The sequence below is a fragment of the Buteo buteo genome, chromosome 19 (assembly GCF_964188355.1).
Source record: "Buteo buteo chromosome 19, bButBut1.hap1.1, whole genome shotgun sequence".
In the NCBI taxonomy this organism is placed as follows: Eukaryota; Metazoa; Chordata; class Aves; order Accipitriformes; family Accipitridae; genus Buteo; species Buteo buteo.
In genome coordinates, this window is record NC_134189.1 from 22,228,139 (window position 1) to 22,371,793 (window position 143,655).

At 40.8% G+C, this 143,655-nt stretch overlaps 5 protein-coding genes and 1 long non-coding RNA gene across 11 annotated transcripts; 2 read left to right on the plus strand and 4 right to left on the minus strand.

Annotated features, from left to right (window-relative positions):
- Positions 1-1,452: 1,452 nt before the first annotated feature.
- On the minus strand, positions 1,453-18,188 carry LOC142042103 (putative DBH-like monooxygenase protein 2). Its single transcript, XM_075051630.1, has 13 exons — positions 17,904-18,188; positions 14,765-14,911; positions 13,031-13,192; positions 11,725-11,808; positions 10,376-10,543; positions 9,331-9,433; positions 8,377-8,543; positions 6,490-6,581; positions 4,271-4,367; positions 3,995-4,054; positions 2,859-2,989; positions 2,448-2,562; positions 1,453-1,692 (listed from the first exon to the last, which is right to left on the minus strand). Exons 1-13 carry the CDS (start codon positions 18,186-18,188, stop codon positions 1,453-1,455), a joined length of 1,851 nt encoding a protein of 616 aa, XP_074907731.1.
- A 9,502-nt stretch (positions 18,189-27,690) lies between these two features.
- DYRK4 (dual specificity tyrosine phosphorylation regulated kinase 4) lies at positions 27,691-69,657 on the minus strand. Of its 3 annotated transcripts, none has more exons than XM_075051642.1 (14): positions 69,344-69,656; positions 49,898-49,981; positions 48,397-48,546; positions 44,229-44,364; positions 42,867-43,030; positions 42,345-42,481; positions 41,286-41,426; positions 39,175-39,313; positions 36,794-36,875; positions 34,837-35,009; positions 33,618-33,678; positions 32,924-33,053; positions 29,182-29,336; positions 27,692-28,730 (listed from the first exon to the last, which is right to left on the minus strand). In XM_075051642.1, the coding sequence occupies exons 1-14, from the start codon at positions 69,410-69,412 to the stop codon at positions 28,498-28,500; spliced, it is 1,854 nt and encodes a 617-aa protein (XP_074907743.1). In that variant the 5' UTR covers positions 69,413-69,656; the 3' UTR covers positions 27,692-28,497. The 3 variants fall into 3 exon arrangements, with proteins under 3 accessions (XP_074907745.1, XP_074907743.1, XP_074907744.1); XM_075051643.1 differs by lacking the exon at positions 69,344-69,656 and adding an exon at positions 54,375-54,474 and having other exon boundaries at positions 27,693-28,730; XM_075051644.1 differs by lacking the exon at positions 48,397-48,546 and having other exon boundaries at positions 27,691-28,730; positions 69,344-69,657.
- A 2,635-nt stretch (positions 69,658-72,292) lies between these two features.
- RAD51AP1 (RAD51 associated protein 1) lies at positions 72,293-83,367 on the minus strand. Of its 3 annotated transcripts, none has more exons than XR_012653627.1 (10): positions 83,280-83,367; positions 82,560-82,609; positions 81,015-81,156; positions 80,120-80,229; positions 79,713-79,787; positions 78,686-78,835; positions 77,394-77,549; positions 76,368-76,514; positions 75,664-75,842; positions 72,293-74,210 (listed from the first exon to the last, which is right to left on the minus strand). XR_012653627.1 is itself a non-coding variant. In XM_075051647.1 (9 exons), the coding sequence occupies exons 1-9, from the start codon at positions 83,297-83,299 to the stop codon at positions 75,362-75,364; spliced, it is 978 nt and encodes a 325-aa protein (XP_074907748.1). In that variant the 5' UTR covers positions 83,300-83,367; the 3' UTR covers positions 74,784-75,361. The 3 variants fall into 3 exon arrangements, 1 of the variants encoding a protein (XP_074907748.1); XR_012653626.1 differs by lacking the exon at positions 72,293-74,210 and adding an exon at positions 74,784-75,489; XM_075051647.1 differs by lacking the exons at positions 72,293-74,210; positions 75,664-75,842 and adding an exon at positions 74,784-75,489.
- Positions 83,368-83,404: 37 nt separating this feature from the next.
- Positions 83,405-106,156, plus strand: FERRY3 (FERRY endosomal RAB5 effector complex subunit 3). 2 transcript variants are annotated; one of them, XM_075051645.1, is made up of 14 exons: positions 83,405-83,542; positions 84,972-85,166; positions 85,444-85,589; positions 86,980-87,161; positions 88,789-88,888; positions 88,978-89,099; positions 91,304-91,410; positions 92,166-92,363; positions 95,526-95,654; positions 96,757-96,825; positions 98,394-98,596; positions 103,605-103,662; positions 104,853-104,920; positions 105,905-106,156. In XM_075051645.1, the coding sequence occupies exons 2-14, from the start codon at positions 84,989-84,991 to the stop codon at positions 105,995-105,997; spliced, it is 1,653 nt and encodes a 550-aa protein (XP_074907746.1). In that variant the 5' UTR covers positions 83,405-83,542; positions 84,972-84,988; the 3' UTR covers positions 105,998-106,156. The 2 variants fall into 2 exon arrangements, with proteins under 2 accessions (XP_074907746.1, XP_074907747.1); XM_075051646.1 differs by having other exon boundaries at positions 95,526-95,633.
- Positions 106,157-126,279: 20,123 nt separating this feature from the next.
- On the minus strand, positions 126,280-131,257 carry LOC142041851 (uncharacterized). Its single transcript, XR_012653571.1, has 3 exons — positions 131,121-131,257; positions 127,264-127,462; positions 126,280-126,533 (listed from the first exon to the last, which is right to left on the minus strand). It is a non-coding gene; the product is annotated as an uncharacterized LOC142041851 (long non-coding RNA).
- A 163-nt stretch (positions 131,258-131,420) lies between these two features.
- On the plus strand, positions 131,421-138,935 carry FGF6 (fibroblast growth factor 6). The gene is made up of 3 exons (XM_075051049.1): positions 131,421-131,773; positions 132,679-132,782; positions 134,850-138,935. The coding sequence occupies exons 1-3, from the start codon at positions 131,434-131,436 to the stop codon at positions 135,024-135,026; spliced, it is 621 nt and encodes a 206-aa protein (XP_074907150.1). The 5' UTR covers positions 131,421-131,433; the 3' UTR covers positions 135,027-138,935.
- The last annotated feature ends 4,720 nt before the right edge of the window (positions 138,936-143,655 follow it).

The following is a 143,655-nucleotide window of genomic DNA, read 5'->3' on the forward strand; positions in this document are numbered from 1 at the left end:
GAGAATGGTTCAAAACTTCACCAGGGGAGGTTTAGACTGGACATCAGGAAGCATTTCTTTACCAAGAGGGTGGTCAAACACTGGAACGGGCTTCCTAGAGAGGTGGTCAATGCCCCAAGCCTGTCAGTGTTTAAGAAGCATTTGGACAATGCTTTTAATAACATGCTTTAACTTTTGGTCAGCCCTGAAGTGCTCAGGCAGTTGGACTAAGTGATTGTTGTAGGTCCCTTCCAACTGGAACTATTCTATTCTAGTCTATTCTATTCTATAGCCCTTTGCCCTAATTAAATACAAGGGAGGATGAATGTCTCAGTACTACCAGCCTTGCTGTGACTTGGCTACACTGTGAGTGAGAAGGTATGTCATATATTCCCATAGGAATTTGAAGGGGAAAATATTTTGTGAGAATTAAGATCATGTTACTAAGCACAGCATAGTGATCTCAGTAATGTATGTATTCTTTGGGACACAGCTCTGAGTGTCTGGATGATTCTGTTAGAATCTCATGGATTCTCTTAATGAGCTTGCCTTCAAGGTGAATTGTATTTTTTTTCTGTCCATGCTTCAGTTTTAGCCAAGATAATTACTAGCTGATAGGTGTTCATCAGCCCAATGAGGAAGGAATCCAATCTGCATGGTTAGTTACCCTCCTAATCACTCTGTTTTGTGATGCTTGCTTTTAAAGTCTGAGGGTGTCTTTACCTGGTGTACCAATTATTGTTAAAATAAGCAGAGACTCTGCCTTGGGGAATGTGGAGAGACAATTTGTTGAAAAGTACCAGTATGAATTTTGAAATTTGGAAGAGTCATTATGGTGACAAAGAACATAACTATCATCAGATTTGCTCTTCTAATTGTCATGCATGCGCTGGGGGAAAACATAAGAAAATAGAACAGCAAATGATTTAGCTTTTGTAAAATTAGAATTCATAGGTTTGCTATATGACAGTGTATAAGGTCTATTTTTCAGTAAGCACCAAGCCATTGTCTCATTATTACCTGGCAATCAGCAGGTAAATTTCCTGCCATGCAGTCATTGATGGATATGGCAGGACTAGTTTTAGAATCAATTTAATAACTAAGGAGCAGACTGACTTAAGTACAGGGAGTATGTAGATAGCTTGAGAATAGATAATGATTACTGAAATGCCAGTGAGCTCTGGATTTAGTAATTAAGCAGTAGCTATTGAAGAGGTGACTGTATTCCTGTCTTTACTGCATTATAGTACATTGCTTTTCTGATTTAGAACAAACTGTACTAGAAAGTATTTTTAATGAAAATAAAGTAAATGCCAAAGCCCATTGAACCTATTTCTTCCAAAGGGAGACAATTTTCTATTATATAAGTATCCTCTCATGTTCAGGGCCATCAGATCTGGAATACCGTGCTACCAGGTGGTAATTACAGAGACTTCTTCAATGGGCCAGTGATCAGTTTTGGTATTCTGCCCCTCATTTCCCATACTCGGAGGCCAAGATCAGCCAAGAAAACACCAGCTGTGTGAAAGAAAGAAGAGGAAGTATAGCAGTTTCTTTGGTGGTTGGTGACTCAGAAGTGCATACTGCGGTCAAACGGAGGTTTGCAGTGGCCCTCCGACCTGACAGTGAGAGGTGTCCAGAAATATTGTGACAGGCAGCCCGCTCTGGAATACTAATGTCTCTGATTAGACCACTCTCATTTCTCTGGAGTTCCTGGGGATGGAAGGAAAGAGGAAAAAATAAAATTACATGATCTGTTTCTAACTTGGGAGCCACAAGACTGGCATTACACTGCAAGTTTTGGATGTGTTTTAGTCTTCTTGCTGTTTGGATGCGTAACTAGCCATCTCAGAGAAAGTCACGACATGGGTCTCCCCTCTGACAGCAGAGAAGCTCTCTGAGAGAGGAGAAGAAGATGGAATTTTGATCCTTTCTCAATTTAAGAGATTTTTTCCCCCTAATTCACCTCTAAGATGAGTAGTTGCCAGACTGATGCACTGAAATGCAGTCAGATAAGTAAGAGCCAGGAAGCTGTGTTCCATGTATGTGGATTTTCTGGATCATCGTAAGTCCCTTTGTATCCTCGTTGTCTGAGGGACCTTCAGCACTATTTTATTGCTCATTCTGTCAAAAATGCCCTGCCATGGCATCACCCCCTAGGCACTGTTATATTACCAAGATGCAAGACTGTTTTTTTCTCTTTGGAGAAGAATTTTTAGCTTTTTTAGTTCAAAGTTAAGTGATGACTAAATATATCTTGGACAGTTACTTGCAACTGCAGCCTAAAAGACAGGACTTCATAATTCAGGTAATCCCTTTCAGTTCCTATAGCCGTGGATAAGCTGTGAAGAGCTGGTGTTACCCAAGTTGTTACGTTTTGGCTCTATCTCTCAGCTGTGCTTTACTCTTGGACCGTCAGAGCCAAGTCCATTTCCCCACCCACAAATTGCTCAGAAAGGGGGACTTACATCAATGGTTTTAATCATGACTACTTGATCTGCCTCCTTGGCTGCCTTCTCTGCAGTTTTGACAGTATCATTGTCCCAGTCAACAAACTCCATGGCCATCATTCCTTCCACTGCACTGGGGAAAGAGTAAGGGGCAATGGGGAGTTGAGGACAAATGATGAGAAGATAAGGAAGGAGGGGAAAAATAAAACAGGAAAGGGGGTGGTGGGGGGGTAGATAAAGGAAAAGAGATTGTTAAAGTATCACAGTTAATAGATTCCTGCAACAAGGGAGTTCAACTTGACAGGTCCAGGTACGTGGCTCTTTCTTCCCTACCAGCAACATTTCATTTTCATTATCTTTTCCATTTGCCATTCTTTATAGCCACATTTTGCTATGCTACTTCCAGAAACATGTTGACTCAGGACTCACTCTGAAGCCTCCTGTTTGAGTGCATGCGCAACGTACAGTATGTCGGGGAAGCCCATGCAACTGGAGATGTTGTTACGAGGGTAGTAGAAGAGGAATGTCAGACACATCTCATCCATGGTGCTTGGCCCACCCTGCAAAGACACAAGGATGACTCAGAGGTCTGCTGAGACACAACGAGGAGACTATTTCTCTTCAGGAAAGCACTCTTGTTCACAGCTCATGCAGATCCTGTCTGGTGAAAAAAAAAGGATTTTTTTTTTTTCCTGAAAGTTAGAAACAGAGGATCAAAGTATCCTCACAGGAGTCTGATAAATAGGTTGCTCGGTGCTTTTATAACCAAAATCTACTTATTCTCTCCTTCAGGGAAACTACCATATTTTTATTTCAATCTACAATATCCCAAAATCTGAACCTTTGGGATTCAGGGAACTGAGTGTGACATCCAGAGCAGAATTTTTCAGTTGATCCCTACTTTTGGAATGGGCCCAATGAAATCAAACAGTGTTGCTCTCTGTGAATATAAGCTCTGTAATCCTCTTTAGGTTTCACAAAACCTCTCAGCTTCTTGTGCACATTTCTAAATGCAATAATGTTATTGACTACTCTGCATGGCGTATGCTCTAAAATAAGTTATGAAGCTTGAGCATGACAATAACTGTTTATGTGAGAAGTTCTGCAAAACTGGTGTCTGGTCTGAATAAGAAGAACTAAAAAGAATGTCTTTATGTTTTGAGAAGTGCAGATCAGATCCAGCTGCCAGATTATGTCAGTTCCTGTATTTGACTTCTGCCTGTCCACTAAATCCAAGTGTTCAATGATTGAAAATCAACTTAGCTGCAAGTTTTGCTACTGGCACTTGACATTTTGGACAAGAGTTAGCTTGTATGGTATTAGATGCAAGATAGCTTTGGGATCTGTTCATAATGTATTAGGAAGGTCTTGCTGGAGAGCTACTATCCAGCTATGGAGCAACCGTGCAAGGCATACCTCAGTATGTCTGTGATATTGTGTCTGACACAAGTTTTTACCAGGACTGTATTTGCTTGGGGAAGAGATATGTCTGCCCAAAAGATTTTAATGGTGACAAACTAATTTTAAAAGCAATGGAAGATTTGTAGGTAGAAAAACAAACTTACAAAAGTAATCCCTGATCGATCCAGCGTCTGAAAAGTGCATTCGACCAGGATCTCATCCCCCTAGGGAACACAGTAGGTCACACCATCAGAGCGGTACGGGCAAAGCACCCAAAACAACCGCTCACAACATGGGGAACCGGGGAACTGTGTGAAAACAACGGGCCACAGCCTGAGGTGGAAGGAAGGACAGAATATGTCGGTGTGCTCTGACACCTCTGGTACTTGCCACCTCCCCAGCCTGCCCACCCATGGCTACGTCCTGGGGGAGGATCGTACTGGTTTGATTATGAGGATTTCTTTCATGTCCCGAATCTCCTGCAGTCTGAAGTCGTACTTATTGTCCTCACAGATGATCCTCAGCTGCTCACCGTTCCTGGGGAGACAAACAAGGGGAGAAAGTTGTAATGTTTCCAGGGAAGGCTGTGGAATAACCGATTTGTGGATGAAATAAACAGAACCAAGAAAAATCCCCCCCAGAAATCATGCCTGATCTCTTTTGTACCTTAATTCACAGAATGTATTTTCAGCAACAGTCAGTCCCAAACATAAACTTGAAATTTTTCACCCAACCCTCTTTGGTCTGGAGTCCAAATATAGACTTTTTAAATGTCAGTAATTGTTGTGCCTTGAAACTTTCGCCTTTCAGATGACAATCTGGGATCCCAGAAGTAAGAATCCCAACACTTGCATTACAAAACACTGTCCTAAATAAAAAAACTCTCTGACCCTAGCAGAGTAGAGTTGGCAGGCTGTTTAGGACCTCCCTTGCAGATGCAGAAATATCACATGTGAATTCTTCCTTGCTATTTCTACAGTGCTTTGTGATATTTCTGCTTAGGTGGTCTCTGCTCTGCTTGAGCACTGCTTCTCCATCCACGTTATGGGTCCTTAGATCTTGCTAAGTACATCCTCCGTGCACACTGCAAAGTGCATCAAGGCATCCAGCCCACAAATACTTGTGGTGCTCAGGGCCAGGCTGTCCCAGCGGCTCTCGTGCACCCTGCTTGCTTGTTGGAGGCTGGCCAGAGAGGGGAAAATACCCATCAGACAATTGATAGTCCCACTTTTTTGAGGTTGCCTTTGACGGAGCTTCTAGTCACTCTGCCCCATTCCTTGACACGCTGAGGATTGGGTAGAGAGGTGCAGGGCCAGGGTGTTTAAACCATGTCTGATTGTAGGGTGCCATTGGTGTTTAAGGATAACTAAGAAAGGCCATCTTCAAGGGCAGATGTGCCATTTTGGAACAACCTAGATTCTGCTGAATGATATTTCATATGTGTGCTTAGAAGCCAAACAAGACAACACCTGCCCTGCTCATAACTTACCTTTGTATTGGTTGGGGGGGCGGGGGGCAGGCGCTCTCCTGTCTTCCACAGCTTGCCTACAGTGTAGTTCAGATTCCCTGCGTACCTACATGATCAACTCAGTATGTGTGGAGTTTCTGCAGAGTGAATCAGCGTGTGAGGCAGCATGTGAGACAGCGCAGGGGTCTAGGGATTTGGTGTGAGAGCACAGCCATCTAAGGACCTGGCAATGCCAAAGTTTCCCCTTGCCATTCCAGATGGAACGCAGATCACACCCCAGAGTGTGCACCAGCTATGCCACATAGACAGGCAGGGAACTTGATCTTGAAGGTGTCACAGTGAGCACTCTAAGATTAGAGTGTCGCTGTGACATCTTGGGCTGCACCCATATTGCTAAATATCATAGGATAGTGGCTTGTTCTCTGGCTCGCTGGCACGGACTAGGTGTCTGCTTCCCTATAACTGTCTGCAGCATGATGCTTGGCTCATGTTGGGTTATTCTGAAATTAGAAACCTAAGGAGGAGATAGGCATTATACCTATACTACCAAGCACTTAGTCCTCTGTGATACCTCTTTGGCCTAAAGCACAATTAATTTTTAATTCTGGGATTTGTTTTGTTTTCAAATTCCAAGTGGCTGAAGTAGTGTTCAAATGCTGTGCTGCAGACCATGACTGGCTATTTTCATAGCTTGAAACTGAGAAAACATGCTTCACGGACTGCGGTGTGATCAGAGAGCACATAGGGGTGCTGAAGTTTTTACTGGGGGAGGACGGTGGAGAAAACCAAACCCAGTGTAGTTTTGCCCATGCAGCCCGTGGGTACTGGTAGATGCAATCCCCAGAGCTGTGCCTGCGTAGCCTCGGGTGAGTCCGGGTGGCAGGACCAAGCTATGCAAGGGTACCGTCTAGCAGGGGACTAGTGGGGACGAGTAGCAGTCCAGTGCTTGATCTCACCACTTAGACCTGTTTTATTTAACAGGAAGCACAGTCGTGGTCTCTTACTTTCTCCTGAGCTGATCTTTCTTTCCCTACGAGCTAGTTCTCTGTACTACAATTCAGAGACTGCAGTCTCCTGCACTGGCAGACGGATGGAGACTAACCTGGGAACATCATTCTCATCTACTCTAGCCAAGAGGCAGGGACTGATCCTGTGGCATGGGCAGCAATACTGTGAGTTTCCTTCTCTTACCGGTATTGAGCAGCTTTCACTCCTCTGCCAGATAGGTGGGTGTGAAGCAAGTAGGCAAATACATGCAAATCTGGAACCAACATCCCATTCATCTGCAGTTCAAAATGAAGTAGGTCAGAGCCTGGCAATCAGAGCATGACACTATGTTTCAGGCCTGCCCATCAAGTCGAAAGCTTGATGGAATTCATATAAAAGTCAGCTTAATTTTTTTTTTTTAAAAGGAGGTTTAAGACCATTTCCTTATCTAGGTCACTACTAACTGAAAGGTTGCTCTGGTGAGCCTTTCTGAAAATTGCTCTTCTGGCTTTAGGTACTCTGGCATAGTTGTCTGAGTCTGTGATATCTCATGCTGGGTACTGTAAGCATACCTTGCTAGCAGCTACGTAAAAAGCAAAGGCAAGATATAGGAGAGGTAATAAGTTAAACATGCAGATATATGAACTCTAAGAAAGAGCATATAATAGAAAGAGTAAAAGGAGAAAGTGTACGACACTGATCAATGGACCATTAAAAGAACCATCAAAATGTAAACCTTAAAACGTTCAAAGAAAATCTTTGAAAACTGGTGAAAAGAAGAAAAACAAGATTACTAGAGGTCTCATAAGAGGGGGCAAACCTATGGGTTGTTCATAGGGGATTGTGGGACTGTGTAAAATTTATGGGATATTCTAAGTGGATTGTGGGACTGTGCAAAATTTATTATCGGACACTTAGGGAAGAGGTCAAAGTTAGGGAAAGAGAGAAACAAACATGGGAAATGGAGAGAAGACATGGAGACTCCAGTTGTACTTAAGCAGACTGCTGGTCAGTATGTTTGTCTAATCAAACCTAGCACCTGACTGCTCCAATCTAGACTATCTTATTAAACTCTGTTCCTAACTATTTTCTGGATGGGTGTGCTCTCTATACTGTGTATATATGTGTGCCTGTGGTTTTGGGGTGGGATCCTCCACTAGGCAACTTCAAGATGGAAAGACCCAAGGTCCAGGGCACAGATGTTTGAAAGGAATTATGGTCTGGGCCAGAAATCGGAGAGACCCCCAGATGTGATCACATACAGGAGCTTGAGTGAGTGAGCGTATGGTGATGTTCCTCTAGTGAACTTTAAGCCTGATTAGCCAGAGAGGAGGAGGAGGATTGGGTCATTTTTGTTCTCCATGCTCGTGCGGGTGTTGTTCGTGGTGCCTGTAAAGGTACAGTCCTCCTGTCTGTGTTGATCTGTTTGTGGCCAGCTGAGTCTGCTCTCTGGGTGTGTGTGTTTGGGTGGGATACGGGGTGTCTGTATCTTTGGAGTTTGCCCCCAGCCTCAGCACCAGCTGGGCCTGGGAAAGGGGAAAGTGGCAACCTCACATCTAGCCATCCTGGAGGGACCTGTGAATCCCCCTGGATCCCACAGTCCACCAGAGCTGATTATTGTGAGCAGCCTCTTGGCTGTGTTTTGAGGGATGTTAGATCTCCACTCTGGAGGTACCTTCTTGACCTGAGAGAGACCACCACATCCTTCCAGCCTAGTACCTGCCTTCCTGCACCAGTACCACACACCTATGGTAGGACAAAGGCCTCCTGCATGTGGTGGAGCGGACCCCCTCGGGGCTTTTGGGAAGTCACTATGTCCTTTGGGTTTTGTTTCCCTTTCACTTAGATGGGGTGGATGGGTATTCGAGCCACGGTTCTGACATGCTTACACAGCTCTGCTTATGCTCTTGGGCCAAATCTTGGGTATCTGCTGAGCAGTATTGTTGGAAAGGATACTCATTTTGCAACATGCAAAAATGGAGGTTAAGATAGCACCCTGCACCAAACAGCTTTTGGACAAATCTAGAGCAAGATGAAAGCCCAAAGTGAGAAAGATCAAGAAGGATTTCATATAGCTTTCCCAACACTCACTTCATCAAACTGGCTGGAATTGCAAAGGCCATAAGATCTGTAGGATTCTGCCCCGGGAGGAATGAAATGCACAGGGAAAATGAAGACGCCTGTTTGCAGAACCCCCACATCATACTGCCGTAGCTCCGGAGTATAGTAGATTCGTACCCCTGAGCTGTCGATCAAGCCTGTAAAAGAAAAATGACCATTCCTTCAGCAATGACTCCAGAAACATTGGAAGTGGGGCCTGAAGCAACAGGACATAGTGTGTCCCTTTCCCAATCACAGGCTGGGAGCAGGCACAGATGAAGAGGAGGACCTAAGCTCTCCACCCTACCCCCAGTGCTGTGGTCCACTGGAGTGTACAGCCTCGCAGTCGTGCAAGGCGCACGGCTGCACAGACCTTCGCTCATAGTGAAGACTCATCTGGATCCAGCCCTGCTCATAGTCTTAGATGATTCCCATAAAACCACTCCGTGCTTTTGTTTCCCCTTCTGTAAAATGATAGCAAATGCCGTGGTGGCAATTCTTCATCACCTGCTATAGGGATTGAGCGCTGGAGGTCACAGTAGAAGCCTGAGGTGGTCTCATTAGGCTCTCAGGACTTCATCCTGACCCTTGGTACCCCCATTCCTCCCACAGCCACTCTGTCCCTTCCCACCCTGCTCCTTTTTCCCATGATGTCCACATTTCCCTGACATTTTCCCTAACACTCCCGCTAGTATCACAGCAGAAAGATGTGCTCAGCTTTTTCGATAGTAAGATGTGTCTAATCTAAGCAGATATAAGTGTCTATGTTTCTAAAGTTAAAGTTCTTTAACCTAGTCCAGTCTCTTCTTACTGTCCTGAAGGTTGTACTGAGCAACATATGGAAGAGCTTCGTGCAGAAGCTGGTTTCTAAAAGGCTTCTAGGTGAGGTCTGAGGCCTCCATCCTGAGGCTGTTCTTTGTCAGACAACTGCCCAGCGTTACTCACCTGGTAACAAGTCAAAATTGCTGTAATGGATTTCTAGTCGGACGTACTGAGGGTCCCAAGGTGTCCCTATGGAAACCGCAGCTTCATCTGGAAATTGATAAGACTTGTGGAAAGAGGAAGAGGAGGAATAAACTTATATGAAGTAGTTAGTTTTTAACTCTTCTTTGGTGTTTCTTGTTTGATAACTTACAAAAAGAAAGTTTTTATTTTCTTGCATCTCTGAATATTTGCTTAGACATTGTTAGGAATCAAAATGTTGTAGGAAATCCTGCCAGTTCCATTTCTTTTCCTTCTGAATTGGAACAAGGAAGAATTTTCAAAATCTATTTTTCATTTATCTTTTTGATTGGTTTCATTTTTATTTTTATACTGTATTTAATAGGAAATGGTTATAATATGTGTACACTCTTGCAGCACATTTCATATCAGTATGGGCACTGCATAACATAAAATCTGAATAAAACTCGTATAAGGGTTTTGCCTAAAACTTATCTCCTTTCTCTCTCCGTCCCCAGGTACGTGCATACTATAGAAATACAAAATAGATTTTGATCTGAAGGGCACAAGATAGATGCTAAAATTTGTGCAGCACTGACTTCTAACTAGGCCACTCAGTCAGAAGGACCAATTTCACTGAACTTTTAGATTTACTCTGCTGCAAAAGAGGCAGAGCCAGTAGAAAAAAAAACCAGAAAATAGGTACACTTCTACCTGTTATGCAAGACTAGCATGAGGAGAATTTTGTGAAACTAATGGCAATGTTATTATTAAAAGGTCAGAATGAAAGCCTTAATGTGTGACGTGATACTTGTTTAATGCAGATATGATAATAAGGTACCCACGTACGCAGAGTATTGACAACTACGTAGAAATCGCCAGCATCACCAGATGCAGCAGAAGTAGTGGTTAAGCGGGGACAGTATGAGGAAACTTCCCCAGTCTGCTTGGCCCTGCAGGACTGTGGGGTCTTACTGGACAAGCTGCCCACAAGGGTACTACTGTTTGTAACAAGAAGTGGGGAAGGGAATGGGCCCTGCAGACTCACCTCCCCTCCGACAGCCCAGCCCACAAGCACCTGAGAGCACAGGGCAAAATCTGGATTGGCTCCATAGCAATCGTCTATGCCACTGGGTAACACGCTGGCGTTGCCACAGGCATAAACAAGAATATGATGAACCAAGGTTATGTTGTGGGGTGTTATTACAGGTTCGAACTGTAACCAAGAGAAAGAGTCAAAAAAAGTTATTGTCAACCCTAAAATATTTCTTTCCCAGGCAACCAGAAAGAGCAGTTAACCATATCTTAGGTAAACAGATAGAATCTGATTCGCAAAATGGATGGTAAACTGGATGATGATTTATCTACTCATTTTGGTATGCACCCAGCAGAGTCCATTTTTCCAGAAAGGATTTGCATCTTCCTTTAAAGCACCTCCCCTTAATCAGAATCACAGGGGTGTCTATTTGACCTGTTATGCTGGGCAGTGTGGTTCCAGATTAGAAATGTAAATAGTTTACCTCATACACCATTTTCTTGTCTGCAAAGCAAGATAAGGGACCTTGATCTCAGGTTCACTATAATTCACTGCTCCCTCAGTTGTACCAAAAGTACTATAATCGAGATAGTTTAAAATCAACCCCGCAAATAATTTGTATCTGTTCATTAATCACTGAACTTTTTACCAGCACTGATGAGATCAGGTGTCAGAATCCTGATGTTACAAGAACTGACTAAAATTCCTGAGTTTGTTCTGTAGAATTACCTGTTAAATGTTTTTTTTCCAGTCCATGCAAAGTCTTTCTTATGAAATTTTGCCTTATGCTGTTGCAGCGGAACATCTGGTTTTAAACATTCAAAACTCACAAAACTAAGAAGGGTTGCTTGACCTTGAAGCAAAGTCATCTTAATTTGAGAAGTAACCTAGGCTTGCTTTGGAAAGTTCCTGTTTCTTTCCTTTTCTCTTCATTTTTGCATATTCAATCTTGAAAACAGGATGGCAAAAATGTTAGTTTTGCCTTTTATACAAATATTCTTAGCAATCTCCAAGGACAAAAAGTCCTTTCAATATAGAAAATCCTGGAGGATCCCTTTGCTCTCAAAGATACCAATAGGTAACATGGCCTGAGCTCACTACACTGAGACATTAGACTTGTAGCAAAGTTTCTTCAGGTGTGATGTACATAAAGACAAAGGTACTTCCAAAGCTAGAAGCAAGACAGAGCTTATCTCCACAAGAGCCAGACAAATTAGCCAGCTCATCCTAATGGCAGTGAAGGACAGACGGAATGCTCCCAAATTTATATTAAAATGCTGTAAAAGACAGATTTGTACACGATTGAAGGAGCAAGTCTGTCCTGTCCTGGTTTTCCCCAGTAAGGCAGCGTGCAAGTTTACCTTGTAGATATGGTGCTTCTGCTTGACCACGGGCAGTGGGATAAAGGTACAGGCATACATGGTTTCTTCAACTGGAACAGCAAACTGGAAAAGAAACACACAGGAGTCACCTGAAGGTTCTCCTGGCAACTCACTAATGTGCACAGGGAACTAGAGAAGCCAAAGGGAGGCAGTGCAAGGAGAAGGAGACCCAGAACTGGAGGGAGCAGGAAGGATGATGCATTCAGCAAGCCACTGCTTGGGTTTTGGTTGCAATAAGTGAGAGGATTAAAGGGTCAGGAAGAGGAAACTGTGTTCTGGTGAAGGGCAAACACATTTTTCAGCTCCAGCAGGTCTTAAATTCCTTTTCTTTCAGATTTTTTTTTTTTTTTTCCTGAAAGGGAATTGCATTACTAATTTGCCTATTGTAACATGAACCAAGCGTGGGAAACATCCATCCAGTTCAATCAACAGTTTTAATTGCTGGTTTTCTGGAGTCACAAGCACAACACATGATAACACTAATCCCACAAATCTTTACATAAAAATAGTGCCCCTCTTTACTATGGAATATTGCCCAAGCTGATCAGCAGATTCTGCTGCGTCTTGAGTGAGTGCTGACTGTGTGGGCTGGTGCTGTTTAAAGAAGGAAGGTGTTAATGCAATACCACACTGAGTTGACACTTTTGAACTCCATTTGACAAGGATGGCACATGTACCACGAAGCAACGCTAAAGGGGGCTCCAGCTTTGCTGGTAAATCCTTATATCTGACACTGAGATGCTGCATAAGTTAATAGTGGAGGCAGTGCACGCAGTAGTATGTATTGCATTTTCTGAGCTCTTAGCCAGAATTGTCTCAGAGCATTTAAATGTATACCCATCATTTCTCTTCTCTGTGATATTGTGTAGTTCCTATGAAACTAACATGGGAAGCAGTAAATATCTTCAGTATATTATAGATATTTTTATACGGGTCTATATAGATGGGACAATAGACCTGTATACGTATATGCCTAAGTTAATAATTATATTGCAATTCAGTCTGTGTTTGGCTCTAGTCAGGGGAATTCTATAGTCAAGGGAACAGGCAACACCTTACAGCATTTTCCTAACAAATAAGCCCTTTACCCTCCATACATCAAGCCTCTACTCCCACTTCATTCCCACCCTTGCTGGCTCTATTTGCTTGTTTCCAAGATCAGACATGTCCATCTTTTGACCTGTGCAATCCAAACTTCCAGCATGGGCATGATCAATTTTGCAAAGAAAGGCAGAAGAAGGGGAAATTTTTGACATGCCAAGTAAAGTTCTTGTCCAATACTTACATTGTCCAGCCTCAGGTCATAGGTGAAGAATATTTTGGGGTCAGTTAAGTCAGATGGGCCTCTGTACCTCATCAAGAAAACAGATTTGGAAAATCTTTGGCCTTCAAAGAATTGGACTGTGTCATCAGTGCCAAATGCAGTAACGAGGCGTGCTGTGTCCATCTGTAATGGGAGTGTTTCACTGGAAAATCTCCTTCATTCCTTCCCATCAACCACACACATGTGTATACACGCTACATCACATGACTGACACAACTGCACACATATTAAAACTCAATCCACATACTAACCATGTGCAATTAGAAGTCACCTAAAATAACATCACTGGGCATATTTGGTACACACCCAGACACTCAAGACAACATGTCAGAACACACAACAGAAAGTAAGCAGTGTAACATACAAGATTTGTCTTGTCCAGACAGACACATAATGTTTTTTTCCCAAAGAGAGAGTGCTGGCTGGAAAAGACACAAGGAAAACTGTACTCACTGTCATTTCACACACATTATTAAAGTATGCATGGATTTAAAGTGCTGGTATGTGAAATGAAAGAAAGCTGAAAGAAAGACTGTGAGGGATTCGATAAAAATTTTAGAACTTGCATCACTTTGGTTTTAAACGTTCAGATACTGAGTGTCTGGATACTGTTCTAGCTGCGGGAGCTGTACAATAGTGCTAAAGATCAGATTTTCAGATCTTTGCATTTTCTGGAGCAAGCAGATGCAGTTCATTTATTTGTATATACTGTTAATGCACTTTGGGCAATTTTTACAAAGAATTACTAAGGGACTTACTTACACAAAAAGCTGGCAAAACTGTAGTCCCTTGATTCCCCATCAGCAGCTACTGTTGAGCACGAATGCGCTCAATGATCCGCCTGGACCTGCCCCATCATGTAAGGACAGCAGCAGCCATGGAAGTCTGTAGCTTCTTCCCATTCAGAATGGGATTATATTTCTTAGAATTAATAAAGGTCATTAAGGTTTGTGACTACAAAGACTTCTAGCCAGTCATTTGCACATGTATTTGAACTGCAGAAAAATGGTGAATGTGCACTGAATTCTGGACAAACATTTCTGAGTGGGCTAAGCCTTGGATAATGCTGATTTACCCAGAGCTCCCTCAAGTAAAGATGAAACTGTGTAAACAGTGTCTATATATGCAGAGTTCTGAAATTGTGTGCGTTCATATGCTTGTGAACCTTGGCAAAGCATATTTTTGAAAAATCTCTGACTTAAAATACCAGTTTGGGTTGGCTAAACTTTTAATGTCAGTCAATACCAATACCTTCTCTCTTCCAAGACAGAAGGACTGAGATTATAAAAACTTTCTGAACTTGCTAAACACAATTCTTACCAAAACACTGCCTTATATTAGGCAAGCAAAAATTTTATCTCCCACACTAGATTGTTTCTTTGGTGTCTGGCAAACAAAAGACGGACAGAGAAATGAGCAGGATTTTCAAGAGCTGTGTTCAAGCTTAAGAAAATATCTTCCCAATTCTTTGATGGAAAACATTATAAAAAACCCACCAATGACATCAAAATAGTGCCCTTGAAATGGGCATTATAAATGTGGCCGTACGGTTCCATGTATTTCTTTATATTCCTGTCATTGTGCTGTTGAGAGAAAAACCTGTCATTCTCAGATCTGATCTGGGGGATCTGGGAATACAGTGGGAAGCGAGAGCAGGTTTGTTTGGGATGTTGCTTGAGCAACCCCCTTCCTTACGGTGATATCCTGGTCATTGGGGTCACACGTCCGTAGGTGGCGTTTGAACAGCACGGTGGTGGAGGTCTCATTCTCTGTCACTGACAGCAGTTGGTAGTCCTGGCTCCCATCTTCCTCAAGGGTTGCCTCATCTACCACGTGACAATCCTGGAAAAGGAACAGTGGTCAAAGCAAGAGAGAGAAGACAAGAGCTTCCTACGCTCCAAGAAGTCGTGTTTCCAAGTTCCACTGGTGGGACCTCAGCAATTACCAAAGCGTGTCATTCTCCAAGAAGCTCCTTTGCTTTCACTGGTGATTTCCACAAACCAATGGAAGAGAACTAGCATCCAGTCCTTGCTATATCCACCTGCTCAAGGAAAGAGCAGCCCCTGGGTCCCATCGCCCAGAGGACTGGATAGGATGGAAACTGGAGGATCTCCCCTGCTTCCCGAGCGAGTGACCTGCTGCACACTGGGACATCTTAGTGCATCTGGCTCGACCACACAGGGTGGGAAGTAAAATAAGCAGAGGTAGTTCAAAAGGAAAATATTTTAGGCATACCAAAGCTTCCACTTTAACTCTTAGGTTTTCTATATGGCCTGGAACCTGGGCCTGGTTGTGGATGCAAAGCTAAGCTCTCCTAGGAACTACAAGCTAACCAATGGTTTTAGCAGCACAGACATAGTGGAAAAGACAAATACTGCATGAGTGAGATCATCAAATGCATTTGTTACTTGGTAAAAAGGCACAGAAACATGAGGCAGAGTTTGAAAAGCATCTAAATGTCTAGTTCCTATAGAAATCTCACTGGGAACAGAATGGGCCACAATAACTGCTGCTCTGAAAATATGAGGTGAAAAGGTGGGACTGTACACACAGCTGCAGGAAGGGAAGACTGACTGAGATCGCATCGTATTTTTGTGGCAAAGGAGTTCAGATGACCAGAAATGAGAAGGCAGCGGCTGCAGACAGGATGAAAATCTCTCCAAGAGAAACCTGAAACATAATAAAGCAAATGTCTCCCTAATATACAGCTGTTAAGTGCTACATTGAAAAGTTTTGCTACAGTACTCAACTTTGGGGAGATAAAAGAGAAAAATTTTACCAGACAACAGTCTGGTCAAGAAAGAATATTTTTATGTGAAACTTTCTGGTATTTTTTCCTCCCATCTCTGTTCCTTTAAGTGATTATTTCAAAACCTGCTTAGAGCTTTTGCCAGATTTCCCAGTATCTCCTCTAATAGTCTTTCTTCTTCTTGAATTTATCTATGGATTTGGACCTTCAGAATACTCTAAGCAATTTTCCTCTAACCCAAATGCTCAGTTTACATAGGGACACATCATAGTTTGAAAATACAGCTTACATTTTCCTACTGTTTTGAAATACCTGTTGCACTCTTTCATTAAAAGATCCAAACTCAAAGACAAGTAGTCTGCAAATGAACTACTTTGAAATAAATAAAATATTTAACATTAAATATACCTTATGAAAGAGGAAGGCAGTAAACAACTGATAAAAACCCCTGCCTTTGTGAAACCAAGCCTTTTTGGCTAGTTTCTCATCCGTTGGACATTACTCAGATAATGACTTTGTTATGGTTGTAGTGAAGAGGAAAACTAAAACAAAAACCAAGGATGCAAGACAGAGAGGGTTAGAAGGAAGAATGCAAATGGAAAACCCCACTTAAACTCCATTTACAGTAACTAGCATATTTTTTCTTCAAACTGTCTCTTCCATGGGTTCAGTTGATGTGCTTTACAGCCTACTGAGCAAATGTTGATTTTTGTAGTCATTAATGTACTTGCTTACTGGAATGTCTCCAGACCTAAATAATTGGGAGATATTTTCTGACATGTAAAAGAGTTGAAAAAACCTAAAACTTGCATGGGACCAAAATTGTTTTCTAATATAAACAGAGAGTTTCGGCTACCAATGCAGAAAAACATTAAAAATGTTAAATATCTCTTCTGAAAATAATGAAATATTTAATATTTTTGAAACCAAACACTTCAATTTTTCCTTTCAGGATGTTATTTTAGGAGAAATTAAATGCTTTGGTTTTACTCAAAATCACTTTTTTAAAAAATCATTATTAAAAAATAAAGAACAAGTGTTTCTTCTAATTTACCATTTTTTTCCCTGTAGTCATTCACAGCCAAAAATTTCCTGCCTGTGTCACAGTGATAAAAAAGATTTCAAAACTGGGTGTTACAAGAATGGTTTTGCAACCAACGACCACAAGTAAGGCTAGCTACCTCTCCCCCTCCAAAGTTCACCCATTTTAGACAGGCACCCAGACATATTTCATGCAAAACACATTTTACTGTTGTGTGAAAGGGGAACTGAAAACAGCTGAACAGAATAAAACCACTGTGACTGGTAAACACTTCATCAGTGTAAACTCTTTCTTTCTGTATCTGAATAACATTAAACTGCCTTTCTCTCTTTCACAATTAAACCAAAATAAAATAAAACAAGACCCTATTTTTTTTTATTTAGCACCCTCAGTGGCATTTTGTTCCTCTAAACTCCAGTTGTTTTAACATCAGGCATCTATCATTAGAGGTTGCCTTTACAGACAATGGAAAAAACAGCAAGTCCCAAGGATGTCCTATCCTATTCCTAAGGGAGACATTTAAGATCATCAGGAAGAAGCAACCTTTGGAGGTGAACACATGTCTCTGCTTACTACAGAGGAAAACAAGTAAATCAACCTTTGAAGAGCTTCAGTGAGGGAAAACATGGGAGTTTCACATCTGACTCCTGTCCGAACTGACATCTGGTTTGGGTGAATCAGAAGTTACACTCCCAGCGGCCTCTTCTAGCTTCATGGTGGGTGATTGCTTCAGTCATATCTAATTAATTCTAGTTGTGGTTTTCACTTGCAGGTGGGATCAGCTTATTTGCCTAAACATCATCTAGTGCCAGCTGGGATACCATAGGGTATCTCAGGTAGCTGCATGGGGCTAGCAGGCATGACACAGGACCTGCAGAAGACCTGGGCTCTTCTGGACTGTCAGTCAGAGGCCAACTAAGGATCTCAAATGGCCTCGGACATCTATCTTTAGCCAGTTGAGCCCATATGCTTTCAAACCAATATACTTGGAGCATGACCCTTGTCAAAGGGGGATGCAGAGGATGTCTGTCTTTTCAACTTACGGAGAAGTAGATGCTGCCATTTGGGAAGACACCTCCTATCACAATGTCAGATCCAGGCAACTCTCCGTGAGGGCTGAATCCAAATGCCACCCAGCCAGTTGTACGGACCTGCAGCTCAAATGTCATCAGCTCCTGTTCGTCATGGTCCCAGCGGAGGTAGACCATGCTTGAAGGATCCAGGAAGATGGAGAAACGCAGCGGTGGAGGTGCAGGCTGACAAGAACAAAAGCATGGGAGGAACAAGAAGAAGAGCATCCCCTTGATTCCTGAGAAGAGAACTGCCATCATCAACAGGACCGCTGCAGTTTCTGAGTCTTGCTGATACCTTAGGCAGCTATTCTGCTATGAGGGGCCCAGTTTATATGGAAGTGCACGAGGCTGGGCCTGTTGCCAGGCAGGAGGAGTGGAAACTGACTGTTCTATATCCAATTTAACATGTAAAGTTCAACACTTTACATAATATGCCCTGGCACCCTGCCTCAGTGAAACGTACCGGGTACTAGGCCATCCCATATACATCTTAAAACATTTTTAATAGTTGTTTTGTACTACACAACCAAAAAAAAGCAACAAAGTGTTTACCTCCTACCCAGTACTCCTCGGGATGGGTGAATGCCGGCTCTTCTCGCCAAGGAAAAGGGGGTCTACTGACTAACTTGCCTTTCTCTTGCAAATGCTGAAATGAACCCTGACTATGCCACCCTATTGTCTGGTGTGGTGACTGTTGGCAAGTTTGTTGGAAATGGGCTGGTGAGTCTTGGTGCCATGGCTTATCGGAGGAAGCTGCTGTGGCACATAACAAGGGCTCCTGTGGTAGCAACCTGGACTGTAGTGGAATAGTAGAATAAGAAAACTGCTTTTGCTCCATGCACTGCACCTTGGTGGGAGTGAGTGGAAGGAGAAAAGGGCATCATCTGTTGCCCTGCCTAAGACCTTTCAGTGTAATGACATGAAAAACAAAGAGCCTCAGCTGGTTTCCAACTGGTTCTGCCAGAATTGCCTTGTGCAACTTATCTCCAATTTGCCCAGTTGCATAATCCACTACAAAACATAGCCCGGGTCTGTGGATTTTGAAGGACGTCGTAGTTTATTCTTATTTACTTGCTAGGAAAGCCTAGAAAAGCCCATTTGTATTAATCTGCTGAGACAAGTGCTCACAGAACAGGAACAGAGAAGGAGAGATATCTAATCTGATCTTCAGGGACAGAGCTTAAACAGATCAAACTGCATACAGATTGCTTAAATCCCAGGTTATGTTGCTGACAGTCCTGCTGTAGGCAGCAAGTATGTTGTGGTTTCTTTTGTGAATTATGTAATACAGTGCCAACATGTTAAATTTTTCTCTGCTCCAGAGAGACCCTCGACACTGTTTTGGGGGAACTAGGCAGGGCTGAGGGATAGGGTAATGCAAAGTGAGTATTTCAAGGCTAGGACAGCACAGGGATATGAAAACTGAGGGACTTCAGCTCCTATGTGGGGAGAACCAAAGACAGAGATAATGGTGACGTGGGGAGGGGAAAAGGTAAGGGAATCTGCACGGCTGCGTTAGGGTGCTTTGCAGAGCTGCTGGTGTGAGAAAATTTCACCGTTGCTAGTTCTCCTTTTTTTTTTAAGCAGAAAATCCCTTTCTCACATGGTCGGGAAAGTGAGATTAGGAGATGCAATTGAGACACTGCTGGTAGACATGACTATTCCAGGATTACAGGAGGGATGGTTTAGCTGTGTGACAAAGATCAGAATTGCATGGTTTCTTTGATGGAGCAGGATGTGGTGGTTGCATGCCACTGCTGAGGGGCGTGGGAGAGATACCCAGGGACAGGAGGATACCACAGATTGGCAGTGAGCAACGTGCCAAAGAAGATTATAAAATTATAGATGACCTGAGTAGAGGAAAGAAGATAAAAACTGCTTCCTTAAAAAACTAAGTGCTCGTACAGGAGCCAAGTGTGAAAAGAAAGAGGAGAGTCAGAACGACAGGTTGTAAAGGCACCTCTGAGGATCTGCCTCAGGGAGCAGACAGAGACACAGAGACAGAAGAGGAAAGCGGTGAAGTTTCACTGAATTTTCTCTTTGGGGATTACAATGATGTACAACAAACTCAGGAGATGAAGAAGAGTGATAAATGTTACGCCCAGCACTCTTTTGAAATGACCCTGAAGGCTCCTCTGCTGAAATCCTTCGCTGGCAGCACACACGTCCCTGACACCCAGCCAACTCCAACCCCCATGTCTCCCCAGCTCAACAGCTCCCTGTTGTAGTGCAGGGTAGGAAGCACAGGATTCCTGTTATAACCAGTTGAAGCAATGTCAGTATTTCATTTCACAAAATTTGACCTTCTGTTGAGGTTATTTAACACCTTTACTTGTTCTTTTAGGCCAATTTTTAACAAAATACTCAATTTTACAAAAAAAAAAAAAAAAAGTCAGAGAGTCTTGTTTCGGAAATGTAGAAAGCAATGCAACCTTCACCTCAAAGACCGCAAGCTGTCAGAATTGGATATCCAGTCAAAGGGATTTATTTAGGTTTCCTTCATGATCAGTGGCAGAAGGAGCCTAGACTAACTTAGATCAAACATCTATTTTTTAAATGACTTGTGACATGGAATGAATCCAAAATGCAGCATTTCTTAAACCCTTTAAATTTCTTCTCATTTCTTTTAGTATAAAGCTAATCACTCATTTCGATACGTTCAGTTCTAATCCCCCCAAACTCAAATTTAGTGTGAAAAAACTCAAAATCTTGCTGAAGATTAGCTATGAGACTTTTAGGGAAGGATTTAATAGGAGAGTAACATGCCTAGATATATAGAGGTCTAAACATACACAGGTGCCTCCATATTCTTAAGCTTTCAGTGGGTCCCTGAATTAGGAGACCTAATTCAGTTGCCCACACATAGATGTCTAGTGCCCTTTGAGATGCCCACTTGTATTTCACGTGGCCTCACCTGCTGCTCCAGGAGGGCACAGCTTTCCTGCCGAACCTGTCTCATCTCTCTCAGCTCTGCGTGGATACCTTCAGTCACCAGGCCATCTAAAATAGCTAATTATGCACATATTAAGACAAGAGATTTGTGCCTGCAGTGACAATAAAAAGCCTGGACAACAGATTGGTATCTCCTCAAAATGAAGGATTAATGAGGGAGAAAGGTAGCATTTTAAAAACAGCTACTTCTGCCAGTGTTCATGTGTAAGGATAGTCAAAGAAGCCTACCTCTAATAATGTTGACTCTTCTCCTGTGATGGGTGATAGGAACAAAACTAAATATTGCTCTTTAAAATGGTTTAACTTACCATTTTCTAACTTTAGCCTTCATCTTATCAAGGTGTTAAGAACTACTGCTCTGCAGCTATGCTCAGACTAAGGTTAAAATCTACTTTTTCTACTTTTGGGGGGAGGGGAAATATGAAAATTTTGAACAAATGTTAAATTTTGTTTTAGAGCAAAATGGTGGGAAGATCACTGCCAGTTAGACAGTAAAGGGAACAACAGTAAAAGCAGTAGAGTTGGTTACTTATTTTTCAAATGAAGTATTTTTCTCCAAAAATGTGGACTTACTGAAACCACAGGTTTTTACATAGACATACCACACTGGCAACAGTTTGTCAGGGAAGGCTTTCAGTTCCAAGTGGAATTAGGGACTGAAAAAAAAGAGAAAAAGAAACAACTGACCAAATGAGCTAATAAGAAAGGACGTTTGGTACGTTGGTATCCAGCTTCTGCCATGTGTTGTGGTATTTGGAGCAAGGCTTGAAGCTGAATCCTGTATCTCAAGTCAATACACAGTCAGCAGAATATCCACTATTTTGGCATCAGTTCATTACCCCCCTTTAAAAAGTCTTAGCTATATTACCCAAGGAAACATAAAAGGAGGATGTTAATGAAAGGCAAGTGAAAGGACAGTGGCAAAGGGAATGCCCTGGGTGAAAATGAATGGGTTGTAAGCATCAGCAAGGAGCAGGGCATGTCAGTGGGGGAATCAAGGTTTTCAAGACTAGAACAAGCGCAGGTAGCTCAACTCTGTGTCTCATGCCCAGAACAAGGTTTGCTTGATAGAACTTTTTGCAGTGCTTGCAATAATTATAACGTTTCCTGTTCCCTGAACAAGGCATATTGGTACCGTGCAAGTGTGTAGCTTAGCATGTGTATTAGCTTATCTGCTGAAAAGCGAAGTAGCAAGGCTGCATTAGAGAACTAATTATGTTTCCCGGTTCTCAGCAGTTCAGATTTCAAGTATGCCAGATACTTCTTGTCCCTGCCCATCTTCATCCTTCCCAATGACTGTCCTCTAGAAAGCCTGAAGACAACGCAGGATTACTTTCATTTGGGAAATGTATTATGATGCATTATATTGCACTATGAACTGCTGCAGTTTAGCTAGCTATGCTTTGCAATGTGGTGCACAGTACTATATCATAGTGAGATGGGTGCTACCTTCTTATAAGACATTGTATATGTCATTAAATTATGCTCGCTATTTGGAGTAAAATTAACCAGCAGGTTTAAAAATGGCTGGAGACTGATACCCAGACAGATACTCTAACGGAGTGATAATTGAACCTTTGGTAACTAGGCTAAAAGTATCCCTGCATTCAGCACTACGCATTGCTGCACTTCTTTGACAGCCCTCCTTTTCCACGCTTAGATCCATCCCAGATCCTCTAAGTTTCAAAAAGCTGTAAACTTAGTGAAACATGGTGCCACGCTGACTTACCTTTGGCCACACATCTGCATCTGCTTCTACCAAAGCATATGGGGAGCCCATAGCAAGAAGTGGAGGAGATATAGGCTGCTTATTGAGTAAAGCATGCAATCCTGAAGGAAAAGTGCTGGCATAGGGGAGGGTTTTTCATGAGCTGCCTTGTGAAAAGACTTCACCTTTGCTTAACATAATTTCTCAGCTCTTTCACCGCTACTGACTTGCTTTTCCATTGCAGTGTTGCACAAACACTCCTGTTCCTGCAGTTGTCTAACTGCAGCTGTGAAAAGCCCTCCCCTTCTTCACATGCTGAAAATCCTGGATGCCCTGAACAAAACTCTGAGGACAGAGAGGTGACCGTTCTCTTTATCTTAAGTGATTTGCAAAGTGGGCTAGGAGGGAAAGAAGCAGAACAATAGCATGTGAGGGATATTTGGGGAAGGGGGAATTGTAGGACTGTAGTTCTTTTGTCCCCTTTCCCTTCCAAGACTTCAGAGGGGTGACAAAAGCAATGTTGAAGGCAGGGGCATCATAGGTTATGGATAAAGGCCTTTTGGAACAGATATAACCAACACAGTGCCTACATAGTCATTTTGCTGACAGACTTGTCATTTGAAAGCTAGGTGCACTGGAAAAGATAGAGGGTCAAAGATGACCAGTTCCCAGGCTGACAAATTGGCTTTTGCTATCTCAGAGAACACATAGGAGGGCACATGCACACCTACAGCCACAAAAGTTTATGTCTGCTGATAAACCCTTGCACTGTAGACCAGGAGTAATCAGGGGTGTCTCTACTTGTGGAGGTCACCTGGACAGACAGCAAAACCAGAGATTCCTTTCTAGTGGGAGGATCATGAGAGGAAGCAAAGAGGTTGTTTGAGCAGTGCGTTGTCTGGAAATGGCATGGAATGGCGAGAATGAAAAGTGTCCCCTGCTGCGTGACTCCGGCCATGCCCCAGGAAGCAGGAACGCAGCTACCACCCATACAAACACACAGGGTCCCACTAAAGAAACTCTCGATTATTACTGCTTGTTTCTTCCTAGCAGAAGCAACAATTCAGTCAATGGCCAATCTTTTGGATGTGAAGAACTAGCAGTTTTAATGTGCTTAAATGATAAAGAATGACTGTAACACTTTTTTGTTGTGCAACCTATTTCCCTGTGTATAATCTGCATTATGTCCATCCCATACAGTGCAGCACCATGTGGATACTGGTGCTGATACAAAGAAACTCCAATCAAGTGAAAGACAAGACTGGGTGTTTCATTGGAAATAATTCTTAGTGCTTTGTCTATTAGATACTCCTGTTAAACAAGTGATTGGTTCTCACAGCATGCAAGTAATATCCTTGGAGCACAAGGTCACAGACCTGACAACTGGGAAAAATTTAATTCTAAGAGCTTAAATCTTCCTAGGTTTTCCCTATTGCAAATTACTGTAATTCTTCAATTTGTTGGGCCTACCAATGACTTTACTATGACAATTCTGCTTTAGAATAAAATATGTGGAAATAATGTGACCACTCTCAGTTTCTCTGTCAGGTCTCTCTGCAGACTGAAAAATTCAAATGGCTTTAATCTACCCAGTCCAACAAACATTAAAGGTTTGATAAATAGATAAAAGCCAGCATTACAATAATTTATACTGCTGGTTGGCACCTTGCCCCGGGGTAGATGATCCCCGCTTATTCACACAGATGTTACCAGAGTCACAGCGTGTTATGTGTACATCATGCATTGGTAAATCAAAACAACGCAAAACAAGGGCAAGGGGGAGCGAGGTGCAAAATCTCTGCTTTAGATTTCTTGTACTTTTTTCCGAGAGCTTCTTAGCTGCATTTATTCAGTGAAGTAATTGCTAAACTCATTCTTTTTTTCAGCGTAGTACAGACATACTGCTGCCCTCTCGTGGCTCAACTCTACCCTTATATAAAACAGGCGCTTTTTTGTGTGTGTGTGATTTGGGTTGGGGTATAACCCTGAAGCACTCTGTTCCCAGGCAGAGATACAACGTTCTGGGTATAAACAGGGACCTTGCCACTGTCACACACTGTTCTATGAGATGTATTTGGTGGATGTGTTACTCTTCTGGGGGGGGTGTGTTAAAGAAGAGCCATTAGCAATGCATTCAAAATTGAATACAGGCAACCTGTAGTGACACTAGATGGCACTGAAACATTACCGAAGGATCCAACCCAGCCTTCAGGCAACACCTCATGACCAGCTGCACTTCTGCATTACACGACTTGGGATTGTGGTGTTTCAGGGTGGTTGCAGATGATATCTTTATTGATCCTGAATAAAAGAACTAACTTACGGACCCAGCACGAGGAAGACTTGGAGACTTAGAGTTAGGATCCCCATGGTCTGGTCTGGGGTCCGGCAATGGCTGGGCGTCTGACTTACACCAACTATACTTAGGCAGCCTCCTAGGAGGGGTGGTGAAGCACAATTATTGCAAAATGCCTTCAATTCCAGAAAGGCAGCAGGGCTAGGAGCATGTATAATCATTATTTTTTTACAGATAACATTTTCTTAATGAGGTTTCAAAGACAAAGGAGGTATAACAGCTTGTTTACTGAGCCTTTGTGTTCGCAGAGCTTCGATTTCCTGAAGAGTTGTGTCCGACTTCCTATAAATATCCCCTGTTGTAACAGTGCTGGTTCCTGGAACTTCTCTTCAACACAATGACAGGATTTCCCAGCACTTCTCCCTACCATGATGCCCCTTCTAGCCTTACACCCCAAATCAGTTCTCTCTGCTGTAAAATGCCCAGCTCTTTCTATGTCCCATATTCCCTAATGGCTTTTATTTGGCCCAGCTCCTGGTCAAGGAGCAGCATATCCTTACAGCGATGCAGAAACAGGCGTGTGCTCCCTGCGTGGTCAGCACTCGCATGCTGCTCAGTGGGCCAGTAGAACTGACCAAAACCACATTCTCCTGCTTTTCCCTCACTGGTAACACCGAGAGGGTCTCACTCTGTCAACTGTAGCATGCAGAAGCAAATACTTTTGAGAACCCTGTTCCTCTGCCTACCTCAGCTAATATCTGTTAATAAGTTGAAGAGCTAGCAAACAGGGGAAGAGGACACCAGCTGGAAGACAGGCAGACCAATGTGCAGAGACAGACAAGGAAGCGGCCACCTCGTTGTCTTGGCAAATGTGGTTAAAAAATGATGCTACGTCGTACAGAAACAAAACTTGATGCATGGTTTGGGCTTTTCAATTAAGTAAATTGATCACTCAGTCTTTCTTTTCTCTATGAGTTTGTGCTGTTACCAGTCTGCAGGTGGCTCAAGCAGAGCAGGAGTCAGAGGATTCTTCTCCACATTTTGAAGGTTGTCCTCCTGCAGCACAGAGACGAGGAAGCTACCTGTGTGTGATGGATCTACTTGTTTCTGCAGAGGAATGTGAAAGCAGTGGTGATATCTGAGGGCTAGATCTTTCTGCCAAGGCATTTCTATTTATTTCTGTCATCTCTGAAAAAAAACCCCCAACAATTATCTAAAATAGCCCTTAGTAGGAAAGATTTCGAAGATGGAAATCACTGCGGCGGCTGAAGGAATTAAAAAGGAACAGCAGGTCAGCAAGGAAGGGAAGACAGGAAACACATTGCAGCCAGCTAGCTCCGGTGAAATGCCATCCGTCTGCCTTCTGTGAATAGAAGGATGATCGAACTGAATAGCAGTCCCAGGTGACTTTGTCACTTTTCCCTCAACACTCAGTGCCTTGAAAAACCCATCAGCATATGATGCTGCTTGCTACAAAAAGCGATTGAGATGTATTAATTGTGAAGAAAATGTAGCTTCAGCACACAAGCCCATACATCAAATGAGGTTTACAGCTTCATTAGGACTAAGCAATACCATCAAGAGCAACTTGGTATAATTGACCCTAAACTTTGCCTCTGAGGTAGAGCAGACAAATACACAAATGCACAATTGTGAGAAGATAATAACTTTAACTTGGAGCAGCCTAAGCAGTCAAGTGAATGTACCACAACAGAGATGGAGACTGAGCAGCAAATGAATCAAAATGGTAAAAATTATAGTTCCAAGGGTATAAGGATCTGACCTTTTATGTTATGTGGTAGCAGGATAAGTACTCTTGCTGTTCTTAGTCCACATTGAACCTCGCACTTAAATATAAACCCTTTGTTTCTTATCTTTTGTGTTACTTGCAAACAAACAGCCAAATTATTTTCCAAATATCTGCAAAAACCTATCTGAATATTCCCTAAAACTGACAATGAGCCTGAGTCCTTCATTCAACTCCCACCAGGGGTGGGACTCCTTCTCTGTGAAATGTGGTAAGGGCTCTGCTCACATTCTGCAAGATGCTCACCCACCCTGGGTATTCTGTGCAATCACTGAAACGCGATGAATAACAGCACTCGCTTTTCCCAGTACATCATCCTGGTGATGAATGGGAGCGTTTTACAGTCTCCAGGGGGGTTCAGCTGCAAAGGAGTCTCTCTGAAGGCAGAGATACAGACAATTCTGGTACCGCAAGCTGGCCTGCTTGTCAGTAATGTCTGCATCGCAGCAGGATTATAGTTGTCTGCCAAAATAACCTTATAATTCACTGCTCAGTTACACTCAATAATGGGCTATTGCCCTTCTTGGGTCACTCATCTTCCAGGTGTTTCTTCGCGAGTCCCAGGATTTGCCTGAAGCCAAGGGAATGGTCAGGCTGCTTTGTGCAGTCCATTTTCCCTGAGGTGACTGTTAGCATTAACTTCCTATTCAGCAGGAGAGCACACCAGCTATGGGCCTTTTGTGGAGCAGTCACCTCTGTACCCTGTCAAATGGGTTGTTTAGTCACTGTTACATTAGAACTGCATGAGGACCATTTTCATATCCTTCGGGTTTTCCTTTTGCACAAAGAGCCTGCGGGAGTTTGCTGTTATGGTGACTCTTAACACCTACGAACACGTATTTCTCTTGGGACCACTGCAATATCACTGCTACAGTAGCAGCTGCATTTTGTAGGACAATTCACTCATTATCTCCTTTTAAATTGCAGTACTATCTATAAGCCAAATTGCAGTACTATCTATAAGCCACAGTAAAGTGTAAGAGTCATAATGAGGTGGCTGCTCTACAAATGCAATGAAAAGACAGTCTATTGTCCAAAGAGCTAAATGTTTAAATTAATTAAACATATAAATCATTGGGGTCATAAAAATCTGGTTTTTTCAGACTATTAAGTTAAACTCCCTGTGGAAGACAATTTTCCTGAATCGAAACAGCTTGCTTTAATCCATCCTTCTTGTTGATATGAATACTGAGTGGAGTCCCTGCAGAAGTGAGCCCAGAATACCACTCTTCTCTGTTGCTGCTAAAGAGCTAAAGAACATAATTTACATTTCTAAATCTGCTAAGAAGGTGTGACAATGGTTTCCATCTAGTGCTTCACTATAAAGAAGAGGGAGATAGAGAATGAGGAAAGTGAAGATGCTGGGTTTGATTTCTCTTATTTTTTTATACAGAAATAAATCCAGTAATCCTATCCATGAATTATTCCTGATTTGTGCTGATATAAGTGAAAGGATTCAGATTCTTCAGTCATTGCATTTGTTCTTTTAGATCCAGGAAAATCTAAAATTCAAAAGTCTATTATAAGATCAAGAATAAGTCACTCTCCACCTCTACAGTCTCCATTTTATTGCTGCTGGTTGTGAAGGATCTCTGATCACAAGGATGTAGATGAGGCAGAGGAATGGTTTACATATTCTGTTTTGGTTGCCTGGACTATTTCAGGGTAAAATGAAAATTAAATATACTTACAATGTGCACAGCCCAAGTACAGACAGATAGAGCTTATATTCCTGAGTACAAATAATACCTACAAAATATACCAGGTATGTAACTGAATCAATCATTGCTTGTGCTCTGTATTACTTAATTGGTGGGAAAAAAAGAGAATTTTTTGGAAGACCTGTTTCACCACTGTGTTCTGCTTGATCGTTTATAGGCTTTTCCATTTGGGTTTCCAAATGTTTCTCTGGAATAACATGTTTCCTTGTGTTCTGCACATCATTTTCTGTTGTGCCTGTGGAGGGCACAGTGGGAGTCAGTCTTTCAGCCAGTTCGCTTTTCACTTTGTCAGCCGTATCTTTCCAGATATTTTCTGCAATAATAAATAAATAAAACGATAGGGTAAGACTGCAGACTCTTAGCAGCAGATAAACACATGATCACCACAAATTCTCAAAATATCAGTTGAAAATTTTGTCTGGGATCTCACAACCACCATTGATGCATTCTTTTGCTCTGAAAGGGAGGTGCACTCTGGTGTGGTGTCAGATACCATAACTATTTTGCTGTCAGTAGCGAAAAGATATTTCTATGTGAATCTTTAGTACTGCCAGTCTTCTTGCTGGCAGCTGCTAAAAAACATAAGTAATACATTTCTAGAGAAGTGAGAAATAGTGGCTCTATCCAGCACATTCCAGTGACCATCCATTATCTGCACACTGTGTACTATCACCTCACCTTACTTCAGACAGATGATATTAAATATAAAGAAACACCAAACACTGATATAACTGCATTTAGTTCTCCAGGTAGCACATGCTTACGAATATTCTCTTTTTTCTTTTCTGGTGTAGGTAAAAAGCCATCACTCAGCTTCCTTGAAGTCTGTGTTTTCTGTTTTGCTCTGTATATTTTTGGTTCCTGGATCCATGCATGCTTCATTGCTTCATCTGGAGTCATGCGCAGGGCAGGTTCCCACCTTAAATCCATGGTAGACAAATAGTTATTCAACTGTTTCTAGCTGAAAATTAGTTTAAGTCAAAAGATTCAGTATTGTCTTCTGAAAGTCAGTTCATGAGGATATTTTTTGAAACAAAAGAGTTTTAATTGAAAGCAAGGAAAAAACCTTACGTGATCTTCTCCTTCCTTCAAAACTTTTTATTTACTTCAGCACTGTGTGCTTTGCTGATCAAACCCTCTGCAGCATCAAACCATTTTTAATATGCAGTTCACGGTGTTATTTGAATATTTGTTTCAAGGTTTTCACATTCTGACAATGCAAGCTCCAAGAAAAGGAACATAAATGGGACATAGGGTAATTCATTAAAAGATAAGTCTTCCCTAATTTAACTGCACCTGAAACTACTGTAGAGACTTTGTGTAACAAAACTCAAGTGAGATCTTATTATGGAAATGAAAGGTGATTTATTTATTTATTTATTTATTCAAAATCTCTACATTGACTTTATCCTCTCATAGGCTTCATTCACTCAGTTCTCCCACCCACATACTCACAAGTATGTTCTGGCCAAGTGTTCTGGCCAAGACCACTTGTGTGTCATGCAAAGGACAAGGGTTGTCAGCTACTGAGTCGTCATCACATCTCTGGAGTTCGTCTTGACTGGTGATGACATACTAGTCTTTGGACAGATCTTTTACACCCTTTAGGAGTCACCTGCTGTTTGGGCACGGTCCTTCAGATCAGAACCATGCTGACTTCAGTCTCCATAAACGTTAGGCAAGGTAGCTATTCATGGTCTGGTTTAACTTGTGTTTTGGAATATATGTTTGTTTTCCTTTCAGGCTAACAGGAAACTGAAGGGCATATGTGATATTCTGCAACCTTGCTGCCATGCAATTGAGATTTTTCAGTGCTGGTCACCTGTGCTGTGGTCTCCCCAGTGTGCAGCTTTCCTGGCTGTGACACAGACAACACACTCCCCAGTTTTACAGGTGGAAGCAGTGCCCTTTGTTACCAATACATACCATTCTTTCCATCCCTGTTCTGCTTTTTCTTCCAGTGCTCAAACACACATACATTCCCATCTGTACTGCATTCATACCAAACCTAGTATTTCTGTTACTAATTTCTATATCAGTTGCAGACTATTTCGTTCTGATTTGTCTAATCTCAGTGCTGTCCAGAGCTGTACAGGAATAATGTAGGAAAACAAGCAGATTCTTGTCATCACAAAAGTAGAGTGAATTATTTTTTTGTCTGATGTTTTCATCCACAAAACAGGTCTCTACAAGTTGAACAAAACTATTTGTGACATCATGGCAAACATATCAGGTGGCTTTGGACAGACACAGATTGGCAAATGAAAAAGACAAAATTCTTTTTGTATCAAAATGAGTTTTCATTTCAAACCTTACTTCATTCCTTTGAAAATTTAACAATCCCAACATAAAACATTTTTTCCTGTGACCTGAAATGACTTGTTTACAATTTTTTTGCTTCACTGAAATTATTTTCTAACTGTTCTGATTCAGCCAGCGAACCAAAATGGATCAATGGTTCATACAGATTTAGCAAGCAGAGAACATTAAAAGCAATCTTCTTATGAAACACAGGGATGATTTTTTTTTTTTCATGTAACTAAAAGTTAGCATGGATTTCTTTAGGAAAGTACTACTGAACTGTTAGAAAGAAACTTACAGTCAGCTCTAAATAAGACACAAAATATTAGCCTTGCATAAGATACAGGTAACACTGGAAAAGGTATGGAACCAGCTTCTGCTGCCATAACATGGTACGCATTGGGATCCAAGCTCACCCCGACAGCATTACTGCACCTATTGGAGAGTATTAAAGTACTTAAAGCAACCAGACAAAAGTTTGTTCCTGCATGCTCAGTCTTTTAGTTTGATGGATGAATAAAACCTCTTTAGTAACCAACTCCCAAGCAAAAAGACCTATTAGTAAAATGACACCTCACATCAGCAGGGTGCACGGAGTCCCACCCTGTAAAATCCTTGGTGACCTGACTGCCTTGGAAAAGACACATGATCATGTTTGAGCCATGAAATAGTTTGCTTCTCCCACAGTACTTCATTTATTAAAAAGTGCCATTTACTTTGTGATCACAGATGATACGCTGGTGACACTAAATCACGTCTCTCTCCCCCCACACAAACACACAGACCCTTTGCCGCTGACGCTCTCACCGTGAGTGTGGTTTGCCATTGGACCAGGTTGCCCCAAGAGGCTGTGGATCTTCCTCTTTGGAGATACTCAGAACCCGACCAGACAAGGTCCTGAGCAACCTGCTCCAAGTTTGCTCTGCTTTGAGTGGGAGGGTGGGCTAGATGACTTCCAGAGGTCCCTTCCAACCTAAATTATTCTGTGATACTAGGTAAAAAGTTCCTGGCATAGAGGAACTGTGGGATTTCTACCTTGTGTGAAGTCAGTTATCAATTACATGTTATTTGCATTTAGCAATTTACAAAAATGTGCAAATCATCAATTTCCTTTAAGAAAACAGTTGTGGGCCGCTTGTCATGATAGCAAAATCCTTGACTGGAGTAAAGTCAACAATTTATCCTAGAAATGACAGGATCTGAGACATATTTGACCTTTCTGGCCTTCTGAGGTCCGGTGATTTATAAAAATCTATTCCAATCAAGAAAAATACTGTCTATCAAATAATTCTTGAAATGTGCAATGTGACTACTGTCAATGAAAAATAAGTATAACTATGATAAAGAGAAAAAGGGCTTAAATCAGCATGTAATCTACAAGGTAACACTCTGGTAACTGCGCTAAGTAATTCTCCATGCTAACCACCACAGTCAAGGAGAAGCAAGGACACAATACCATTGATTCTGGGGTGGAGACATGGCTGACTGTACTTTGCCTTTTTATCTTCTGCTAAGGGGGAGGCGTATGGTGTATTGGAACTAAAAAGAGTCTAATCTCATCCGGGGGAATGTGCATGCAGAGAGCAAATCTTTGTAAGCAGATATTCAAAGCAGCAGAACTGTTTTCATACATATACCACGGTGTATTGCCTGATTGCCATTTCCAAGACCTAGCACAGAAAATACAAGACATTCAAGCCAGCTAAGTCAGCTCCAAATACAACTCCTGCTGGAGGAAATTGGAAGACTTTCTTCCCACCAGAGTGGGAGTTAGATTTAAGCACAAAACCAAACTTTGATCTCCAGATATGCACTGCCTTGGGACAGTGCATTGCCATTACCTATGTTATCTGAATGAACCTTTTTCTGATAAAACAGAAAGGATTTAATACAAAGGCCTCAATGGGTAAAAAACATTTAGAGTTTAGTCTCCAGCATCAGAAGAAGATCTGGTTTTAGATATGATGATGTTAGATTTCTTTTGTACCTTGGACTAATCCCATATAGTCTTTCTGTGCATTGATTTCTACCTGCAATAAGCTATGAATAAGAGTAATAGTTATCCAAGTGCTATCAAGTGGAAAAAACAAACAAACAAACAAACTAAAAAAAAAACCCAACAGATACAAAGATTTTAAAGGCACAAGAGAATGAAAGCAAAGCCAAAACTAGCCTGCTGCATATAAATCAAAACTATGAACTCACATTAGACATCCTTTCAGAAAGTCCAAGAAACCAGCATCATGTGTTTTCAGCACTGTGCTTAGATCCTTGGAGTCTGGACATCTCTTTTTTCCCTTGCTGTTAGTTATGGATTTAGGAAAACCTTTGGAATCTTAAAAAAAAAGAAAGATATGCTCAAAAAATTATGTTAAAAATCCTCATCAAATATTTAAGAGAATTGCAAAACCTCTACCCATATCCATCCCACTAACTCCGGTTTTGCCCTGTTGGACTGATAGTCTGCCAGCATTGTGGCAAACAATAATCGTTACATCCTGGCGACTGCATCCTACACTGTGTTTTTTTGTTCATTTTGTGTAATTTCCAAAACCACATTATACACAAAGGAATGAACTTAATGTAAATTAGTTCCCAAAGCCCACTGCGTCACTTTTAGCAATAATATTTTTTAAGAAGTGACAGTGGAATGGATTTCCCAATCCCTTCACTATCACCTTGGCAATGAGAGGACCATAAGACATGATGAGCACAGCACCAGGTTCATTTGTAGACCTCATGTTACCCATTTGCTTCTCCTCAATACCTCTCCCTGAAAGAAGTTTTGTCAGCTAAGAAGCAGCTAAGGTTCTCTGGCCCTACTGTCTACCAGTGCTATTAACTAGTGATTAACTAGCAGGAAGGAATCCGGTAAGGACAAACAATCTGAAGCAGTTACCAAAGAATGTTCGCTTCCTTGATGCAGCCTGGATAAAATCAGCTGGTGGAAGACCCAATACCTTCAACATAGAAAATGAATTCATGGAGTTACTCCTCATTTCATAAACATACATAACAACTATCAGGAGATCTGTGGTATTTCACCCTCCATTTGAAAAGAAGTTGAATGTCACAATTCACTGTGAAATGTCTACAAACCATTTCCTCTTGTGCTATTTATTGTGGAAGGAATGGAGGGATTCCTTCGAGCTGTCTGCACACACAAAGTGTGATCTTATAAAGGATGACACGGGGATCTTCACTACCACAGAAGCCTCTAAGAACAAGCATCTCTGTTAATGACAGCTGTTTAGGAGGTCACATGGAGAGATTCTGACTTTGAAAAATCTTATACAAACTAGCATGGCACTAGAAGGATCAGAACCTGGGCCTGCGTTCAACATCAGGGTGCAGTTTAGTGATTGGTATGGAGTAAGTAAGTAACTTGCTTTCATAGGTCAGTTTTGCACCTACTCTAACATTTGCACCGGGTAGGTGAACCGGGGCTGGAGATATCACAGTACATTCCTAAAACTCTTTGAAAAACATTTACAAAGATGATAGAGCCAAGCCCCTTTGTAGGGGCAGACAGTATAAGAAGGGGCAACATCCACAAGCTGTGGCTTGAGAAGTGCAGGGTGACTATTAGGAAAAACTTTTTCACCAGGAGAGTAGAGCAGCACTTGAGCAGGTCACCCAGTGGGTTTGTACTCAAGCCTTTGAGGTTTTCCAGATTTGCTAGACAAAGCCACAGCTGACTCCTCAAATGTTAGAAAAATCTCTCTCTCAGCAAGAGTTTGGACTAAAGACAACCAATTTGACCAACGCATATTTGATTTCTAAGAGAAGAGGAGCCTGTTATAATTTGGATTGTTTTTCCTTCCCCTTAGACATGCTTCTGTTCTAACTTCTCTGTACAAATTCTGACCAATTTAAAATATGTTTCCTTCAGAAGGAAGACAGTGAGTGTACAAAGCAGTGTTTGGCATATAAAATGAAAATAACAGTTTTGCATTAGAACCCATCCTCTCAAAGAGCCCTTTGGCTGTAATAAACCTCCCTCTAAAAAGCCAGCCCATAGCCAATTATATTTCATTATCCCTTGAGGTTTCTCTTTGTTGCTGGCAGTGTAGTTTATCAAATGAGTATGCAATTCAAAAGACAATCCCAAAAGTTACCTCCATGATGCAGGCAAGTTGGTCAACTTCATTTTCCCCTGGAAACAGTGGGTAGCCTGTGTAAAGCTCAGCTATGATACAGCCTAAGCTCCACATGTCAACAGCCATAGCATAAGGATGACCAAGAATCACTTCAGGCGAGCGATAAAACCGGCTCTGAACATAGGTGTACACTATATCAAAAGAGAAAATTAGACAAGAAGCAAAATATCATAATTGGGACAGAAACATGGATTCCAGATTTCACAGAAAAGTGAAATACATGTTCAGGCATCATATATCTACTCTATCCATTAGCTGACATTGAGGGATTGCTCACAGAGGCTCTGAAAACCTTTTCTAATCCCATCCTAAAATCAATGGCTGATATGCTTTCCACTATTCCATTTGGAAATTGTTCTTCAATAAGCTTCCCTGAAAGAAATAATTCTACTAAAGCTGTGATTCAGCTTACTCCATGTTAATTTTCTGATTTGGAGGGCTTCCCCTTGCATCAATCAATAGTTCTTCATTATCACAGGCTTGCACTGTAGGAAATACTGGTCTCACTGACACCTAGGGAAAATCTCCTACTGCCTTCTGATTTCCCTGTTAATGCATTATAGCCCCACAGCAGATGTCAAAAGATCTCATTCCAAGATTGGGACTCAGCATAGTGAGTAGACGAATTCTTTCACCTCTTGTCATTCAGACAATTGAACAAGGTTACAGCATGCAAGCTCTTTTATTTTCTTATTCCTTCTCTCTCTGACGGTCACTTTGTTTATATTTCTGCACTTCTTTGCATCCCCACATATTCAACATCTTTCTGGAAGGAAAGCGCCCTGAAAACTAAGTGCTGCACAGTACATGATCTGACCAAATCTGTACAGTTAGAGAGTACCGTGGCGGCAATCTGTGCCCTTGTGCATTTGACCAACTGCATAACTGTTGTCTGCTTTTTGTCCTTCTTGTCACAAATAAATAGCTGACTTCTTGTTTTCTACTCTCTAATCCTGTACCACTTTGAGGGTTGTACCAATTCTTGTTCCAGCTGACAGAATCTCCTCAGTCATGCTCCATCTTTCTTTTCACTTGTTTTGTGTTTCAATTTGTTACTCTCCACAAATATTTCAGGCTGTATCTCAGATTACATTCTACTCAAATATGGGCAAACCTGAAGTGATCATGCACTCCTACAAAACTGGGATGTAAATCTAATGGTCTGAATCCCAAAATGTAGATGAACAGGTTTGGCTCAGCTTAAATAACAATCTTCCATAGGAAAAATATAAGCCATTTAAGACTAGTTTTGTTTTTCTAAGTTAATAAAATGCAGTGCAGGTTTCTTTCGTGGATTTTGGTTTTTTGTTGTTGTGTTTGGGTTTTTTAACAGATGATATTTACATTCCTGATGATGATTTCATTCTTGCTTTACAATATGTCTATTAATGTTAAGATTTATTGTTAGGTGGATTTTTATACATTCATTTCTCCTTTACAAATTTTGTTCTTGTTATCTCCTGCACATTCTACTTAAATCCTCAATAGAAAAAAAATAAAACTGACAGGCTTTCTAAACTAAAAGCATTTCCCCTGTTGTATTCATCCAAAAAGTACCAATTATAATTTAACCATCCCACTGAGAAAGGCTCTCTGGACCAGATAACCCCCTTGTTAAGTGAAGTATTGGGATTATCCTCATAGGCCTATTTCAGCTAACCACTCTTGCAAATGCAATTCTGGTTTCAACAGGAGTGGAGGAGCTGATCAGGCTTGGGACAAAGAAAAAGCACAATAATAGCTTACTTGTCTCCTAGCAGTATTTGTTCCACAACCAGTGGCTGAACAGTTCATCAGATTCTAATTAGGGGCATAGGTCACTATATTAGCTCAATCAAAGAAATAGTTTTTCCACATTATTTAAAATTAAGAAAGCTTATTAAGAAAATTACATCAACTTGACTTTTCTGCAAACCTCTTTGGTGTTCATAGCAGCTTGATCCAAAATCAATAACTTTAACTGAACCTTGGCCTTTGTGGTGTAATAATATGTTCTCCTAAAGAGAAAAAAAAATCACAGGGAAAAAAGGGGTTTAACACCACATTAGGTTAGTGAACACTTTGAAAAACAAGCAACGCATAACACATTGGGTTTACAATCATCTGCATAATAAAAGCTTCAAAATACAACTTCCTTGGGAATGCATTTGCTAACATGAGTAGGCATCCGATAATGTGCAATTAACCAAGCAGAGGGGAGATTCGTAAAGGCACCCAGTTTGAAGGTTAGCTAGACGGGGACACCAGTGTCTCACATACAAGCCATGCCACTGCACTGTGCAGTGTGTGGTGCTGTCAAGGCAGCAGCTAGTGAGAACGCTTGCCGTGTGAGCGGAGCAAGTTCCCCATACTCATTGTGGTTAAGCCAGTAAAAGGCAAACTGCATCTGGTTGCACGCTGTGCTAAATTAACCAGAACCATCCTTTTGTAACCACAGAAAGCCCCATGAACGAGTCGTACTTCACAGTTCTTCCTTCCACTGCTTTCAACTTTCTCCAGGCTCTCTGTAAGCATCTACCTCTCTCCACCTCACAACTGTGTGATGCAGAGATCCCAAGGTAGTGATGAAGGGACATGGTAGGGTCCTATGGATTATTAGCTGGGTGCAGATGGGCACAGCACTGTGCACCTACAATTCCAGCTTGAGAAGTGATTCTTAAACAGCTCGCTCAGGCATATTTGCACTGATGAGTAAACATAGCCTGTTAGCTCTCTTCTGCAGAGTTGGATTGCACCCTCATTAAAAATCTATCTAAATCAAAGATTTCCTTTGATTTCCTTTCTGATCGTACAGTCTTCTCTACTTCTCAGCAGAGAGATGGCTACCTTTATCAACCAGTTTTAAAGTGATTATATGTCAAAGCTTTGAAGGACTGAGCAGTTCCCAGGTTGATGCCAAATAATGACAAAGTAGTTTCTTGGGTAATTAGTGGACTTATAAGGAAATACTGTGCGTGACAGGAGGGAGAAACTGCTGCTGCTGAAAGTCAATGCAAGGTCTGACTTCCACTACCCACGTGCTCTTGGTTCTGTTATGGGAAGAAGCATCTTCTCTCTGCAGCTAGCTATGCCTTCATGCTCATGATAGGACTCTGTCACTAATACCGAATCTCTCACAATGCAAGGGAGTGAATTAATTGCAAAACCAGGTGCGGGGGGTAGTGATTACCTAGCATTAAGTCCAGAGAAACTCCATACTCTACCTTATGTTGAGAAATATCATAGGAGGCAGATGGAATAATAGATGCAAGTTTCAGGCAACATAAATTAAATTAATGAAATTCATTGTAGAATGAGAACAAAATTCTCTCTTAGTTAACTCACTAAATGTTCACTAATACATTACTCTATTTAAATACAGACTGCACTCATTCATCTTGCCAACCTCATTCCTTGTTGGTGGCTGCCTGGAAACAGATTTACCGTTGGGCTAATTGTTTCTGATTCAGATATTTTGATTATCTGGCAAACTTTACTTCTCACTGCAAATTGGTCTAGCAAAGATGTTGGCAAGACAATAGGTACAGACAGTGTGTGACTCTTCAGACTTCTGAGTCAAGATACATTACACAAAGTCAGAGCAGAATTTCATCCTTAGCATTTTTACTTGAGAGCTTATTTATTTATTTATTGGTTCATTTGCAGTTTTGAAAAAGAAATCAAGAGAAACATTCACCTGAAATGAAAACAGAATTAAAATACTTCAGAAATCTCAGAAAATTGCAAAAAAAATTAAGACTGGGGCTTAAAGAGAATGGAAATGTTTCACCTAGCATGAATGATTAGCAGATATAGCAGCAGGAACTGGATCACATACGTTCCTCCAGAAACAGGTGAGCACCCTAAATACTGTACTATAGAATTGCTTTGTCATTTACTAGGCTACTTAAGTTTATCGTTATGCATATGAAATTAAATAGACTTAACAGGATAACCTGAAACAGGCTGCCTTGTGAATATCTCCTTGCATTATAATGTCCCCCATATTGAAATACTTAATTTCACAAGTACTTTTTTCTTTCTCTAAGCAAAAAGTCATTACCTGAAATTGATTCATACTTGCATAGGTTTTGGCAACCAGATAATCTCGTATAATACTGCAGTGAATGAACTGAATCAACGGAAAGAATCACTCGACTCTAATACTAACACAGTCTGAAATAAATGATAGCTTCTGTACAAATACCCCACTGGGTTTTAAGGATTCTTCTGAGAGTTCCTCTCAATCAATAAAAAAATAGGATGAAGCTAATATATTCTGTACAGAATAAAAGGTTATGAAATGACTGTACTTACAGGCTTCAGATCACAGTGAATGATTCTTTCCTGGTAGAGCACTTGTAAACATCTGAGCACACACTGAGTGAAGTGTCGAATTAAAGACAAACTGAAGCCTTGGAAATTGTTCTTTTTGATCAACTCATACAAATTTATTCTGCGGGGGTTGTGGGGGTGGAAGAAGAAGAAGACAGAATGCAAAAAAGATTAGGGAACTTACTTTCAAAGGCATGGTTAGTTTATAGTGTACTTAGCCTGTCTTCCTACAAGAGGGAGGACGCATGCAGAAGAAAATGAGTGAGCCGTTTTCCTCCTTGAGAATGCTGTTCTGCATGTAATCTGCACAAACATCTCCCCGAGCCTTCAGATCTAAAGAAGTCACAATGTCAGTGGACTTGCTTGCTTGCTAAACTCTGTGCTATGTTATGCAGCTGTGCTGATTTTCACCAAGAACAACTATCAACCAGGAACTGCGAGAAATAAATGTTCTTCAGTCTCCTTCCGCTCTCGTTTGTCTTTGCTTCGGCACCTTGTGTAAATCCTTTTCATCTAAAGAGTCTTTAATCAGCAGTAAATCTTTCTAGACAAACACCCCCACAAATTCAGGTCTCGTTAGGTTTTTTACGTCCCTCCTGCCACCATCACCTCTCACCGGGGCGTTACGCCATCTCGCTAACTTCTGCCAAGCGCGGCTGGCGACACGCGAGCGCTGCCCTGAGACCCCCAGGGCCCCGACGGCCCTGCCCGGCACCCTGGGGTTCCCCCCACCTACTCAGACCCCAGCACCCCACCTCAGCCCCCCCCAGGGCCGTCAGCCCCTGCTCCAGCAACCCCACCGCAGGGCTGGTCTCCGGCTCCCCACAGCCCTGCTAGGGGCCCAGCCGAGCCTCAGGCCCACCACCCAGCCTCGGCCCACCCAGCCCCGTCCCCAGGGTCGGGGCTACCCCGGTGCCCCCCCTGGTTGCCCTGCTCCTGGTTGCCAGGCCCTGCCCTGACGGACTCCAGGGAGCCCCCATAGCTCCCAGTGCCAGAGCCCCGGGGACCCCCCCGCCTGGTCTGCGCCCCGACCAGCGCTGAGCGCGGTCGTTCTTGGGAGGAGGGAATGGCTACAGAAGGGACGTGCGAGCGCGTCCTCAGCGGCGTGACCTCGGGACGTGTCCTCGGCAGGACCATGGGCGCCTGCGAGGAGGACACGAACCGCGGCAGCTTTCTGCCTTCGCTGTCGGGCACGGCCCGTTCCTTCAGAAGTAAATGAAGTTACCAGGACTCGATGGGGAAGGCAGTTCACAAATTAAGGGGTTTTCACTGTACTTCAGAAGCAACGCAAATTTCACCAGGCAACGAATTTTATATGACAACCAGTCTTCAACCCTTCTGTAAAGAGCTGAACACGGTGGCTGTCCCGCGAACATTTTCCTATGAGTTTCCACAGAGGCTTTCTGAAAAGACTGGTCTGTGTCTTCTCTGGAGAGGAGTCAACTCTTATCCCTGTGTGTCTGTGAGCGACAGACTCACGTGCAGCAATACGATGAATTTAGGTCTCTTTGAGGTCAAGCCTTCCATATGATGAGGAATCTTCAGCAAGGGCTATAACATGTGCAGCAGTAGGGGGCTTTACTTTAAAGGATGGGGAACTGTGGGTAACCTCCATAATTCCAGTTTGATGCCCTGATTGCAAGGAGGCTGGTGAATAAAATGATCTGACTTCTATAACATTTCTCCAAAATTCCTCCTAAGACGTGTCCTGCAGCACAGGTTCATAGAAATCAAGAAGAAGCTATCTTTTTAAATTATTTAATATTATTCATATTTATATACCCTGAAGTTTACCAGTCCTGAATTCATTGTTTTACTCTTTTCCCCATAGGTCTCTCAGGGAAGAAGACTTCAACACAAAGCACAGAAAATAAGGGTGGATCATGTCATTGTCTGTGTGAAGTCTGAACGGGGCCCTTTTCAGTTCACCTTTGGTGATCAAAGGCTCAGTTATGCAGTCCTTATTTAGACAGTATTCCTTTCTTCTAACATTGAGCTGCAAATTCTTCCAAAGAAGACATAAAAATTAAAGCTTGTAAGGCACATGATCTACAATGCTCCTTAAGATTTGTGTAAAGGAAAATATACTTTACCCCAGCAGTTCAAAGGAAATACAGAAGTGATTGCGAAAGTAGAAGTATTCCTTCATGTGGATGATATTGTGAGTATCGTCTTTGTCCTTCTTCAGGAGAGCATCAAGGATCTTCACTTCTACCAAAGCCTGGCTGTGAAATCTAAAATATCACATGACGTAGGAATAGTAACATTAACACAGTCTAGCGTTTGTAGAAATACAAATGCTATAAACACCACAATCTTACTGTAAACTCACCATGTGGGACAATGATTAAAAATTTACCATTTACCCCTGTTAGCTACTGTAACTTTGATTCATTATGTTGTTTCCTAGTCTAAATATACTGGCCTTACGTAACAGTTAAGAGTATAATTTTGACTTGTCTGAAAAAATGTTTTAATGAAAAAGTTTCAAATGAGAACCCAGAATAAAATCCTAGTGCTCTCAAAGTCCATAGGAGTGCTTCTGTTTACTCAGACAGGGCCGTATTTCACAACTACCACAGTAAGACAGTCAGTTTTGAAGAGCATCTTTACATTTAGTGTTCACTGAGGGGAAAACTGAACAGCTGAAACTCTGTTTCTGGAGTCAACAGCATCATTCTCATCTGCTTCATTGACTCTGGTTCAAGCTAAACTCAACTGAAAATTTGTAACCGGTCACAAAACAAGAATAGGTTGCTTAGGACCATAGTGTAGAATTTTTCATGTTAAAATGAGAGACTGGAGCCTCCCAGCATATTCCTGTGGTTTTGGAGTCTTGTGGGGGAATGTAGGCTCTCAGCTCTCAGTCATGCAGGACTGGTTACCGGGGCTGTGTATTAACGGTGTCGCTGATACAGAGACCTCCTTGTAAGTCCGGAAAAACTGTGCCTGCTTTCATAGACTGTGTCTCCACTGGGTCCAGGCCAATTCTGAGTCCCTGACATCACCTTTCCTCACTCTGTTCCCACTGTGTTTAATGAAAGTCTGATGTACAGGGGCTTTGATTTTGCTTTGTTCACGTTATCCCAGATTGTCACTGCCTATGTAACAAAGAGCTGATTGTACTGCTTTAAAGTCAACAGATGTCTTACCTTTTCTTATTTCTTATTATTTTCAGTGCCACTAATTCATTGGTTTTATGATCCAAGCATTTAGCCACCTGCCCAAATGACCCTTTCCCAATGACCTCCAACACTTCATATCGGTATGCAATATGGTCATGTAAAACCTTCAAAAGGAAACAAATAGGTCAGATTCAAATAGTACAACAATGATCAGGCTTTGAAGCAGTTCATGTGTGTGTGAGTTCACTGTCTATTAAAGATGTTGGACTGGTAGCAAGTGAAGTCTCCATTAAACAAGGGTGACAGAGAAAATAACAAGTGCTTGCTTCATTAATCCACCTACCTTGCATCAGTCCTGAATGAGATGCAAAATGGGTCTCCCTTTAGGATTCTCTGCTGAGCTTTGAAGTGATTGGTACTAATGTTTTCACCATGTGAATATTTATCTTCTAGAAACAACATTTATCTCACATAGATCACTTAAGAGTTGGCAGACAGTCACCACAAACTTATTGAGCTGAAAATGAATACCATAATTTTTCCACTTACCTTTAAGTAGGAGCCATGCTCATCATCATAACAATTATTATTCTGGGTTTCAGGCAAACCTTCAATCTTTTTAGCTTCCAGCCCAAGAAACCATAGCTCTGTATAATTGAAAATTTCTTTTTGCTCATAGACTGTTAACTGGTTTCTAAAATTTTTCAAGGCTTCTAAATCAGAAAACAAGAATATAAAACCAAAAATCAATAAAATGTCAGAAACCTGATGGCAGAATGCTTTTACAATGGAACATTTTACAGTGGACCATGCCACTTCAAGCAGGAGACCAAGTAGCTGGCTGTTAGAGGTCCCTTCCAATCAACATTTCTGTGATTCTACAATGTTGACACTTTGCACACGTTTATGTTTCTTCTTTCTTTCTCTGACTTACAGTATTATGTTCAACAAAGCATTCATCATCTGTTAGCAAGACTTTTAAGAGAGCTTAGGTAAAAATTATTTCATTCTGAGCAAAGTTATGTACCTAGATGTTTTTCAAAATCCCATCTGTTATCTATCTGCTTCAGCAAGCTTCATAGCTTACATTAAAAAATTGTATGTTTTTATTGGTTTGATTGTCATGTTTATAAAATGGCAGTAAGCTTTAGTTAACCAAAGCTTTCAAATACTTGTTCTTCTGATAGAAAATGTCAAGTTTAGATGCATGAGGTTAGGAATTAAATGGGGCCCAAATCTGCTGTTCTCCTAGTTCTGATTCTTCCTGCATAGAAATATTTCAGCTACCCTAACACCTCCACTTATATCATTTAAATCTAGATAAATAATCAGACGGTAGCATTACAAATCAACGTGTTCTCTAGGCACACATGTGGGTGTTTTGTTGAGCGGTGGCAGATCTTCATCCACTAATGCAGGGATGCTAAATCACTTCAAAGCAAAAGGCCACTACTTTTTTTTTTCCTAGACTCCTTCTAAAAATAGATTAACTCTGCCAGAAACTTTCTAGATCTGAGAACTCCCAAAATGCAATTTAGCCCACATAGATAAAATGTGACACAGCTACAAGCAAGTGGGAAAAGTGTTTTATCACTGTAATAGAATATTGCTGTCACCTACCTAACCTGTCACAAGTCTTAGACAAATATACATTCTTTTGTATAAGGCATACTTCTCTTATTTATATATTTGTGTTAGTCTGTTCATTCTCCTATTGCGTACGTCCCCAAGTAGGACTTTTAGAAATCACTGAGCCCATCCATATTGCTGTCCTCCAAATTGTTTGTTAAATGTTTCAGTGACCATTTAGCATGGGACCTCTGGTCACCAAGTATCCTGACTGCATAGACTCCTTATCTGTGCAGGCAGCCTGTCACTCCAGTCTTTTCAGCATGTTCTGTTATATTCTACCTGAAGCTGTCATAGGCAGTTTGACACTGATGCTGGTGCTTTCCAGTTCTGATGGTTTTGTCTGGGCTCTGCTATCACTTTCAGGAAGACTGTCTGGAAGGTTAAATTGGGAAAAATTGCCTTGAGTTCCGTTTTCCTGCCAAGCAAAAAAAAAAAAAGGTAAGTTTTGTTTCCGGGTATTTTCATGAGCATTCAGCTGATCTGCAATTATATAAATAAATACAAAAATATATTAAAAAACGCTACATTCCCAAAGACAAAGCTGCAAGATATTTATTTTTGATTTCTTGAGTGATCTCTATGTCAATTTTGTGCTGAGACAGAACAAGCATGCTTGGGGACTAGAATGCCCTACTTACCCAGAGAGTAAATTCTGCCAATAGCACTAGATGCTATTGGACCATGGAAAGATAAATCTCTAAATGAGAAAAGGAAGTTCATCTTCCAGGTTCATACAATACATGGGCTCTCACTTTCTATAAATGCTACAAACTGCCACGGTTTGGTTAAGTTGCAGTAACTCGCATGAGCCAGTACAGAGGGCAGGAAGGATAGTACAATAGGCATTATCTATCTCGGATTTCTATGTGGGCACATCGCTGGAGTGTTGTGCTAGAAACCTTGCGATTGCTTGTGCAGCCTTGCAGAACTGCAGGGACACCAGCTTGGGTCTGCACACATACACCTGTACAACAGAAACATCAACTTTGCTATGAATGGGGAATGAATAGGCCTATGTGGGTGCAGAAGCACTAGAAGGAAGAAATTGCAGAAGAAAGGATATAAAGATGTCACCTATATCAGCAGGTGATCAAGTTGCCAGCACATGTAGATTCTCAGGGCTCCCAGAATGGGAAAACAAAGGACAGACCACAGAATCAAGCCATGAAGAGATGATGGAGGGTTGGAGATAAAAAAGCACCAGCTAAGGAGACAGAAGACAATGTGCTCTGGGATAAGGATGTAGAGTGTGGGGCCCAGGCCATGTTCTCCTCAATCCCTTCATTGAGGGGAACAGACTCAGCTGGAGATGATGCATCCAGTGGATCCATACCTGGCTGAAGCTACAGAGCGAGCTATGGCTTCTATGAATGTGGGATGAGGAACAAGAACTGCTGAGCAGAAACAGGATCCATCTGATGAAGCAGCACAAAAGTGTTTGCAAAGAGCTTTGCTAACGTAGTGAAGGCAAACATCACACCTACCTTCAAAAAGGCAAGAAAAAGGCTTCAGGGAACTACAGGCTGCTCAGCCTTAGCTCAGTCCCTGGCAGAGCTATGGAACAATTCCTCTTGGAAACCAGTTCCAACCAAATGAAAGACAAGAGGTTGATTTGGAACAGCCAGTATGGATTTGCCAACATAAGTTGTGAGCAAATGGTGTCTGAACAACTCGATTGCCTTCTCTGATGAAGTGACTTGCTTGGCCGATGAGAGAAAAGCAGTGGACATTGAATACTCTGACTTCAGCAGGGACTGTGACACTGTCCCCCACTGTATGCTCAAAGCCCAAAGAGTGAGACATGAACTGGATAAATGGATCAGAATGTGAGTGGAAAATTGGCTGGATGGTCAGGTTCCAAGGACTGTGATCAGTGGCAACAGGTTACTGGTGACATCCCTCGGGGATCGGTACTAAGGCCAGTACAGTTTAGTGTCTTTATTAATGACACAGGCAATGGATGAGTTCACTCTCTCAAATTTGCAGACCACAGCAGGGTTGCTGTGAAAAGGGACTTCAGCAGGCTGGAAAAATGGGCTACGGGTATCTTCTGAAGTTGAATGAAGACAAAAGTTAAGTCCTGCGCCTGGAACAGTATATACCCATGCAACAGGACAGGTTGGGGGAGAACTGAAAGGATGCAGCTTTGCAGGGAAGGGCCTGACAACAACCTGAATACTACGGATGCACGCAGGTCGGGACGGGGGGAGCGTGTACTGCCACACTGATGTAGCAGCGTGCTCTTACAGAAAACAAAACCCAGGTTGTATTAGCAAGAGGAAAGCCAGCAGGGTGGGAGAAGTGATCTCCCCCTCTGTTCAGCATTTGTGAGACCACACTGGGAGTACTGTGTCTAGTCTGGGGTCTCCCAGTACAAGAAAGACATTGACCAACTGGAGAGAATTCAGGGGATAAGTCAGGGGATGGTCAGGAGCCTGGAGCCCGTGATGTACAAAAAGAGGCTGCAGGAGATACGTTTGTTCAGCCTGCAGAAGAGGAAGCTTCAGGAGTGATCTTACTGACCTGTAGTTGATTGGCAGGATGGTACAGAGAAAGCAAAGCCAGACTCTTCTCAGAGGTGCGTGGTTCTAGGACAAGATGGGTATGTGGCTAATGGATACAAGTTGCAGCACAGGAAATGCTGATTAGATATTAGGAGAGACATTTTTTACCACGAGAGTGGTTCACTATTGCAACAGGTTGCCCTGAGAAGCTGTGGACTCTCCAACATTTGAGATATTCAGAACCCAGCTGGACAAGGCCCTGAGCAACCTGCTCCAAGTTTGCTCTGCTTTGAGTGGGAGGGTGGGCTAGATGACTTTCAGAGGTCCCTTCCAACCTAAATTATTCCTTAATTTATTTATAATTTCTCATGCCTTGAGAAAGTTCTGATGACTCACAGAAGTGGGACAGGATGGAGACACAAAAGATCAGTCTCTTCCAGTGTCAGAAGGGTACAAAAGCCATATTCAATAACCAGCACATGGTTGCCAAGACAAGAACCTAGGTGATGTGATATGGACTAACCAGTGGGCAATTCCAGTCCACCACGTCCTTGCAAGAAGTCCTGTCTGGTACCACTTGGATACATGCATCTTGGTGCTTGTGAGTTTTGGGTTAAGAATACGTTAGCGCGAGTGAAAATGGGTCTGTTTTAAAATGAAATTGTCTTCCCATACCTGCCTCTAACCTTGCTACCTTTTTTGCAATATTAACTGCTACAAAAGCAGAGCAACCAGGTGTGAGGGGCACTACTTGAACAGCTCAAGTACAGGTCTGTGCTGACACAGGTCAGACCTACTGCTATCCTGCTGAGCCCCAGCTTGAGAACTCCGCTCTGCCCATCCCAATACACACTCCCTCCATTCAGCAGTGCTGTGTTATTTCTAAGGAAGGGTAAACAAAGAAGGTCTCCAAAACAGACAGCGCATAATCATGCTTTCTAGATTGAAATATTTATTGTCCCCTGGCATTTCTAAGCCAAGCAAAAGGCTTTCTTATTGGTGTTTACACAAGCTTCTTATATAAGTATATACATTACATTTAAATAATAATAATAATAATAATCCCCTCTGTAAAATGCTTGGCTCTAATCTTTTCACAGCAAATAAAACAGAGGGATGGTTCATTTTCAGATGCAAAGCTTATTCATTGGCTTTTGTAGGAGTTGAGTGCAAGTTTGACTTATGAAGGCCACAGAATTAAGCTTTAAAGAAAATTTAAATTATTTTGGGGACTAACCCATTCCACCTCATCATTCATGCTATTTTGCATCTTGTAGCTTTGACCAATGATACACCCCCCCCAACCAAATTAAATAATTTGTAGTAGTAGCAAGCTGCCAGTTTCAAAGTCAAAGTACTTGAGAAGACTCTTGACTTCCCAAACAAAATGCTTTAGGTGGGGACTTCCAGTACAAAAGATCTGAAGAGACTTCATATCAGAGCCCTATGGAACCTGTCAAATCTCTTAATAAAGCAACTCCATTGAAGAAGAAGAAAGGTGAAAAAGCCAGTGATCAGAGTAGTGGTGGTGAGTAGTGCAGGTCCCTCATTTGTTGGGGAGAAAAGCAGCAAAGGAAGAAGAGTACAGACATGGGATGGACACAGGATTTGGGAAAAAATGAGAAAGAAGGAATGCCAGCAGTGAAGATGACTTCAAAAACTTCCTGTGAGGTTGGGTGTCCATTAAAATATCTGGAGATATACACAACCATGCTGGTAAGTAATCTGTCTATTTAACTGCTTACAGTTCTTCCTATTTTTTTTTTTTCTCTTTAACTATGGCAGAAAACAGAAACTGATGCAAATGCTGACACTAAATTATTTCTCTCTTCCCACATGCAAACACACTCGTGACACTTTGCTGCTGACACTCTCTTAGCAGTGCTTAGAGAGAAGCTGATTAACCAGGCAAACAGGAGATGTCTAAGAGCTTTATAACTCACCTGAAGAGAGGGGAGGACATTCTGCAAGCTCTTATTTGTTATCTGAGGCAGGCTGCTTTCAAGGGGGAGAGGGTTTGCAGCATCTGCAACCAAACCATGCTTTGCTTGACCTTCCAGATGTGGGAGGGAAAGAACACCACGACTGACTTTCTAAATAGAAAGCACAAGCAAATATTACATAACGACCTAGCAAGCAATTCTGTGTCACACCTTCGAAAAACGGAGGGATTGAAAACCTTGGAAAATCTGTGTGCTTCACTTCTGACACCTAATGGCGAAGGGGGAAAGAGCAGATACTCGACGGCAGCTCCTAGTTGTACTAATGGGCAGGAGGAGTTTGTCCAGGCAATCGGGCAGCCTGGCACATTTTAGGGCATGAAAGTTTCCCCGCAAGAACACCTCCATCCAGCATCAGGGCAGTGACTGCTCCAGCTGGAAAAGGTGGATGGGCTTGGAGACCAAACAGCCGTTCCAGGCAGCAGGACTCCTTTGAGTGGGGAAAATAAAGCATACGTAGGGTAATAAGCAGGCAGGAATTATAAATGGCAGGCAATATCATTAGCTATTCCCAATGGTGGAAGAGAAATTGGGACTGGACTGCTGCCAAACACCAGGGGTGGAGACAGTGGGAGGATCTTCCCTGCACTGGTTTCCCAATATTTCCTCCCCCCCCCTTTCCCATGGGGTTCACTTTGACCAGGGCCCTTTTTGCACTCCATGTTAGTGAGGAAAAGGCAAGCTCTGTGCAAATGTTACTGAAAAATAAATGCTTATACTCATTTGAAAACTCCAGGATTATTAGTCCTTTCTTTAGACTTCTCCCATTTGTTATTTGAAAAACATTTCTGTGCCACTCAAACTCAGTCATTTAAGGATGTGGTTTTATGAATATTTGAACCTCTAATATTCTTGGATATCTAAAGTGAGAGAAATCACACTCTTAGCAGCAAAGAAAATTTTCAAGGTAGACTATTTCTTTGGCAAATAATAAAAAAATTATTTGAAATAGATCAACTATGCACTATCAAATGCAGAACAAGGTCCAGACAGTTAAGGCTGCAACCCATAGAAGCCTGTAACATTTTTGTCATGGAGGAAGGATAGAAACATATTTGTCAAGCTTTTGACAACAAAGGAAAGGTTTGATATTTTCTCAAAAAGTAAAGAAGCAAAGCTCTCAATCCAACCAACTTGAATGAATAAGTTTTCTTTTCCAATACTACAGAAAAGTCTTTAAAACCTTAGAACAGAGATTCCAGTGGACTTTCTATGAAAGCTTCAAGAAAGAAAAGTGGCTAGGCAGAAGAAATGCCTCAAATGCTGCTGAAGAGCTAGCAAAAACAAAATACTCGCAGGCACTTGGGACAGTCATACAGCTACAGTGGAAATGGAAGAGGACAGGGAGTAAAGGACTTCCCTCTGCTCAGGTTCATTTATTATAAGGAGTCTCTTAGAAGACAAGCATTCAGATATTTTTAAAGTCAGCTGAAGAGTCACGTACCTGATGGAAGACTCTGTTGGATCCCAGATGATCTCTCTCTTGAACAGTCAGTTGAGACTGAGAAAATGCATCCACGTGGGAAGACTGCAAACATGAAATGATGCTTTAATAAAAATTATTCTGGAAAAAAAAAATCCTGAAATCTCTGTATGGTTTCTGTGTTTCTTTCCTTTGCAGCAACGTCTGTGCCAACACAGCGTATGAGAGAGGACCACAAAAGCTGCTGAAAATGCGCTACGCTCTAGCAATTCCTCTCCCCGTTGAACAGCTGTTTTGTGGGCAGGTGCAGAGAGAGCTTGCTTTGCTTATTATGCCTCTCAGCATGCTTGATATGCCCATGTGGTCAGCGGAGGGGAAGGGGGGGGCCTTTGCTGTCCCTAAATATGTGCTCGAAAGCTGACAGTGAGTGTGCTTGGAAGGACAGCTTTAAACTGCCTCATGTGGTAGATTGTGAGCCCATCCATTGTTAATTAACCAGCATTAAACTGGTTCAACTTGTGGCACAGATTTTATGAAAACACAAACCAGTGTTTAAATTTACTGAGATATGGAAAAAAATCCATTGGTTCCAGTGGACAGATAATATTAGCAACAAATACAAAAAAAAGAAACATGGGGAAAGTGCTAAAGGGCGCATAATTTTTAGGATTTTGCTGGTGCTTTCAGCAGTTTTTTTATAAACATGATAAGTAGTACTGTACATTTCTGTCCAAAAACAGACTGCAGGGAATTCCAGCAATCTTTATAATAATTTAGATACTGCAAACTCTGTGGCTAAAGCAGCTTGGAGCTCTGCTCTATAGGCTGGAGTGAACCCCACTGGGTTTGGTCAAAAGCACTCCCTGGTCCCTGGGCTCTGAGACACAATGTCGTTCCACTCGTAGTCAAAAACATTCTTTATCCAAGTGGAGACATCAGTTCCACTATAGAGGTTCTGAAGTTGTAGAACAGCAATATTTTCTCTAGAAGCAGAGGAACTTGGAGCAGGGAACTTCAGAGTTTCAAAATAACATATTTGCAGCCAAAATTATCTTATGGATGTGAGCTGCAGATTAAAAATACTTAAATAAAGCAGCATGGCATTCCTCAATATCTGTTTTGCAGCCAGGGCTTCCATGGCCTGTATCTATCACACAGTCTTAAATGGGCAGAGCACCTGCTGATGCTAAAGTCTTTGCTCTTTGCAATGACTTTTAGCCTATGCAGTGCCAGTATCAGTGCCAGGGGATCATTTTTTAAAGGGCTTCATAATGGACTTCAGTTAGTCCACATGAAAATATTTCTGCATACTGGAGGAGTATGCTTAATGTGTTTTATACTGGCTAGTGCCATAAAAATCTGCCGGGATGCAGCCTAGCCGCACTGGAAGGGCCTCTCTCTGCGCCTGAAAGAAGGGACAACTCCGATTAGACTGCTGCCTCTGGGCCAATACACTGCATATATATGGAGGAGCTGTAGTGGGTGACATACACAGTGACCTCGATATATCCAGGGCAGATCGGCATTGCTACAAAGGGGCAGCTCAAGCTGAAGATACCTGTACAATGGCTCTGAGACATCCTGCTCTGTGAGTATGGAAGAGGTGCTCAGGGAGGCTGTGGGATCTCCATCCTTGGAGATGAGGTTACATTAGAGACTTCTAGAAGACACTTCCGAACTAAAGATGGAGAGAAAACTCTATGTGCAAATCTACCTGATCACATGAAGGAAATGCTGCCCTTTGACATACAGGTTCAACTGTCCCACCGTCAACCATGAAGACACCACTAAAGCTGGGCAGACCAGCTACAAACTGCCCTTTGGACAACTGTGCTGTTAGTGCCCATGGCAGGTATTTTCTCTTTCTTTTCATTTGAAAACTCGGGAGAAAAAAAAAAAAACCAAACACAAATAAGTCCTTCTGCAAGCTTATAGGGTAAACTTCAGATTCAGAATAAGCTGAGAACAACAGCTCTAGGTTTAGCCTTATTATGCTAATTGGGTGCAGTTTCAGAGGAAAGGTCATGGATATCTGTGGAGCAGAGGAGAATATTAGGAAAGGGAAAGGTACTAAGACCTGTCTTTGCAGGACATAGTTATTGCCATCTTTGGAACTGGAGATCAGCTGGCTAGGGGTACGGGATTATGTGCTGTAAATCCAAAACATCCCCCGAGCCACCACAACAAATGCTCCCAGAAGACAACCACTGGATTACTGCATCCTACACATGACTGTCCTAGAGCGCGATGTACTTTGCCCAGTGCACCAAATATCCTTGTGGTCACTGTCCTTCAGTGTGAATTTGCATAGGTGATCTATGGAAAACCCAGTGCCACAGTATTTTTGCAGATAAACACTTCACATGCAAACTACGTATCCTGCATTTCAACGGATGTCCTGGTTTCAGCTGGGATAGAATTAACCGTCTTCCTAGTAGCTGGTACAGTGCTATGTTTTGAGTTCAGTATGTGAAGAATGCTGATAGCACTGATGTTTTCAGTTGTTGCTCAGTAGTGTTTAGACTATAGTCAAGGATTTTTCAGCTTCTCATGCCCAGCCAGGGCACCTGACCCAAACTGGCCAACAGTGTATTCCATACCATGGGACGTCCCATCTAGTTTAGGAACTAGGAAGGGGGGGGGGGCAGGGTTTTTTAGCCGCTCGGGGACGGGCTGGGTGTCGGTCGGCGGGTGGTGAGCAATTGCCCTGCGCATCATTTGTACATTTCAATCCTTTTATTACTACTGCTGTCATTTTGTTAGTGTTATCATTATCATTATTAGTTTCCTCTTTTCTGTTCTATTAAACCGTTCTTATCTCAACCCAGGAGTTTTACTTCTTTTCCTGATTTTCTCCCCCATCCCACTGGGTGGGGGGGGAGTGAGTGAGCGGCTGCGTGGTGCTTAGTTGCTGGCTGGGGTTAAACCACGACAACGGAGAATCACATTTGTTATGAAGGGGAGTCTAGGATCCACATTCGTAACTCTACTAGGTATATCAACCCAGCTCTTAATAAGACTATTCATTTTAGTGCATGTTATACTTTTTCTCACACTTCATCTACACTTTACTCCCAGCTACTTTTATTTTTCAGTTTCTGAAACAGATTAAAACATTATACTCCATTTAAAGGCAGTTTCTTAACCACTTTGTGCTTTTCTAACTACAAGTCAATATAAAGCCGGAATTTTAGAGACAGCTATCACTGAAAACCAATGAAACAGTGGACTTCCCATACCTGTACAGACTACAGTCTTCACTCCAAAATGTTGTTTTCTTAGCAATACTTTTAAAAGGCTATGCAATGATGTTTATATTACTAAATATCAATTTCAAAATATATTGTATTTGCTAATAGAGTATGGACCATTCCCCAAATGTCTTTAAAACTCAGCAAGACCTAAGGAAGCAGGTGAGTGAGCTCCAGGATGTGCTGCCAGAATTTGGAATCCATTTAATTTCCATTCACTGGGGAAAGATTAACAAGATTCTGAGATGGGCATTTCTCCTTTTACACTGCAAAAGCAAAATCAGTCCACCAGCCCATGGCTGTGCCTTTTTTTAATCATGGAAATTTGTGATTCTCTTTGTCTCTCTTTCTAAAAACCTACTTATTAAGGGTTTATAGTTCTTCAGTGCTCTTTGGGAAATTTATTCAAACCACCTTAAAATCAATAACTGATCAACTCTCATAACATTCCCCCAAATAGGTAGATACCATAATCTGTTGTCCATGAAAAATGATCTGTGCCTACAACAGTCCTGCTGGTGGCTGAATGGGGAGCAGGTGGACTGATCAGTTAGTCCACAACAGTGACTTATTTGATGGTCTTGATCCAGATGACCCATCAGCTGCTACTCTAGCAAAATCCTGTACATCTAGTATGGGAACTACAGCTGAGCTGTTGTGACTGGTTTAATTCTGGCAGATGCACTCTAAAGAAAAACTGCAGCAACTGTTACTATTCCACTCCATTTCACTCCTGGCTGTCCCAGTCCTATAGCACTCAGCCTGTCCTACAGCTCCAATATTGCACTTCGATCCCAAACTATCATGTCCTGCTATTGCAGCCCTTCAAATCATGCACTACCTTGCTAATTCCCATTATCACTCAAGAAACAGAACAATGTCCTCATTCACTACCTGTTCTGCAGTCATAAGGAGTTTTAGATACTGAGCATACAGCATTCTGCAAAATCAGAAATTGTGACACATTTTCATAATTCCCCAAATTGTCAGCTTATTTTTTTCCAGTTCCCATAGGAATCAGAAATGAGATAGAATTTTAGAAATGACAAAATACACAGCTATATAAGACATAGATTCCATTGTCTCCTCATTTAAATGGGCACTTTCTTCTCTCTGTCCTCTATCAAAACTGAATAAAGCCTGTAGAACGCAATGTAGGTGCTAAATCATGCAATATATTAAAAAGCCATAGCAAATGCAGTCTCACTCTCTCAAAATACAGTAGGAACATAAAACATTTTCCCCACCTTGTCAACTATTTCTGTCAGCATAACTGCAAGAGCCGTTAACTGCAGGATGAAGGTTGTTTATTCCATTCGGTGAATGCATTTCAGGAAGCCCACCTTCATCTAGTCAGAGCATAGCAGGATCAGTTTCATACACAGTACCCTGATCAGAAAAAAATGGATAACCCTTCTGCTTGGCTTCAGATTTAAATTTTTATCCCGGAAATATGCCAGTGACTATTAGCTGCTCTAGTATTCTTTTGGTGGCCATCTGTTCCCTTTCTCAGCCTCCTTCTAGCCAAATATAATTTTCCATATTTATCATGGCAAGTCAGTAATAAGAAAGACAAATATAACAGGATTGGCTGTTCTCCTTGCCGGCTCAGTCTGTTCTTTCTCGCTGAGCTCATGTGCTTGTGAAACCAAAAAACACTTGAACTTGTATTTTTTCAAAACCTGTCACACTGACCTTGCTATACAGTGAGTAAAATCTATTCACCAAGACTGCCCGCCTGGAAAATGAAAATAAATTACTACCTCAAGGGTTGATTTCTCATTGGACATTATGTGTCATTTACTGAGGACCAAACTGTGGCACCTTGGTCTGTGGTTCTTGTTGGCATGAGTGCAGAGCTGCTCTGCCCTGTGAGATACTGAGGCTTTCATTTTGGTGAGGACAGTGAGAGAGAGCTTAGCTGCCGGCCTGTCTTTCCTTTTCCTCTTCTGGGTGTTGTGCATGTGTGATGGAGCACTGATGGAGGCGTCCCTATCCCCCCACCGTCTTAGGGGAATATCTAAAACCGAAAATAAAGTGTGCTCTCCTCCTTCATACAGCCAAGGAATGGCATGTTCCTGCTGGTCTTAAATCTGTCGACAACCCAGAATAGTTCTACTTTCACTCAGAAACCAGGGTTTTCAAAGAAAAAATACATGCTCACCCCCAGAAGCTATTCTAGAAGGCCGTCACTTTTACTGATGCTCCTGGAACGAGCACCACTTTTCAGTGTGGTCACAGGACAAACAGCCGTTCCTTGGCATTCATGCTGGGCCACGCAATAGGTCCCTTGCCTAATATCATTGCTGAGGCGCACCATCCGAAAAGGCACAGCACTCCCATTTCCATCACTCCCCCTTTTCCATTCTTTCACGCGTGGCAACTCTCTAGTCAACAAATCCTCCCCAGTATTACACCTCACATACAAGAGAAACTTCTCATTCTCTAACCAAATAACCACTCAGACTGTCATGCCAGCAGGGCTGGTTCAGCCCTGGGAATGCATGGAGATGCCATGTGCTGGAATACAAATTAAACAGCACAAACACGCATCAATTGTATTTAAGTTAAATCACTCCCACACAAACACATACAGACAAATGAGCATGTGCGAGCACATACAGCTAGTTACACTCCAACTCCTCTCTCCTACAAGTATATTAAGCATTTCTGAGCAATCTTCACCAAGGTCCACAAGAAGGCATTTAACTAAGGTAGTGCGTGGCATATATTCTAACGGTGAAAATCTAGATTTGTGATACTGGAAATTATCAGCGCAGTCCACTCTTGATATTACTTTTATGTACTACGTAGATGAGGAAGGACCGCGATCACTACTGGCACTTGCTAATAGCACTCGGTGTTCTTCTTTCGACCAGCTGTGCTAGGTATGTGAGGTGGGGTACGTGACAGAAAGCCGCACACTGCATTCCCTCTGGCTTGTTGTCATGCAGCCATTCTTTTAATTAGAAGCTTTATAATACAGCTTTACGTAGCTCCACAACCCTCTGGGCCATACCTTTCCTTCTCAGGTTTTGACTCTTGTTGAGAAACTATTAGCATTCCCAGGACAGCCTACACAGAAAGGAGTGAAGGACAGATCTGACCATGCACTCAGCTGTCCTCTACTTTCTTTTCTTTGATTTATTTCTGTTCTTTGTAATGATTTCTGTTCTCCTCATTTTATTTTATTACATTCTTGTAAGCATATTCAAATTTGCTGGGCTAAGTCATGCAGGAATAAAAACAATCTTCAGGATGATTCTTTTCTCATACCTGAAGAGGACCAACTCATTTTTGACAACACAAGAAACCATATATAGTTTTCTCCTACATTTCTCAACAATAGTCTCAAGGCAAGAGAAATCTGCCAGGATTACTACTAAGTTTCAGTCATGATACGCTGAAGTAAAAAGCAGTGCATAAAATGTTTCAGCTATAAATTACAAAGCAGTTTTGTTAAGTTTGTTAAGTTTGAAGGAAATATTTATGGTCTTTGTAACTGTTTTTTTAAAAAAATACCTGTTTCTGAAAGATATTTAATTAAAGGAGCTAAGTGCAATGGTAGATAAATTCCTTGTGGATGTGATCACTGGCTGCGATCATCACATAGACAAAAACTTAATTACAAATATACTGAGTATGGCAACATCTCTGTGAAGTAGAATAGTATTAGAGGTAAAGGAAGCTAAAGAACTTCCCCTGCAAAGGAACAGGCATTCTGGAGTGGGAAGAGGATTCATTCCACCTTAGCCTAAATCTTCAAAGTAAACAGATTTCCCTGTGGAAGTGCCCCTGTCTTTTTATTGTCTTGGCCTGAGAACGAACCTATGCAAATAATGTAGACTAGCTATCCCAAATTTTTATATCCCTAAAATTAGATTGGATTAATTCTACTCTTTACACCATCTACTGTGCTTTTCCTGCACTTCAGTCCTCTTGATTTGAGCGAGGACAAAAGACACAGAGGAACAATGACCTGAACACTGTCTCCAGCCCTGTGGCATATGTGCAGGCTTGACTAGTGCCATGGAGAGAGTCAAATGCTGCCACTGCAGGCTGAAGCAGGGAAGGTGAATACCAAAAGCCCCTAAAGAATAAGGTGAGTGCAGTTGCCAGAAAACTTCTTAAATCACTCCTGCTCTATTTGCTGTAATAAAGCATATGAACTATATCAATAAGACTATTGCAAAATCCCTGCAAAAGGAATGGGTGATTTAAGGGTTTGCATACATTTACTTGGGCAAAGATCCCACCAGATGAACCAATTAGTCCAAGTCTGCTGGAAATGGAAAAGCCAGTCGCACAGTTTCTGACTTCTGTAGAATGTGTCTTCCACAGAAGACTGCAAAAGCTTGGAATATGATAAAGTCAAGTTTCTAACATTTAAATTATCTGCTAGCAAGTTGGCTTTTTAAAGTTTATTAACAATTCCTATCACAGTTAGGATCTGCTCTTTCTCCTAGCAAACAAGAAAAGCAAATTAATAATGCTGTTCAGTTCTAAAAGGGCCCAAAACTAGATAAGAGTCATGAATGTGAATTTACATAGGAGGAAATCAAGGCATCGTGTAGCTAAGGATGTAATTACCATAAACTTGGGAGCTAATTCCTAATGTCTGAGCAAGGGTCCATGACTGAATTCAAATAGAATTTGGGTACATGGGGATTTTCCAAACAGCTGTTTGACTGTATAAAGCCACCACGACCTTAGCAACATCATCATTTCTAGGAAACAGACTGGGCAAACAAAGGACAGCCTAGAAATCAGTGCTTAAACAGATTTTTCTAAAGCATCAATCTGTTCTTAGGACTATTCCAAGAACAGACAATATGGTTATTCCTGGACTTACAAACTGAAGAGGAATCACATGAGAAGGAGGAATTGGACATGGACCAGATAAGCTGATTTAAATCGAGTGGGGTGCACAGATGAAACATAGCTTTAGATATGTTGAAAAGTCATAGGCAAAAAAAAGTTGATAGGCAAATAAGATCATTATCATGATGGAAAAGAATTTTTAGCTTTCCTATCAAGCCCTGAAAGCCTTGCAAGACCTTCCTTTCAAGAAAGAGCTCCAGCTGTTTCTACCAATTTGCAGGTCCAACTTGGGAAACGCCTGGGTCACCCCCATGATGACTGGAAGTGGAAGCTGGAGAGGCTCGTCCAGAAGAACCAAGGCCTCCCAGTCCTTGTAGAGATCATAAGTACACTTACTAAATACCTTCACAAATACTACTGACATCAGACATTCACCTGTGCATTCAGATAGACTTCCTAAATAGTGCCATCTGGGAAGGAAAATCAGGGGCATCATTTCACAACTTTATTACTTCAGAGGGGTTATACTAGTATAAAAGTAGCAGCTCATCAAGAAATGACCCCTCACATTGATTTTCCTGTAGAAGGTCATTTTAAACAAAATGATCAAATGTCAGGTTTAAACTTAGAAACACACGTTTTTTAAAAAGGCAGAACTTTTGATTTCAGATTGATACCACTCACTAGGATTTCTATATAGCATCTTATTTTTCTCTAAAATAAAAAATAGACCAGCTGTCTACAAGATACATATATTTTTAATAAACCACAAAGCCTCTCACATAAACCTAAAGGTCAATCTGAAACCTTTTGCAGAACCCTAGGTACTCTGGGATTCTACAAATTAATTATTTGCTCACCATTTATGCAGAAACCTATAAGATACTCCTGTAACTTAAAAATGTTAACTGTTCTTAACTTTGCAGCATTAATAATGTTAATGTTTTCATTAAAAATTGTCATCTTAACTCCACTTCTCCAAACAAATTTAAATAATGATCAATCCCATAAAAATATCATATGGAATTGATGGTAGATGGTACAACTGATCAAACTGTCTTCTTTCTGTTTTCTTGTAGTTATTTTCCATTCCTCACAACAGGTATGTCATAACCTAATACAGACATTTGTACATCAAACAATAAAAACAAATACCAACCACTATTACCTTAGGCTGGATTCTTCTATTTCTTCTCATTCGTAAACAAGAGCTATTGAAGAAGCTGAAATCACAGCAGCTCTCGCTGCGTCTTTCTTTCCCCATAATGACAAAGCTCCATGTTTTAAATCTGCCTCCATTAAATTGTTCTCCTTGTAATTGAAACTTGACACTACTGTTCACCTAATCCAACCCGGCCACACAGGTGCCCCTCTATGAATAACAGCATGGGCTGATTGATGATTTTGATGGGGGAGCTGGCTGGAATCCAATCACATGTTGTTTTACCACAGTTCCCCAGCACTGACACAAACCAAGTAACATCAAACCGAACTGCGAATAGTAGCATATTTGCTGACGTGCTATGAAATCTTTGAGGACTTAGCGCAAGCACAACATGTTCGTCAATTAGGCTCAGCGTGATTGCAAAACCCTCCCTCGAGGCACCACAAGGTGCATCATTTGCTTTCCTTTTCTTTCTTCTTTTTTTTTTTTCTTTTTCAAAGACACAGCCATAGCTTTAGCCCCCCTGCTACAAACATAAACTGTCTAATGAAGGTAATTCAAAGGTAATTCAGAGTTTTACTGAGAGTGCCCCCAAGCATTTCACTCACAGCTTCCTCTTAGCCCTCAAAACTACTTGCAGTCTTGGAATGACTGTTTCTAGGTAGTCCTGTCTCTGCTTAAATTTTAATCCTCTATGCGCCCTGACAGCCTTTTAGATATTCCATCAGCAAAACAAATGCTTGCAGAAGGAGCAGCCTTAGCTTGGAATATTAAGGGAACAGACTTCAGTGATCTTTTATTCAGCACGCCATAATCTATTTTTGTACTCCTGACAGGCTCCAAGGGGGAATAGCTAACACTTAGTCTCAATTCATTATTTTCTTTACTTCTGAGAACGATAAAGCAATTCACGTTTCATAAAAAGCAGAAAAATGCAGACACAATCTTTGTTAATGTGAAAGAAAGATTTAAAAAAGCAGAAGAGCAACACAAGCCTTATGATAATAAAGCCATAGTGGGTTTGGAATAAAAAAAGAGAAAAGAAGTCTCCAGATAGGCTTTTTGGAAAAGACTGAAATTTATACCTGTTAAATTTCTTATATTTTGACCGTTAAAAACTCATTTTACAAACACTGACATTATTTGATCCTTTTTTCAAAATGTTTTCATGCAAAAAAAAAGATTCAGGACCTCAGAGACATTGAAATTATATTCTCTCATTAGTCACTTTTTATTTCCTTTGGAAATCTGAAAAAAAAAATGGGAGGGAAGGAAAGAGAAGGATGAGAAAAAAGACTATTGGATGACAAAATAGAAATGCCAAGAAGTCAAACCCCAAAACTGTTTTAATTTAAAAAAACCCAAAGAAACAAACAATAAAATCTGAAGCCCACAACTTTTCTTACAAAACAAATAGAATCTCAAAGCTTGAGAAAGACCTAAGAGAATCAACAAAGAGTTTGTTCCACATGGCAGGAGATACAGCAATAAATTAATAAATGGGAGGGCTTGCGCTATAATGTCTATAATGAACAATTTCTGCCTTTGCCTTCATATCCTGCTCCAATTCACATCAGTGAAGTGTTCCTCTGTTTCTGGGAATCAGATTTAGAGCTTGAAAGGAGACAAGGGAAGTGATGGAAAATGGAGAAACTGTATGAAGTCAAATAAGTTTTTTGTGAAGTCTAGTGGAAGATGGATCATTCCCCAGATCCTGAACCACAGCCGCTATGAATTGAGCAAGTCAACATGAGAAATGTGAGCTTTCATTCAAGCACTGAGAATCCTGTCATGACTCCCCTAGTTTTCACAAACACAATGCTTATGAACCTGACAAACAAAAGGTGCCAAATAACTCTGAACGTTTTAGTGTAGGTTACAATACATGCCAAATTAATTTGGAGGTGTTGGGAGGGGGCAAATAGACTCTCTTCTCAGATACTTGAAAAAGTTAAGTCAATTTGAGAGAAAAGACAGCTAAATGAATCTGCACCAGCTCCTTTTAGAGCTCAAAAAGTGCCAGTGCACGGCAGTGACTTATCATCAGTATACGGCTAGAGCAAATATTATTGACGTGTGGAAAATAACAGCTATTAAGAGGTTTAAATACCATCCCTTGAGGTATTTAAAAGATGTGTAGATGTGGCGCTTAAGGACATCATTTAGTGGTAGACTTGGCAATGTTAGGTTTATGGTTGGACTTGATGATCTCAAGGGTCTTTTCTAACCTAAATGCTTCTGTAACTCCATGATTCCCAGTTTCCCAGTGCAGATGTCCCAACCAGGCACATCCCAGACCCTTGAGAGCTGAACCACCTTCCTGCGAGTTCAAACTCGCAGTGCTCTCTGCCATCGCAGCTTCTGCTTCAGTGGTTACTTGTTTGCCCACCTTACTGCAGACATCTGCCTCTGCTGAATAGACCTCAGGCCTCTTCAAGCAACAATGCCACTGACATTACTTGTCTTCCCCTAATTTTCCCATTTACATCACACTAAAATTTTCTTGTCAGTCTTGCAAATCGTTTCCTGTTGTATTTCCCTAGAAGTTTCTAGAGACCTGCTGCTCATCATAGGCTACGTCTCTTCTACTGTCATCAGATAGAATCATTTCATTTCTTCATAGAGCGCTCAAAGTAAAATAAAAACATTGGCTTATTAAAACCGTACATGTAACAGTTCAAGACCCTCCTCTACGCCTGCACAGAGCTTCACTATACCTCTGATTATCACAGCCACCTGTATGGAGCAAGACTCTTTGCTACACGCAACAACCCTATATACAAAAATTACAAAGCAAATTAATGCATACTAATCAATATAGATGCATGTAATTAATTACATTTGTTTGCTTCCCAGGTTTGGTGTTCCTTGAGGAATTTTTATTTAAGGAATCTTTTTTGGGTTAATGTTTTTATAGATTATTTGACTGGAGTTATCAGTCAGGCGTCAGGACAACTTTGTGCTGTTAATGATATATAACACTGCTAGGTAGGGACTGACCCACAAAATGTAGTCTCAGGTAAAGCTGGCATCAGTGGTCATAGCCAACGGGAAGGTAGAAAAGGAGGAAAGAAGATCAGATCACTGAGGAACAATGAAGTGTTACACGCAGAGAGGCAATCAATCACAGGCGTTTGCAGCGAAATAGCAGAGTTTGATAGTAGATAATCTGGGAAGACTGTTGGAAGAAGGGACAATTTAAGAAAAAGAGAAAACACTTTCAAAACTGGACAGCTCAATTCTGAATGCAAAATACAAGTAAAGCAGATAACTGAATTAAAAAAAAAATAATAACAAGGGCAGCTGTATATGCAATCACCTGAAAATATTCCATGACTCCTAAATTGAGAGAAATCAAGTCCCAGTCAACAAAATAGATGGCCACAGTTTTTATGGGCAACTGCATCATGGCTGCCAGTGAATGGTTTGATGGAAAAAGTGTATGGCAAATGTAATCTGAATGAGCGGCTAAGTACAGGAACAAACTTCGGCTCTGCAGATGAACTGTCTAATTATTATCAGAAAACAGAACCCAGATGAAAAAGGAAAAAAAACCCAAACAATAATAACAACCAAAAAAAGAAGTGTGACTTTCCAACATTCTGAATTAGACTAATGAAAGAAAGCACCTCTCTCTCCAAACCCTACTTCACTTATATACTTAGTCATCACAATTGCAATTAAAAAGCTACTAAAAAATAAAGACAGCCCTGTTCATAAATTTTTGATTAGGAGTAAAAACAGATCTAATGATCAGGTGGAAGTATGTAAAGCCAGGATGCAACTTCCAGGCACATCCCTCTGCCTACAGTTTGCTTTTGACTAGCTCTGGGTGACTTTCCTGGGTGTTTTGAATGGTTCTGCCTTCCTGCAAGGGCTGGCTGTGAAGCCCAGGGACCTTATTTAGGGAGGCTGGACTGCCTACTGCTGGTATCTACTTCTAGCTATTGCAAGAAATCTACATTTAGCCGCACAGGTTCTAGTGGCCAAAAGCCACTTTTCAGAAATGCAGGTGCGTGCTGAGCGCAGGGGTTCGCTGCTGCCCACCCCCTCCTGCCCTCACCCAGTGCTCCCCTCATGGAGCAGCCCCTGCCCACCTCCCTCCCCAGACCTGCGGCAACACCGAGCCTCCGCAGAGGCACGGTGCTACGGCTGCAGCCAGAGCTCCAGAGGTGCTGCAGCGTCAGGAGGAAGGGGCTCCAGACACGAGGAGGTCCGAACTGCCTGCCATACTAGCAGCACTGCCATCCTGGCAGCGCTGCCTTCGGCTGAGGGGCCAAGGGAGCAAGCCTGGCAGACCTCCTTGATTCCCCTCTGGCGTTGGTGTGCGTCACCGACCGGCAACCACTGGCCTAGCGGGATGTTTCTCAGTGCCTGGACGCCACGAGAAGCCCCTGGGATTCAGACTGCAGTCTGCATTTCACGTGCTGTTATTAAACCGAGCCGTCGCCTATGACTTGAGTAACACGTGGTTAAGGCAACACCTCTGTGGGGGAGACGTGAGTTAATTAGCAGTCTGAGGCACTGAGTCAGTAAGATATTTCAGCACACAGTTAATTTGAAGTATGCAAGCGCTTCTATGAACTTCAAAGGTGAGTTCTTACAGTCTTTGCTAGATCCAGGTACTGACGCAATCTTGGTACACATGCTGAATTTTAATACATTAATCTCACTGTATTAAAGACAGATGTGCCAAAAAGTCCACACCTGGCACATGAGTGTTGCTACCGTTAATTTAAATAAAAGATTTTAAGTTATGTTTTGCCTCAGTTTCTCTTTGGAGAGGACGAAAGTGTTACAAATCATGCTCCAGTGGGATTCCAGGAAAAATATGTATTTAATAAAGGAGCTTTCCTATTATTTCAGGAAAATACTTTAATAATACTCTCTTCACATGCATTATAAATACACAGAATATTAGGGAGTTTTCAAATGAGAACTATTTCCTTAACCATTACATATTATTGTACAAAGAATAATTGGGGTTGAAGTAGATGATCTCAAGAGGTGCCTTCCAACCTAAACAGCTCTGTGACAGTAATACTGCAGTATCACCGCTCACCATACACACAAAGGTTGTACTGACCTGTCTTTTCACTGGTTTTACCATAGTCTTGTCTCACACTTTGGACAATAACAGTCATTTTCTTACCCTGTGTCAAAGACAGCCCCTGCATGTTCAACTACAGAGTGTAAAATGTCATAATCAGACCAGTAATAAATCATATCACATGTTAACGAAAACAAAGTTTGCTCATAAATCCTTTTTTCCCTTTCAGGGAGATGCACAGAAAGCATGAAGAGCATACAGAGGAGCTACTGCAGTATGTACTGGGTAACACGGCTCAGGAATGATAGCGATCAAAATTTGGGAGTTAGGCAGAGTTCCTGCTTAGAAACAGGCTGGCTGTGATGTGTGGAGGACAGAATGCTTCACGTCACTTTAATAACATACTTCCCCACTCTTTCAGGAGCAGCTGGAAAAATCTGCCTCCAAATTTCTTTGGCAAGAAAGATGAATCAAAGCGAATGAAAAAAGGGGAAGCAGGAGCCGATCTCAGCAGACACAAGCTCACTCATGTTCCAAAGTATACACAGTTCAGCAGAGAACATAGACTCTATTATCACTTATTTTTTATTACAACCTCACTGGGGCTAATGAAGATACAGTGCACAAGGTGATAAATGAGGAGAATCAGACCTTCTATATAAAATTGCATAATTAAAGGTGGAAAATATATCCCATACAGACCATGATTTTTCTTTAAATGATGGTCTCAAAACTATTCAGTGCTATATCTATATCTTGCTGATTTAAATGTTCCCATTTAAACAGGCAGCTCTCCACTTCACATTTACAGTTCCTTTGCAGGTAGCCTAAATTCAGCCGGCTCTTAGTAAATATCTCTCATCTGCCTTTGCTTTGTGGGCACACTTCAACCTTCCTAGAAAAGGCTTTGGGCCATTGTGTCTGCCCAACGCTGGCTGCGGGGATCTGTCAGAAGGGCAGATGGAACGGGTAGGGGCAGCCAGGCAAGGCACAAGAGCACCGAGACCCATCCGCACGGCAGGAAAATGAGCTCCGAAGTGTTCACTTAGGGATCTTTTTCTCAAGCATACCAGCTGGGCTGCTTCTCCAAAGCTGGCAGTGGCTTCATGGTTACTTCTGCACAGCCATGTGAACACAGCCAGAGAGAACATCTTTGTTCTCTTGTTGGGAATTGAGTTCTACCTAAAACCACTACGGAACTACGAGATATTAAGATTATTATGACAAACCTGCTATGTCTTCATATACGTGGATGCAGAGCTTTAGCATACATCATCTCCTGCAGAAAATCAATGCCTTTGATGTAAGATACACCTAAATTCAATGAATGCTGGAGTGGTCACGGAGAAGTAGAATTTTAAAACTCTAAAGGTTACAGATTATATAAACCTATCATGACGATTTCCATCTTATCTTCAATTTCCTGAAAAGGTTATAACCTTTAACAAGCACTACTCAAAGATTTGTTAAAGCCAGAGTAACCCATAATCAAGCAAACTGTACACTGGAGGCAGTGAATGTAATCAATTTCAGTAGAATTTCTATGGATGAGGTTCTATCTTTTGAAAATTCAAAAACCACTTAAAAAATTTCAGAATATAAGCATTTCCACTGGAGCTCTCCAGCTTACGGGATTGAAACAGAGGTCTGGGAAAGGAAAAATTATTACCAAAATTGTTCTTTTTTAACTTTGGAATCTTATGACCAAGCATAACTAAGTATGAATTGTCACTATAAATAGAAAACACAGAAACAAAAATGCCTGTGAGTCTTCAACTAATAGTCCTTAAGGGCACTATAACAATACTATTTGGACACCGGTGCAGGAAGCAAGAAACTCAGCACCTTAAATTGGTATAATTCTATTGTCTTGCTACATTTGAGACTAAAGCAGTTTTCAGTGCCGAAAGCCCATGTGTCCTCTTGCCATAACCTGATTAAACAAAGACATGTTTAATGCTCAGCCAAACTCTTCTACATTAAAGAATATATGGCTCAGCCACCCTAAAAGGCAACTGTCTCATTACCTTGGCTCCCTATTAAAAAGAGATACCCCTCCATACCAGGAGAAATTATCCACCTTGTTAAAAAAAAAAAAAGTGACCAAGCACAAAAGATCACAGGTAAAATTAAGTCTCTGTATGCCAAGCAGTAAGCACACAATGATGCCTTTAAGTTCTTCCTAGGGTATCCACCACAGGTCAACTTAGAATTGCTCCATGCAGTGAATTCTGCTGGGCTTTTCCAAGGTCACCAGGAAATAACTTATTAAAAAAAAAAGAAAAAATTTACAATCTTAGTTATTACTGGGTATTATCCTCAAAAGACCTGACCAAAAGCCTCCTGAAATCAAGACTGATCACAATTTCAGTTGGCTTTGAAGCAAACTTCAAAGTTCTGGACCTGGTGGCCTAGATGATATTGCTGTTGTTAAGAATTAATTTCCTGAACTGTGTTAGTTGAAATTCAAGGTCATATTCTGAGAGGATAAAATGTAGGTAATTAGCAGATATCCCTCATATGCCAATTCTTTTCCTACTGGGACGTGTTATCGCAGATAAAATGCCAAATACAGAAGAAAATACATATATCTAACATTGCTATTGTCTGCACCACCACCACCACCCCCCCCCCCAGTTTAATTAACACACATTTCAAAAAACATTACTTTTTCATACACAAACCTAAGATTTAGAATTAATAACACCAGTCTGGATAGGTCCAGACCAAGAGCAATTGAGAACTACAAGGAGATGTCCAAGATGTCTTTTCCCACAGCCTGAGACAGAGTACAGCAGGACGGAGAAGAGCACTGTAGTTTCATGAGCATTTCAAATGAACACTGTTGCTAAAAGGGGGCTGGAGAGGCAGGGGGAGAAGTCTGCTTCTCCCTTTGCTATTTATTCTTAATCCTCAGCTGTCCCCTTCTTCATGCCAGCACAAATGTTTCTGAAGTCTTACAATAAATTGGATCAAAAAATAACTCAGGTTAAAATTAAACCAGCAAAGCAAACTCAGCTTAGTTTCAACCTGCATCAGTCCTCTTCCAATTCACCATACAGTGGCAGAAACATTCCTTGTGGTTAAGGACAAGTGATCAGGGTCAGGGAGGTATTTGAGTGCCTCTTTCAGCAGTGGTTGTCAGTTCATGCTGCCTCACCCTGCCCATGGAACTACCCTGTTGGTAGCATCTCTGTTGTGCTTTGACACTGCCATTACTGTCTGGCATTTAAACTGGAAGCACAGAAATATCTCAGCAAGCTGTGGCCTCTTTTGCTGGGATTTTTAAAAGTAGAACAATTGATATTCTCAATTTGTAAGAGGTCATGGTCTCAAAGGCAGCCCTACCAGGTGAGAAAAATAGATGTCAGGAGGAAAAGAGAAAAAGATACTGTCTTACAGTTTGTGAATAATTCCTAGCCATTAATTCTGTGCCAACCTAAAAACTTTGTCCACTTTATTATTTTAAGATGGGCTTTTATTAAATATTGAAGTGCTATCCCTCTTGTGATTACCTTTGAAAGAAAGTAAAAATGTGTGTCCCTCCTCCATAGAGCTGTGAAACATTAGCTGAGGCAGTGTTAACAACCTTCAGTCTTATTTAATTTTGAAATGACTGTACAGCATGTTATATATAGCAGGAACTTGTTTAACTTCTAGTTTCTTACGTTTTGTTCCTTTCATATTCCATGAAGCATAGCTATTCAATAGGAAGGTCCACACAAGCATTAATATTTACAGCAGTCAGTTCTTTGGATCACTGATTTTCCCTGGTAGCACCAAAATAACAGATCAAAATCTATGCCAAAATGTTGATGATAATTAAAAGAAACATTGTCAACACTCAAGCAGAGGTTATTTTTATTGACAAGAATCGACATAATCAGAATTTGAATAATTAATCAGGACTTGACTAACCCGGCCACAGTGAAAATCACAAGTAGCACCCGAAAGAAATCACAATATCGTGAAATCAGCTATGAATTCCACACTTAATGACTTACTATTGAGAATGAATTGACAACATCAGGAGTACTGCAATTACTTGAGTTCATGTATGAGCCAGGCAGCTATTCTGCAGTCTGAGTCTTTTAGACACCTGTGAAACTCTTGATACATGGAAGTTGTCCCTTATGTCAAATTTGATTGGAACAAACATTTAATACAAAAAAGATATGATTTTGAATTTTTTTCTCATTCTATTGCTCTCGCCACAAGTCTCTCAGTGACCGATTCCCTCACTTTCATTGACGTCTAGAATTAAAAAAAAAGACTACTTTCCTCATGTTGCATATGGATCATCACTCCAGTCATGGTCCTCTAGGAAAACACAATCCTTCCAATCCTCTTTATAATAAACCAAGACGTGCAACACATGGCACAATATGGCTCACTTACTAGTGTAGGTTAAAATAGATAAATTATTGTGTAGAGCAACAAATTTATTTTTCTATTATTTGTGCAGCCCTGAGTTAGAAAAAAATATCAATTTTGGAAGAGAAGATTATTTGAGAATTTTGCATTATCACTATCACTTTTTGTATTCACACAGAGAACCCACAGTTAGCAGTTCCCCCAGTCAATATACCTCTGGGTCTCCTTCAGCCATCCAGGAGACAGATCAACACGTCTTTGAAAACTTTGGACTATCTTTGGGCAACAACAGTAGAAGGTGGTCAAGAATACGTTGGCTGTGTCACAGAGGAAGCTGGGAGGTGCAATGCACTGAAGAACACGGGGTGCCAGGCTGTGAAGGGAGGCGAGAGCCACCTACTGTGCTCTTCTGAACACCCTACACAGGCAAAATCAGGAGAGAAGTGCCTTCCTAAGACAGCAATCAAATGTGTAAGGGGAAAGGAGCAAGGCAAGGTAAGACATGGTCTACCCTGCCACTGTAAGGGCCTTGTTCCTCTCCGATTCTCTTAAGGAGTGGTATGTCTTAAGGCACGAGAAGACAGATTTCCCTATACTGCTTCAAGTACAAGTTCACAATTGCAGCCAGCCTTTGTGAGAGGAGCATAGAGAATGAAGGGGGATTTGAATGACTATATACCATCTGGGTCTGGACAAGAGCTGCCAATCGCCACCTAATTTCAATACAGGGAAGCACTATGGCATTCTGAATTACTGGTAAGTTAAATGTATGCCTCCAACTTCTGAGGTCTATGCAGTTCTCTTACCTTTGGTTGCGCTGAGTGCATCCCTTTTCCCGACTTAGCTATGCTGGGAAAGACGATAGATCTGCTCATTCTCACATTTTCTGACTCATAGGTAACTTTGCTCCTATGACATGGTGACAGAGAAACTGAATCAGCTGGACCATACTCACAAATTACATCACTATGATTTTTAGCCAGGTAGGGGTTGACTTACCATGCTTGAGAAAAATGATAGCAAACATCTGGAAAAGAACTATACGTTAAAGCTTATAAGTGAATGAAATAATGCAGGAAATACCTACTAACATTATTACTCACTTCATCTATGAAAATGTATTAGGGTAAAACTGTGTTGTTGATATACTTCGACAAAAGGTAAGATGGTTAATACTTATTAAATTTCTATTTGTTTTTCTATTCTAGATATTTTGGATTCAAAAGAAATAGTTCGAAAATAGTTAGAATACCTTCTGGGTATTTTTTTTCCTGTTCAGCAAACCATATTAGGCGTTTAAAGCTGCAAGATACATTAGGGCACTAGTACTGTAACATAATGTAATATTTTATTTATTAAGTGATAATTGCATTTTTTATAACACACTTGTTTTCAAGGAATCATAGGCATCAAATATGGAAAAAATTTGTAAGTTCATCCTCAAATCAGTGTGGGGTTTTTTTCTATAAGAATTAGAGTCGAGTCTTACTTTTCTAAGACACCCTGTCACTGAATAATCAAATGCTAGGCTGTTGATAACTGAGAATTGCCAGTCACTCCTGGTGCAAGTACAGTATAGGTATCTGAATGTCCTCATTCTTATTTTGCCTTCTGCCAAAATACTACATACATTCAAAAAATCCACAGCAGACCCGAGGAACAGCTAACTACACTGGCAACTACCACCTAATAGTCCCACTGTCTGTTTTTATCGCTTTTTCCTAATGTCATTGTAGGGCATTATTGCTATTTACATCCTGTGATGCTCACATACGTCATCCAACTCTTTGATATGTGTACACTTTGCAAATACAAATGTTAACCATATAGCTCTACGGCTGGAGAACCATATAGCTCTACTCTACTGGAATAATAACTTAATGTACTGCCCTCTAATGTTGATTTCCTATATAGTTACAAGCTTCTGTACATTCTAAGAAATGTGCACCTATCTTCTAATGTTTCTGCTGAGATGGGGTTCACAAAGTACTTCTAAAAGAACTACCTGATTATAACTCTTTAGAATCCTTCAGTTTAATGAATCCTGAAAAATTAACAGAATGAAAGCAAGATTTACACAGATTTACTGGAAGTAAAAAAATGTGAAATACCCAAGTAAGATCTCTCATCTGTTCAAGGAGGGAAACAGAAAGATAATCTGTCGTCTTTGGCTCTACTTTACAAGATGCTCTATCTCCAAGCAGATAAATATCATCTGTCTTTTATGTTTGATCAGTTCTATTGTCTCACATGTCAGATGATTTCTTTGTTCGTCAGTCTTATAATTTTTAATGACACCATAAATATGATTGCCTTGGCCCCAAGGACTGTAATTATGAAAAAGAATTTGTTGAGAAGAATTGAGATGCCTGAGCATTAAACAGAACGCAGCTTAAATACACTAAGGAACATGTAGATCCTTTCTTTTACTCACAGTCCTTTTGTGCTCTTATTCAAATCAAGGCTAGGGAAAACTAATCTTTAACTTTTTAGAGATTAGTTATATTAAAAAGCAATTAAAATAAACAGTGGCAAAAACCCCCACAAGATCAGAAACTGAAATTTCAGATTTTCAATATCCCAAATGTATGTGAACAGCGCATGCTCAAAGTCTTTGTTTAAAATGTACATAAGTGTTGTGAATATTGGGTGTGTGAGGACTGAAAGATTCAGCACAGCAGAAACAGCCTTAATTCAAATAAGATCTGGGGTTTTTTCACAGCTTTTTGGCTTTCTCTCAAGAGAACGATGCCACACATGAGTGGAGACAGACTAATAATTCATTGAAGTAGCAGGACAAAGCATTTTAAAATGCAAAAAGCAGTTTCTGAACAGAGGATCACAGGAAGTGGTAACATTGGTTTTTCATCTTTGTGGTTTGCACTGATACGTTACCGGTCTGTTGGGTAAAAGAAAGTTGAATATACAAAAGTGATCAAATATGAAAGACAGATTACATTTATCTGCTTAGAGATAGTGCATCTTGTAAATTACACCCAACCCCTCTGTCGAAAATTGAAGAGCAGTTTATGGAATTCCTGATGCAATTGATCTCAGGAAATGGCATTTGGGCATTTTTTTTCCTGTTACAAAAATAACGGGAAAAGGTTTGTTTCCCTTATTAAATCCCATGGCTCTGAGTAAGCATTAAGTTACACCTGTATTATTTAGCTACTCCAAAGATACAGGATTTCACATTAACAGAATATCTGAGAATAACTAATACAGACCAGGGAAATGAAGGCTGGGTTCCAGACCTTTTGAATCGTATAATGAATTATTCACAAGCTGAGAACTTCTGAATCAAAAGTAAATTCAGGGTTTTTTTCAGAAATAATGGAAGTTGAAATAGTGGGTTTTGTCTTATGATGGTAGCATGACTGATAATATGTCAACAGCAAATAAACAACAACAAAATCTGCAAGTAAAAGAGTGAAGCCATTAACGGAACGCTTCGCAAAGGCATGGATTAAGGATGATGGTAGTAGCACATGTATTTGACTAAGTATTTAGTGGCAGCTAGTGATTCTTCGTATTTCATAGAGATTTGACACATATCCCCTGCACATACCATATTCTATAAGATAATGCTAAAGAACGGAAGTGATTGCTCAGTAAGAATTGCTAGTCAGTTAAGTTGCATTCATTTCTCAGCTGCAAGATTTTGATATCCTTACATGTTGCTTCCCAGACGTGTTACTTGAAACAAGAGGACAAGACAGAGAAACACAAAGGAAAAACTCAGACTGATAAAATTGTATTAAGACAATATCCATGAGTTGGTTAACAACATTTTGAGGAAGAGGAAGAATAATACTTCATAGAGAGATTCAAACAACGTGACAACATGTCAGCATTAGCATTAACTGTCATTCACGGATCTTAGTGCAGAGACATGTTTTCTGTGAAACTCCCAATCACTATTCTCTAGAGGGGCACAGAGAGTGAAGAGGTGCTGTAGGTATCCCCAGACACACAGATGGATCCCACCAATCTGCAGTACTTCATTTTCCTTTCTAGGTTTCTGCTGGTCTTGTTTGTCTGGCGATTTTCTCCTCTCTTTTCGTGGCATTATCAGTACTCTCAAAGAGGGTAGGAAGTGAGAGATGCTCTGATGACACTGAATGTCTGGAGGTACGTACATCTGCTTTATGAATATTCAAAGCAATTTCACACTGCTGTGTCCCTGAATTTTAGCCATTTTTCACAGGTTTTTTTAAGCTTGTCTCAGACCAAGCCTATGTATCAGTCTTGGAGCACGGTGTCTTCAGGCTGATGGAATTCTGCAGAGTGGTTTTTGTGATGCAGACCCGCTCTGTATAACCAACCTGCGTCCCCGTGGGCATAGCAAACGAACCACTCACACAGCTGCACAAAGGCAGCTTTCAACTACCTCACAGTTGACTCCATCACAAGGAATACTGCATATCCGGAGTGGCAATCAGCGCTGGAAAAACCCTCTGCTGTTCTGAAGCAAGAGTTGATCTCTAGATCAGACAGGGCACCTACTAACTGTTGCTACTTTGATGAGTTGGCAGCAAAGTTTGCATCTACAAATAGTGATCTCTTCTTTAACAATCTTGTTCTTACTTTTTTACGAATACAGGTGCAGTTCTAAAACAGCAACTATGCAAAAACTGTAAACTCTGACATGCAAATCAACACACTTTCTGATTGCTTTACAAATTGAAATCAAAACACATTTCATGTCATACCATTGTGCAAGCAGTGGAGAAACGATGCACGGACAGTTCTATGTAGCGTTGTTTAAAATTAAGAGCAATGAGGGATTTGTAAATGTTTTTTTCAGCAAAAAAATAATTTTCCAAGGTTGAAGACAGCTGGAATAACACAGACAACCTCTCTGTTACTAACAGAAAAAAAAACCCCTAACAATTACAGCCCCTAAATCAATTTGTCTGCTTTTGACCATGTCCTTTAATGACCTAGGACACAAAAGAAGTTGTCTTTTATAAAAATAATCTCCACCTACCAGGAAGACCTGTTTTCTGCAGGTCAGGTACAGAGTAGCTTTGAAACATGCAATCAAGAACATTTACAACTTCCCTTTCAAAGATATTTTTTCTAATTGCCTATGTGGAATTTTTACTCAGCAAAAAAAGGCAGAGAAATACTAGAAGATCCTCATGAACTGGAAACCCATAGAGACTTAAGGGGGGGCTCAAGTACAGGTGATGGACTGAAAATTGTGTAAGCCCAAGGCTCTCTGTGCTTCCTGTTTTGCTGCAGCTGCTTATCCACTGTACACTTCAGAAAGGGGCTACGTCAGTAAGCACAAAGAAAGGGAATCAAGGAGAGGAATAACGTTAACATATGCATTACAAACTAGTTGTCACAAGCATTATTCCTGGACACCTACCTTTCCTCCTGTGGGTACTCCTGCTTCACCTGTGTTTGGGAGCAGTTCCAAGCTCATCTGATGGCAACATGCTGCAAACTTCTGTTTTTTCGATGTGCTGTTTTAGCAAGCTAAGACAACTCAAGACCAAGTCAGGCAAGCGCTAGAGGCTGCAGGCACATGCTTTCCCTCCTCAACTCACTTAGCCCAGCTCACTGGATCACGCTTCACTCAGGGTTATATGATTCCATGCCAGGAATCCCAAATGCGGATGATGTGAGATTATATGTCACAATGCCCATGTTTCCTTGATTCTGAAAAACATTTTCATCCACAGATTTCTTCTCATTCCTTCCATAAGGTAATATGCATATTGTTTTTAATAAACATGCATCTATTAGTATCTTGTTTTAATAATGTAACTACTATACAGTTAAAAAGTAATTTGCCATACCATAGTTTTACTTTAGGCAGCACCATGCTTTTGTCTATGTAATTACTCTCAATAGGGCTATACATTCCTTTGTTAAGGCAGTTCACTCAGTCATGACCAGATCCCCTGAGTAATACAGGGAGAAATGCATCTTCTGTGTCATCTGACATCGTCAATATGCTCAGATAAGAAATTATTTACATTGTGGACTAATAAGTTTGAAAGCTCAGTCTCGTTACTCAGTAACTTACCACTTCAACGCTTTACAAAATCCACTAACTGTGCATGGTAACATTGTCTTCAACGAAGACCAAAGAGCTCAAAGCAAAATCCTCACTGTCTGAGCCTGACTAATACTGCTGACTTCCAGCAACAGCGTGCGCATGCAAAAATATTTGCTGGACTGTAGCCAAAATTTAGAAGTGATTTTCAAAATTAATAAAGTCAATTAATATGACTGATAATATAAAGTATTTTATTTTAGTTTTTTTAAAAATACAACATTCTAAAAAACATTTATATCTATAATACATAAAACTTCATTAAAATACACATATAAGACATGCAAACATTAACAGATTTTGCGAGAGTGGTGACAAATTTTCCAAGAAGGGGGTGGAAAGTGATAACTTAACTCTTCCAAGAAATATTTTTTAAACTGTGACTTTCACTTGTGTTAAGAATCCATCTGAGAGATCAAATTCTGTAGCTGACATAGTGCTGTCTAGACTATTTTAATGCCAAGAGTTTAGATTATCAGAGAATTAAAATTATCACAAACCCACACCTCTATCATACATCAAAGAGCTGGTGACCCAGATGTCACCTTGATTAAATAACATTATTATTCAGTAGCACTTAAGGATGCCTAGCATTTTGCAGAATAAAAACTCATTCTAGTATTTGACACGTACATAAACAACAGTCCTCCAAAATGGACGATGCCATGATGCTTTTGCTGCCCACCCTCTATTTACAAGCAAAACACTTCCCAAAGTCTCTTCCTTCATGTGGCACCTTGTCACTGACCACTTAACTGCTGGTAGCACTGGGATGCAGTGGTTTGACTCTTGCTAGTCTGGAGAGGCCGAGTCTAAGACACTGAGTAGGTGACTTAACAGAAACATATTTCATAGAGTTATTACTGCTTCCTGATGCAGCTGAAAAAATTTTTAAAACAAAAAAGAAGGTGTAAGAGGTTTAAAGGGGGGAAAAAAATCATATATTGTTTTATTTTTATAGTTTTCACCACAGAACAAAAACAGTATTCTGAAGGTATTGCAAAAAGGTCTCAACAACATACCACAGAGGCACATGAAAATCAGCATACTCACCAGGAATCAATCTATTTGGGAGCCAATGCAGCAGGTAAGGTGCACAGTTTTAATTAACCAGCAGCACACTGGAGCGACACTGGACAAGCACATAAAAACTGTTCCCACTGTACTATGTCTTTTCAGGTGCTCCACAGAGAATTACATAACTGAACACAATTCCAAGTGGGAAAAGAAGGCTTGAGAGAAAGGAGCCAACAGAAAGAACATGTACAGAAAAGAAGAGTAAATATGAAGGAAAATCAAAGTAAGAGGCAGGAGTCAGCAGCAGCATGCTCAAACACCTTAAGAAAATAAAGCTTCTAAGTATTTGCTTCACTAGAGCAGTTAAAATGCTTCAACATTTTTCTAATATTGTTTAGAATAGATAATAATGCAGCATGTACTAGAGATAAAGAAAGCTCTTAATAAGAGAGAAATGGCCACAAAACAATCTCTTGATTTAGACTTGATCCACACTCTGGAAAATATCTGATTAATGCCCCCACATAAAGGAATTAAGGATAATGCTGTAAGAGGAAAAGAAGCACGGAGACAGCTTTGCTTTCTTTTTTTTAAAATCTAAGGTCAAAAGTATTCCTTCCATTATAAGGGGGCAGTCATTTTTCTGAAATACTGTTTATTTGTTTGTTTGCTCTTAGGAGAGTTTGCTAAAAACTTAAGTCAACCAATGTATCCATTTATAGTTATAATCTTACAGGTACCTGGTGGTATCCATTTAGGCTTCTTCTGTGTTACAGGACTTGATGTATGTAGAGGCTTCCCAACTGGTTCTGAAGAACTGGACATCTTCTTTTGTGTTGGATCAGACTTTTCTTCTGTTATCCGTGAAGGAGAAACTACAGGCGATACTTAGTTGGAAAATAAAAGTGACTTTAGAAAGATACTCTTTAGCAGAGAAATCATCACACTGCATAAGATGATAGATCATTGTACAGCACAAGTTCTCTGCATTAAGTGAAAGAATTAGTTTGTTACTAGATTGTCACATCTTTAACAGTATATATTTATACAGTCAGTCCTGTTCTACTCCAGAATTTCAATCCTGGTTTGAAAATAAGCAATGTAACAATTTCTTCTTGAAGACCTATCAAATTTCTAAGAGGGAAGATTCTTCTGTCAGCTATGCAAAGCAAACCACTCCTTGTCATAACTAAAACTAATTTTAAACTAAATTACACATTGTAAATTCAGGCCTGAAATTAAAACACGTTACCAAGTCAGACACAAGATTAACACCATGATAAGAATCTTCTTAAGCTATTTAAATAAATTGCGTTAGCAACACAGTGAACAATTAACTCTGAAGGGCATGCACATTTCATGTTTTTTGCCAAGAGGTTAGTAGAACTAGCATTGTTTAGCTATCCTTAGATTAAAAACTCATAAATGCAACTGCAAGAGGAGGCTCTGAGATTATAATTTTTTTTTTAAATCCTCAGATCACTCACTGTTATTTAACCTTTTCTTAAAAGCCAGATATAGTTACATACAAAGAAGTGAATTCTATTAATTTTTGTCTGCTTTTACTGCAAGGAGTGTTAGTTTACTGTAAAGTGTTTTTTTCTTTCAGATTTTCTTCTACTCTCCTCCCTTTACTCTGCATATAGTTATTTTCATCATGGCCCTGCACAGTCAGTCTGTCAGCCAAATTTATCTATGCCTTCAGTGTAAATAAAAGGGACTTTTATCATAAAGAAGCCTATTTCAAATTCACAGTCCAAACTTACCTGTAGTATTAATCTTGGATTTGGGAGTTATCTTTTCTCTTTCAGCTGGCATCTTTTGTTTGGTTTTCTTTTTATTTCCTTTAGCTTTCCTCTTTTCTATAGCAAAGTCTTCATCATCACCTTCACTATAATCTGAATCTTCTTCTGATTCCTCACCTACAGCAAGGAAAAGGGATGTCATCTCTTTACAGGAAATACAATTTACTATTACTCCAGGGCCTTCTAATCACATTCTGGACATAAAAAAACCAGGATATCTTAAGGATACAGTAAACCAAATTTGCATATATTTATATGCTGAACTGAGAAAGAAGTAGCCTCCATAAAACATTCTGTATTTACAGAATTCTTGCTCTGTACTTTAATAATGGAACGTCCTGGTATAAACTCCATACAATAATGATTTTAACAGCAGAATTACCAATATTCCATGTGTGCAAGATGAAAAAGTTAAAGTTATTTGGCAGGGCTTCCAATTTTTACATATTCTTAGTCATGACTATTTAAAGTGGAAAAACACTATGTCTAATTTCAGCTGTAAGAAAGATTTTATAGATCTATTGTTAAAAAAGCCAGACATTAGCAAATCTTAAAAACAGTTGTCTATCAACAGGAATATCTGGATTATTCCCTTTATATTTTATTTCACTGACAATTCTAGAAATATTTTCCAATAAGCCTTACAGTAAGGAATAAAAGAAAGGATATAGACACATTAACCATTGCGGAATGAGAGATGTCTATCATATTCTGCAGACATTCAACACTGGGCTGCTACCAGAAGCAGAGTATAAGGATAGACTGACCTCCAGTTGGATGCAGCATGGTTTCTGAGTTGAGAATTGGAGGAAGGAAAGAAGGGAGGCTGCTTACTTTTTAAAATAAGCTTAAAGCCAATACTGAAAGCACCAACACCTGACGCTACTCCAGAGTCACCGTTTTGAATCAAACCCCAGACAACAACTGGAAAAATGAACGGAGGCTCTTTAAAAGAGAAGAAACTTTCCTAGACAAAGAGGTTAGAAGAAACCTGTTCTGACAGACTGTGGCAAATGCAGAGACACAGTATCATTTTTGCCAGTTTGGGGAATGTGTATGAATAAGCTTCTGTGTTTAGATTTAGTGTCAAAGTGCAACTGAGATGCCACTAGTATTAAAAGATAACGCTTCAGTAAGGGAGGGAGGGAAGATACAGTAGAAGCAGTACGCATTTAACTGAAAATATAAATTAAATGGAAGGCATCACATTCAAAGCACATCTAAGGAGAGGGTTTTTATAGAGAAGAACTTACTGGGTACACACTCTGGCTCAGAGTCAGTAGCATGCCCTCCGTCATCGCTGTCAATGGTCGGTAACTTCTGATGTGCTGGAACTTTAGATGCTGCTGTCCTTTGCCTACCATCACTCCTAGGTACGTTATCATCCATAACCTGATTGAGACCTAGAAAGTGGAAGGTGGTCTAATTAATTAAAATTCACAGTAAATCTATTCTTCTTCTCAAAAAGAAGCAGGTATTTGACTCCCAGAATTCATTTTTGTGATTTTGAAGTATACTATATGTAGGGGTTGGCGTTCGGAAGATCTCGCGTTGTCACGGAAAGTTAGAGGGTTAGTCACAGCCTTGTGATGTACCTGTAACCCCACCTCCCCTTGTTAGTATAAAAGGAATTAACTGCGCAATAAAAGGCGGAAGTTGGCGCTCACACTGCGTGTGTTATCTGTCTCTTTCCCTGGTCCGGGCCGACCAGTGATCTAAGCGTGGCACCTTGATATGTAGCGAATGCTACAACTATACAGAAGCGGATCATCAGCACTTGTTTTCATGTGATTCTCATTTTACTTTTAACTGACCAAACTGCACTTTTTGCTTGTGAAAGTTATCAACATTCATGTGTAATCAAACTAACGAAAGGGCAGAAGACCAAAAATAAAACTGGAAAAATGAAAAAGTTTCCAATGGCACAACAAATATTCTGGTCATGTTTATTTGATGCTTAGGCATTACGGACCCATTAAGGAGTTGAGGGTAAGTGTAGCTTCTTGAAGAAGTAAATAAACTCAGCACCTAAAAACATCACATGTCTGTTGCTTTTTCCAACTAACTTTTAGTGATCTGTAACAATCTCATTCAGCAATCCACAGGTTTTCTCATTTTAAGACTGAGACTGAATTTTTAATGAAAAAATTAATGCACCCTTCATCCTTCAGTCTTTATTTAAGTGAAAAACAGAAACCAATGGAAACAAAGGAGAGATAAGCTACTTAAATGTATCTTGAAACGCTACTTCTGAAAAGACAGAGTATGAGAACAACTTACCTAAAAGTTCACTGTCTACACTGCAGTTGGAAAAAAGGGGTCTCCTATGTACATTTTCTGATTCAGTATTCTCACCTGTTTCAGGATCCAGAAAACAAACAAAAAATAATATTAGTATTCAAAACCCACATTACAAAAAGTCAAGATATTAAGAAATGAAAATGGCTAACATTTGTAGGTGTCTCTAATCAAACTATATGTTTGGGAGATCTTACAGAAAGTTATTTTTCTCACAGAAAAAAAACAAGAACGTAAGACAACAGGCACTACCTAGAAATTCTCATTTCCTTATCATGACATCTTGAAATAAAACATGACTTTCAACCTATTTCACTGTAAAATAAATTAAGTCATGTTTGAATTCACTACGTATAAATAAAGAATGTTGCATTGAACTGAAAAATAACCTTGTTCTTCTGAATTTTGCACTTCAAGGATATTTTCAGAATTTTCTTTGACAGATAAGGCTAAGGCAACTTCCAAATCTCTTTGATAAAGTTTGTCATCCAAGGATATCCTGGAAAAAGAAAACGACAAACATGCTAAATAATAAAACAATGACATGAGTGTTACAGATCTACTTCTGACTTGCTGAACTTCTTTAAATTCAAATACTTGTAAAGATATTAATATTTCAATACATACTTTATAGCATATCATGTTATGAATACTACTTCCTGAAAAGACTTAGGCAAAGTATGCACTAATATTTAAAGCACACTATACTTAAAAGCATTATAATTGCAAAACATTGTGTATATATATATGCACTAATAACTGGCATTATCACAGGAAAAGGTGATGAAGTTTATTTGAAATACCACACTGAGATGTAATATTTATACACAACTTTACCACCAAAATAATCAGATTTCTTTTTTCATTGACTTTGTATTTTCTATCAAGCTTTTTCTTCTTCAAGGAGTCAAAGTTGTCTTTATGTTTCTCAGTTTTAGAAGTACTTAAGTAACTCAGAGCTGTTAGTTATTTTGCACTGTAGAGATATCAAGATCAGACACGCAAACCTGTTTCTGCGCCTATGCAAGCCACTTGCCAGCATTTTTTAGAGGTGCAACAAAAGAGACATAGCTTACTACCAAACTCAGGCAAATTTTCTTGACTCTATGCATAATCACATTATCCCTGATTTGCAACAATACCGATAAAGCTGAAAATTGTTATCACATTACTATGTTAGTTGTTTTTTCTTAGATGCTTAAAACTCTAGGAAAAAAAAAACAACAAATGCTATTACTGAAATCCAGCTTTGCACAGAGTTGACCACATTTCAACATTTCTTACCTTTTACTAGGTGTCTGCTTTTGTGATGGAGTCAATTCTTTGTGTGGCTTTTTTTGCTTCTCTTTTTTCTCCTTCTTTGGATCCTTGAGTTGTGTTCTGGATTTTTTGCTTGAATGTACAGCTATACATGCAAAGTCTTCATCTGTTTGGGAAACAGCAACAAGCTTTAATGAGTTTTCATATATTCTTCCATATGGCCAAAAGAAGTCATTCAACTTCATTTCATCACACACTGAAAATGTGCCAAAGATAATCCTTTTGAAATTAATTCTATTTTTAAAGAACACAACAACTATACTATTCTTAAATGTATTTTAAATTAAAATTTAACAAGACCTCTTTTGCATATATTTTTATTCAAGAGGTAACTATTTCAATTTTTATTACCAGTATGGCAATAAAGCTTCAATGTCTAATGTGTTACCAGATTTTCAATAACTAGAAGTTCATGTTCTGATATGCCGAACAGCAATCAATTATAATAGTAATCCCTGTCATTAAACATTTTTTAGAGTTCTTGGTATTTTGGGAATTGTTCCACTTCTTAAAAAATGTCAGCTGCTCCCTTTTTTCTATCATTTTCATATTCCCTCTTATCAAATATAATGCATTTCTCCAATTTTCAAAGAAAATTAGAAGGCATGAAAACTGCCTTTCTTCCAACTGAAGACATTGTAGATCACAGTGTAAAATAAGGAATAAAATAATAATCTTCAGTATTCTTTATATGATGGAGAACCTTAGATAATCACTAAAGTTTGAGAATTTACACTTTTCTTTAGTATTACAAGTGGTCACTTGTAAACTAAAAAAAGTCATGTACCACATTTAAATTCCTGAAACCAAGAATCTCCATTAATCCACACAATTTACAAGACACCTTTAGTATTATTTACTTTTGCCCTCCCCTTCCCACCAATTCAAACTGTTGCCTGGATCCTGCAAACAGCATTAAAAAAACACCCCAAAACCAAACCCAAACCAACCCACCAAAACCCAAGAGAGCAACCAAATTCTGTAAGAAAAATGCGTAACACCCATTAGGGCTTAGAAGTAAAGGAGGGCTGTCGTGAAAACAAATAGCCTGCAATCTGTTTTCCTTATCAATGGAACTCAAAAGTTGACTCCTATGTCCTTAATCCAAAACCCATCAAGATACAGAGCTGCAGGAGAAACATTAGATCTAGGTACAGATGATTCACATCTCCTTTATATTATCATTTACAACCCTGTGAACTGATCGGCATGTTGGACATGGAGCAACCAATTACCACTGAAAACTGAGGCAGGGAGAGAAATATTCAATTTTCCTGCAACAAGACACAGCGTATTCACCAGTTTCCTGCCATACTATTGTTAAACTCTCGCTTACAGCCTTCATATTCTTGTTGTATTAGGATATTTAACAGTGTGCCCAGATTACATCCTGAGAAAATATTTAACAGCCTTTTCAATGAACTAATTCAATAAAGATAGTCTGATGATATTTTGGGTGGTTCCATTAGCGTTTGGCATTTTTGTTATGTACAAGAACTTGCCACTCACCATCATCTTCCAAATCCCCAAACTGAGAATAATCAACTATTTTCTTGTTCCTGTAGCAAAAAACATACACTGTTAATCCTTCCAGATTGAGCACCCTGATTTGCTAACACTCGATTTTGGGGTGACTCATGTTTTCAACAATAAAGCAATGCGTGTTCAAATGTATGTATAACCAGTGCTACTGCATACAATGCGGTTATTAAGAAGAGCTTCTAGGTTTGTTTTTTTTTTTAATCTTGAAGTAACAGTGCTTTTTGTTGCTCTCTTTGTGGGAGCTTTGTATTCTCCTGACGTACCCACCCCCTCAGAGCTGCTACTGTTCAAGGGAAATTATCTCCTGGGTCACTTTTCGGCACTAGAAACGTGTTTTCCGTTCACTTTCCAGGCCGCTTCCCACCCCTCAGCCAGGGATCCACCCGAGGGTCCCCGTCACCCACCGGGGCTGCTCGCCGCGGGACGCAGCCGCCCCAAGGGGGAGGCCCCAGCTGGAAGGGAAACGGCGCGGGCCCGTCCTCAAGCCCCGGCGTGACAACGGCCCACGGAGAAGCCCGCTGAGGGAGGCGCGGGGCTCTGCCGGGGCCCTCCACGAACGGCGGCCGTGAGGGGCGGCGGGAGCCCGCCCGTCCCCTCAGCGGGTAACGGCCGCCGGCGCTCGCGCTCGCCGGGGCCTTTCTAGGAAACGCCCCTCGGCGGCTCGCGCCCCCCCGCCGCCGCACGTACCTCCTCACTCGCCGCGCCATCCCCGCGCCGGTCCGCGGGGGGGGGCACGCGGGCCGCTGACGACACCGCAGCGCCCTCCTCCTCCGCCTCCTCCTCCTCCTCCCGCCCGCCCACCGCCCCGACCCGGCACATTCGCCACAAAAGCGGGCGGGTGTCGAATCTGCGGCTCCGGACGCGAAGGTTCTAACGGGGAGGCGGGAACCGCCCGGCATCGCTGCCTCCCTCAGCCGCCGCGCCCCCTCACCTGCCCGCCCGGGACCCAGGTGAGCGAAGAGGGAGAGGGAGGAGGAGGACGAGGACGAGGACGCCGCTCGCTCCGCTCCTGCCCTTCGCGGCGGGGGAAGCGGCTCCGGTCCCCGCGGGCGCTGCCCCGTCCGAGCTGAGGGGCTGCGTTTGCCCCGGGGTTTGGAGCCTTTCGGGGGGGTGTGAAGGTGGATGGGATCCTGCAGGCCTTTACCCGCCCACCGCCAGCTTTGCTTCTGCTTTTTCAGTAACGGGAGCTACCGTCGTCTCTCTTGGCGTGGGCCGCCGGTCCGGCGCCCCGGAGCCTGTGGTGGAGCTGAGGGAACAAGCGCCGGTTTCGGGAGGGGGGTTTGGGCCGCCCGGCTGCCGTCCCCTCGTCCCGCCCTTTTCCTCCCCGCTCCACCTCGGTTTGTCGGGGAGCAGCAGAAAGGCGCTCGTCGCTTTCGCGTTTCTGCCTGGTGCCGTTTAAATCCCGCTCCGTGACGGGCCAGGAGACGGCCTCGGTTCAGCTTTGGTTGCCCTGAGATTTTTGTTGTTGTTGTTGTTATCGTGAAGCGATTTGTAACCGATTTGTTTCATCTGTTTCCAAGATGTAGGTTTGTTCACAAAAACAAACAAACAAACCACCCCCCAAAACTATAAACTGGTCCCATGAATCTTGCTGAGGAAAATATACTTCTTTTCCTTTCGTTTTCTGGTTTTTTTTTTCTCCTTGGACTGCAGTTTTTAGCACTGGGGAGATTTCAGCTGGAGTAATGTGTCCAGCTTTGCAGGTAGTGCTCAAAAAAGAGGAGTGTAAATGACTGGGGGAGCCCTCACGGAGGGAAAAATTACTGACAGGTATACGCTCCCATCCTGTATTTTCATCCTGTAGACAGTTCTCTTGCTTTCCCTTGGGCTTATTTTTGATGGTCTTATTTAAAAGTAATGACAATCTATCCTAAAGCCGTTTACAAAATGACAAATTAAGTTTTTTATAAAAATGATTGCGGACTTCCGCCCCCCTCCTCCCCCAAGTCCACCACCTGCAGAACGGAGGAAGTAAAATCCTAATGCACCGTGAAAGATCTTAGATTTTGAGGCATGCATAGCAGCAGTTCCAGTGTCTCAGTTAAAGTTTGCTATTTATGAGGATTCCTTCTGTCCTGGTTCTGCCTTTAAGTCAGAAGGCTTATACTGTAATTTGTAAGAGTAATTAACCAAATTCATATAACGATACACTCCATTACAGTTTAGAAGCATTCAGTGGTTTGGAAACTGTTGTTTATGCTTCAGTTCCAACCTGTGTGTTTGGAAATAAAAATTGAGATGAGTATCTATGGAAAAATTTGGGGGGTTAAGTTTTCTTGCCAGAAGCTGTTAATTATTAACAAGCCATGGTTTTAGTTAGGGTTTTTTACTTAGGATTTTACAAGAATATAACTCATGTTATTTTCATTTCTAATGCAGGAAATCAACTCAAGAAGATGAAGCCTAATAAAGGAAAGACCCGCACTAGGGAGCGAGACTATGTTTACAAATTCAATGCTGGAAATCAACATTTAGTGCTTACAGTGCCTCTCAAATTCCCTGTGCAAGAGAATATTAGTCATTTGCATGGACGTCTAATGCTTCTGCACAATCTGCCGTGCTTTATAGAAAATGGTAAGGATTGATTTCTTAAATTAATGTCATATATCCATGTTCACAAGTGTCTTACAACCTGCTTTAAGAAACCAAAAGAAGGGTATTTACTACAACAGTCTTAAAAAATTTGGTTTTAAAACAGCAAAACATTAAAGAAAATTACTGTCAGTACTAGCAAGTGAGGTGCCCAAGTAAAAGGTCTTCAGAAAAACTTTATTTGTATGTTTCCTAGATGATTACTGATACTTCCACTGACATTTTCTGTTGATGGACCATTCTCTTCTTGTTATAATAGACCTGAAGCAATCTCTTAATAAGTTCATAGAAGAGGAAACTATAAAAGATTATGATAGAGAAGCTGAAATGGCTCTGGAAGCAGTGAAATCAGGAAAAGTAGACATAAACCAGCTGGCAGATACTTGGGCTAAAGCTTATAAAGAGGTAAGATTAAGGCTGGAAAGTTAATATTCAGGACTTGCTTTGTGAGAGTGTGTGTGCATGTACAGACAATCACATCTGTGAAGATGCAAAATTACACTGAAATTCACTTTTACTGATCAATTTTTACAATTTTTTCTTTTTATCTGAAAGTGGTTGTTAAGTCTTCATCCTACAAGTTCTCAGTCAGGTTCTTCCTGAATTTAGTAGTCAGAAGATACAAAATTGAGAGGTAGATAGCTAGTGATATTAAAAAAAATAATAGATATAAGGGTTACAGTGAGTTAGAATCAAAGCAAGAGATAGTAAAGTGGTAATCCTATCCTAAATCTCAATAATAGCAATGAAGACTCCAAAGAGAAAGCATATAGTTGGGAGAGACTTTTCAGCTCATGTGACTATTTTACATTATTTAGTGATGATGAGGCTTTAGCTGGAGTAATGTGTCCAGTTTTTCACGTGATCCTCAAAACAGAGGAATGCAAAAGAACTGGAGGAGTCCTAGCGAAGGCAAAAAAAGAATGACAGAAACTGCAGCATTTGAGGAAAAGTTTATAGGAATTGAATTTGCTTATCGTGGAATGTAGAAGAATGTTGTGAAAAATCCCAAAGCATGTCTGTTATAAAGAGAATTGGAAACAAATCATCTGCCTTAATGAATGTCAACAAAATGAATTTAGCTTTACCTCCTAAGAAGGAAAAATCTGTATTGGGTGAGTATGGGAATGTGATAAAACACTGAAGGAGTTTACAGTCTTCTATGCTACCAGTTTCTGTGAATGGGTTAGCCTGAGTGCAAGGGTTAGGATTAGATCACTTCTTGACACTTCTAACCTACACTTCAATGGTACAGTCTCAGTTCATCAGCTGAATCTGTTAGGAATGATTGCAAATTTAAGGAGTGTTTCAGTATGAAGGAGCTTGCAAAACTGGCATCTTTGGGCCATTCTTTTTTCAGTAAAAATGGCTTTTCTTAAATCAGCGTTGTTGAATAAATTCTAGTGACATCAGAGATTAGTCATCCTTTCTAGCAGAAAGTTTTTGTTTGCACAGCTGGTGTTTTGGGCCCTATCTAAAATTCATCAGTAGCAAATATTGTTGTAGATATTATTGTTCTTTCCAAGTTGGTGATTGCTGAAAATCGGTAATTCCTCACTGTAGTCAAAACCTTAATGTTTCTGCTGTTAGTTGCTTTGAAAGAGGAAGAATATGGGAAGGGAGAAGATGTTAAAGCAGAATACCAAAAGCTCAAATGAGGAACTGCATGAGGAATTCATGTATGTTGAAGGTTGTGCAACAGTGTGCATGCCCAGTTGGTTTGCCCCACTGTTATGAGTGATCCTTATAGGTCCTAAAAGGTACCATATGCTTTAAAATATCTTATAATTTTTAGACAACGTTAGAATATGCAAAACCTGAAGAAACCAGCTGGGATGAAGATTTTGCAGATGTTTATCATGATCTGATACATTCTCCAGCTTCTGAAATGCTGTTAAACCTGGAACACAATTATTTTGTTAGTATCTCAGAATTAATAAGTGAAAGAGATGTGGAACTGAAAAAACTACGCGAAAGGTATTCCTTCTTTTTTTTTTTTCCTATCTTATTAAATAGGGGTGCATGCCACTGGGGGTATACAACTTGCAAGACAACATGTGTCAACTTGTATTTGCCTATGTAAGGCCTATTTTAGTTTTATGTTTCCCTCTTTAAAGTCACGTAATACTTAGCTTATATTGTTAGGGTCAGCTATCTTATAATCTCCTCAGTCACCGAAAATAATAAAAGCTAAGGCCATCAAAGTAATACAAGGTTTGACTTCCACTGTTCTATCCATGTTGTAAGTGGTATAGCAACATAAAGTGCTTAGGATATCTAGAAAGTAGAGTATATGTACGTACCATGTTTTGCCTTTGTTATGATGTACTTTAAATGAAAAAATGGAAGTTCCATGGGGTGAAAAGGCGAGCAAAAGTTTTGAACCAACTTTAAATCAGAAACTGTTGAATTTGAAGTTTAGGAAAGTCTATGTGGGATCTCAAGTTTCTGACTAGGCTTGAATAGCTGCAGGTGGCTGCTTTGCCCACAAGAGGGAACACGTACAATGTGGAGTTTTATGTTCCCTTTCGAGACTAAATAGGTTAAGGACAATGAATGCACACAAATACGGGTGTAGTATAGGTTCTAAATACTAGGGAAGCTTGTGAGATGCCAGAGTATTCTAAGTAGGTCTGTTTTAGCATTCTAAGTGGCAATATTCCTTGAGTTGTGTTTGTTTAAGCTCACATTATACAATGCATACCTGTTTATATAGTTTCTTCTAGACTGAATCTTGTATATCTCTAATTTGGGGATAAATGTTGCCAATAATGTGTTAGCAAAACTTTTTGCTGCTTATTGACTCTTCTCAAGTACTCACCTAGAAGGAGGAGCACTTAATCTTAAGAGCAGTAATGTTGTAGAGTTCTAGTGTGGTATAGCTGTTTATTTACTCTGGTGGAATTTATCATATCTATTTGTCATAATCAAGAAACTCCATATGTTGGTAGCAGCTGAGACTGTCCCAGATGAGCGTAGGTGTTGTTCTATTTACACAGGAGCTGACTTGGAATCCCTGATCCTCAACTCGGATTTGTTTTGCAGATATTCACTGCTAAATCTGTGCTAGGGTAAATTGATGCCTCGCTGAAGAAAGGGCTGACTAAAGAGGGATGAGTTATTGGATGAACTGATGATAGCAGGGCAGCCCTTTAACTCCAGGTGCCCTTGTTGAATGAGCTGGAAGCTCATCTGACTACTAAAAATAGGGGTATTTAGCCTACTTCCTGGTGTTTACCTGTCTGCATCAGCTGTGGTTGGGGTGGGAGGAAGGCAAGGGACCGAGTAGGTCCATTTCAAAAACTCTTCTAATGATAAGCATAGTGAAGTGCTGTATTAGAGTATCTGGTTATACTATTGTACCTTCGTTTGAGTACCTGTGAGGGCAGACTTTAAATGTATGAATTCTAATTCCAAAATGAGCAGGTGGACAAAGTACTGCATGGCGTATCTTTCAGCTATGTGTTCAGTTGTATCTCTGCCTGTGATGAACATTGACCAGCTGACTGGTACAACTGGTCACTGTATCAACAACAATGGGTGTTCTTCTGCCAGTTTTTTGAAAGTGTTGCTTGGTGTAAATCTACGTTTGCTTCCCTTTCAGACAAGGAGCTGAAATGGATAAGGTGATGCAGGAGCTAGGGAAATCACTAACGGACCAGGATGTAAATTCATTAGCAGCTCAGCATTTTGAATCTCAGCAGGTAAACTAAGTTCAGTGAACTAGAATATGTTATGCAAATAATTGTCTTAAAAAGAAAATCCAAAACACTCAAATTATCTCTGTCATTAGGATTTGGAGAACAAATGGACCAATGAATTAAAACAGTCTACTGCTATCCAGAAGCAGGAATATCAGGAATGGGTGATAAAGCTTCATCAGGACCTAAAGAATCCCAACAACAGCTCAATCAGGTATTTAATTCTTCTGTGATGCTTACTTCCATCTGTAATAGTTCAAAGGACTTGCTTTATATAATCTTTATTTCAGATTAGCCATTTAAATAGGGTAATCAAAGCAAATGAAAGACAAATAAACCATCATAATTAAATACTTGCATTTTAGGAGTTTCTTCATTGTGCAACATTATAACCTTTCTGTACCAGTAAGTGTTGTAATGCACTAAACTACAACTTGAGCTGAATGGGGTTTCCTCCTGTTTTGCCTTAATTGACATCTGTCTTTTAACACTATTTCACAAAGCTTTCTGTTACCTCTTAAGGGTGTTCTGCAGAATAATTGTAGCTTAAAAAATGTTAACAGTATCACATGTTTTGAATTAATAAGCCTCTTTTTTTTTTTTTTGCTTTATGTATACATCACTGGACAGCTAAAAAAAGTGGAATTTCTTAGTGTGAACACTTGTGGTGAGGGTTGGATGAAAAGCTTTCTGACTGAGGAAATAGCAGGGAAATCAGAATTTGTAACTTGGAGATCCTTATTCTTTATCATTAGTAACCACCACCTTTGCTACTAATAGGAAAATTGGAGGAGTAAAACCTGATGCTTTCTCATGCCTCACATTAGTAGAAGAGCCTGTGTGAGTAGATTTAGGCAGCTGCAGTAAGCAATTTATGGGAAACACAACACCTTTGAACAGAGTGGATGCCAGTGATAAGAGGAGACAGGCATGGTTTATAATGCGTGAAATACTTCATCACTTTCTCTTAAGTGTTTCCTGTTGGGATAAGGAAGCTGAGTGTATGGAGCATGAGGGAAGAGAGAGAGGAGGGGAAGTATATTGGAAGATGATGCTGTATTTAGATTTCTCACTACTTTCCTCACAATTTTGTTGTCTGTGAATTTATGTTTTGGAAGTCTCTTGCAGTTCTCAGGTTAGTCCCAGAAAGTCCTAGGACTGCATAGCTCACAAGCAAGCTGGCCTCTTTCTAACATAGTGACCAGCTAAAACATCACTGCAGTAGTGACAGTAGTAGAGCTCAAGCTCTAAGCCCAATCCTAAAATATTTTTTCCATAGAATTTTCATGTTAGCTTTGTTGATTATTTCCATGAGGCTTTATAGAGTGAAAGTACAAAGGCTATTGATACTTATCACTTGAACCTCTTCCCATGTTCTGGCCTTCTACTGCTGTAAAATAAGACCAAAGTGAAGTTGCTTAGAGTTGAAAGCTGGAAGAAAAGGGCTGCTGGAGGTCCAGAGGCAAGGACCTCGGAGAGTGAGGATGTTTTGGCTTCATAATCTGGGATGCTTGTAACAGATGTAAAGTGATAGTATTTTAATCATTGAGCTCACATACACTAGCAGAAAGTGTCATCTCTCTGTGTTAAATTCTGAAAACTATAGGCCCCTAATGCATTTGAAAATAATGCATAGGAAGTCTATAGTAGGGCAATTAGAAGCTTAGAGAGAGAGAAATGTGTGTTACACACATATACAGACATAAAAGAGCGATATGTATATCCACACACACATATATCTTTATGCATCTAGTCGCTTATATGTGTGTGTATATATATTTATTAATGGTATATCTCAGGTTTACCTCATCACTAGATGTTTGCAATTAGTGAAATTGTTTGCAAGTTTATAAAACAAAGATTAGGCATTTTGAAAACAAATAAACTTTTCATTAATGCAGAAGCAAATTGGAGAGATGTTCATGTCTTTCATGAAACAGAAAGTACTTATATCACTTACTACTAGACAGTTGAAGATAAGGAAAAAAATTAAAACTGCTATCTGAAATATTTCCTGCTAGTTTGAACACTGTGGAGCGTTTTATTTGGCTTTTTCTAACCTCCCATTTTGTGGGGGGAAGAAAGAAATGTTTTATCTAGTAACTTCATAAATAAGGTTTTGGCTATTATAAATAGGCTGAGAAGAATTTTTTTTTCCTTTTATTCCGTCTCAAAATGCTTTACAAATGAGCTACGTAATGTAAATCTAACAGCGGAGTCTGCTCTTCCTGCTGGCATGCACCTGGAGTATTGTATGCCAGAAAAGTAAAACCTCAGATGAGTGGAGTTCATTCAAATAGGTTTAGTCTCTTTGTTTCCACAGACTAGCTGAGAAAACTTTGGATAGCTTTAACAAAATATTGTTGGTCTTGAACAAAAATTAGGATAAACTTTTCAGTACATTTCTCATTATTTTAGTGATGAAATTAAGGTTCAGCCCAGCCAACTGAGAGAATCTGTAGAAGGAAATGGAAGAATTTATGAAGAACAAAGGCTGTTGGAAGAAAGTTTTACTATTCACTTGGGTAAGTAAAGTAAGTAAAGTAAACTGACACCAAACCCAAACATAATAACAGATGCTAATAAATAATGTATCTAAGTCATGTATTATTTATAGTATTTAACTGTCAATGTATGCAATATATACAGTTTGTAATTGTTTTGTATTTGTTCTTTACATATGTAAGAGAAGTACAGTATGGTATAAACTGTATCAAACAGTATCTAGCTACCTGAAGTATACTTAATGTAAGACATTGTAGAAGCAAGTTTTTATCCACTCTAGCAAGGTGATGAGTGTAGAAAAGGACACTAACATCAAAACACATAGAGGTTAAAAATTATATTTTAACTTTTCTTATGTTTGGTAAGAAAATGTGGGTATTAAATTCAATTCCCATGTTCAATTAACAGGAAAAATAGATACTTAAAATTTTTAGTTTTGTTTATGCAATGGAGACTTCTTACGCTTGTCTATTTTGACTGCATTAGTATTTCATCCATAGCCTTAGAGTAGGGAGCAAGGCTCACTTCAGGTATAGATAAGCCTTGCTTCGTGACAGTGTGAAAGTGTTGTATTTTTCTTCTTACTTTGTAAATTGCTGATATGTATGTAAAACTGAATATATGGTTAAGAACTTTCTTTTGAGGATTACTGATTGTATTTCCCTTAGATCTTTTTCACAAAACTTAGAGGAGCACTTTGATACCGTGTGTTTTAACAACAATGCTGGGTTTGCTCTTTTACTGTATGTATTAAAATCACATATATTCTGTACAGGAGCTCAGCTGAAGACCATGCATAACTTGAGATTACTGAGAGCTGATATGCTGGATTTCTGTAAACATAAACGCAATCATCGAAGTGGAGTAAAACTTCACAGGCTTCAAACTGCAATGTCTCTCTATTCAACTTCTCTCTGTGGCCTGGTTTTATTGGTAGATAACCGTATCAGTTCCTATAGCGGCATCAAGAGAGGTGAGTCCTCTAATGGAGTATATCATGTCAGTGAAAACAAGTCTCACTTAAGCTTGTTGTCTTCTCTCACAAAAACTATTCTCTGTAAAATTAAAATTTACTGGAGACCCTAATGGTTTGGACATGGTATTGCAAAAGGGTGACAAATGCAAGAGAGATATGGATAAGGATGGGGGACAGACTTGTGCTCTGATATGCTGTTATCCCTCTCATCTCTTTCCTAGGTTTTGTGTTTGAGTAAGGAACATGTTAGAGCGAATGCTTCAGTGTTGATTTACCTGCCTTATACTGACTTATTACAGGGTCTTCTAACTTTCTGATGTCAGATTAGCATACTGAAACCTATTTGCAAAGATGGAAATGAAATATGCTAGGATTTTAAATTGATAAGTAAATGTATAAAAATACTATGTGCTTTAGATATCTGCAGCACTATGAATTCCATTAAAAATGAACAATAGGAATATTACTTGACTACTCCTGGAAAGCTTGATTAGTAGCCATTTTAAGTACCTGTCTTTTGAGTAACTGGACGCTATGATGAAGGTGTTTTCTATCAAGGTTAACCAATGAGATGTGTGTTTGTTCCTGTTCCAGTTTTGGTCACTGAGGCTTTCTCTGAACCACTTTATTGACTCTTGGCTATTGACCAAAATATTTGCACTTGAAATGTTTTTTTGTCTGGAGCCACTATTGTAGTTGTTCTAGCGTGCTGTAAAAACAAACAAACAAAAAACTTTGGTGGTTGATGTTCTCTGAAAACAGTGTGGAATCAGGCTTGTACCAAGAAGGATAGGGAAGTGTACCAGTAAAAATTGCAGTTGCATTTGTGCTGTTTATGGTTTCCAAGTTACTTAATTCTGACAGTATTATTTCATAGTTGTACTCATGTTCAGTTACCTTTTTTTTTACTGCTTAAATATTTAAATTAATAACAAATAGAGAAGATTTGTTTTTATGCTAAATCTTAGGTGATAAGAGAAGATGGACATTTAAGTAATACTGTTAAAACACAAAATTGCATCTTCTAGCCACCACTTACATCTCGCAGCCACAGCAGAGGGGAAAATAAGGGACTGTATCACTATCTGTAGAACATAATCCTCAATAAATTTTGATTTCTTTGAGTTCCAAAGGGACTTTGGCGAACTTAACTATGGGCACATTCCACAGCTGTCTGCACCACCATTCTTTTTAAAAATCTTGCGCAAATTAATGTGTCTCATGCCTTAGCTCCTCTGACCTAGTCGGATATATTACTTTAAACCATCCGTGAACGTCTGGTTGTACTGAGACCCCAAACCACTATAGGTGGCAACTGGGGTTTGGGCACACTTCTTTAAATCCGCTCTTTGTCACAGTGGTAGCTTCTGGCAGAAGGGCAGTAATAAACACCTTTGAGAGGAGACTTTTGCTCTTAAACTGTTAAAGCTGTTTGTTGCAAGAGCGTTAGCTGGAACCAATTCTCCTTCCTAAAAGGCTCTTTAAGGAATAAATACACTAGGGGTTCGAAGACTCATAAAATTGCTGTATAGAAAACCTTTAAATGATACATTGATGCTATTGTTTAAATAGAGAGATTGTGGGTTGTGCAGTCTAAATTTCTGCGTTACGAAAGTGCAGAAACAATTTTTAGTGTGTTTTGTTAGTTTTGTTGTCTGGCAAACACTTTGATGTTGCATCTTTTGGTAAATCTGTTATGCAAAAATGGCTCCATTTGTCTCCAAAATTCAGGATACATGTGAGGTATTTGCAAGACTGAAAACCATGACTGCAACTTTTTCTGTGTTTCTTACAATGTGTAAACAGCAACTAACAAAATATACCTTTGAAATCAGATTTGGATGCACTTGTAGGAAACAGCCTTGAACAGAAAGCCTTGAACTTATGTGTGAACTTTCAACATGCTAATTCCATTCAGACTATTTTTTCTAAGCTAGATGAATAGTTTCTTTATATACTTTATATTTATGCATTGTCTACCTCAAGTCTCTAATATTAGGACTTCGTAGGGCTACTGTGACTCAGATTTTGAGTAGGTGTAGCACACTCAGACAAACGATAAACTAAAAGTTAATTTTAATTTAAATAGAAGAGATTTTTCATTCGTTTGTTTCGAATAAAATGTCTTGTGACCTTATTTTATCTTGATGCACACAGAAGACACAATCTTTTGGAATATGAGCTTCTTCCTCCCTTGGTGTTGGACACCAGAATTTAATAAAGCCTTTTGAAAATAGATTTTATGATGGAGAGTTTATGTAAAATGATAAAATACATAAAGATTTTTCTCTCTACCCTGCCTGTTCCTGTTGCAGCCTGTTCACAGGAGTATACGGTGCTCTCCAGATAGGCAATCAGAGTACATTAAGAACTTTAAGGAGGATTAGAGCAGGTACCTCAAAACAGGAAGTAAGTAGTAGTTGCTTAGTATAGTCCAGCTCCTTGCTAATAGCTTGTTTTGGCTCCCATTGACTTACTTGGAGAGATGGCTAGACATTAGGATAAGGAGCTTAGAATACCAGTCACAGAGGCAGTATTTTATGATCCTAATTATCAGTATAATATTTCCAACCCTGACATAATACTTCCTTATCAGGAAAAGGAACTTGCAGCTCTTTTCAGCTGATGACACTTTTCCTTAGCTTTCCAATCTGTGTTTTGAGAACTAAAAGGAAAGAACTGTAATTCCAGCTTTCCAGATACACTGTTTATGAATGTCATTAGCTCTCATTTTTCAAAACAAATTGGAACACTGTTGTTGCTGTTGGAAGTATCTATTATGTATGTTTTAATAAAGTATCACAGGCTGAAGGACTGTTAGTAATAAGACATAATTTTTAAAACACAGTTACATTTAATGCACATATGCTATTGCTGTTATTCTGGGGTTTTTTTGGTCTGGGTGGTTTTGTTTGAAGAGCAACAACACTCAAGGGTTTTGTTTGGTTTTTTTTTTCCCCAGGCAATTAATTTCTTTCAAAAACTGTTTTGTCTCTGCCATAAATTTTTTAGAATTTAAAGAGGAGTACTGCAAGGTTTTGTCTGGTTTTGTGGGGGGTTGCCTTTGTAACTGGCCTTGCTTGAAGAGTAGAGCAGAATTATGTAATATTACTAGGCACAGCCTTATGACATGGATTTTAATCTTATTTTTTTCCCTAGATTTTGCAACTGTTTGCCAAGAATGCACAGATTTCCATTTTCCTGGAATTCAAGAACAGCTTGAAATTGTCCAGAAGGTTGTACTTAAGGCCAGAGCACAGCGTAGCAGTAAGTCAAAAAGACATCATGGTCAGTGACAACCAAAATTACTTTCCTTGAAATAGAATAGTGGTCAGCTGAATATTTATGGTTACGGGCAAGTTGATTTCGCTCTTCTTCAGTTACCTGATCTGTAAAATGGAATGTTTCAGTTTATTGATGAACTCTGAGAAGTCTGCATGAAATTCTCTCTTCACAGGCAGCATGTTCTCACGATGTCTTTGCTGCTGTAACAGACAGACCTTACTAAAAAAAACCCTAGGTCCTTAGGTTCTGATCACACTTCAGCAGTGTGAGAAGTGTATAGGGCCATCGTGCTTTTTCCTCTGCAGTTTAAACTGCCTGTAGCAACACAGACTTTATCTGACTTTACTTTTTAACTTCTATTTAAAGTTTGCAGAAGAGGAGCTATGACTTTTTACCTTCCTTAAAAGTGAATGCTAAAAACTGAATAATAAATTGACTAAATGTGTATACTTTTTAGTGCTGACCAAATCCTTGTGAGTGGTTTACTTTGCAGTTATGTTTACAAATGGCTGTGAAATTTTCTGACCACATGGTGTTAAGGCAGTACTTGTACATGATGAAACTTTGTTTTTCTTGCGGACAACTACTTATGTGATTTAAATACGTCAGTAACATGAATAGATTCGTAAAAGTACATAGAGAAACAAGTTTTCTTGGGAACCTGCATATTGCTGTAGTCTTGAAGAAAATACTGAAAGCTGGTTTTGTACTGCTGATTTATGTAAATATCTTTAAAATTTTTCTTGTAATACTAGGAACAACTTTGTTTTAAATAGTTACGTTATTTAAAAAGCAATAGCAAGGTACTGTGTAGTTGTGGGCACAATTTGGAAAGTTTAGTATTATGTCTGAGAATATTGTGTTTTCTCCAGATGAAGAGGTATTGTAGGATGATTAAGAAAGCAAGCTAATGATTTGAGATAGAATTCAGTTCAGCGCCTACTGAAGACAGCAAAAACACTTCCTATCCATCTTCCTGCTTTTTGGGGACTTTATGGTAACTTTATGGTAAAAATTCGAGCCAAGATATCATCTTAGTATATTCATGAGAAAGCGTAATTAATAGATGATATATTTAATATTTGTGCTATGTATTTATATACAGAAAACAAAAGTAGTGGAAATGAAGATAAATTAAAGAATATTGAAAGAAACCAGTCAAATATTTTGCCGGGTGAGTTCTGTTGCATTTTCCCCCTCCTCTTAAAGCAAATTGTGTTTTATAGATGCACATTTTTAGTTCTAAAGTCAGAACATAAATTATAAACTAAACCTGAGTTGACCTCAATCAGAGGAGAAGGATGTTCTTGTGGCTAAGGCAGAGAACTGGGTGTTAGGACATCTGGTTTCTATTCCCAGCTTTGCCACTGCATCATGTGACTTGGGGCAAATCACTTAACTTCTCTATGCCTAAAATTTCTTTTCAGAATTTGAGGGTGGAAAAAAAGACCTCTGAGCATCTTGGGGAAAAGGTGAAACTTAAATACTAGCAACTAATTTTATTTTTGAAAATAATTATATATATATATATATGTCACTGTTAAGATACAGCAAAGCATCTTAGAATGTATATTTTAACTCTGAGAATGTACAAATCCATTCCTTTCAAAGAGGAAGTATCTTCTGTGTATATTGTGATTCCTAGTAAGGAAAGCTTCTGTGGAATTTGAAGATGAATACACAGTTGGGGAGCGGAGGAGTTAAATCCATACAACCCATGATTGAATAAGAGGGCTTCTTAAAATTGCTTTCATGATGGTCTTAGATCTTGTTAGTATAAGTGGATTATAAAATCAAATTGGGTCCTTAACAGATAAATCCAGGTGAATCTTGCTGCAGTGGCTTGTGTATTACTTAGATGGTCATTGCTGGGGATTACTACCTCCTTAGCAGTCATCAGAAAGGAGTACATACCTGTTCTTCAGCTGTCCCAGTACAAAGGTAGTATCTTAACTTAAATGACCAGTGAGAATAGGTTTGAAGAGATGTTTATCTGTTGACTGTGACAGTAGGGGTATTGCATACCTGCTTTTCTGTTAACTGTAGTATAAACACTTGATCTCCAGCGGAGAGGTAAGATGGAGAGACTTGCGTTTCACTGCGCCTTACTCTTTCTCGACCTTTGATAAATGAATAACAAGTGTAAAAATACCCCCAACAAGATGCCTTGGTAACTTTTTGCAAACAACTGTAACTAATCTTCCCATTACTATGAATTATTTTAGATTCTAATGATCATTGATACCTTTGTCTTCTAGTACGTATCTTGGTTGTTACGTAACCCACTATCTTTTTCCACAGACTTTCTGCATCCTTTATTTTAACCCATCCTTTTTTGGTATTTCCGCCTCCCACATCTGTCTGCAATTCAGTGCTTACGTTATATATTTTGAGTATTACACCTCCTCTGTGTTTGTTTTTCTGTTTCGTGCTATATATAGATCATATCCGCCTGTACTGGCACTGTTACATCTTATTACACCAGGTGTCTGTGATGCCAGTGAAACCCATCAAAGCAGGGAAGTGAGTGTAGGATGAATGTAAAACAATGATATTCCATGAGATTTTAGGTCAGTTGGTTTCTAACTTTTTTTTCTCTCATGAATGTTTTCTGATCTCTGTTGTGTATTTGTATTTGCCTTTTGTCTTAACTGACCCTATCCTTACATTGCCTGACAGTGGTATTTCAGTACAGATCACTAGCATAATATATTTGACTTCTTGGTTTATATTATTCTGTAGGAGAATTCTACATCACACGCCATTCAAATCTTTCTGAAATTCATGTTGCTTTTCACCTCTGTGTGGATGATAATGTCAGATCTGGTAATGTGACTGCTCGGGATCCTGCAATCATGGGACTCAGAAACATTCTCAAAGTTTGTTGCACACACGACATTACTACCATCAGTATTCCTCTGCTGTTGGTGCACGATATGTCAGAAGTAAGTAAATGTAAAGATTTGGTTTGTTTTTCTCTCCTAGGGTGCAACAAAAGTGATTTTTGCAAAGGGTATGTTTCATGCAGGTTTAAGCCAAATGGGACAGTTTATTCCAGTCACATGCTCCTGCTACATCATTGCACCAGCTCCTGCCACATCATTGTGCTGGCACTCCTATCTATATGGTGACCCAAATTAAGCAACTGAACCAGTTAAAAACATTTCAGCCAGCTCAATCGCTTTTGGTTTTTATTCCCACCCCTCCTTTTGGACACTTCACTTCCTTGATCCAGCTCATTGCACAGTTGTACGAGCATTAATGAAAGATGGGACTACATGCCTGGAAGTCTTCTGGCAACAGCTCTTGCTTAGAAACTGTATCTTCAGTCTCGCTGATGCGATAGTGATACCAAATCCCCAGTTGTAATTGTTGCTAGCTAGAAAACCTTAAAACTAAGTTTTATGAGCAGCAGAACTAGCAAAGCTTAGCTTATAGTTCTGTATCCCTAAACATCACTCTTTATCACCTCAGCCCTACACAGCAGCAAGCAAATTTCACCTTTGCTCTGAACTGTTTCCTTTTTCACTGCCTAATCCCTTGCACCCCTAATTTCTGTCCCTGTTTTCTTGCTAAGTCCCCCAAATATCAGCTGGGCAAGAAGCAGCATATTGCTGAGACTCTTTGTAGTTATAAGTATGCTTACTTACTGTGCTGAACTTTTGTGTTCTCTTCCTCAGTGGGACACTAATATAGAGCTTGTCTCTTACTCAACTGTAACTTTTCAGAGTGCATAGTAATTTAATACTGTTGACAACCTCTTTTCTCTGTCACATCTGGCTTACAAGATACTAGCAGAGAAGAAAAGGGGGTGGGGAGGCAGGAAGAGAAGCAGTGGACAGGCAGTACAGCTGTGTGCCTCACCTCCATAGGAGGCAAAAAGTCTACAAACCTAGAGAAATGGGAAAAATAAGATAATGCTGCCATTACTGATACCCTTGCATGGATAATTATAGTCTGTTGTGGGTTTTTTAAGTAACCCTTTGATTTTTCACTTATAAATTTCAGTACTGCCTTTCTTTCTTTGAAAGTGCCTGACTCATAGCAAGATAAAGGTTCACTAGTGGATTACCTGTAACAGTGACTTTTTTTATGGCAGAATTTGATTGGAGCACAGTGTAGAAATGGCCCCCTTTTGCAAAATCAGGGTCTATTATTGGGAAATTGCAAGCAATGCAGAAGTTAAAAATGTCCAATAATGAAGCTTCTAGATGATATACTTCCATGTATAGAAGTAGACTGTTAGGAACAGATGATATTATTTCTGAAATCTTTCATCTCTGGTATCAAAACCTTTTTCTGGGGCACAAATGCAAGTAATCAACTTGCAGGACAGCAGCCTGGGTTACTCATGGGACCCAGTTACTGTGTTTCTTAAATTCATTGACCTTTTTTCTCAATCAAGTTGCATCTAATGATACTTTTTTCCTCCTCTTTTTTTTTTCTTTAAACCTTGTTTTAGCTTTCATTTGCATATCTGTATTTGAAAATACAAATAAAGCACAAGACCAAGTGTTCAATGTGCTTTGAGAGTGTGTTGTTGCTTGGATGTGTGAAACTGAAGAATTATCTTCTTGTCTAGTGCTGGATTCTTAAAAGGTTCTGGTAAAACAATTTATGTTTTGTATTAAGTTTTAAGTCTTTGCAGAGAAAGCAGAAAGTGACCCGTATGCTAAGTGTATGTTTAGCCAAAACTGCATTGTGTGAATTGCATTAACAGCATTGCTTATTACAGTGCTTTGCATCTGGCTGACCTCACTTGAAACACACATATGTAACTTGTTGAGGGAAAAGTGAGTAATAACAGATTTCTGAAAGTTAACCTGAACTTGGTGCCTTCAGCAGCCCCAGTTCTGAATCTGCATTTACCACCTACGTAAAAACATTTTTGTAAAGTGGTTAACCAGGAGCACAGCTGCAGAGATGTTTGCATGCTTCACTGTGACAGGCATTCATCATGAGTGTTCTCTGCTTTTCCCAAAGGTTTTCTTCTTTTATGGATGGGAAGAGTGGTGTTTATAATCTCACAGAAGTAATAAGTGTATTGGTCTCAATGAAGCCATTACATTTCATTATAATTTCTGTGAAAAAAAGTTAGGAATTCTGTTTTCCTTAGTTTTTCTTATGACAAGAACAACAAAATCACATTTCTCTGTTCTGATCATTAAGTTAAACAAAGGAAAGAAACTGGGTTTGATACTTGAGAAAGGCAAAAGCAGACAAGTTCAAATTCAGGACAATGGAGGTGTTACTGTCTGATCACTGTTCTGAATCTAATATAAACTGATATATGAACTGGGGAATGAAATGGCTCTAATAGCATGGCATCACTAAAAATGCCAGAGCTGGCATGCTGCTTTGGTACTTTCAGCATAGGAGCCATTGCTGCTGTCCATACAGCAACACTGAGAAAAATGTGACTCTTCAGGGACCTCAGGCAGCTGTCTCTATTACCATAAGTTAAGACAAAAATGTTTTGAAAAAATGTAGAAATGAAGGGAGTATAAGCTGTGTAACAAATATTTATGAACATGATTTATGTATAGAGAGAGATTATTGATGGGTGTATTAACCTCAAATATTTCTCGTCTGAGTTTCCTGCCTTTAAATGTATAGCTGATTATACAGTGTTTACGATTTGCATAGATATACTTTGAGTAAACATCTTGCTAATTCTTAACTTCCTAAAACTAACCATTGAAAGTTGGTTTGAAATCTTTGTCCCACAAGACATTTATGGACTTTAGTTTTTCATTACCTTGTTATGACATGGTTCTGTAAAGGCATAAACCCTTAGCTTTATAAAAGCAGCAGTCCCATGTAGTGAGTCTGTCACAAATTTGTTTGAATAAAAAGGTTTGCAGCATATCTTTCTAATCTGTGAAGCTGCCGCGCCACCCCCCCCTTTTTTCTTTAAATAAGGAGAAGAAATCTTAATTTGTCAACAGATCACTGCGTCCTAAAAAGGAGTGAGGTATAGTCTCTGCTAGTGAATGAAACCAAAAGGCCCAGGTGTTTTACTTGCTTGAATGCTATTAACCAAAACTCACTATAGGAGATGGGGTGTTTGCTTTTTTTTTCCCTGTCCCCTGCACTGTATTTTGAATAGGTACTTAAGCAATCCTTTATCATTTCCACAACTGTTACTTAGTTTGCATACAGAGAAAAATCCTGATAACATGGCAAAATCATGAGGATTTATGTTTTTAAAGATGGATTAGAATTAAACCACTACTACATCATTTTCAGTTCTTGTGGCTTGTATGGAGTGGCATTCTGGATTCAACTTGTTATTTCCCTGTGTGCCCACAAGATTTAACATTTTTCTTCCTCTGAAATAGTCTGAGGAATAGTGTCATATCCTGCTGTTTCAATCAGTCCTTTTAAGGCTTAGTTCCCTTTATTGATTACACAAGGTACTCCTGAGTTGCCTTCAGAGTAACAGGACCTTTCTTTTTAGACACTTATTTTTTAACTTAAACCAAAACAGTGATCAAAACTAACAATAAATGCCTATGTTACATGTGACAGAAAGCACACATAGGCAGATAAATAGTAACAAAGATCCAAGTAGTTCTGGAAGATAGCTTAGAAATGAAAAAAACCTAAACTAAAACAAAAAAGTTATCCAGCATTGTGATTAATGTGTTGTATATCCTAAAAGCTGCATCTATTGATGCAGTGATTTACATAATGAAGGAGAGTTTTCAGAAGAGATATTTCTAGCTTATGCTGTTTTTAACATATGTATTTTGAGGATGGCAGGAGATACTCCCACCTAAGGAGGAACTTTGGCTTTCCATAGCTGTTTAATGCAGCCACGTTCAGTATACTGTTTCAGTGTTATCATTTGGCATTCTTGGATAACCTGGCTTCTCAAATAAATTCTTTTCATCCTGAAATGAAACCTTTTTGATAATGACAGATTGTACAGTGTTTGGCATTGCAAAATAAAGGCTGGCTTTACTGAATAGAAAATTATGTAAAGCTTAAATTTGAAAAGGTACATAGAATGATACATTTCTTTCCACATCTATGTTCCTGTACTCAGAAAGTATTCATTTTCATACTGAAGAGTATATCAGAACAAATAGGTACTTTTTTTCTTCCTGAGAAGTGTTTAGTGACAGTCATTCTTTCTCTGACTAGGAATATTCATCTTGATAGAATTCACTTTGTAGCATACAGCCAAAGAATGTTTAATGTACTAAAGCATTTAAACTGTTAGTTAAACTATTTAGACCAGTGTTTGTAGCCGTATCATCTTAAGATATCTTAAACAACTGTAGTTTTCATATCCCATCTTGGTATTTAACTTTAGGTAAGGATTTGTTGTCTGTTTATAGCTGAAACTCCTCCATCAGATGAAGATGGATGTTGTTTGTTTTCACTCTTAGCATAAATGCATCTTTAGGGGAGAAGGGCTTCTTCCAGTGTTAGAGAGAAGCTTTTTACTGAAGGCATCGGGTATGCCAATAGACCTTAACCAGAATCATAAGAATACCTAGGAATCGTCAATTACTGCTGTTAAGATGTGGTCAGGAGCCTGTCTTTGGCTAGCTGAAGCACAAGTATGACAGTTACGCATTGGATATTATACCTTTTTCTGAAGCTCCACGGTGGAATTAAATAGCCCTATTTCCAATGACATTAATAAGATTTGTCAACAGTATTTTATCCAACATCTCAGCTTAAAAATGTATAGATTGTTCTGACACTGGGCTTTCCTACCAATAAGCAGTGGCATTGCTTTTATGGTTATCTATAAGGTATATACCACCTGCTTAGAATACTCTGGAAAACTGAATCCCTCTTCATGGCCTGTAATGCTGCTTGAACACCTGCTGGGAAAATGGGGCTCTATGGCAAAAATGTATTATCTTTAATAACTTCCCTGCTACTGTTGTTGGTTAGATTCATCAGGCATTGAGGCTTTTCATTTATTAATTTTAGGAAATGACCATTCCATGGTGCTTGAAGAGGGCGGAGCTTGTGTTCAAGTGTGTCAAAGGTATGTTAGTGAATGCTTCAGCTGTTTTTTTGTGTGTTCTATCTGGTGACATCCAGCCTTAGCTCAGGCTGTGTGTTTTTTTTAAAAAAAAAAAAAGAAAAAGGTGTTTTTCAATAATTTATTGCTTGTTAAAGCATACACTTATATTTTCTCTTTAATATTATTAATCGTCATACCAGTAAATAGTCTCAGACACTTTGAACAGAGACTAAAAATGTTTCTCGAAAGTATCTTTACAACTTAAACATAGACAGTAGAAGAAAAAGCCCTTACTGCTGCTTTGAGCAATCTCTGAAGGAGGGCAAGAGCTGGTGGTTCTCTACAGTATAATCTCCAGCATCGTTTGCATTTTGATTGCCTCAAACAATGAGGACTCACCGCGTTTTTCCAAGAGTAGTTTATACACTAATTCATCTCTTTGCTGGAAAGTCCTCATGACTCAACTTGGTTTACTGTCTTTCCAAGTGGTGTTATTACTTAACTGCATTCTTGTGTGCTGCACTTAAATACTTGAACCAGTCATTTAGAGTATTTAAAATGTTAGTAGTGTTGATGTTCTTTCCAGCACCTACTTGAGGAATATCATCTGTGTAGCCACTTCATGAAACAATTTTTTTCTGATTATCTTTGTTTGTCACAAGTGTGCTCCTGTGGACCTTGTAGTTCATTTGTAAGAAAGTGCTAGCATAAAAATACCATATCGTAACTTGAGCAATAAATGAGTGCTGAGCTTTTTCCATATAAATAGGTCCAGGTAGTTTCTGTTGCTGCCAGATTATCAGTGTACTTTTGGCAGCAGGCTTGTGCTCCTGAATGTGGATGTGGTCACATGAGAGCTAAAGGAAAGAGCTACTTCTCAATGAAAGCAAGCTATTGAAAGAACTCATAACATGCATATTTGGGGAAACCTCTCACTTCTGCTGGCTAGCACTGTGCTGTACAGTAGGACTGGTTATTCTGCTCTTCAAGGTTATATTGATTTTCACTGTAACTCTTCATTAGATTTTCCAGTTAAAGCAGACTTCAGTCAGGAGAGTGGCCAAGTCCGATTTAAATGCAATTAATGGCATCCCTAGTTAAGGCAGTTAAAATCCTAATTGTAAGTGAAACCTCCCTCGCTGCTTGATAACAGTGTAATTGATAGGGAGGGTTGCATAGGTAGTGCATATAGTATGAATGCTGTTTTTTAGGTTTCATGATGGAAATGGCTTCATGGGATGGAGGAATTTCACGGACCGTACAATTCTTGGTACCACAGGTAGGTTAAATCAAGTTCATGTCCAACCTAGGAGACTGTTGGAACAAGAAGTTAAATGTCAGCAGATCTATTTTTTTATTTCTTTGCTATGCCCTGCTCTTCTTGTGTGAGCTTAAATTAATCACTGTGGTTTTGGTTCCTTGCCTATAAAACAGGAATAAAAGGGGTTTATATTTTTGGTATCTTGTAGTATCTTCTCAGGATGCTAAAATTTTAAACTGGGAAGTTCAGCTTTACAAACAGTGAATACATCACTGTTGAAAAAGATACTTTTTTGCTATTGTTTAGTCTGAAGACATGGGCTAACCTTGCATTACATAATGTTAGTCACATTGTCTAACAACTTAGAAATTGCAATGCACTGAGTTCAGTCATAACTTCCACAAAGTCATTAATGACTCCAGGTATTTTAAGTTAATTGTAATTAAGATTCAGAAATTATTTAATTTGGATTTCTAGCTGATCTTCAGAAATGGGAAGTTTTCAAAAGGTGGCCAGCACTAAGTTTTATTTGTTCTAAAATGCGGTACTGGAAGCAATATAAAAATCAGAGTTATATTAGGAAAGAAATAACATGCATTTCTTGACAAAGTAGTGAACTGCTGAGCAACGATGAAGCCAAGAATAAACTGAGTACTGAAGTTGAATCTAATCCTGGAATTCAGAGAGCAGGAGTCCTGTAGATAACAAACAGCACTGTCCTGCTTATGCTGGGCAGAAATAATCAATTACTGGAACAAGGAATCTACTGGAAATAGTTATGTCACATAAATACACAAACAGTATTTTTAGGTCAGTCTTTTCCTTTTGATTGAATTAAATAGAATTACAACACATAGTTTGAAAATTGTCTTCATGGTCTTCTGAAAAACAGCAGTTCTCTTAAATGTCAAGAAACAAAGCTGAGAGAGACTTAATTCTTCCAAACTACAGCAAAAAGTCAAAGCTTAATGGTGTATTGTTTTTATTATTTTTTTTCCCCAGACAATTTCCGAGGAAATGTTTTACCAACTGAGCAATATGCTTCCACAAATCTTCAGAGTATCTTCTACATTGACTCTGACCTCCAAGCACTGAATTTTGTGCAGCAGTAAGATGTATACTGTTGACAAAGGATGAGATTACAGAGATTCTGGACTGGCATGTCTCTTTTCTGAGGGATGATGACCATGAAGTGGTATTTGTTCCAATTTCAAGAATCATGTCGTCATAATAAAAGACAAATGCTGTCTGTAATTGGGTGTTAGCAGTTGATTTTTGCCTCTTGCTTTGTTTCGGCCCAGTATTAATGTTGAATTCCTCACCTTTATCTGAAAGACATTCAATGTAACTTACTGATGTAATCTACAGAAATATATATGTGATTCTCATACTGAAGTAGTAGGAGTAAGAGCTTATGGTAGGAATAGGATCTTCTGGGTGGGTTTCAGGTTGTTGAGTTTTTAAAACATTTTCTGAATTTGCTCAGTGACATTTAAAAAAATGTGAACAATGTCAGGTGTCTCCTGAGAATAACTTCGATGTAATTTGTCACAGTTGTCTCTCCAGCATCACAGTGACCACAAAATAAAACCTATTACTGCCTCATTTTACTGTTACAAAACGAAAGACATGAAACAAGCATTTAACCTGCTGCATTTTTTAAATCACGGAATTGTTTAAAGAAAAAAAAAATCAAACCAATATACCTGTGACAATAATTAGAATTTTTAATTATTATTTCTTCCTTTTTTTTTAGTATGTTAACTTTTTGCTTTTATTTCAAGATTTCACATTGACAAGTCTGTCACATGAACAACTTAATAGGAACACTATAGCATTCTAGACTTTGTATGGGTATATTTTGCTGCTTATTAATGTTTTATGACTAAACAATCTAATTGGAATTGCTGGGGAGACAGCTCAAGAGGCAGCTGTAAAATTTCTTGGGATAAACTTGAATCCAGTCAAAAAAACCCCCCAAAAAAACAAAACAAAAACCCAAACAAAACCAAAAAGCCCACAGTGATGGGGAGCACGGGGGAGGTTGGGAACTGCTTTTCCCCCCCATCTTGGACAGGCAAGCTTTTTGAACTTAGCAGTGGACCCAGGAAACTGGAAGCAATCCTTCTGTGCAGAGACTGGCCACAGGGAAATTCCTGCCCAAAACTGGGATTGTCAGAGCTGCCGGAAGAGTCCGGCTCACAGCGAAGCAGCTGGGGTGGTGAGGGTCCCAGGTGGCTTTTTGAAGTCCACAGTCCTGCGTATGTAGGAAGCATGGGGATCCTGGTGGAGCTGGCTTTCAATCTGAAATATCTTTCTGTGTATTGCTGAAATTCTGGACTTGAAGACTGGAGATCCTGGAAGCGAACTAAAACCAAATTATTTTCTATTTTCATTGTGATTTTTCCAAAAAAATCAGTAGTATTTAGTTTGATAAATGTGAAGATTGCAAAGCTCTGTTCTGGGGAAACTGCGTAAGTTAAAATTCTTGCAGAGAATCAAAGAAATACTAATCAGTTTGTGGTGTTTATAAAGTCACTATGTAATTAATGAACTCTTAGCTTAGTATTTTTATCGAGTCCTGCATGCTGTACAGAAGCCATGTAAGTGACCCAGCAAACATCTATTGCTGAACTGTCAGATGCTTTCTTCTCCTCTGCCAGCAGCTTCTAAAGAAGAATCATGCAAGTACTGTCACCTAATTTGGTGTTCTAGAAAAGAAGGATGTAAATTCATCTAGAAGGAGCTGGATTAATCCTGTTAGAGCTCATTTTACATTGCTGGCCTTAAGCTGAAATCAAACTCTAGTCCCAGAAAAGCAAATGCTCTAACCACTATCCTGTTTGAGAAAGGTGTGGCAGCAGAAGTATTCCTTTTTGTAAGTTGTAAGACTTATCTGTGTTGTGGAAAAGATCTGTGTTACATACTTGGTACTTTTATTATTTTTATTTTTTTTCTTCAGTCAGTACATCTACTGAGAAGTAGCCTGTGGAACACCAAAAATTCTTGAGCAAATCATCTTGCTTATACTTTTAGGCTTTTGTTAAGAGGAGAATTCAAGCATAATTTTTATTATTTTGCCAGAACACGAAGACACCTTTTAATTTAGTACCACTTGTGTAAAACTGCCAGTAATTTCTAAGGAAATAATTAAGATTTTTTGCCCTTCTTTCTTTGAATCTGTGCGTTTTCAGTCCTCAGCAGATTACATGTAAACTTTTCAGCATAATAACCAATTGTTCTCTGACACCAAAATGAACAAACAAGCTCTAGTGGTGAGGTTTTGGAAAATCAAAGTGGTAGGAAAGGTACGGGAAAACTATTAGTCCTGCTTAAAATTGTACTGAAGCCTGGCCCTTGTAAATGCTGAATTGGCCTGCCAAACTGAATCTTTGTCTAAAGGATTCTTGATACAACATCTACTCTTCCCCTTTTTCACATCTAGTCCCAAGGAAGTAGTGCCAACAGCAGATTTTTAGCTGTCTTTGTAGAAAAACAGAATATAGGGATGGGATGACCTAAACTGTACTTTCTGTTTGATCTGTACCTGGCAGCTGTACAGAACGGTAGCATACAGACCGCAATGTATGGCATAAAGCTACGTGAGAAATCCTGTTTGGGTCATGAGAAGCTATTTGAGATTAAGAGGAAAATGACTCAATAGGCATGAGGGTTTCTATTTGTATTTGCAGTGCAGCATTCCTTGGAAGGATGACCATATTTAATGCCTTGAAAATGTTATGTAAAACTGTACCTGTGGCTTGTATTGAACAAATTGTTCTTGCCAGGGAGAGAAATGAGGAGCGAATGCCATTGTTGAGCTTTTTAACCTGCTCATGGTGACCAGTGTAAACTGCAAGTGCCCTTTACAGAATCTGAACTGAGGTTATTACAAGAAAAAAGAACTGTAGAGAGGCTCAGTTTGTCAAGGACATAGCTAACTGACCTTCAGCCTATTGTCTTCAGCTATGTGATCTGTGTCTGTTCGCTTGCATGGTGATGGATGACAGACAGGAGGAGAAGAGTGCAGACAGTTGAGAAACAGATTTACAGACCTCATCCTGACCAGACTGCTTTTACCCTGTCGTAATTCCAGAAATTTCGCTGCTGGTAGATGTCACTGCCCGGAGAGGTAAGAATTGCATCTGAGGTCTTTCCTTCTGCAGTAGTCCTCTCTGGATAGCAGAATCTAAGTTAGTGAACCACTGCTGCTGAAAGATGTTATTTTATAACTTCTCCCATTGTATAGGAGAAGAGTGAAGCCACAGAAGGTGATGATGGAGAGGGGATATAATTTAAAGGAGGAAATTATGACTAAGGTTACATGTTCTAACCCAGTTCTGTTATTTCTGTGAGCTTAAGAGTTAATTTATTTGATCTGTACCTCATTTTCCCCTCATTAGAGGAAAGTCTAATTTATGCTTGTGCAGTATTTTGAGCATTAGTCTTGCACTCCACATTTACTCTTATTTCTGACCTGTACTATATCCAAAAATACGGTGCTGTTCCCTGGTATTCACACTAGGTCAGAAGTGTAAAGAGATGCTTACCCTCTTGTATCTTTGCCTCACTGAGATATCAGGACAGACCATCAGTGCTGCATAAAAATAAATTTATTACTTCATACTGTATGCTGGATGTGGCAGGAGTCAGTAGCAACCACAGAATTGTGGTCCCATGGGACCACAGAATTAGAAGAATATACTCTTATGCAGAAGTACAAACAACCTTATTTCTGGTTGTGAAGTTGAAGGGCTTGACTTTCTGCTATAATAGCGTTCAAACACTAAGTTGTAATCTTACCCCAACATTTAGAAGCAAGCAGAACATAGCAAACGTGCATCACAAGTAGCAGCACTCGGAGACCAGCCATGACAGTCACCAGAAGCAAGACAGTGATGACCTGGATGAGTACCCTGGTAAAACTTGTTATGCTTCAGAGAAAGAAGGGACTACCTCCAGCAAGAGGATGGTATTCTGTACATGAAAGGAGTCCTTAGCAAAGCATAGTCTGTCCCGCTAATGGTTTAAGCTGTTTGTTAGCAAAATTACTTTGGAACGCTGGACTAAACCCAGAAGGGAAGAAGTCTAGCGGTTACAGGTAGCACAGCCAGTGGATGGGATCAGTTCATCTGTCACCAGCTGTCCTCCCCCTCGTGCTTGCTGGCAAAACAGGCGCCAGACAGCTCCGACAAGCAGAATGGGGTGATAACCCTCGATCGGCAAAGCCTGTAGCTCGATAGCAAATGTGGCTTTGAATCCTCTCGTAGAAAAGCAAATTGAACTGTGGCACTGCTGAGCAAATACTCCAATGGGTAGGCCTGTGTATTAAGTGGGGACCTTCGTATGATGGCAGCGTTTGCCAGGATGCGAGTCACAGGCTCGGCACGTCTACCAGGCTGAGTCGCAGAGGGCATGTATAGTGAAGACAACATAACCGATAATCTGAATGAGCTCGGGCATAGCCAGTTGCTGATGTGCTTGTCATTCTTGAAATGGAGATGAATTTATGAATACTCAGAAGCAGAGCATTTAAATGCCTGGGAAAATTTTCATTCCCGTGCTGCAGTACCAAGCACTTCTATAGGTGGGTACTGGCTAAGCATGGGTGGCAGGCTCACAGTGTCTGAAATAGGCATATAAATTGCATCTTAATTCCCATTTGGAATGTGCTAACTTCCTTCTTTGCACATTATCCAGGCTGTCCTGGTGATTTTAAGCTATAGAGGAAGCCATAAGAAGCCTGCAAAGCTCTTTTCAAGATTATTTCTTGGAGATTAGGCCAGATTATGGGAAAGGAAGAGTGGTTCATGGTTCTTTATTTCCATTCCTACATCTGTCAGAATAACCTGCAAAGAGAGAAAAACAGTGTTCACGCTTTATTATAAAGGCTCCAAAAGAGAAAAGCCATTGAAACTAGTCCATGTAAGATGTGAAGTCTTGCAAGCTCTGCCTTGTTCTATAAACTGCCCCAGGACGTCTTATATGGACAAAGTGCCATGTCCAAAGTCCATTGCTTAGGAGGAGCCACCAACAGTATCACTACAGAGGATGCTGTAGACAGCCGGAGTAGAAGAATACAGCAGGAGTGACCCACCCGTCAGCTCAGACAGCTCTATCAGTGTGTCCTGGGTAAGGAAAAAGATGTTTAGCCTGTTGCCTGTGTCCCATCGAATAAGCACAAGGAAGGCAGCTGCCGTCTGTGGAAGAGGAGAGAACCTCTAGCAGTCTCCCAGGAGGCAATGTCTGTCATTAGGCCCATGGGAAAATTGGGAAAGTAGGTGACCTGCAGAGGTGACGGCAGTTCATACAGCAAGAGGCATCGTACCTGGAATAGCTTGACTGAGTGGATGAGAAATGGAGGGCACCCGTTAATCCTATCTAATTAAGGGTATTAGGGGGCAAAGCATAAGGAAAATAAACCGAGTGGAAGAATGCAGTGTAAAACAGCCCAGAGAAACTTCTTGTCAGTGAATAGTCAGGTCTTTTTTTTGCTAAATTTTATAATGCCTTTCAACCAGGAAAAACATTGACCGCATTAACAGTCTCTAATGTGGCTGTGAGAGAAGGAAGAGTGGCAGTACAAGGAGGTCAGCTGGAACAGCAACGTGATTTAAACAAGGCCAAGGGATGTGGCTGGGAAATAACTGTTATAATTTTGCAGACCATGAAACATTCACTATATGTTTAGCAGAATATAGCAGAATGGACTGAGCAGGTCACAGAAAAGACTACAGAGGTGGTAGAAGAATGTATAAGGAGTGGGGTGGCAAGGGCAGCTTGGGGAAGATGAGATAGCTTTAGCAAGCAAAGCTTCCTTTGGGCACTTTCTTCCCACATGAAATTTTTTTTTGTTGTTGGAAAATGCACTATGGACTTAAGTACATGATGCATAGTTGTTGTCTCACTGACCAGTTTTGCTGCTTTCAGAACTGACATGGAACAGTGCTTTCAACCAGGCCTATGCAGGGCTGAGAAAAGGCAGAGAAATTTTCTCTAGTGGGGATAATTATCAACACCCATAGTGATGAATAAGCCACAGAACAAAACAAGGTTCTTGTGTCACGTTTGTAACACAGTCGTATAAATATGAAGTATCTAGTATCAAATATTCCACGTAACGTAGAAAAAGCCCCAAAGCTAACTGTTAAATCATAAAAGAACTTGGCACGGACTAGCGCATAATGATGTGCTATACCGGCACTTCTCAGAAGAGCCATAGTAGATACTGAGATGTTTCAGATGGCTGTTGCAGTTCACAGTGTCTTATAAATCTTTGCTCCAGTCACTGGGAATACAGCAAAAGGTACCGTGATAGAAAACACTTGTGCATTCCCAGCCTGGAGAATGTGATGCTAGTTTTAGATTGTCTTCCTAGAGTTTATTTAGCAGTCACCTTTATTCTGGAGTCACTTTTTACTCTGCGTTTTGCTGCTGTAAATTCAAAGTCTAAAGTTCACTGACTTACTCCAAAATTACACAGATGTAAGTGAGAGCAGAATTTGACCTTGTGTGCCCTTCCAAGGGTGCTGAGTTTGAAGAGATACAGAGTAACACTGGCTAAATGACTACTGAAGGGGAATATGAAAACCATCTGTAAATATTTTAAGGAGGCAAAGATTAAAGAGGAGGCGGGTTGGTACTGCATGTTCCAAGAAGGATTTTAACTTAACTAACAGGGATAAAACTGAGCAAAGAAAAATATGTAAGAATTGGAGAAGCAATATTTCTAAAAACTTAGAAATCAATCTCATAACGTACAAAGATTTCTCTGAGAATGGAGAGATACCCGCTGTGTAATTTACAAAATGACATGAGGATACAGCTATGCCTTTGTGTTATAAAGTACTCCTAAGCTGCCTGGGAGATGCCAAGACAGGGCTTCAGGTCTGCCTTTCTGATTGCTCAGCTGAAACAGATTGATTTCTCCCTCCTTCTGTTCCATCTTTGGGAAGCACATGCATGACCATCTGGGGCCAGACAGACATGGTTTGTCCCCTGTTGGCTTAATAAATTGATCTGTTTTAAATCTGCACGAAGGAGCATACCATGGAGAAAAACTCTCTGTTCCTTCAAGACATACTGTCTGTGAAGACAAAGCCTTGGGGGAAGAAATCCTTTAGTTAAATTAATTCAGGTTTGGATAAGAAGTATAGAGAGTCACATGCTACCTGACATTGTCAGCTCTTTCCTAACGGGCATTGGTTCATTTAGAACAGTGCCAAATACCATCAGAGCATCTTTGGGACCTGGTGGTTTCAACAGGGGTTCAAGGCCCTCGGCCCCATGCAGGAATGGACCCTGTACACACAAATTTAGGAGTGTCTTGAACTGGGAAGTTACCAGAGTTGAAGCTGGTTTGGTTGTGTCCCAAAAGTCTTATTTTAAGTGCTTTAAACTGAACCATAACAGCTCCTGCCCGGCATAAATTATAATCCTCCAAAATGCTCTGTACTCACTCATGCAAGTCATTTATAGTGACTGTTTCAACTTTGTTCCAAAGAATGCTTTTAAATCCCAGCAGAAATAGCATCGTTCCATAAACAGGGGCCTGCTTCCTTCCGCCACTCCTCGTGTGTGCAGCATCCACGTTATCAGTCTTCTGCGTGCCTATTTCCGCAACGGAAATCCTACCAGCGCAAGCCAGCCAAGCCTCCTTTTTTGAGAAATGAATCTTTCCTCGCTCACCAATAAAAGGTGGAAATTGCAGTGGGTCAGTGACAGGAGCTTGGCTTCAAGCTTGACCAGCTACACAAGAGGATGTGAGTGCTTCTGTTGAGTAGTTGTTTGGAAACCGCTGCCTGACCACCAGTTGTTATCTCGGATATGTTTTTAGCCATTTTGGGCAATTCTCCCTGCCCATGGAAGTGGTTCTTTCTTTCAAGCAGTCCATAAATCATGGGCAAGTATTGCAAGCTGATGTTATTACATGCAAAATGGTACACGCCACTCTTGTGTTGATAGCTAGTCCTTCTCTGCTCTCTTTATGGAGCCTTCCTGTTAAGAAATATGAACTGCAGATAAAAATACATTGTTGGCATCCTTCTGAAGTTCACTTGATTTCTAAATGTTCAAAATAATTCAGGGAAGCGCTGCCTAGCCATGAGGGATATTGTGCTTTCCTTGGTGCAGATGCTTTTACTAGTGCCAGTTTCTGCTGTTTCAGTAGATGGAATTTGCTGTGCAGATTGGGCCACTGTTTCTTCAGTTCTGCCTTTAATAATGGACACAGTCTGGAGTACTCAAGGAAGACAAAGTTTCCCTGTAGCACATTTCCTACTTGTGTTTCTGAATCACTTGGTAGCTGGCAGTTATCATGAGTGCCCACAGAGATGGCGGTGTGCAGCCAAGGCTAAGTGATGGATGTAGCGCTCAACATGAGTAACACAAAAACTCTGGGTCTCCAGCCCATGGCACACGAGTGACCACAGTAGTACAGAAGGCAAAGCTTTATGGTCTGATTACCATAGCCCTAATGGGAATTCACTGCCTCACTCTGAAGTAGCCAACAAAGTCAAACTCCCTACGTTCCAAATTATCCAGTCCTTTTAAAACGCCTGTCATTGCACCGAACAGTTTATTCTACAAAGTTGGCGTAGAAGCTGAAGGACTCAAATGATTGAACAATACATGGCTGAGAGTCATACAGCAGACTTTAAGGGTTTGTTGTTAGCACTGAAGCTACATACTGTGGGCCAGATAATGGTGGGGTAAATTACGAAGAGGCAAAATGTAGTTGATCAGGAAAACTTTACTGACTGGGATCATTATCAGGCTATAGAAAAGTTAAAATCATTTAAAATCACCTGGGCATTAAAAAACACCTGGACAGCGGACGGGGTGTTCTGTTCCGTCACGCAGAGATGGGAGCAACCTGTGAAACACAGAGGCCCCTCGTCATTCCTACAGCTTTCTCTCCAGCCTTAGGCTCACGTCAGCCCCACAACAGGCAGCCTCAGCAGGAAGAAAGCTTGCTTGCTGCTTTTGTGTTTGTTGGTTTGTTGTTTTTAATGTTTCATTCACTATCTGCAGAACACAAAGTGCTGTGAGATCAGAGTCCATTACATACTCCAGGACACCAAAATCCTAACTCAAAGGCTACTGGAATTAGTGAAAATGAAAAGCCAGTGACTTGAGAGCACCAGAGATCTCCAGATCAAATCCTAGGAGATTTGATGGCTTTATTATTAAATGGATTTCTGTCTGACCAGACTTTCCTCATGACCTTGGCCTTTTATGCCTCTGTAGCCAAAATCACAAGCAATCAGGGGTGTTCAGACCCTTGTGGTCTGCAGTGGGGTAAGTAACATACCCAAACTCTGATAAAGCCTCAGAAGAAGATACCAGCACCCACAGGTCAATTGAAGCTAATTACTTATAATTGCAGGTCTATACCAGAAAAAAGACCATTACAAGGGTCTTCCAACCAGACCAATGTACGTAAGCAGCCATGCTCTCTCCCCCTGAAAACAGCAGGGTTTGAACTGGAATGGCTCAGTTGTTCTGCCATGACTGTTATCTCTGAGCTATCAGATTAAACACAGTTCAGTCCATCAGCCTGCCTTAATTCTCACTTACATAAAATACTATCTAGGGAAATTTAGCAGGCTTTTCCCTCTCAAAAAAATAGAAAAACATAGTGAAGACAAGAAAATTCTCCGCTGATCAACTGAATAATGCAGATAAAAATAAAATACTATGTTCAAGAGGATGATTCAAACCAGCGCTAAGAGAATACTTTCAAGTAAGTTTTACTTAATGTGATGTGAGTAATGCAGAGAGATTAATCTTTCCAGACATTTACTAGAAAATCTCTGCCCATCTGTTTAAATTTCTTTGCTCTGTAAAGAGCACCATCAAGGCTGTTTACACTGAAACTACAGAATTTGAAAACTAAAGCACAAAGCCTTCATATGGTGAATCTTTGCTGGATGCCATTATACAGGCTGACTTTACAGTCAGTCTCCTCCACTCAGTTGCATGCCTAAGCCAAATTCAAGCCTTTTTATGACAAAGTAATGTTAAATACTGACCTTACTAAACTTTGTGGGAGTTTTGCTATTGGCTGCAGTGGGCCCAAGATTTCACTTCCTAGCATATCTCTAGCAGTATGTAATGGTTAAATAAGAAGATGAATGTGTGCAAAATATGCAAGGCATCAAATCTTTGCAACTCCTCTAAACAAAGGATTGTCTAACAGCCAGATCTAAAGGCTCAAAATCCAGACTGGGCATGAGAAGAACAAATGCCTTGGTGTCACCAATGCCTCATGGCATCTTTAGCCCACACATCCCCTTTTGGCTACTTCATTTGACAGCCATGGGTTATGAAACTCACCCTTGCGAAACTGAGATATACAGTATGGGTATGCTGGATAAGTGCCATAATATACTTAAACCACTGGTGAGCAGGTAGTTTTCCAGTAATAATATATACAGCTCCTCACCATGCAAACATATACTTCCCAAAGCCCCCTTGTTAGCAGTGTATCAGTGCAGGTCATGTAAATCTCAAGAAAAAGGAAACAAATTAATAGACACACGTTTCACTCACACCAGTAACGCTATTCAGGTGCTTATGTTTTCACAAGATCTAGTTCCTTGCAGAAAAAGGGAAAGCTCTGAACATTTAACTTGCAGTTAAATAAAAACAGACAGACAGAAAGACAAAAATCCATTGCAAAAGATCTTTGCAATAAATTTAATCAGATACCATCCAGTGTATTCAAAAGATCACCCTAGTCAGAGGATTATTCTTAGCCTTATAGTAAGCATCATATGTTAAGTTAGATGGCTGTCTCTCTATGGCTGGAAATATGGCATGAAGGTCAGCCACGGCTTGATCTTTTCTAGAGTTGGCAAGAGTCCCACTTCAAGTGGGAGGTTAGACCAGGTGACTTCCAGAGGTCCCTTCCAACCAACATTTCTATGATAGCATGATCTCACGCCTATATTGCAGTTAAAGGGACCGTGTTAATTGTTAAAAAATCTTTGGGATGTGCAGAGCTCATTAAGGGTATTCATACATAAAGAGTTTAAAGGAAGGGGCTTTCAGTCACGTTGATTCTTTATCTGTGTACACCACACTTTAGACATCTGTCTGTGTAGGTACGCAAGGAGGGCTGAGCACCAGCAACAAGGCTTGCGGCACTCGGGCTCATATGTCCAAGTGTCAGCAGCAGGCGACATCAAAGATCGGGGGAGTTACTGGACAGACTGTCTGAAAGCACTTCAGCTACTGGAGGGATAGTGCGTGTATATATATGTGTGTGTATGTATATGTACACATACATGCATACGCACACATCTATTTTCCACTACTGGGCTTTCATCCTGATCAGTCAGAGAAAGTACCAGGATGAGGCCATTGGTGCTGTTTCTGTTTGGTTGAGTGCTGTGTTGTCTCCCTGTGTTGATCTGTAGGACCAGCCACGTAGCTATGTATGTACATATTATGTGCATGTGTGGCTGCTGGGAATACATGCATTGCTGCTGGGAATACATGCATTGCTACTGGGAGTACCTGGGGGTATGGAGCTGCAGCAGCCTCAGCTGGATTTGGGCTGGATTCAGACTGGTTTTGGCAACACCCAGCACTCTGGAATCCTTTGAGTCCCAAAAGCTCTGACTTCTTTTTTTGCTGTTGGAGAACTTATAGCTCGTCTGTCTCACAGCTAAAATAGATCAGACCCACTATGTACACAAAATGCAAAGTCAAGGTGGAGAACTGATTTTCTTATAACTACAGTTCTGCAGAAATATGTAGGGCCCTAATTCAGAAAACAAATATGTGTCTAACTACAGATATATGAAGCATACCCAGACTTAAAGTTATGCTCATATTTAAGCACCTGTTTAATAAGGTTTTATGACAACAGGGAGTCATTTTCCTGGTTGAGTTGACAGTCAAGGGTGGTGGTGTTCCTAACTCTACTCTCCACAATAGCCTCAGCATTCAGTAGTGTTTCCAACCCAGGTTAGACGTCTTTTCGAGTGTATGGGCTGAGCTTCACACAAGGCTTTCAGATAGACTGGTAACACACCTTGCCGTGCAGTGAGGACAGACACCCCATCCACATGGCTCTGGAGGCAAAAAGAGGTGGGTCAGAAGAGCTCCTCAGTTGCTCTGTATAAACTGACCCACCTCCGTTTGAAAGGCAGCAGCAACGAGCAGCAGTAGGTGATAATCTTTCAGCTGATGTCATGGGAGTGGGAAGAAAACTCGATCAAGGCCGAGGTATTTATTTGAGCAGGGCAGTGGAGACAGCACCCTAATTCCTATGAGAGGATTGAAAAAAAGAAAGAGCCTTTGGACCTTTCCTGACTGCCCTTCCCATTCACCAGGGTTCTCATCTTCCCCCCCCCCACAAAAAGGCATCAAGAATGTGGCAGTGCAGGCTGTATACGATACATGCTGGATCCATGTCATTTGTGTATTTTCTGCATTTTTATGGGGAAAGATGCACTCAGTTGTGACTTTGGGGAAGCTCAGGCCATGCACATAAAGGAAAGCTCTCTCCTGGCTACCCAAAAGCCAAGCGAAGTCTTCATTTTTGAGTGTCTAAACTAAGGCAGCTTAAGCAGGTTGGCTTTCAGATGGGGGATATTCAGCACTTTCTGAAAGCCAAGCCCTCACATCTGAAGTTTAATACATCACAGAAATAGGGGTACTTGGAATCGCAAGCCGTCTGAGAACGCCTTGGTCTATACGCAGTGCAACGCCGCAGTATAAGGGCACAATCTGGCTGTTTCCCTGTGGTCTGCTCACCCTGATGACAGTGCTTGCTATCACGAGTAGCTCTGTAAAGAAGCATTCTGCCCAGTAATAACTGCCTGCCAGATCCCTACGTGCTGCATAAACCATCTTAATTTTTACCATGGAGTCGTACACAGGCCAGACCTGTCAGACACTTAGAAAAACAAAGCAGAACAAGAACAAAGGTGGCAAACACAAAGCAAAGAGGGGTAAGGATGGGTCAAGCTTGAGATGGCAACAGGACTCAGCAGGAGATGGTGTAAGAGGCTTTCACCTCCTGTATTTGTGTCAACCAGACAGTAATAAAGTACAACAATCCAGGACCCATTAACACGCGCTCCTGTGGCCAGTTCTTAATCTGGTTTCTCAAGGTGGATTTTATTGTTCCATGAGCACAATTATTTTTCGCAACATTATGTTCATGAGAGGTTATTACACATTAAATTACAGCATTCCCATGCCTTCAGGCTTTTTGTAACAGTAGGAGAAATGGTGGGCTGGAGAAGACAGCTGGGTTTGCACGCGGTATATGTCAGTTTACTTAAGCAGAACCATTTTACTGCTGCTGGAGGAATGCAGCAAAAGGTCAGTGTTGAAACACCACTAAAGTAAGTTGAGCACACATTCCAGCTGCGAACATATGCTCACTACTTGCTTGATCAAAAAGGAAATTTCAGAGCTCTGCTACATGCTTGCCTTGACCCTGCTCCATACCGCCTGTCTAGTGTGCATCAGACAAACTATTCTTTAATCCTGCATGGAATACGCATTCTGGTTAAAGGATGCTTGGAATAGTTGCGTATCATCATTAGCAGCGTAATCTTAAACTGGGCCCATGCGTATGGAGGAGTGCACAGTAGTTTGGAGGGGGATGTCAAGAGAAGTGTTACATGAATACATGAAATGGGTGGCTTTACGTCTTAGTCCTGCATGCCCATCACAGCCTGACCCTGTCCAAATGAGACTCATCTTTACAGGGGAAAAATAAACTCAATGTTGTTATTCAGCTCTTGCATTTTCCTTGCCTGTGTCTTCTTCAAATGTTTAATCTTCCAGATTCTGCCTGATCTGGTCAGTGGCAGAGGAAGAATTCTGTGCTAACAAAATGCACAAAGAAGCCACACCAACTTAATAGGGCTGTTAAAAATTGCAGAAGCGAGGCTCTTATAGCTACAAGAGCTTTTGGCTGATTTAGAACATGCCCTCATAACATCACTTGATAAAAATAAGACTCTGACTTTTTAATAGAACAAATTACTTAGGTTTTATATTTAACCACAGTCACTGTTAAAGCTATAACTGGTTTTCAGAATATTTTAGGAATCCGATCTTGATCGTCCATATGTTAAAAGCCATCACAACAAATACCTTACATTGCGGTTCTTGATGAAGAAATAACAAGGTGGCTGCAGCCTTAAATACAAAGTGTTTATTTTGTGCTCAAATTTGCTACTCTTAAATGAGAGTGTATTGGGTTTGTGTGGCGGGCTTTTGGTAAACTGGCTGGGCGTAAACCACAACACAGAGTAAGTATCAGAAATTAAAATTTCAAGGCAAGGAAGGAAGCAGTTTTGAACCAGAGAAACTTGCAGACCTGCATGCTATTTGGAGAGAGTGCACTAATGTTCTAGTTACTCACAGCCGGCTCTTTGGCAGCTCCCAGACTCCAGTGTGAAAAATGGCAGTACTATTGAGGACCCCTCCATGCACTGGGAGCAGAGGAAATTTTGACACAGAGAGGTGGGTTCCTTTCCAAAAATGGGACTTGCAAGATTTAAAAATATTACCCAAAGACCATTGTAATCAACCAGATTAAAACTCTGGGTTTACTGATCTCACCTTGTCTCTGAGTTGTGCCTTGGGGAGAGGAAGCTTCAGTCAGTTTAACTGTATTGTACAGTCATGGATTAGTAGCAAAACATCTAGAATCATACACAGATTAAAAAGACCCTGTTAAAAATATGAGGTTAAAGAACAAGGTCTTTTCTGGCAGAAACCCACCCCCTTTTTTTTACTTTGTTTTTTACTATGGGTATTCTGTGGGAAGTCCACATAGTACAAAATCACAATGAATAATAATTTGGAGAGTGGAAACAACATGCTGCATAAATGTAGTAGGCATTTGAGGAAGAATCCATTGCTAGCACCAGATTAGTTTATTTTCACTGACTCAGGAAGTTTGCAATTGGCAACAACAAATTGTAGGAAAAGCTGACACAATGAGGGTAGGGCTGGCATCCAGCTGGACCCTGAAAAGCTGGAGGAATGGGTTGACAGAACTCTCATGCAATCTGGCATTAAAAAATGCAAAGCCCAAGCCCTGGGAGGACGTTATTCCTGGCAATAGTACAGGCTGGGCGCTGGCTGGTGGGGGAGCAGCTTTGCTTTTATAAGAGGCTGGGCATCCTGGTGGAGAGTAAGCTGAACCTAAACCAGTAGTTGTGGTGAGGAAGGTCAACCACATACTGGGCTGCATTAGCAAGAATGTGGCCAGGAGGGCGAGGGTTGAGGGAAGTGGTTATTTCCCTGTATCTGGCACTGGTGAGGCCACATCTGCTGTGCTATGTCCAGTTTAGGCCACCCCAGCACAAAAGAGAGGTCAACAAATTGGAGGAAGTCCAGTGGAGAGTCACTAGGATGCACAGGGAGGATGCTGAAGGTGTTCAAGGAGAGGCTGAAGGTGCTTTCAGCAACTTACTGAGGATCAAGGTACTGCTAAGCTGTTTGTAGCATTTTTTTACCAGAGAAAAAATGCTTCTGTTTGTCTTGGAAAGATGTCTTTTGAACAAGGTCCTGGATATCATCAGGGAAGTCCTTCTGTCATCCTTCCATGGAGGATTTACAAAATTTGACCATGCAAGTGTGTCATAAATGTATCCCTTCTTCAAGCACAGATGCCAACAGGGTGCAAGTCTAACAGCTCTCCGCAGGAACTCTACAGGTCTCATAGACTGAAGAGCTCAAATTATGGTTCAGTTCCACTTTTTTAATGCCATATTTTACATTTTTCCATGCTTCTTTTTAGAATTTCTTTACTAATCCTGTTATACCACTGAGATACAGGCCATCTCACTCCTTCACCTCTTCTCTAATACTGATACTAAAAAGATGTTCACTAACTGTGCTTATTTTGCACCCTCTGCTCCCTAATGCTCTGATTTTAAAGCTACATCTACCTTCTACATGTGCCTATCTTTACTGCTGTTAAGTCAGGCCAGTTCAGCAATCTGCAGCAGCACGTGCCTAATTTTGAGTGTGTGAACAGTCCCAGGTTCCACAGGAGCTGTCAACCACAGATTCCAAAAGTGCAACTTGCTAAAAGTCAGGTACTGGTTGATCCCAACCACCTGCCACATATCTTTTGTCCTTGGTGATGTAAGCCACAATACTTACTAGCTGTGTATTCTCCATATATTTTTTAGTGTTTGCTCTGCACTTTAACTGTTTCTATTTTTTTCCTGTATGCCCCTGCAGATCTGATGTGCTCCTCACAATTTCCAAGATAAATTTCCACACACATGCCTGCAAAATCCCTTGCAGTCTCTTTTGGTATCTTTGAATACCACATCATCACCTTTCTGTCTCAAAATTATGTGGTTTTGCTATCCTTCTCCCTTTTTCTCCATTTCCTGGACAGACTTCTTTCCTTAATCTTTTTTTGCAGAACTAAATCTTGTCAGTTATATTGCCTTAAACAGCTCACCTGTCTTGCATTCCTGGTTCCTTGTAAGTTCTATACAAATCTGGAGCTCCTCAATAAGCTATGGCATAGCTTGAGCCCCCTTTGCTGTATTACTCATCCTGCTGGAGCTAAAAATGACCCTATTCTCTTTCCCCTATTCAGAAAAGGAGCTATAGGAACAAAACCTGAATTACTGCATTTATATATGAAAACTCATCCTGTTTGCTTTAGCCTGCAAACCTGACCAGAATATAGATCACTTCTGAAATGGCCCCATTTCTTCATTTAGCCAATGAACTTTCTCTTTGGATGAATTTCTGGTGGCTAACTGAGTTTTAGCCACCCATCTAGATAGCTTTCTGAAAACGCAGCTGCAGCTTTACTAGACCTCTGGTGATGAGAACAGAATAGTTTTATATGCACATTTTGAAAGAGGGAATGAAAAATCTACTGTTACTCCTATAGATCCAGTTTAACCTCAGGTCCCTTTTAATCAGTCCCAGGAATCAACTTATTTATACTAAATAACAAAGAAAAAACTCCCTTGCCCTCCCACCCTTGTTTGCCTATTTATAAAGGTTCACATAAAGAGCAACATGAAAGGAAAACACCAGCTCCAATTTTAAGCTAAAATGACATTTTGGAGCCATTGAAAAGTTCAAGCTGACAGATGTCTGATTTATGCTCCCAGGGACTGAAGGCAGAACATTTTATCTTTTGGACAATTTGAGTACAAAGTTCTATAAGGAAAAAATATTCACCATTAAAAGTGGTGCAGCACTGGAACAGGCAGCCAGAGAGGGTAGGGAGTCTCCTGGCTTTCAGAACACTTTTTCAGAGCCTTGAGTGCATCAGGAGGCTGTAACTGCTTTGTACACCTATCCCCTCCAAACTGCACCCTCTGCCCATTGCTCCAGGTGCTCCCTTTAAGCTCAGAGCTGCACCTTCAGTCCTGGCCTAAGCTACAGCATAGGTGTTCCCATTCCCAGTCCGGTTCCCCGGGGCTCCTGCGCTGTTATTTGGATTTTCTGGTTTGAACTGGGACCTATCTTGCCTTTCTGTGCTGAGCAGTGGGCTGTCGATGGGACCTGTTAGTATCAGCACCGCTGCTCCGCTCACCCAGTTTGGGTGCTGGTGAGGACCCTGGCTGAAGACACTGCCCCTGCCCATGCTGTGGTCACCCTCGGCGGACGGCTTGCCTTCCTTTGTGGAGCAGCCCTGTTCTTGCCGCTGCCTGATGAGGTTAAGGATTTGACTGGGCATCCCGCTCTTGCTTTGGAGTTAGCATTGCTTGGAGCAGGAGGTGGAACTTGATAAACTCCCCGGGTCCCTTCTAATGTAAATCTTTCTGTGACTCTGACTCACTCATTACTCAGGGAGTTAAGGAATCAGAGAGAAGATTAATGGGGAAGGGCAGGAGAAGACATGATGAGTTCTTCAGTAATATCATTGACTGTCTAAATTTCCTCCCTGTATGAGCTGTTACATAGTCGCTCTTTTTGTACATGCAATACTATGATGGGCACGTTGCAGAACAATGTTGAAACCAAATAAATGAAATAATACCCAAGGAAGAAACAAGGTATTTCTGCAATGGGCAGGATAAGGCTGAGTCTGAGAAACCTGCCATGGCATGACAGTAGCAGCTACAGGGAGCTGGAATCCCATGTCTCCCACAATTTAATTTCAGCATCATAAAGAATTTGGGGAATCTATTTTTCTTGCTCTGGTTCTACAAATTATTCAGAGCATGACCCAGCATTTGGGAAGTGGCTGGTGAGACTTGTGTCCCTGAAGTCATGCTAGCTAGGTAGCCCTACGCGGCTTAATCACGTGGAAAGCACATGCAGCCGATGACAGAAGCCAGGGGTTTTCAAAACCCTGCATGGGTCACTCAGCTCAGTCTGGAGTTCTGATGCCCTTTAAAACGTTCTCCCAAGTGCAGATCTGGATGCAGGCAGGGTGAGGATGAGGCACATTGTGCAACCACTCTCCACTCACTCTTATGTAGCTGGGAATGTGCAAATGCTCTAGCACAAACCAAAGGAACATGGTCTTTGAAACACCCACCACCTCTGAAAACATCCAGGATACTGCAGCCAGGAATACTGAGACACCCGCCTGATGCAAGTATGTGTGAAGAGTCTGCAGGGCTTCAGATTATGGACTTGAGGTGAGATTGCTTTTCAGACTTTGAGAAACATGTCTGTGCCACTGGGAGAGGTGCAAGAGGTTTCCAAGCAGGCACTGTCACTGCAGATGCTGCTGGATCCAACACCAGCTCACACACCTTTACCTGCAGTCTGTTTGCTGTTCTGTACCCAGGTAGGATGATGGGTGCCGAGGAAGGGATTCATCTCCAGAGCAAAATACTTCCATTTAGGTGTCTCCATGTGTCTCAGCTCCTGTGAAACACAGACCTTGTCAATGGTAGTGGAGTTCCAAGAGTGTTTCAGCTCACTCTGAAGAAGACACCTACTGGGTGGTGAGCTCTGTCACTTACTGGGCTCCTTGACTCTATTAGCTAGATCCCCACTGACTGTGCTGCAAGCTTAGACTCTCAGTGCACATGGACCCACACACTAGTGTCTGAATACAAAGCAGTTTCCCACCCCAAGTGGCCTAAGGACTCTTTTCCTAGCACCATGCTCTACTCTACTCTTCTCTTGTGGTGAGAGGCCCTGCATATAGACCCCTTCCCCTTCCTCTCACTCTGCAGTAACTCATTCAGCCTTCCTCTGTGGAAGAGCAACACAACAACAAGGTTTACACACTTGTCTGCCTTACAGGATATTGAAGACTTCAGATGCAGTGAGTGCAGCCAAAACATGAAGTACTGTTGCTTTCCCTCACCTCCTGGGGACCAGTGGGCGATCAAGTTGTGCACCAGAAACATCCATTATGCTTTGGTTCAAGTCTTGTATTCCATTTAAAAACTGAACCATACTCCCTAAGTACCAAGGATCTGAGGAGTTTCACTTCTACCCCTCAGGTAGCTGTGGTCAGGACTCAGGGATGCAGTATCTATCCACCCAGCATCTTCTTACCTTCTGTTCCCCACCAACACAGCAGGGGAATGGGAAAAGGGTAGTGGAAGAGGGCAGGAGGAGATGTCAAAGGCAGGATCCGTTCTATGGAATTTAAACAACAAATCACAACTGCTATCAAAGCTGGGTTACAAGCATTAGACCCTCAGTGTTGCCCGCCCTGCAGGAAAAAAGCTTGGCAAAACCAGGAAAGAGTTCAGATGACTGCACAAAAGGCCCAGGATTCAGACTTCTCTGAAATTTGAGGAGGTACCCAGACCAACAGATGAAGAACTGACATGCAAGAGAAAGTCCTCAAATGAGCTAATGGTACACAACACGAGGAAGATACAGTTACCTGGCAAATGGCGGAAATTGCCTTTAACTTTCTATACTGGATTACAGCATATCATTTGAATGGCTTTGACCATCAGGAATTACCCAGAGATCAGGCCAGTTGGCCTCCTGGACAAAACCTCATCATCACCACCAACAAAAACAAGTTATTTTTGCTTTCCTATTAATAATGCTGCCTAAACGGGGCATTTAGCATCCCTGTTCCTGTAGTGTCCCTGTTCCTGCTGTAATGAGAAAACCATACACGTAACCACTAAAACCAAATTAAACATGTTCCACACCATTCCACTCTTCTAATAAATAACACCGAACAGATCTCTGTGGGGGCTGGCGGCTGTCACTTCTTTTTATAAGCTCAACATTTTGCCCTTGGACTGCCTGTCCTTGCAGAGTGGGAACAGCTGAGGAGGTGATGAGAGAGGCAGTGTGGGCTGGTGTGCGGAACACCAGCTTGGGAACCTGCAGGTTTGCCATGGAGTCACCGCTCTGTCTTATGACAGTCATTTCAATCCCTCTAAGATATTTGGAGGCAGACACGGCTACTGTTCTTGGTGGGATTTTATTATGCCACGAATGGAGAAGGACCAGAAAGCCAGCTGCACTAAAATACATCTCTCACTGACAGCTCTGCACCACAGAAGAATTTTTCTACACTTCCAGAGAGCTCCAAATCTCCAAGTCTTCTTCAACTTGCGCTGGCAAGAGCTTCACAGGGGAGTCAGTGCAATCACCAGCAGCTTTGACTGTTTCCCTTCTGACTCAATGCCAGCTGCTTCTGCAGGCTATGTGGGCTACTTTCTTCTCCAAGACCCTAGAATAGAAGAGAAGTTGAAACACAATTTCCTTTCCCAGAGGGCTTCCTGCCTCTGGGTTTCTATGCCAAGCTTTAAACAGGCATAAACCTAGGAAAGATTTTGTACAGAAGATGGTAAAGATAAAGGATGCAAGTTCTGCCCTGTTACATCATGGTACATTGAGAATAGCTTTGCTGCAAGAAGGGATTTGTGGTTGTATCATAAAGAGCAAGATTTGCCCATAACCCTGTCTATGTGCAAGCACAGCAAAGCTACTCTGTGCCCCTAGGAACTAGCTTCTGTGGTAACACCTCAGGAGAAAAAGATGGGTATGTTTGACTGTACCTGTGTTTCACATACCCTCTTCAGAATGTGGATTTAGCATGAATAAGCAGTAAACCAAGATTTTTTTCCAAGCAAGCTAGCATCCATCTAGTCCTAAATCCTACACAGCTTCCTTTGGGAGTGAATCCTTTTTCCCTCTTGCCCTTCAAAAAATAGCAGGAAGCTGTTCTGTCATTTGTGTCTGCCTGTAGGAAATCAGCATGTGGAAACCCAGCAAGAGCCGTTGTGGCAAAATGAGAAGATAATTATTTTAGATGACTTTCTAAGTTGTTTAACTTACCCACTCTCTTACCCAGGTACTCTCATGCACCAAGATGCATGTGCCCAAGTGGCCTATCCAGGATTGCTGTGTGTGTGACATGAAGGACGAGGTAGGTCCCCTGTTAAGTCTTCACTACATACCTTGGGTTCCTTTTGACTGGTGATGACAAACTGGGTTTGATCAGGTCTTTTACATGCTTTAGGAGTCAGCAGTTGTAATGGGGTGATACTTTTGCTTCAGAAGCTTGCTTGCTTCAGCCTCCAAGAGTCTTAGGCAAGGTTGCTGTCTGTTGTCTTGTTTACTCATTTTGGGTATCTGTATGGCTACAAATCCGCCTCTCTGTTGGACAACAGGAAGAGAAATAACAAACACAACCCTTTTTGTCATCCTCCTGCTACCAGAGCTCAGGTCTTTTGCTGATTAATCATCTACACTGTGACCCTACCCAGTCTAGTCTTGATGACAACACCATACCCCTCAGTGTTTACTAGTTTTATGGCTATCAGTCAGGTCCTTGGATATCAATACAGGTCATCCCTGCAACCCTTGTTCTATTATTTTTTTCTGCTGCTTTCATACTGTGATTCATATTTCATTCATGACAGTCCTAGTACTTGTGTTACAAATCTCTACATGCTGGCCAACAAACCCTATTAGCCTAAAGATGGTCTGATGGGGCTCCATGGTCAAATTTGGGCTAACAGAGTTTTATACAAGTTATCCAAAGCCTGCAATACTTGCCCTGCCGCAACAGTTAGGTTTGTCACCTGGAAATCTCCCTTCTCTGTTCCACCACCAGCCTGGGTCTTCAACATGAACAATTTTAGTCTGTCCTTCTGTGTTTGAATGAGGGATTGCTCTTTCCAGGCCTTAAAATAGGGAGAGACTTTCAAGAGATTTCAGAATGGAACTTAGGACCCTAAGTCATCATGCATTTTTGAAAGATGTGCTCTGCACTCATATCATGTTACTGCTCAGCTGCGTGGCTTTTCCTAGACTATCTGAAAGTGGATCCGTACTGCTGTGTTCCAAAGGGGGTTATTTTAACATTGTACTAAAATACTGACAATGAAAACTTGTTACTTTAATTAGGCAGTAAGCACTGTTATCCTGGGTCTTAGATTTTGAGTAAGCAGAGGTTGATTGCTGAAGTAAACTTTAACCATTTTGGAGTTCACAGCATTTATTTTACTGCAAATGCTATTGGTGTCTCTCTTGATGCCTTCCAAATGTCACTGGGCACATGAAGCCAGGACAACCTATTATCTGAAAATCAAAAGGCTACTCACTGAGTTTTCTGGAAACAGCTACTTCATGGGCCAAGAGGACAAGTTTAACCAGAATGAGACATCTTTTAGAAGAGACAAGGCTTGCCTAATTGAATCAGAAGCTCCAGAATTTACATGGCAGTTCATCTTCAGGCCACTTTGCTAATACACAGAAACTCAGCAATCTGCTGGCCCCAGATCAGACTACAGAATGGTTTAAGGCTCATTTCAGCTCCAGTGCAGAATTGCTGAGCAGTACAAGACTACAGTAGACACTTCATCTCCCAGCTGCACACCATTTGGTCTTAGGCCAGATGCCAAGAGTCTTGGTCTTATGAGGACCAGATGTCCCAGTGAAATCACAATTTTTAGCTATTTGTTTTGGTTTCCAGATCAAGCAAAAGAAGTCCTGATTTTTGCAAGCAAGCAATCTGGCCACCCTTTCCATACAGTATACTGTCAGTTCCACTTGCTCAGTGAGAAACTGCAGGTGGGAGGCTGTCGCCTGGTCTAGCTACCCTGGCCCACCACAGCTCTCAGCAGTCACTTTCCAGCTGGGCTGACTAAAAGGCAAAGCAATGCATCCCATAGACTTGGCAGAATTTATCCCAGTTTTTTGTACTATCATCTAGTATTCACTCTAGGATTGAGAGTACCGGGATGCAACGGGGTGCATCCCACAAAGTGTTCCATTGACTTGGGCCACCAGAATAGCTTATTGGGAATCTGCAGTAGCAGATGTGCCAGCACAAGTTACAGAAGCTCTTTTAGCCCATGCCTTGGCTTTACTATGAGAAACCTGACAAACGAGACACAAAGGTGCAAAAGTGATCAAAAGCCAATGACAGAAAGCCAGCCCTGCACCCTCCTCTCTCAACTCATGAAACCATTAAATGCTGTTTTGCCTGCTGATTGGCAGCTGTATTCTCATTTCCCTCCTAGGACACTGATCATGAGCAAACTGCAAAATTACACTTGAAGCGTTCTCTAGGGGAAAAAAAGATCAATTGGAAAGAAAATATTACAATGTATATTTTACAGACAGTGATGGCTCTGAGATTAGGCAATGTTTCTAGGAGTCACATGCATTGGGAATTGGCAAGTCTTCAGACTGTAGCGTAAGACAACCTAGGAAATCAGTGCTCCATCCCTATAACAGTGACCCTGGGCTTTGTTTCCCACCAGTGCTGGCCTCTCATAAAGACTGCAGCTATGCTGAGGGGATGTAAAATACTAGTATTATTCCTTGCTAGAAATTATAGATGCACTTTGCATAGCTGAAAAATCATGAGGTGAACTAGAAGGCAGGAGAGAAAAGGGTCTGAAGGTTTTCATTGCGAGCAAAAGGCAGAAGATATTCCGAGTGCTGCTTCAGCAAAGGCAGGGAGGCTTCGAAACGCCACCTGGCACAAGCCAGGGTCTTGTCCAGTGGTTCCCAGTCTTTTTATAGCCGAGCCTCTCTCAAGAGAATAATCAGTATTTCATGCGTCACTAAATCTAACTGCTCACCTGCCTCAGGGCTGCTATCACCTCCCCTTCACTCATGGTGTTCCTGCTGGAGTGTCTGCAGTATCCAAGGCCTCATATTACACCCCTGTTAATGTGAAACTGTATGACACGCCGGGTGTGCTCAGTTCAATTACACTTCCAGGTACACTCCTTATTAATGTGCAGGCATCTCAAATGACACAGACGACACAAGTTCTGTGCTGTGAGAAGCTGACAGACATAATGGCAAAAATATTTGCATAAATCTCAGCCGTTTTCCTCCCACTAATGTGTTAATAAGTCCCATGAAAATAGCTAAGATAAAAGTCTAATCTGTCCAGCTCCAAAGAAGCTGAAAGCATCGGTGCAAAATGAGGGGAAACAAGACAGTCTGAGCAAATGGAAGGAGAGGAAAATGAAGATGCTCATAGATTATTACAAAAAGAGACAGCATTTGGGCTTGAGGAAAAGAGACAGTGAAACAGTAGGGAGGTGTGTCCATTTCCCTTTTTCCTCTTCTTTAACACGTTACCTAAGCCCTTGCCTTGTTTGCAAGACAATTGCAAACACAAATACACTTGCACCCCTGCAAGAGGCACGCACCCTCCCCAAATAAATGTGATCATTTGGAAGTCACCTCAATGAAAAACATCAGTACTTAAGAACATATCAATGTCCCCAGCTACATGTAACTGCAAGATCAATGCTCCAGCCTGCATGCCCTGCTCAGCAGAATTGTCACTACAAGCAGCAGAAATGTGCTTGCATAAAAACAGGAGGAGCAAGACCTGGGGCTTCCTCTCCCTTTAACACGGCTTACCTCTCTGTTAACCAGCTGGGAGCACTCCTTTCAGGGGTACAGGCAAGCTGTTAGTGTCTGGGCCGCTATAGTAAGAGGTGCATTGGATTTGCTGGGTATATACAAAAAGAGCAATGGCCACTTCAAGCTAATTCTCCCCAAATATTGAGCTGCCCTGACGTACACCCAGTGATCATGCCACCAAGGAAGTGACTGCAAAGTTTTCATTGCTCACTGATGAGGTCCATAACTGTTTTTACACCTTCTTCTCTAAATAAGGAAGCCGCCTGTGAGACCTCCGACTGCCCAACCAATTTGACTCCTTTGCTTTCAAGAGCCAATGAAACCCCACTCCTGCCTCCGGTCTTGGGTGACAGCATTCATCAAACCTCAGCCAGCCTGGGAGGACGGCAGGTTAGTGTTACAGCCGTGGCAGGCTTACCTTTGGCAAGCTGTTGATGTCAGAGTGATGATGTGGGGAGGGACAGCCTCTGCACTATAAAGATGGGTCAATCAAATATAACTGAGGATGCCCACCGGAGAGCAGGATCTACAAAACATGGTCCCCACCAGTTTGAGTCCTGCTGGCCTGTCTCTGCTTCCAACCCAACTGCTATCAGGCTTTAGTTTCATGTCAGCAATCTCTATTTGCTTTCCAAAAATAAGCCTCTGCCACCATGCTGAAGGGAGAAAAACAAGAAGGGCGGTATTTTTAGGGCCATTAATTCTGACCACGTGCCCAGGAGGTGAACCGGATGGCCACTGCACAAAGACTTCTCATCACTATGTCCTGCGAAGCCAGCATTCACCGGACGTTGCCTGCTTTCGTTCTCCTGGGTTTTCTAGCTGGGATTGCTTCAACACATCCAGTTGTAAGCAGAACTAATGGCACATTGCTGGAAAGAGGATGGCAATCTCTGTTGTCCAGGTCCATTGCTGGGATGTCAGGGGAGAAGTCAGATGTGAACTGGGAGAGTGACTATTTGCTAGGAATCAAGAGGCAGCGGAGGCTTTACTGCAACGTGGGCATCGGGTTTCACCTTCAAATCCTCCCAGACGGAAGGATAAGCGGAGTTCACAATGAAAACCAATACAGTGAGTTGCATCCAGAAATGAAATAGAATAGATGTCACTTAATTGCTGTGAACTCTCGTAATTACCCTTCATAGAATGCAAATGTTATTACTTGATATTATTAATCTGTGCTACATCTGTTGCCTTTTAAAAGTCTCTGGGATCAATAAACATTAGAACCTTCCAGGCTGAAACATGTTAGAAATGCTTAGACAAAATTAGATACAACTTATTTTTACTCTGCTTTACTGCACAGATGAGAAAAGACAAACCAGGTTGAAAACTGTCTCTCTGCTGCATTTGCTCACTCCTCACCTTCTCATTTGCCTTTTGAATTCTGGAGGTTGTCGCTGAGCTTAGAGTGCCAAAGCATGATTTTTGAATCCTAGCCGACTAGTACTTTTGGGACACTCAGTCACAGAAGGGGCTTGCTGTTCCTGGTTTGCTTGTTCTTATGGGTGCTGTTCTGTTACCGTAAGATTAAAAAAAAGCATTAGCCCTATGGATCTGAATTTCCTGTAGAGGGCAGTTGCTAAAATCTTTTGCAGCTAAGATATCGTGGGCGACTTCAAAATGCAAGCCACACTTCTCTAAAGCTCAATAACAAACACTCTGTAATTATAGCATTTTAGATAAAAATAATTTACTTATTAGAAAGCCCAAGAGTTTGACAGATCAAGAGAGTTTGATAGAGTGAAAGGATTATACAGCATGTGACTACAATTCCAGAATAATTATTTTAAAATCCTACAGATTTTACAAGATCTTCTCTCTGTATTTCTATCTTGCTGGACTAGGGAGGTAACTCTAATAAAGCAAATATGACAAGTTCATTAGGGTTTTAAAATAAATAAATTGTATCTGAATTGCTTTTGATTAGCTCTAAATTCTGTGATAACACTTCTATTGAACTTCTTATTTTTTAGGTCTCTTTGAAATATCCACTGTAGAGAGAGGTGTTGTTAGCCTGTTTGGTGTGAAAAGTGCTCTCTTCATTGCAATGAACAACAAGGGGAAGTTATATGGAACAGTGAGTACAAGTGCAAATAGTTTTTCAAGGCTTAAACAAAGGCTGCAAAGATTTGGGTTTTTTTTTTCCTCCTGGAAATTTCTGATTACAAGCAGAGAAAATAGCCTTTCAATTACAGGGAGTCTGCCCAGGCTGGTGTCATCAGTGTTATTTAATGCAACAAACAGCATGGCTGTTAGAGGTCTGTTATTTTAAAGGTTTCCAATAAGATTGTACCAGGAGCACCCTAGGAAAATGAATGTATTCTGCAAATAGTACGGATTAATTAGATGGCTTCTTCCAAGGGCTCAGCACTGCAAACATGTTCTAGTAGGGCTGAACCCTGTTGATTCCCTTTTGCATTGCATTGTATGTAAAGCAAAAGGGTGTGCTCTGCAAAAAACCCTAGGAGGGAAAGCATGTGTGTGTGTGTGTATGTGATTGCATGAGTATGTGTGTGCGTACAGGTGTGTGTAGGAGAGGTACAATTAGAGCTATCTATACTAGCTACCATTAGTAACATCATGACCACATGCCTCCCCCTACCAAAACCAACCACACCATGAAGAATAAATAGGAAGTCTACCCTACAGAGTCAACATATGTGCCGGGGGTTTTTTTAATGACCAATTTTGTGAGATCAGTCCCAGAGGGTGAGAAAACAGTAAGAGCTATTAACAATGGTATGCAAGTCATACTGAAACACCATCAGCATCATCCTGATCTAAAAAGTGCTAGCTATGCCATCTAAATGCAATTTAATCTCTGAGGCTTGAGCAAGGCATCTCTAGTCCCAACATTCAGCAGAAAAAGCGCTTGTTAGGAAGCGTGTTTGAAAGAGGCTGGCTCTGGGCAATAGGCAAAAGCAGTCCCTCTCGAAGTAATGAATGGCACTGATTGCATTCATCTCTGTTGTCAAGAAACAACAAAGTCATTTTCTTTGAAACAGCTGTAATTTCAACAAAGTCTTCCAGCTGCTTAATGAAATACCAAATGTTGTGAAGGACCCATAGCCATTACTAATCTGGCTGATTCCTTCTCACACAGATGATGACAGTGGGACATTTTAAGGTTCCACTCCAGGAATATTCTTACAATCATGTCTGATTTCAAGCACCTAAACAGTGCTGCAAGCCCAACTGCTTTGCTTGACTAGGTCTTTCTAAAGAAATGCAGTGTCTGACTTCAGAGCTCCCTTTGATTTTTTCCCCCAGTTTCAATCCACCCTTGTTTATTTTCAAAGGTATTTTTAAAAGCTGTAAGAGATGTGCATTTTCCCTTGCACAGTGCAGTGCCCGAAGTTGAAGTCTTACAAGATTTGAATGGTGTTATTACACAGATGTCCAAATAGAACAGCACTGGTGGTGTCTCATGTGCCAGACATTTGATGTTGGGGAATAGTTCTGCTTTCTCTTTTAATTTCCCTGCTGCTCTGCATTTGTCTCCTGCTTGTCCTTGCACCTCTTCTCCCAAATAACTCCCTCTCCTTGGATTTACATGATGTGACATGAAGAAAAATAAAACTGTTTTCCCAGCTTAGAACCTTCTGCATATCTCACTAGCAGTCAAATATAATATCAATAATGATTTAACAACAGAAAAGATTTAGTCCTACTCTGAGGTCTTATTCAAATGCCTTATTCCAGCAAATACTTCTCCCTGGACATTGCTGTTTGTAAGAGAACTGAAGGTTTTGACAGCCAGCATATCATTCTTTTATAAATTACAGGACCTCTTGCAGAAGGGAGGTGTGAAATAAAGCTACATCATTTGGGCAAAAGGGCATGACACTGACAGAAATTATTGCTTGCAAATAAAATGAAGAAATCCATGATTTATGACAAATTAACTTGATCTTTCACAGGAAGTACACAGTCCATTATCTGGACAGGTGGCATCTGAGTTCATCTGACACCAAATTAGCACTGAGGAGGGAGATTTATTGTTGGATGCCGTCACTGTGGCACCACCTGTTGCACACTACAACAAGTTCTTCTGTAAAAATGCTAGTAAGAAGAATGACTCGAGTCTTCATGAAATATTTATTTTACCTGCTTTGTTCTTCCCTCACCCCTTCCTATTCTTTAGGCTGTTTTCCAAGATGAGTGCAAATTCAAAGAAACCTTGCTGCCCAATAACTACAATGCATATGAATCAAATGCTTACAGTGGTGCTTACATAGCACTCAGCAAACATGGGAGAGTGAAGAGAGGAAACAAGGTTTCTCCTGCTATGACTGTGACCCACTTTTTACCAAGAATATGAACATGAGCAAAGCAGAAGATTAAATCCCAGGAAAAACTGTTTCATTTTGCACATGGGAATAATCTCCCAGGTAAAGTATTTATACTGTTCATTGAAAAAAAATCTATATATGTATGTGTATATTTGGATAAAAATATTTGTACTAGATTCATCACATAGCATATGTACTACGATGCTGCTTCTCTTCTACTCTGTACAACTTTTACATGGCTGTGTGCCTCCTTTGGTGCTGAACAGAGAAAAGTGCAAGCTGGAGTGCAAAGGAAGTGTTTAGAAGACATAGAATGGCTGTGGGTAATCATCTAATCAATCATAGTTTATTTACTAAATAATATCAATTACCTCAGATAATAACCTTTCATAGTGAGCCGTTTACATATCATGGGCCAAATCACCAGATGACTTTGCTTCACCAGAGCTACAGGCAGTTCACTCCATCTGAATATCCACCTGCACCTCCCTTTCTACACACTGTGTCCTGTCTTGTGAAGTCCTCAATCTACTTTGATCATTAGGGTGCCAATTCCACAACTGTTTCTACACACCCAAACTGTCTACCCTCAGAGCCCCTCTGTCTCTGAAGGGATTCTCTAGGGTCTCCTCACATGGACTTGTTGGCAAAATGAAGACCTACAATCAATTTCCCTTAGGAAGTGCCACAGGATAAATCACAGATGGGTCCCAAATGCAAAATATATTTGGAGCTGAGGATTTTGAATGGCATTTTGTGAGCTTAGTTTAGACTCACCTCAAATATAGATGTGTACATCTTTAATATAAATACAAGTCTGTATATAGACATGGGATGTGTGAGTGTGTAACTGTTTAATTACATACTTTTAATGAATCAATCATCCCAGTCTCTAGATGCCCAGGTGCCTTTATATGCATACACACATAAAAGAACATAAATACTTAAAGGCACTGTATTTCATTTAGGCTGAACCTTGTTAATCTCTAAGAACTAGAACTGGTCTGCAGGATGCATTTTATAAAACGTAAGAAATTCATGAAAGCTTCCAGCAAAGGGCGATTTTAGAAAACTTCTCTGTTTTGAATTTTCTTCTATTTACTCCTTTACATATATTTTGTTCTTCTCTATCATACCTCACTGAGGTATGAAGGACAGAGGAAGAAGGAGGCTATATAAGCATGCCTTCCTGGGTTGGGACAGAGAAATTTGTGCCATAATTCCAATTTCTGTCACTTGCAAAACATCAGTTTCAAAGACAACACGGCAAGCTGTATGAAATACTCTCCAAAGCTCTCCTAGAAGCCATACAAATGGTGCATAACTTTGCCTTACTATTTTGACAACCTTTTTCCAGATCACCAATGAAGCTACATTCTCTGTGCCTCTGAAAGAGTATTTTAAGAGGCCCTAAGTCAATAGTCACTATAAATGTCAGTTACCAGAAGCCTTGGGATTCCAGCATTGATGGCGTGCTCCTAAATTTGAAACTAGATTCAATGCAATGTCAGAGCATGAGCATTTTCAGCATAGATGGACCATGCTGCTGCAGAAGTGAACATCTGAGTGCAAGATAATCTCCCACGTCCAGCCAAAATGTGGCTATGTCCAGCCTTGACATGCCATTCTATTTGCAGGGGGTGTCTATTCATGATGAATTTGAGCCTTCTGACATGCATGAAAAACACTGTCAGGGCCAGATCCTCAGTTGGAGTAAACCAGCCTAGTAAGACTACCAGTTTATTGCTGCAGAAGATTTGGCCCAAAGACCTCACCTACAAGGATGTATCTACAGCCACGCTTTCTGAAAAATTGTCAAGACAATTGTTTTGTGAACAAGATACAGTTTTCCATCTCCTTTTGTGTGACTTACACTTGAATTTATTTTGCTCAAATATAAGTGGTGATCACAGTGTAAATGAAGAGAAAAAAGAATAGAATACTGCTTACAGTACATGAATGGGACGCTTTGGATATGGTGAAGGAAAGGAGTTACTCTTCATTTTCTGATCTTGCAGTATGTAGAAAGAAGACAAGTTGGCACGCTTTGTTCATCCACAATGTGTGCAGCAGTTTGCTTTGGACAAATGTGCATTTTAAGAGAAAAAGCAGGATGCTTTGAGTGGGGAGAGTGGGTCAGAGAAAAGTTTGGAGGATATCAGACAGTTACGTTGACCTAGAGTCCCTAGAGGTACAGATAGAAAGACTACAGCTGTGCTGAAATACATAGCTGGCAACCTGTATCCTTGTGTTATATTCCTAATTGTCTTTGAAATTAAGTTTGAAGAAGGATGGAAGAGTACGTGGATGTAGAAGAAATCATAGTTTGAATGCTGACACACAAGTTTGTTTCTGATTACAGCTTAAACCAGTGTCCTTAGGATAGGATGAAGTCTGTTCCCTCTTAAACCAGTGCAGTCTAGAGTAATTTGCAGTTGCCAGTATTGATAAATAATGGGATAGCTGGCATAAAAGGTGAGAATCAGACTCACTGACTCCATTTTGCACATACTGGTCAACAGCAAGAACAAATGGTAGACCAGGTCACAAGAAGTCTGTTTGGACGTAGCCTGCTGGGCTGAGCTTGTTCTTAAGAACTGCAGACCCTTGTGGATGCGGTTTTGGTGGGCATTTGGAAAACCCCACCAGTCACTCTGCTGAGTTACTCTTTACACCACTGCTTTTTCCTTATTAAATATCAGTGTCAGCCAGATCAGCATTGAAGTCAACCCTGAAATCAAAAAAGGTCTCCCAGTGCCAGGAATCCTGACTAATATAAAAGTGAATCACATCATTGTCAGACGTGACAATGAAAGATGCCATTGTCAGGAGTGATAACTGTGGCAGGAAACCCCTCCAGCACAAATAGTGCAGTACTGAGCTGTTGTGGAAGTTTAGACTAGTTGGATATGATACTTTGACAGAGGTGCTTCTTAAGTGAATGCATGGCTACTTTCAAGAGAGGAGTTAAGGCACGTGTTGACGCATTGCTGCGGGTGTGCAAGCAGTCTAGGGGCAGCTCACGGCAGAAGAATGCACTGTGGCAGTGTTCAAGAAGTTATGCAACTTGCCTGGGAAATGGCCTGATCCTGTTCTGCCTCGTGCTTGATCAGCTAAATTCCACCTCCTCCTCCTCAGGCCCTTATTACTTGCAGGGGAGGGGGATTTAGGAAGACCACCACTCATTTTACACAACCCAGGATAAATTTGTTGAGTTGGCACAGAGGTAAAAAAAAACCAAAACAAACCACTTGTAAGCTGAATGTACATGATACAGAGGCTATGGAGAGAATATGGAGAGAGTCTGGCAAACTCTCAAACAACACTTTCTTCAAAAGAATAGTCCCATGGATACATGACTACATAAAGAAAACTCATGACAGTAAAGGAGTTTCCCAAATCAGGGCCAAATCAGGAACCTATTATTAACAATTCTTGCAGTGGTCCTCTTCAAGGCATATCTCATCTTGGGCTACAAGTTTTGAAAGCATTGCTGTGAATGCCCCACACCAGCCTGTCTTACCCATATTTTCCGCATGGGATTCTCCTATGGAGTTGATACCTATTTTCAAGGTTTCTTCTTCCATAGGCAAATCCCATAATAATTTAAGACCTAATCCACCTCTGTTAGAAAACAGTCTTGACTGGAACTGAATCATGTTCTTAAATAATCTGATTTTCCCCAAACATGCAGAGATGCAGACACACACACAGTGGAAAAGCAGAGTAACTTTTGTATACCTCACTAACTATTTCAATTCCAAGATTTTATTTTGCACAGTAAAATGGTGCCAAAGTTCTCACGTTATTTTTTTTTCACTAAAATATACCTCATATTCTGACTCCATATGGACTCACAATTGAGACTGTAAATTTGCAAGAAACACAAAACTGTCCAATCGTTTGTGAAATTGCTTCTATTTTTATATGTATGTGCTGCGCACAATAGTTTAATGTATTAATAAAATAAACTTTTATACATTTTTGGTAGTGTTTGACTCCAAATCCCTCTTAACATTTGGTTTTTTTCCTTGCTTCAGAGCTGCTCTATTAATCCCCCCCACACACATTTTTTATTCATCTCTAGAACTAGAGGATGTATTGGTGCACTTAAAATTGTGGTAGACTTTTGTGTTCTTCAGACTTCTTGGCTGGGAAGTCATAAGAGAGTTGTACTTGTTGTAGAGAACCTGGGAGTTTCACAGAAGAGAAGGAAAATAAAAGTGCAATGTTATTAAAGATGAGCTGTCATAGTCACCTGTCTAAATTCCAACGCTTTTTACCTGGGGAGGTTCTAGTGCTGCTCTCCTGTTGCTAGTGCTCTTCAGTGCGTAACTGGCCATGCATATCCCTTACTTCATTAAATAAGAAAGGCTTTTTTTTTAAATGGCATTTTCTTCTTGCCCGAGACTTGGGAGAGCAGCTTCCTGCAGCAATCTCTAAAGGGCCTTACTATGCCTCAAATTTGGGTATTTTGGAAACACTGCTACATTTCAGTTATTTGGTAAGTTTTGCTCTCCCTTTCTCCACTCCCAGGTTGTCATTTAATTAGTCCTTCAGTTAGTTAAATGATTACAGACCTCTCCCAGCCTGGGGACACGGACTAAGGTATTAGAAACCAGTAGCTGGGAGTGTGCCACCTGCTTTTTGGTTCAAGTGCACTGTTTAATCCATACCAGCATGATATCGCAGAGCGGACAAGTGTCCAAAGCCCTGATTGCTGGCAGCCCTTCTCAGGAGCGTAAGAACATCTGCAGCACCATGCTGGCTAAACGCCATTCTCTGCATTTGTGTTTCAGCTGCCTACGTTCCCCCATAATAACTCCCTTTGCTTACAAGTTGTAGTAAACCCTTGCGTGTCATTGCCTTGCGTATGTGCCACATTTCCTCTGAGAGAGGACTACGTTTCACTGATGGGTTAAGAAATGCTTCTGTCTGCTATAGAAGTGCCTTGTTTACAGCTTCGAAGGCCAGTCACTGGAGGTGGAATTGGGAACGGGAGAAGATACACAGCCCACAGGCAGTGACTGGAAACAGCAGGACAAACTGGCAGCTGGTGTAAACCAGCCTAGCCCCAGCAAAACCGAAACAGAAATGATCTGGTGAGGAGTCATCTGCAGAGCCTAGGAAAAGGCTACACATGGCCAGCTCACAAGACACCCCCTCAGACACGGGCTAGTTTCTTCTCCCTGTATCACTGTTTGCAATTCGAAAGGTGATGCTGGCCAGACACACCTCAGTGGGTGCCCAGGTGCCCTGGGAGGCACGGATGGTTCCCATGCTCCCTTCCTACTCTGTGCTCTCAGCTCAAGGGATGAAAAATCTTCAGGTAATTTGGGGGACAAGAGATGGTGGCTAAGCCCCATACCTCTATGAAGAGCAGGAAAAAATTTTGGCTGAACTTTGCTCGGTTTACATAATTTTCTGCTTCCTCCCTGGTAATTTGAAACTTAATGATGTACCTGTTCCTACAGGTACACCTGCAACACTGTAACCTTATCCTTCTCCTCACCACTTCAACTTGGGTTCCTGCCTCAGCAACTCTCCACTGCTCACCCTGGACAAGCTGCAGGATGCTTGTCAGGGAAGGAGAAGCTTTAACAGACAAGGGTAAATGCAATTTAAACAAAAAAATTAGTCAAATGGATTAAAAAGGCACCTGTCCTAGCTCCCTGCACTAATCCTGTTCCTCTAGTCTCTTCTTTCCTCCCAAGTCTTTTTGTCTGATTTGTCACTGAAAATATAACTGCTCCTCTGAAAAGTCTCTCCCTGCACCCGGAGCAGAGCAGGAGTATCCTGGCATGTCCCTTCTCTCCTCCCTCCCCCCGTCATGCTGCCTTCTGTGTCCCCTGGCCTGAAGCCATTGGCAGAGACCCATAATCTGTCCACTTACTCAGGCTCTGGCTTCTCTGATGACCCACCATCTATATGAGGCAGCAGGTGCTGTTTTCATTAGCTTGATGAGCCTGGGTTGTCAATAGCTCCTGATAGACATGCCAGCCCTGAGCTGGCTGGAGGTTACAGCGTGAGGAGCACAGGTGAAAGCGGGCAGCTTTCACCTTCCTGAAGCCAGCAAAAACTGCCCAGAAATGGTAGAAAGATGGAGGGAGGATGGAGGGGGAAGTAAATATGAAAGAGCAGGAAACACTTTCTGCTCAAAGAAAGTTAAGGGCTAAACAGGTATTGCCCTGGGAACATCCTGGTCATGGAATCAGATATTTAGATGGGAAAAGACTGCTGGAGGGCTTGAATCTAACCTCTACCTCAGTGCAGGATCAACTTCAAAGCTAGGGGAGCTCATATCAGGAAGAATCCCCTCTATCCACGCCCTCCAGCAGCCCCTGTGATGGTCTCATGATTCATTAAGCTCTGGATGAAACTCTGGATAGCAACTCAAAAGGGGTCAATCACAGACAGATGTCTCAAAGGGCCACCAGCGCAGATCGTGCTTTGCTGGAAGGTAGTCTAAGAGCTGATGGCATCTTCCTATCGGGCCTTGATACAAGTCACATCTGTCCTGCACACTGAGCGGAAAATGTTTTTCCTACTGGAACTCACTCCTACCAACACAAATTGCTGCAGAAATCATCTGAAGGATTCAATCCCCTGAAGGGAAAGGAAAATAAGAAAAAAAAAGGCTTTCGGACAATTCACAGATGCAAGGCTACCTCAGTTATAGGTACACAAGATTTGGGGGAAGACGCAACTACATGAATTGCATGGCTTCAGTGCAACCCCAGATCATTTTCAGGGAAAAGGGCAGCAGCTGTGCTATTTCGAAATCTGAATGCCACCTAACGCTTGCGGTACTAGGGACAGGTAGAAAGAGTCTGACCTCCTGAGGCTGATTACTGCAATTTTTTATTGGCTGTTATTATTATTGCCCTCTGGTGGCTATTTTGTTATTTAGCAACTAGATGTCAGAGACCAGGCATGGGTTCTGTACCACGGGCCTGGGCACAAGGGGGAAAGGAGGCTACCACCTCATGGCTGTGACTGGATATAGGCTTCAGGTCCCCCAGCGTGTTAGTGTCTGTTGCACCCTTATACAGGAAAGTTACAATTTGAACTGGGAAGCCACAGAACACGGTATTTGTGTTTCAGGTGTCTTCCTGATGAGCAACTTTGCATAACACTAGGCAGGTAAATGGATCATGAAAACTACTTTGCTTTTACTCCAAATTTTCTAACTTGAAGATTTGTCAAGGTTTTTGCAAACATAAAACCTGAGCCTAGGCATCAAAGTCAGTGCCACACAGAACACCTTAAAGGACACAGACACGGACCTGTTGGAGCAGGTCCAGAGGAGGGCCACAAAAATAATCAGAGGGCTGGAACACCTCTTCTATGAGGAAAGACTGAGAGATTTGGGGGTTTTCAGCCTGGAGAAGAAAAGGCGCCAGGGAGGCCTTGTTGCAGCCTTCCAGTACTTAAAGGGGACTTACAAGAAAGTTAGGGACAGACTTTTTAGTAGGGCCTGTAGCAATAGGAGAAGGGGTAATGGTTTTAAACTAAAGACTAGATACAAAGAAGAAATTTTTTTACAATGAAGGTGGTGAAACACTGGCACAGGTTGCCCAGAGAGGTGGTAGATGCCCCATCCCTGGAAACATTCAAGGCCAGGCTGGATGGGGCTGTGAGCAACCTGATCTAGTTGAAGATGTCCCTGCTCATTGCAGGGGGGTTGGACTAGATGACCTTTAAAGGTCCCTTCCAACCCAAACCATTCTGTGATTCTGTGACATAAAATGGCAAGGCTCATTGAATCTCCCTGCTATTCCTCATGACACCTGTGGCAGGAAATACTGTTCAGCCGCATGGAGCCCCTTGAGTGAGAAAGCAGGAAGGAGCAACATTTTCCAAATTATACTGAAGACAGCAATTTTAAAGCATGCTAAGAAATCCCTTTTTTTCCCCTGTTACCTCACTGAGCCCATTATTACAAATAGTGCTGTGGGACCATAAGTGATCACAAATGATACAGTCTCCAGTTCATCAACTGCCAGAGATGCTCTTTGCAGGCCCAGGAGCCCCAGGGAAGGTGCTGGTGCTGTGACTGCCAGGGAGCTGTGTGCCACCTGCACAAACGATAACTCGGGGGAAAAAGAAATACAAAAAAAGAAAAAAAATTACAAAAACAGGAGGGGTCACTCACACTTAGAAACAAGCATATTGTTAAGAAATTTGCTGAACAGAGATTTACCTCACCAGCAAAAGCTAGAGCATTATACAAATGCTATAGCCACTTCTCCATCGGCTACTAAGCCAGCAGTTTTTCTAGAAGTGCAGCAGGTACTGTAGTACAGTTCCATGAAAAAATGTAGCCAGAGGTTTCCTGAAAGGAAAAAAACAGGCTTTCAATTCAGTAAAAAAAAAAACAACAAAAACTTTCAGATCAGTTGTTTACTTTCCTTAGAATATGCAAACAGGTACATCAGAAAAGTGATAACTGAAAACATTTTGATTTTCAGAAGTTTTCACCCATTTCTTTTAGATCAAGAAAGTTTATGGCAGAAAATATCAAATTTTATTTAACAGGTCCTTATTGTCTGTGTTGTAGGAAAAGAAAAATATTCTCCCTAGTTCAAACGATAGATATGTGAGACATCCTAGTGTTAATACATTTTTCTTTCTTTTAAAAGTGAATCTACTGGGAAG

Coding starts and splice junctions, on each gene's coding strand:
- LOC142042103 (XM_075051630.1), bottom strand. CDS start 18,188: ATGGCAGTTCTCTTCTCAGGAATCAAGGGGATGCTCTTCTTCTTGTTC. Junction 8,544..9,330: donor CAATTTTGACTTGTTACCAG/GTGAGTAACGCT, acceptor TTTCTTTTACAG/GCTTGATCGACAGCTCAGGG. Junction 4,368..6,489: donor GTGAAAGCTGCTCAATACCG/GTAAGAGAAGGA, acceptor TTGTCTCCCCAG/GAACGGTGAGCAGCTGAGGA.
- FERRY3 (XM_075051645.1), top strand. CDS start 84,989: ATGAAGCCTAATAAAGGAAAGACCCGCACTAGGGAGCGAGACTATGTT. Junction 87,162..88,788: donor CTGAAAAAACTACGCGAAAG/GTATTCCTTCTT, acceptor CTTCCCTTTCAG/ACAAGGAGCTGAAATGGATA. Junction 88,889..88,977: donor AGCATTTTGAATCTCAGCAG/GTAAACTAAGTT, acceptor CTCTGTCATTAG/GATTTGGAGAACAAATGGAC.
- FGF6 (XM_075051049.1), top strand. CDS start 131,434: ATGGCCACTGCACAAAGACTTCTCATCACTATGTCCTGCGAAGCCAGC. Junction 131,774..132,678: donor TCACAATGAAAACCAATACA/GTGAGTTGCATC, acceptor CTTATTTTTTAG/GTCTCTTTGAAATATCCACT. Junction 132,783..134,849: donor AGGGGAAGTTATATGGAACA/GTGAGTACAAGT, acceptor CCTATTCTTTAG/GCTGTTTTCCAAGATGAGTG.
- DYRK4 (XM_075051642.1), bottom strand. CDS start 69,412: ATGAGCAGATCTATCGTCTTTCCCAGCATAGCTAAGTCGGGAAAAGGG. Junction 42,482..42,866: donor AGCATGGCTCCTACTTAAAG/GTAAGTGGAAAA, acceptor TTCCTTTTGAAG/GTTTTACATGACCATATTGC. Junction 39,314..41,285: donor ATTTCCTTTGAACTGCTGGG/GTAAAGTATATT, acceptor CAACCCCCGCAG/AATAAATTTGTATGAGTTGA.
- RAD51AP1 (XM_075051647.1), bottom strand. CDS start 83,299: ATGGCGCGGCGAGTGAGGAG. Junction 80,230..81,014: donor AAGCAGACACCTAGTAAAAG/GTAAGAAATGTT, acceptor TTCTTTTTCCAG/GATATCCTTGGATGACAAAC. Junction 78,836..79,712: donor TGTAGACAGTGAACTTTTAG/GTAAGTTGTTCT, acceptor TCCACTTTCTAG/GTCTCAATCAGGTTATGGAT.